The sequence below is a fragment of the Bos mutus genome, chromosome 2, assembly GCF_027580195.1.
Source record: "Bos mutus isolate GX-2022 chromosome 2, NWIPB_WYAK_1.1, whole genome shotgun sequence".
Classification (NCBI taxonomy): Eukaryota; Metazoa; Chordata; class Mammalia; order Artiodactyla; family Bovidae; genus Bos; species Bos mutus.
In genome coordinates, this window is record NC_091618.1 from 63,829,250 (window position 1) to 63,937,932 (window position 108,683).

General features: G+C 46.3%; 2 protein-coding genes across 8 annotated transcripts; one reads left to right on the forward strand and one right to left on the reverse strand.

Moving 5' to 3' along the window:
• Positions 1-14,173: 14,173 nt before the first annotated feature.
• On the reverse strand, positions 14,174-89,387 carry RALB (RAS like proto-oncogene B). 7 transcript variants are annotated; one of them, XM_070389191.1, is made up of 6 exons: positions 89,250-89,387; positions 83,723-83,818; positions 32,692-32,851; positions 24,907-25,115; positions 18,901-19,078; positions 14,174-15,762 (listed from the first exon to the last, which is right to left on the reverse strand). In XM_070389191.1, the coding sequence occupies exons 3-6, from the start codon at positions 32,803-32,805 to the stop codon at positions 15,643-15,645; spliced, it is 621 nt and encodes a 206-aa protein (XP_070245292.1). In that variant the 5' UTR covers positions 32,806-32,851; positions 83,723-83,818; positions 89,250-89,387; the 3' UTR covers positions 14,174-15,642. The 7 variants fall into 7 exon arrangements, with proteins under 7 accessions (XP_070245292.1, XP_005902112.1, XP_070245312.1 ...); XM_005902050.3 differs by lacking the exon at positions 89,250-89,387 and adding an exon at positions 88,952-89,002; XM_070389211.1 differs by lacking the exon at positions 89,250-89,387 and adding an exon at positions 88,899-88,917.
• Positions 89,388-89,588: 201 nt separating this feature from the next.
• Positions 89,589-94,423, forward strand: TMEM185B (transmembrane protein 185B). Its single transcript, XM_005902051.3, has one exon. It carries the CDS (start codon positions 89,589-89,591, stop codon positions 90,639-90,641), a length of 1,053 nt encoding a protein of 350 aa, XP_005902113.1. The 3' UTR covers positions 90,642-94,423.
• Positions 94,424-108,683: the final 14,260 nt, after the last annotated feature.

Below are 108,683 nucleotides of genomic sequence, written 5' to 3' on the forward strand. Positions count from 1 at the left end.
TGCTTACAAAATAGGTCCAGTTGTAAAATGGTGTGAAAATTAATAGAATCCATTCTGTGTCCACTTCTCCTGGTCACCGGAGGCATGTTAGGGCTAGGCTGCCAAAGAAAAATCAACTTTTTAAATTGTCTAAACTGTCTCTAATTGCTTTTTAATTGAAGAACAGTTGATTTACAACATCATGCTAGTTTCAGGTTCAGCACACTGAAATATAAAATATATACATGTATATTCTTTTTCTGATTTTCCTATAACAGGTTGTTACAAAATGGGTATAGTTCCCTGTGCTATACAGTAGTTTCTTGTTTATTTTCTATGCATTGATTATAGTGTGTATATGTTCATCCCAACCTCCTAATTTAACTTTCCCCTGCTTTCCCATTTGGTAACCATAGGTTCATTTTCTGTGTCTTTGAGCCTCTTTCTGTTTTGGAAATAAATTCATTTGTATCTTTATTTGTTTCACATATAAGTGATATAATATGGTATTTGTTTCTCTCAGTCTGGCTTACTTGGGTGATAAGGTCTAGGTCAATCCATGTTGCTGCAAATGACATTATTTCATTCTTTTCATGGCTGATTGTGTTCTGTTGTGTAAGTATTACTGCATCTTCTTTACCCATTTTTCTGTTAATGGACATTTAGGTGGCTTCCACGTCTTGACTGATGTAAATGGTGCTACAGTGAACCTTGGCGTGTATGTCTCTTTTTGAATCATGATTTACTGCAGATAATGTGTCCAGGAGTGGGATTGCTGGATCACAGCTCTGTTTTTAGTTTTATAAGGAACCTCTGTATTGTTCCTCATAGGGGCTGTATCAATTAACATTCCCACAAACAGTGCAGAAGGTTCTCTTTTCTCCACAGCTTTCCCAGCATTTGTTACTTATACATTTTTGATGATGGGTACTCTGACTGGTATGAGGTGATAGTTCATTGCGATTTTGATTTGCATTTCTCTAATAATTAGCGATGGTGAGCATCTTTTCATGTGCCTGTTGGCCATCTGAATGTCTTCTTTGGAGAACTGTTTAGATCTGCCCATTTTTTGATTGGGTTTTTTTATATTGCATTGTACATGCTGTTTGTGTATTTTGGTGATTAATCCCTTGTCAGTCACATTCTTTGCAAATATTTTCTCCCATTTGTGGGTTGTCTTTTCTTTTGATTATGGTTTCCTTTGCTGTTCAAAAGCTTTTAAGTTTAATTGGGTCTCATTTGGTTTTTTGTTTTTGTTTACATTACTCTAGGAGACAGATACAAAAATACTTTGGTGTGATTTATGTCACAAAGTGTCCTGCTTCTGTTATTCTCTAGACGTTTTATAGTATCCAGTCTTACATTTAGGACTTTAGTCCATTTTGAGTTTATTTTTGTGTGTGGTGTAACCAAATGTTCTAATTTCAGTCTTTTATAGATAGCTGCCTAGTTTTCCTTGCCCCACTTATTGAAAAGACTGTGTTTTCTTCATTGTATATTCCTGCCTCCTTTGTTGTAGATTAATTGATTATAGGTGCATTGGTTTATTTCTGGGCTTTCATTTGTTACATTGGTCTATATTTCTTATTTTTGTGCCAGTCATACTGGCACTGTAGCTGTGTAGTATAGTCTGAAGCCAGGGAGCCTGATTCCTCCAGCTCTGTTTTTCTTTCTCAAGATTGCTTTGGCTATTTGGGGTCTTTATGTCTCCATACAAATTTTAAAACCTTTTGTTCTATTTCTGTGAAAAATTCCAGTGGTAATTTCACAGGGATTGCACTGAATGTATAGATTGCCTTGGGTAGTATAGTCATTTTGACAATATTGATTTTTTTAAATCCAAGAACATAGTATATCTCTCCATCTATTTGTGTCATCTTTGATTTTTTTCATCAGTGTCTTACGGTTTTCAGGATACAGGTCTTTTGTCTTTTTAGGTAGGTTTATTCCCAGGTATTTTATTCTTTTTGATATGATGGTAACTGGGGTTTTTCTCTTTCTGATCTTTCATTGTTACTGTATAGGAATGCAAGAGATTTCTGCGTATTAATTTTGTATCCTGCAATTTTACCAAATCCATTGATCAGCTCTAGTAGTGTTCTGGTAGCATCTTTAGGATTTTCTGTGTATAGAATCATGTCATCTGCAAACAGGACAGTTTTACGTCTTTTCCAATTTTGATTCCTTTTATTTCTTTTTCTTCTCTGATTGCCATGGCTGGGACTTCCAAAACTATGTTGAATAATAGTGGCAAGAGTGGGCATATCCTTACCTTGTTCCTCATCTTAGAGAAATGCTTTCTGTTTTTCACCATTGAGAATGATGTTTGCTGTGGGTTTGTTATAGATGGCGTTTATTATGTTGCCATAAGTTCCCTCTATGCCCATTTTCTGTAGAGTTTTATCATAAATGATGTTGAATTCTGTCAAAAGCTTTTCCTGCATCTATTTAGATGACCATATGGTTTTTAATTCTTCGATTTGTTAATATGATCGATTTGCATATACTGAAAAAGCCTTGCATCCCTGGGATAACTCCTACTCGATCATGGTATATGATCCTTTTAACATACTGTTGGATTCTGCTTGCCAGTATTTTGTTGAGGATTTTTGCTTCTGTATTCATCAGTGATTATTGGTCTGTAATTTTCTTTTTTGTGTGATATCTTTGTCTAGTTTTGGTATCAGGGTAATAGTGGCCTTATAGAATGAAGTTTGGAATGTTCCTTTGTCTGCAATTTTTGGAACAGTTTGAGAAGGATAGGTGTTAAGTCTTTCCTAAATGTTTGATAGAATTTGCCCATGAAGCCATCTGGTCCTAGACTTTCGTTTCTTGGAAGTTTTTAATCACAGTTTGAATTTCATTACTTGTGATTGGTCTGCTTATATTTTCTGTTTCTTCCTGGTTCAGTCTTGGAAATTTGTACTTTTCTAAGAATTTGTCCATTTCTTCCAGGTTGTCCATTTTATTGACATATAGCTGCTTGTGGTAATCTCTTATGATCCACTGTATTTCTGTGGTGTCTGTTATAATTTCTCCTCCTTTCTAATTTTATTGATCTAAATCCTCTCCCATTTTTCTTGATGAATCTGGCTAAAGGTTTATCAATTTTATCTTCTCAAGAACCAGCTTTTAGTTTCATTGATCTTTGCAATCTTTTCTCTTTTCTTTACTTCTACTCTGATATTTATGATTTCTTTCCTTTTATAATTTTAGGTTTTGTTTGTTCTTCTTTCTCTAGTTGCTTGAGGTGTAAGGTTAGGTTGTTTATTTGAGATTTTTCTTGTTTCTGGAGGTAGGGTTGTATTCCTATAAACTTCCCGCTTAGAACTGCTTTTACTGTATCCCATAGGTTTTCTGTCTCCTGTACAATGTCACAAACCTCATTCCATAGTGCATCAGGCACTCTATCTATCAGATCTAGGCCCTTAAATCTATTTCTCACTTCCACTGTATAATCATAAGGGATTTGATTTAGGTCATACCTGAATGGTCTAGTGGTTTTCCCTACTTTCTTCAATTTAAGTCTGAATTTGGCAATAAGGAGTTCATGGTCTGAGCAACAGTCAGCTCCTGGTCTTGTTTTTGCTGACTATATAGAGCTTTTCCATCTTTGGCTGCAAAGAATATAATCAATCTGATTTCAGTGTTGACCATCTGGTGATGTCCATGTATAGAGTCTTCTCTTGTGTTGTTGGAAGAGGGTGTTTGTTATGACCAGTGCATTTTCTTGGCAAAACTCTATTAGTCTTTGCCCTGCTTCATTCCGTATTCCAAGGCCAAATTTGCCTGTTACTCCAGGTGTTTCTTGACTTCCTACTTTTGTATTCCAGTCCCTTATAATGAAAAGGACATCTTTTTTTGGGTGTTAGTTCTAAAAGGTCTTGTAGGTCTTCATAGAACCGTTCAACTTCAGCTTCTTCAGCGTTACTGGTTGGGGCATAGACTTGGATTACTGTGATATTGAATGGTTTGCCTTGGAAACGAACAGAGATCACTCTGTCGTTTTTGAGATTGCATCCAAGTACTGCATTTCGGACTCTTGTTGACCATGATGGCCACTCCATTTCTTCTGAGGGATTCCTGCCCGCAGTAGTAGATATAATGGTCATCTGAGTTAAATTTACCCATTCCAGTCCATTTCAGTTCGCTGATTCCTAGAATGTTGACATTCACTCTTGCCATCTTGTTTGACCACTTTCAATTTGCCTTGATTCATGGACCTGACATTCCAGGTTCCTATGCAATATCGCTCTTTACAGCATCGGACCTTGCTTCTATCACCAGTCACATCCACAGCTGGGTATTGTTTCTGCTTTGGCTTCATCCCTTCATTCTTTCTGGAGTTATTTCTCCACTGATCTCTAGTAGCATATTGGGCACCTACTGACCTGGGGAGTTTCTCTTTCAGTATCCTATCATTTTGCCTTTTCATACTGTTCATGGGGTTCTCAAGGCAAGAATACTGAAATGGTTTGCCATTCCCTTCTCCAGTGAACCACATTCTGTCAGATCTCTCCACCATGACCCCCCCGTCTTGGGTTGCCCCACGGGCATGGCTTAGTTTTATTGAGTTAGACAAGGCTGTGGTCCTAGTGTGATTAGATTGACTAGTTTTCTGTGAGTATAGTTTCAGTGTGTTTGCCCTCTGATGCCCTCTTGCAACACCTACCGTCTTACTTGGGTTTCTCTTACCTTGGGCGTGGGGTATCTCTTCACGGCTGCTCCAGCAAAGCGCAGCCATTGATCCTTACCTTGGACGAGGGGTATTTCCTCACCGCCGCCCTTCCTGACCTTCAATGTGGGATAGCTCCTCTAGGCCCTCCTGCGCCTGCACAGCCACAGCTCCTTGGACATGGGGTTGGTCCTCCCGGCCGCCGCCCCTGACCTTGGACGCAGGGTAACTCCTCTTGTTGACGCCCCTGGCCTCGGGCATGGGTTGCTCCTCCCGGCTGCCGCCCCTGGCCTCGGGCTTAGGGGCGTAGGGTAGCTCCTCCCGGCCGCTGCCCCTGACATTGTACAGGAGACAGGGATCAAGACCATTCCCATAGAAAAGAAATGCAAAAAAGCAAAATGGCTGTCTGGGGAGGCCTTACAAATAGCTGTGAAAAGAAGAGAAGCAAAAAGCAAAGGAGAAAAGGAAAGATATAAATATCTGATTGCAGAGTTCCAAAGAATAGCAAGAGATAAGAAAGCTTTCTTCAGCGATCAATGCAAAGAAATAGAGGAAAACAACAGAATGGGAAAGACTAAGGATCTCTTCAAGAAAATCAGAGATACGAAAGGAAAATTTCATGCAAAGATGAGCTCGATAAAGGACAGAAATGGTATGGACCTAACAGAAGCAGAAGATATTAAGAAGAGATGGCAAGAATACACAGAAGAACTGTACAAAAAAGATCTTCACGACCCAGATAATCACGATGGTGTGATCACTCACCTAGAGCCAGACATCCTGGAATGTGAAGTCAAGTGGGCCTTAGAAAGCATCACTACAAACAAAGCTAGTGGAGGTGATGGAATTCCAGTTGAGCTATTCCAAATCCTGAAAGATGATGCTGTGAAAGTGCTGCAAACAATATGCCATCAAATTTGGAAAACTCAGCAGTGGCCACAGGACTGGAAAAGGTCAGTTTTCATTCCAATCCCAAAGAAAGGCAATGCCAAACAATGCTCAAACTACCGCACAATTGCACTCATCTCACACGCTAGTAAAGTAATGCTCAAAATTCTCCAAGCCAGGCTTCAGCAATATATGAACCGTGAACTTCCTGATGTTCAAGCTGGTTTTAGAAAAGGCAGAGGAACCAGAGATCAAATTGCCAACATCTGCTGGATCATAGAAAAAGCAAGAGAGTTCCAGAAAAACATCTATTTCTGCTTTATTGACTATGCCAGAGCCTTTGACTGTGTGGATCACAATAAACTGTGGAAAATTCTTCAAGAGATGGGAATACCAGACCACCTGACCTGCCTCTTGAGAAATCTGTATGCAGGCCAGGAAGCAACAGTTAGAACTGGACATGGAGCAACAGACTGGTTCCAAATAGGAAAAGGAGTACATCAAGGCTATATATTGTCACCCTGTTTATTTAACTTATATGCAGAGTACATCATGAGAAATGCTGGAGTGGAAGAAACACAAACTGGAATCAAGATTGCCAGGAGAAATATCAACAACCTCAGATATGCAGATGACACCACCCTTATGGCAGAAAGTGAAGAGGAACTCAAAAGCCTCTTTATGAAAGTGAAAGTGGAGAGTGAAAAAGTTGGCTTAAAGCTCAACATTCAGAAAACGAAGATCATGGCATCCGGTCCCACCACTTCATGGGAAATAGATGGGGAAACAGTGGAAACAGTGTCAGACTTTATTTTTCTGGGCTCCAAAATCACTACAGATGGTGACTGCAGCCTTGAAATTAAAAGACGCTTACTCCTTAGAAGGAAAGTTATGACCAACCTAAATAGCATATTCAAAAGCACAGACATTACTTTGCCAACAAAGGTTCATCTAGTCAAGGCTATGGTTTTTCCTGTGGTCATGTATGCATGTGAGAGTTGGACTGTGAAGAAGGCTGAGTGCCGAAGAAATGATGCTTTTGAACTGTGGTGTTGGAGAAGACTCTTGAGAGTCCCTTGGACTGCAAGGAGATCCAACCAGTCCATTCTGAAGGAGATCAGCCCTGGGATTTCTTTGGAAGGACTGATGCTAAAGCTGAAACTCCAGTACTTTGGCCACCTCATGCAAAGAGTTGACTCACTGGAAAGACTCTGATGCTGGGAGGGATTGGGGACAGGAGGAGAAGGGGATGACAGAGGATGAGATGGCTGGATGGCATCACTGACTCGATGGATCTGAGTCTGGGTGAACTCCGGGAGTTGGTGATGGACAGGGAGGCCTGGCGTGCTGCGATTCATGGGGTCGCAAAGAGTCGGACACGACTGAGCGACTGATCTGATCTGATAGGTTTTCTGTTGTGTTTTTGTTGTCATTTGTTTCTTTGTATTCTTTTACTTCCTCTTTGATTTCTTCAGTGATCTCTTGGTTCGGTTCAGTTCAGTTCAGAATGGCTGATCTCCTTCAGAATGGACTGGTTGGATCTCCTTGCAGTTCAAGGGACTCTCAAGAGTCTTCTCCAACACCACAGTTCAAAAGCATCAATTCTTTTTGTCTGTGGCAGGTCTTCACTGCAGTGCGTAGACTGTTGTGATGTGCTGGCTTTCTGCAGTTGTGGAGCATGAGCTCTGGAGCATGTGGGTGCAGTAGCTGCGGTGCGCAGGCCCTAATTGCAGTGTGCAGGCTTAGTTGCTTCACAGTATGTGGGATCTTGGTTCCCTGAACACAGATCAAATCTGTGTCCCCTGCATTGGAAGATGGATTTTTAACCATTAGACCACCAGGGAAGTCTTCCCCTCTTGGTTATTAGTAGCATATTGTTCAGGCACCATATGTTTGTGACTTTCACAGGCTTTTTCGTGTAATTGATTTCTAATCTCATAGTGTTGTGGTTGGAAAAGATGCTTGATACAATTTCAGTTTTCTTAAATTTACCAAGGCTTGATTTGTAACCCAAGATATGATCTATCTTAGAGAATTTTCCATGTGTACTTGAGAAGAAAGTGTATACTGCTGCTTTTGGATGCAATATCTTCTAAATATCAATTAGATCTGTCTGGTCTAATGTGTCGTGTAAAGCTTAGATTTCCTTATTAATTCTCTGTCTGGATGATCTGTCCATTGGTGTAAGTGGGATGTTAAAGTCCCCCACTATTGTTGTGTTACTGTTGATTTCCCCTTTTATGGCTGCTACACACTGGGCACATTCAGTTCAGTTCAGTTCAGTTGCTCAGTCGTGTCTGACTCTTTGCGACCCCATGGACTGCAGCATGCCAGGCCTCCCTGTCCATCACCAACTCCCAGAGCTTGCGCAAACTCATATCCATCTAGTTGGTGATGCCATCCAACCATCTCATCCTCTGTCGTCCCCTTCTCCTCCCTCCTTCAATCTTTCCTAGCATCAGGGTCTTTTCAAATAAGTCAGTTCTTCACATCAGGTAGCCAAAGTATTGGGAGTTTCAGCTTCAGCATCAGTCCTCCCAGTGAATATTCAGGACTGATTTCCTTTAGGATGGACTGGTTGGATCCCCTTGCAGTCCAAGGGACTCTCAAGAGTCTTCTCCAACACCACGGTTCAAAAGCATCAATTCTTCGGCGCTCAGCTTTCTTTATAGTCCAACTCTCACATCCATACATGACTATTGGAAAAACCATAGCCTTGACTAGATGGACCTTTGTTGGCAAAGTAATGTCTCTGCTTTTGAATATGCTGTCTAGGTTGGTCATAGCTTTTCTTCCAAGGAGCAAGCCTCTTTTAATTTCATGGCTACAGTCACCATCTGCAGTGATTTTGGAGGCCCAAAAAATAAAGTCTCTCATTGTTTTCATTGTTTCCCCATCTATCTGCCATGAAGTGATGCGACCAGATGCCATGATCTTAGTTTTCTGAATGTTGAGCTTTAAGCCAACTTTTTCACTCTCCTCTTTCACTTTCATCAAGAGGCTCTTCAGTTCTTCACTTTCTGCCATAATGGTGGTATCATTTGCATATCTGAAGTTATTGATATTTCTCCTGGCAATCTTGATTCCAGCTTGTGCTTCATCCAGCCTGGCATTCTGCATGATGTACTCTGCATATACGTTAAATAAGCAGAGTGACAATACACAGCCTTGACATACTCCTTTCCATTTGGAACCAGTCCATTGTTCCTTGTCCGGTTCTAACTGTTGCTTCTTGACCTGCATACAGATTTCTCAGGAGGCAGGTCAGGTGGTCTGGTATTCCCATCTCTATAAGAATTTTCCATAGTTTGTTGTGATCCACACAGAGGTTTTGGCGTAGTCAGTAAAGCAAAAGTAGATGTTTTTTTGGAACTCCCATGCTTTTTCAATGATCAAACAGGTGTTGGCAGTTTGATCTCTGGTTCCTTTAGTGTTTTCTAAATATAGTATCATGTCATCTGCATACAGTGACAGTTTTACATCTTCTTTTCCAATTTGGATACCTTTTATCTCTTTTCCTTGTTTGTGGCTAGAACTTCCAGTAATACATTGAAGAGATGTGATGAGAGTGGACATCCTTGTCATATTCCAGATTTTATTGGGAAGGCTTTTGACCATTAAGTATTACACTGACTGTGGGTTTGTCATAGCTGGCTTTTATTATGTTGAGATATATATTCCCTCTATTCCCACTTTGGTTAGAGTTTTTATCATGAACGGATGTTGAATTTTGTCCAGTGCTGCTTCTGCATGTATTGAGATGATTCTGTGGTTTTTGTCTTTTGTTGATGTGGTGTATCACATTGATTGATTTGCGTATGTTGAACCATCCTTATGATCCTGAGATGAATCCTACTTGGTCATGGTATTTGGTCTTTTCAATGCATTGTTGAATTTGCTAACATTTTCTTAAGAATTTTTGCATCTATATAAACTAAAGATAATATATGGCCTGTAATTTTCTTTTTTGCTGGTATCTTTGGTTTGGTTATTGAGGGTGATGGTGGCTTCACAGAAGGTCTTTGGGAGTATTCCTTCCTCTTCAGTCTTTTGGAAGAGTTTGAGAACGATCAGTATAAATTAGTCTCTGTATGTTTAGTAGAATTCACCTATGAAGCCATCTTGTCCTGGACTTTTGTTTATCAGGAGATGGTTTTATGTTGCCTTTTTTTTTTTTTGTAATTACAGATTCTATTTCACTTCTAGTGATCAGTCTGTTCAAATTATCTATTTCTTGATACAGTTTAGGTGGGCTGTTTCTATAAACTTGTCCATTTCTTCTAGGTTGTCAAATTTGTTGGTATTTAGTTGTTCATATTATTCTGTTTTTTTGTATATTTACACTATCAGTTGGTATTACTCATTTTTCATTTCTTATTTTGTTTACTTGGGTTCTGTCTCTTTTCTTCTTGGTGAACCTGGCCAGAGGTTTGTCTATTTTGTTTACCCTATCAAAGAACCAGCTCTTGGTTGTTTTGTTGAGTTTTTTCTTTTGTTTTCAAAATCTCTATTCATTTCCTCTCTGATCTTGGTTATTTCCTTCCTTCTGCTGACTTTAAGTTCTGTTTGTTCTCCTTTTTCTAATTCTTTTAGGTGGGAGGTAAGGTTGAGGTTTTTCTTGTTTCTTAGAGAAGGCTTACTTGGCTATAAACTTCCCTTTAAGAACTGCTTTTGTTGCATCCCGTAGATTTTGCATGGTTGTTTTCATTGTCTCAAGGTATTTTAAATTTCCTCTTTGATTTTCTCATCAACACACTGGTTTTCCTAGTAGCATGTTGTTTAGTCTCCTCTAGTCATTTCTTCTCATTTCTTTTTCTGAGGTTGATTTACAGTTTCCCCATTGTGGTCAGAAAGTATACTTGAATTAATTTTTACATGGTGCCCTAGTATGTAGTCAATTCTAGAGAATTTCCCATGTGCACTTGAAAAGTATGCATTTTTCTTTTGGATGTAATGTCCTGAAAAATGTAAAAAATCTAACTGTTCTAGTGTATCATTTTGGATCTCTGTTGCTTATCGATATTCTGTCTAGAGGATCCCTCCACTGGTATGAGTGGGAGGTACAAGTCTCCTGTTGTTGTATTCCTGTCAGTTTCTTCCTTTGTCTGTTAGCATTTATGTCTTTGGGTGCTCCTATATTGGGCGTGTATACATTGACACACATAACATCCTCTTCTTGTATTGATCTTTTTATCATTATATAGTTTCCTTCTTTACGGCATTTGTGTTAGTCTGATATGAGTGTGTGACACTGCTTTCTTGTCATTTCCCTTTGCTGAGATATCCTTTTTCCATCCCCTCACTTTCAGTCTGTGTGTCTTTTGCCCTAAAGTGAACCTCTTGTAGGCAGCATATTGTAGACTCTTGTTTTATTATCCAGTCTGCCACTGTGTGTCTCTTGATTGGTGCATTTAATCCATTGACATTTAAGGTAATTATCGATAAATACATTGTTTATTGCCATTTCAACCTTGTTTTCCAGTTGATTCTCTATTTCTTTTGTTCCTTCTTTTTTCCTTTTGTGGTTTGATGTTATGTTTGTTGATTTTTTTTATGTTTGTGTTCTTCTTGGTGTTTATGAATCGATTATATGTTTTTCATTTGTGGTTATGCTGTCTTTCAAGCATGTTAACTCCTTCCTATATCTGCTTGATTTAGATTGATAGTCGTATAGACTAAAACATTTTTTTTTTTAATCTACAAATTTTCTTACTCTCCTCCTCATTTTATGATTTGATGTCTTCCCTTACATCTTCATATTTATTCTTTTACTATTCATTGTGCTTATCATTGCTTTCACTAGAATTCTGATTTTTTTCCTTTTAATCTGTATACTGGCTTATTTAAGTAATTTATTTTTCAATTGTGAGTTCCTCTTTCCTATAACCTCTTGCATCTTTTCTATTTAAAAAGACCTTCCAATATTTCCTTTGGGAATATTTTAATATTACTGTATTCTTTTTAGTTTTTGCCTTCTGAGAAGTTCTTTCTCTCTTCTTCCAAATGATAATCTTGCTGGGTAGAGTATCCTAGGTTGCACATTTTTCTGTTTCAAGACTTTGAATGTATTTTGCAATTCCCTCTTTGCCTGCAACATTTCTGTAGAGAAATCAGCTGACAGCCTTATGGGCACTTCCTGGTAATTAACCGTTTGTTTTTCTTTTGCTTCCTTTAGAATCCATTTTAATTATAATCCGTCTTGGTGTAGCCATGTTTGGGTTCATCTTGTTTGGGGCCCTCTGTGCTTTGCACGTTCAGTCCCTGGGTTGGGAAGATGCCCTGGAGAAGAGAATGGCAACTTACTCCAGTATTCTTGTCTGGAGAGTTCCATTGACAGAGGAGCCTGCAGACTACAGTCAATGGGGTCAGAAAGAGTTGGACACAACTGAGTGACTGAGCACAGACAGACAGTGCTTTCTGTACCTGGATATCTGTTTCCTTCTTTAGGTTTGGGACGTTTTCAGCCTAATTTCTTTAAAAACATTTCTATCCCTTTTTTTCTCCTTCTGGAATCTATAATACACATATATTGGCACATAGGTCTCATATTAATTTTTTAAGATTGGCTTTCTGTCTGCTGTTATGATCGGGTAATTTCCATTACTCTTTCAGAGCACTTATTCCTTTTTCTGTATTATTCAATCTGCTATTCATAGCCTTTAGCTCAGTTTTCATTTCAATAAATTTCTAGTTTTTCTTGACTCCCCCTTATAGTTTCTAGTTCTTTTTTTACAATAATATGCATTTCTATTGATTACCTTTCTTAATCCCTTCAGTATTTTCATTACCTCTTTTTTGAACTCAGTGTCCAATAGACTGAAGAGATGTTTCATTGTTTTTTCAGGCGAGTTTTCTTGACCTTTTAACTAGGAATATTTCCTCTACTTCCCCATTTCACTTACATTTCTCTTACTCCATAAGTTTAGGAGAAGCAGTTACCATGGTCTTGGAAGGGTATTTATCTGCCCTACACAAGTACCTGTGTAGCTTGTGTGGGTTTAGCATTTTTGGCACCAGGGCTGGTTTAGTGTGAATGCCTGCCACCTCTTGGAAGGTATGACGCTCGTGGTTAGCAGGGCCTTCTCTTTGCTCTGTGGTTGTCATAGCCCTGCCAGTGGCAGGATCTGCTTCTACTCTCTAGTTGTTGGAATAGAAGCCCCCAGACTGGTTTCTGCACTGTGATGGGAGGTAAGTAGGACTGGAGAGCTCCCACTGGGAGAGGAGCCACTGAGTGTTCCTCCAGGGGAGCTGCTCACCTGTGAGTGTGCCCTGTGTCCCCTTTCACGAGTTGTGCAGGCTCACAGGGTGCACTGTTGTTGGTGCTGTTCTGGGTCCCACCTCAACTTCGGGTGCTTCCGCACTGTTAATACTTATCCATGGTTAAGCTTCTATAGTATTATAATACCGTGTTTAGACCAATAGAGGTGAATTTTATATCTCAGTGTAAATTTACATATCCTTTTCACCTAATCTAAAGCATCCTTTTTCCCCCATGTATTCATGTCACTGAAATCAGGATGGATTCACACAATTGGCAGGCTTTTTCTTAGTGGTACATAGATTATGGTGATGTTTTAAAATCAGTGGTATATGATATTCGATGAACTAGGACACTTGTAGGAAACTGATATGTGTGGGTATTTTTCCTCTACATCACTTTATGGAACTATAGCCTGTTACACCTTTTTCTGCTACTCTGCCACTCATCACACTGTGGCCATCTGCTGGTCTTTAGGGCTTTTTCCTGGACCAGCTGCACCCGAGCCTGGGAGCTTAGGTGGCTCATTCGGGTCTCTTAATGAATGTTAGTGACGTTGCACAAACTTGTTGACCATCCCAACTGAAATCAGCTCTATGGCCCAGGAACATTTCCTTTTACCCAGTTTTATGGTCATCAGAGCTATGATAGTTTCACTTATTTGTCTCTTTCCTCACTAAAGCTTAAGCTCCAGGAGAATCAAGCTCTGGCCTATCTTGTTCAACACAGTATCTCAGCACCTGGGACAGAGCCTGACACCAAGTAGGTGTTCAGATATGTCTAGAAGGAAGATTTCAGGAAAATGATGTTAGGCTACAGATACAGTATCTAGTCATTTAGCAAGGACTATGTTTCAAATTTATAAATAACATTACTTATTTTTCTATGAGAATCTCATCTATAAAAATTATTGTGTTGGGAAGATCCATTTCTGATTGCTGTCCCATTAAACATAATTTCATAAATGTACTATTGGCATACACCAAGAATAATTTCCATAGGATGCAACAATTCATACCACACTTAATTAATTTGTACATGTTCCAAACCTTCCTACTCTCAACTGGAACTGATGTCAAAAGGTGACAAACTGATGAAAAGAAAAAGATGGTTTAAAAAAATTCAACAATGTGATTACCTTCAACTTTTTTAAATTTTAGGAAGAGTCATCTCTCCCAAAGGAAAGATTTAGTTAAAATTACTGTTTATATCAAAAAATTTATTTCCCACAGCACAATTCAAAAAAATAATTGAAATAAAGTTTATAGAACATCTAATAAGAACAATAATGAATAATTTGTGGTCAATTTGTTTAATACTTATATTTCACATGTATGACAAAAGGATAAAATAAAAAGGCTTCAATTCTGAAAAACTCTGAATTTCTGCTTTTTTTTAATTGAAAAAAGCCCATGATTCTTTGGGAGGAGATAACAAGGTTGTTTTCCAGTCAGATCATAATTTCTACAATTTCTGTAATAACCATAAATTCCAAAGGTTCCCACTCTCCCCGCCCCAATTCACTTTTGGCACCTATGTGAAATGTCACTTCTGAAAAATGGGGAAAAATATGCTGAGTACTAGGTTTCTATCAGTCATCTTTTCCTGATGAAAAACTTTCTGATTGCTGAATTCAGAATATTGACACAAAAAACATGAATGATATGTCATCCATAAAAACCTTTTTTTTTAACTAGATGGTTGTCTCAGAAACAAATTTATATTAGATACAGCAACCAGCTCTCAGATGTGAAGGGGCACTGGCTTTTCTTATCCTGTTCCACTTCTTCTGATTTTAAATTCAGCATTTACTGAGCAATTGTACGAGAGGTAGCCAGGTGTGTGGCACAGCTCTGGCTTCAGTTCAGAACACAGTTTTAACTCATCACGTACTTCAGAAGAACTGAGGATACACTGAAAGAAAACAAGAGAAAAGGTCTTCTCAGCCTCTGCAGCAAGGAGATGGTCAGGATGGAGTGTGCTGGTTACGGGTAGAGGAGCAGGGGCGGGACCTCACGACTGGCAATGAGGAGAGGATTTGGCCAAAGGATTTTTTAAATTCTTATTAGAAAAGTATCATTTATAAAGTATATTGATCTTGTATCTTCATTTATTATAAAGTATACTGATCTTGAATCTTCCTTTATTAAAAAGAAGCTCCTTCACAAAAATCAGGATGCTACAGAAGAGGAACCAGCACAGCCTGTGACTGGCTGATACTTAACTCTGAAGAATGCAACTTTCATACTGAGAAGGATTTCTGAGCTTGGTATTGACCTGCTTGGCCCAACTCAAAAATTTTTTTTTTTTTTTTTTTTTAGCTCTGCTTCCAGTCCACAGGGTATGGCCAAAAGACTTATCCAAAAAGTCCCTGAATTTTCCAGCGTCATTAGAACCTAATGGGTGTTTCTGAGAACTACTGTGGAGCTGACAAGAGCAGGGGAGTCTCACCCCACTCCTTGCCTCTCAAGAGCTAATAAGACATTTTTATTTCAAAGCAGGAGATACTAATGTCATCAAACTGGGGGGAAAAAAGAAGAAACAAGGACAGTCTTTTTAACTACACTTGGCTAACCCCTGCACTACATTCATGGTTAACTTTAGGGAGGAAAAGAGAGATCAATCTCTGCAACCTCCTGACAAAGGAGCCATCCCACGGCAGGGTCAAGGACTTATTTCTTCTGCCAGCCAACGAGTCACAGATATTTTTCCCCATTTACAGAAGTGTGTGTGAAGGAGGTTGGGGAGCACAGGAACAGGCTGAGAGGTCAACGGAAGTCTTGTCTCAAGGAACCCGCCCTCGGTCCTCAGTGGCGACACACTTGGTCCAGCACCTGGGCCTTCACAGTAAGCAACATCTTTCTTTAAAACTTTTCTTGTTCTTGCTGCTTTTCTTGCCATTCTTATCTTTGTTTTCTGACATCTTCTTTGTCCTGATCTCTCTCATGAGGTCAAAGAACACCTGGGGTGGGGAGGAAAAAGCCATTTCATGATGTAATGAAGCAGTTTGACCAAGCAGGATATGTGGTCACATTTTAAAGCATCAAGCCAAATGTATTCTTAGAAACCATGGGTCATCAAAAACAAAAGGTTTAAAGCAAAGGAGAACAATTAACATTAAAAGCATTTTCTGGTTCTACAAAGGAGATATCTCTGCTCACATCACACGGACAGAAGCATCACGCTGTTCTTGCATCCAGTGGCTTACTGCAGAATGATAAAAGCTGTTCTCAGGGTAAGTATGATGAGGGATAAAACATCACCGGACTGAGCCACAGCAGTTTGTGAAACTTACAGACACTGAGAGTGATAACAGTCCTCAAACCTCCCAGTACCTCCCAAGCACCAGGAGACGGAAGGAAGGCACGAGTACCCACTCCTGAAACAATGAACCCTAAAGGCAGGAACCTCATCACGAGCCCCAAGCAGCAGACTTACGTTCTCAGGGGTCGGGGAGAAGCAGAAAGAGCAACCTGTCCCCTCCTCCCACACCTGCGCCTCCACTCCCTGATGTCAGCTAAAGGGGCTTCTTCAGGAGCTGATGAGACCTATTGTGAATGCTAGTGTGTTACTTCGATACGGATTGTCATCATCTGCTCCCAGCACCCATGCCTGGGTAATGATTATACACCTCCTACAAAGAAAGGTTCATGATTTCTCATGGAGAAGATGCCAAATGTGAGACTCAGAGTAGGCTTTTACCTTTGGACACTTGCACAGAACAACAGACTCCTGTTACTTTCCTAGGGAAAGTGAGATCAAGCTTTCTGAATGAGGGCTCCACAGGCACTCACCACCAGCTCAGGGTATAGTGAAGGATCCCCCAAACTGGATCAGGCTAACCTAAGTATCCCTTCCTTCCCTTCAGTCTCTCAGGAAAGCACACCCCTTGCTCCGCCCAATAGTGGCTGAAGTGTCAGTTGCTCAGTCTTGTCTGACTCTTCGTAACCCCATGGACTGTAGCCTGCCAGGCTCCTCTGTCCATGGGATTCTCCAGACAAGAATACTAAAGTAGGTAGCCATCTCCTTCTCCAGGGCAATCTTCCCAACCCAGGGGTCAAACCCAGGTCTCCTGCACTGCAGGTGGATTCTTTACCAGGGAAGCCCAATAGTCACTGAGAACAGCTTCAAATATTGCTGGATTTTCTAACAGCAAAAGGCAGAAGGGGGAAGGGTGTATGTCCAGCATCAAATGTTGACCAAGCTGTTCACTGGCCAGTCTTATCAACAATCCCCTTCCCTGTGAACTGTTGACAAGTGAATACAATGCTGCCTGTTGGTCATCAGTTTCTGCTGGTTCCTGTTTGGCAGGTCCAGCAGGTCGGGGCAGGAAGGGCAGATGACAAGCCGCTCTGTGACAGCCCCTGCTCCCCACGTCCACAGTTCCATGCCCAGCAAGTCATCTTGATTTTTAAAAAATGAAGTATGTGACTGGATTTCCTGTGTGTTGTAATTCTATGGCTAGAAAACTATTTGATAAAAATGGAAAGATTTGGAAACATACAAGAATCAACGTAAGAGCTAACAGAGAAAAAGGAGCTGCCGAAGGAACCTGCTTCACACTCCAGACACAATTAAACCGATTTATGTTGTTGGAGAGGCTTCCAGAGTGAAGCCCTCCTGACACCAACATCCTAAATCTTCCAGCTGGCTACAATAGCGCTTGGTATCATATTTCTTGCTCTTTAGGAAAGAAGCAAAGGAGAAGTGAGAAGGAAGTGGGGGGGATTCAGATGCTGTGCAGATGGAGCAGATGTGTCCACTACTTGGCTGCAAAGCCATATATGTAGGTTTTACGGGAGCCATGTTATGATGTCAGAGCTGAGGAACAGGGTGACGGCAGAGAGAAAGTCTCAGCTTTAGATGCTCTGGGGTAACCACTCTGAAATTTTTTTTTCTTCCAAAAAACACATTATTGACAAACAGATCTTTGTAGAAACTAACGCCTGTTGCTATAATATGTCTCTAGTCAATAACGTGTTAAAGGGCTTCCCTTGTGGCTCAGTGGTAAAGAATCTACCCCCCATGCAGGAGACATGGGTTTGATCCCTGATCCCGGAAGATCCCATATGCCAAAGAGCAACTGAGCCTGTGTGCACCACAACTATTGAGCCTGTGCCCTATAGCCTGGGAACCGCAACTACTGAGCCCACACACCATAGAGCCCATGCACTGCAATGAAGAGTACCCCCACTCCTTGCATCTAGAGAAAAGCCCACACAGCAGTGAAGACCCAGCATGGCCAAAAAAATACAATAATGCATTTAAAAGGCCTTGCATCGCTGGAAGGTGGTTTTTCAACTGTTGGTATTTATCACTGTCAAGGTTATCCTTTCCTTAGCTACAGGCGTTTGAATGAGAAAGTACTCTGGGGCTGAGGAAGAGAGAGTTCCCTAAAGAGCCAATTCCTGGGAGAAACTATGATGCAGGGACTAAGTTATAAAGACAGGACTCCTGGGCTCTACAGGGGGATAGGAAGGTGAAAAGGACAAATCTATCCAATTCGTGAAAGTGAAAAGTGAAAGTCAGTCAGTGGTGTCCAACTCTTTGCAACCCCATGGACTGTAAAGTCCATGGAATTCTCCAGACCAGAATACTGGAGTGGGTAGCCTTTCCCTTCTCCAATGGATCTTCCCAACCCAGGGATTGAACCCAGGTATCCTGCATTGCAGGTGGATTATTTATCAGCTGAGCCACAAGGGAAGCCCAAGAATACTGGAATGGGTAGCCTGTCCCTTCTCCAGCAGATCTTCCCGGCCCAGAAATTGAACCGGGGTCTCCTATATTGCAGGTGGATTCTTTACCAACTGAGCTATCAGGGAAGCCCACCCAATCCGTCAATAAGAGCAAAACCAAGAGGGCACCTGACACAGCCAGCCCTGCCCCCAGAGTGTGCAAGGACAGGGCCTCCACAGCCATGGCCTCACCCGCTGGGCTTCCATTTGGCCAAAGGCACGCACCTGACAAAGGCTGGCGTGTGGGTTGGACCATCCCTTGTGCTTCTCGTCCTGATGCTAGGATCCGTTCCCCACCCCGCCACCCCGGTCTCCCCAGAGCAGCTCCCCCACGAGCAGCAGATGGCGGGCGGGGGACAACCCACCTTGTCCACGTTGGCCCGTGTCTTGGCCGAGGTCTCCACGTACTGCACACCCCACTCCTCGGCCTTGGCCCTGGCCTCCTCCACTAGCACCTGCCTCCGCTCCTCCAGGTCAGACTTGTTCCCCACGACGAGCAGTGGGATTTTATCTTCTTCAGCTTTAACGCGGAGGATCTGTTCCCTGTGGTGGTGGATCAAGAAGAAAGCAGCTAAGAAGGCTGGATGAAGAGCCCAGTTCTGCCAACCCAGGCAAGACAGCGGGCATGGCTGAGGGAGCTGCCATTTACAGCCCCTCCTGAGGAAGCACCCCCTCCACCCTGTGGTTAACTGGAGTTCCTCAAGTCTGGTTTCAGTTTGCCACACTAGAGTTACTCGGGGTGCGCATTACAAATGCAGGTTCCTGGGCCCATAAGTAAATGTCTGGGTAGGAGCCCAGGATTTTGCACTTCAACAGCATCCCCAATTTATGCTTCTGCAAAAACAAAACCAAAAAAGGGAAAACTTGGGACCCTCTGGGATAGAAATCAGATAAAAGAAATATCTTTATATACAAAATGCGTAATAATTACGTTGGGAGAAAAAAAGTCATTTCTTTGTAAGAATATAGAAAGTTCAAGTGGTAAGTTGTAAAGTCATGTCTGACTCGCTGTGATCCCATGGACTGTTGCTCTCCAGGCTCCTCTGTCCATGGGATTCTCCAAGCAAGAATACTGGAGTTGGTAGCCATTTCCTTCTCCAGGGGATCTTCCCAACCCAGTTGAAATTCCCTTAATTCCAACCCAGGGATCAAACCCGGGTCTCCTGCATTGCAGGTAGATTCTTTACTGTCTGAGCCACAGGAATATAGAAAGGAACAGTCTATTAGCAGACCATGAAATCAGTGTAGCAAGTACAACTGGTAATTCTTTTTACCTCAGTGAAATAGAATATTACAAAAAAGCAAAGAAACACCAGAGGGATGCTCAAGTAGTAACAGTAAGTATGGTTTGTAAAACTCTTGCTTCAACTCTAATCTGCATGTGTGGCCCCCCTGCCCTTCCCCCTAGTTCTGTGAGGCAGGAACCCTACTTCAACGTGCATAATTTTTCTACTACAAAGTGGTGGGAGAAAATTAAATACTCCAAGGCCTACAGAAAAGTACTTCAAAAACATCTTCTCTAAAGTAACCGTTACCTGTAGCACATCAGACTTGACCTCCACTAAAAATAATCAGCTTTCTAAAATTATTTTTTAAAAATCATATGTTTCTGTGTGTTGATTTTATATCCTGCAACTTTACTATAGTCATTGATTAGTTCTAGTAATTTTCTGGTGGAGTCTTTAGGGTTTTCTATGTAGAGGATCATGTCGTCTGCAAACAGTGAGAGTTTTACTTCTTCTTTTCCAATTTGGATTCCTTTTATTTCTTTTTCTGCTCTGATTGCTGTGGCCAAAACTTCCAAAACTATGTTGAACAGTAATGGTGAAAGTGGGCATCCTTGTCTTGTTCCTGACTTTAGGGGAAATGCTTTCAATTTTTCACCATTGAGTATAATGTTTGCTGTGGGTTTGTCATATATAGTTTTTAGTATGTTGAGGTATGTTCCTTCTATTCCTGCTTTCTGGAGAGTTTTTATCATAAATGGATGTTGAATTTTGTCAAAGGCTTTCTCTGCATCTATTGAGATAATCATATGGTTTTTATTTTTCAATTTGTTAATGTGGTGTATTACATTGATTGATTTGCGGATATTGAAGAATCCTTGCATCCCTGGGATAAAGCCCACTTGGTCATGGTGTATGATCTTTTTAATGTGTTGTTGGATTCTGATTGCTAGAGAAAATAGAGAAATTAAGGAAACAATTCTATTCACCACTGCAACGAAAAGAATAAAATACTTAGGAATATATCTACCTAAAGAAACTAAAGACCTATATATAGAAAACTATAAAACACTGGTGAAAGAAATCAAAGAGGATACTAATAGATGGAGAAATATACTATGTTCATGGATTGGAAGAATAAATATAGTGAAAATGAGTATACTACCCAAAGCAATTTACAGATTCAATGCAATCCCTATCAAGCTACCAACGGTATTCTTCACAGAGATAGAACAAATAATTTCACAATTTGTATGGAAATACAAAAAACCTCAAATTATAAAACTCCTAGAGGAGAACATAGGCAAAACACTCTCCAACATATATCACAGCAGGATCCTCTATGACCCACCTCCCAGAATATTGGAAATAAAAGCAAAAATAAACAAATGGGACCTAATTAAACTTAAAAGCTTCTGCACAACAAAGGAAACTATAAGCAAGGTGAAAAGACAGCCTTCAGAATGGGAGAAAATAATAGCAAATGAAGCAACAAACAACTAATCTCAAAAATATACAAGCAACTCCTACAGCTCAATTCCAGAAAAAGAAATGACCCAATCAAAATATGGGCCAAAGAACCAAATAGAGATTTCTCCAAAGAAGACACACAGATGGCTAACAAACACATGAAAAGATGCTCAACATCACTCATTATCAGAGAAATGCAAATCAAAACCACTATGAGGTACCATTTCACACCAGTCAGAATGGCTGCGATCCAAAAGTCTACAAGCAATAAATGCTGGAGAGGGTGTGGAGAAAAGGGAACCCTCTTACACTGTTGGTGGGAATGCAAACTAGTACAGCCACTATGGAGAACAGTGTGGAGATTCCTTAAAAAACTGGAAATAGAACTGCCTTAAGACCCAGCAATCCCACTGCTGGGCATACACACTGAGGAAACCAGAATTGAAAGAGACATGTGTACCCCAATGTTCATCGCAGCACTGTTTATAATAGCCAGGACATGGAAGCAACCTAGATGCCCATCAGCAGATGAATGGATAAGAAAGCTGTGGTACATATACACAATGGAGTATTACTCCACCATTAAAAAGAATACATTTGAATCAGTTCTAATGAGGTGGATGAAACTGGAGCCTATTATACAGAGTGAAGTAAGCCAGAAAGAAAAACACCAATACAGTATACTAACGCATATATACGGAATTTAGAAAGATGGTAACAATAACCCTGTATATGAGACAGCAAAAGAGACACTGATGTATAGAACAGTCTTTTGGACTCTGTGGGAGAGGAGAGGGTGGGATGATTTGGGAGAATGGCATTGAAACACGTATAATATCATATATGAAAACGAGTCGCCAGTCCAGGTTCGATGCAAGATACTGGATGCTTGGGGCTGGTGCACTGGGACGACCCAGAGGGATGGTACGGGGAGGGAGGAGGGAGGAGAGTTCAGGATGGGGAACATGTGTATACCTGTGGCAGATTCATGTTGATATATGGCAAAACCAATATTGTAAGGTTAAAAAATAAAATTAAAACAAAAACACGTATTTAAAAAAAGTAAATATTCCACTTCCATTATTTTGATCCAGGGGGAACATGTCTACTTCTATAAAAGACCCCTTCAAAAACATTTTGTGGAGATCTGTATTGATTTTTATATAATATAGGGTGACATTTCATAATAATAAAAATACTTAAATTTTTTCCATACAGTCAATTGAAGTACCAGATATCACATTTTTTTGTTGAAGCACCAGTTGATTTAGTGTTGTGTTACTTTTAGTTGTATGATCAAGTGATTCAGCTGTATATATATTCCTTTTCATATTCTTTTCCCTTACAGGTTATTACAAAATGTTAAATATAGTTTCCTATGCTATACAGTAGGTCCTTGTTGTTTAATTTATATACAGTAGTGTGGATTCCAAACTCCTAATATGTATATCCTTCCCTTTAAGAAAAATGAAAAAGAAAAAACAGTAAGTAGATGCTTGAAAATTGCCTCTAAGTAGTTTTGCCACATCCTGCATTTCACAGGTGTCAAAGAGCATGCTGTGTTTAGAAGTTATGTGGTCAGTATATATGATGAGCAATAAAAACTGACTGCTTTCTGGCTCATTAGGTTTACAGAAGCGTGACTAATGATCTCATTGATAAACTAGCACCAAGTTCTGATGTAACAAAACTACTTCTCTAGTTTATGGATTATGTCCAGGAAAACTTTCAAGGAAAAGATAGTATATTAATGTTTTATTTATGTTGGGGCTTTTCCATTTGGAAGATAAATGCAGAAGTGCTGTTTTTAAACTGCTAACAGGCGCGAAGTGCCTGAGTTTAACCATAAGGGCTCAGATAGCCCACACGCATCCTGTGCACCGTGGGAACCTGGGCAGCTCTAGGGCTCTTCTTTTAACTGCCCAGAGTTCAAGCCACAAGCACTAACTTGTCCTTTCCCTTCTTTCCAAACAAAGCCTTTCTCCCAGGAGGAGGTGCCTGTGGTGACCCGGGGACAGGACATGGTGGCCCTGTTACTCTCGGAGGTGACCTCTACTGTCAGCACATCCCCTTCTGGGGAGTCTTGGGGCCGACGGGAAAGCAAAGACTCAGGACGGGGCGAGAGACAAGCTGGTGTGTGTGCTGCCCTGCTCTGCCTCAAGGAGGCATCCAGCGGGACTGTGCGGAGGCAGGCCTAGCTGTGAACATGGGGGCTACTTTCGGAAACCTCTGGCTACGTCAGAGAGAGCTCCAAATTCACAGGATTTCTCCCAGGGAATCCTAGCCATTTAACTGCTCACAACACACACACCCTAGTTGCCGAGAACTGTTGATATTCACCCTCGGGAGACTAGAGACCATGAGGATGACAAAGTGAGGCTCTACCTGCCTCCTTTCCCCTTGCTCTGCAAGGGTCCCCAAGGCCTCCCTCCCAGCTCACTGATGTTCCTTCCACACCTTGAGGGCATTTTTGGCTTCCTCAGTTTCATCTTTGGCTTATGGCCTTCATTTCTGACCAGAACTTGCTAAAGAGTGAAAAAAACAAATCACTGTTTTCTTCTTCCCCTCTAGATTTGGTTCTTAGAATAAAAAGTCATCTGAGACTCCCCTGGCCATCCAGTGATTAGGACGTGGCACTCTCATTGCCAAGGGACTGTGGGTTCAGTCCCTTGCCAGGGAACTAAGATATCCTGCAAACCATGCCTGGCAACCAAAAATATGAACAGTCATCTGGACAGGTCTGCTTCCAAGGAGGGGGGATGAAAAACCAAGGTGTGTAAAAGATGGCAAGGGGATGGGGCAGAGAGAGAGATCTTACCTGCTAGAATCCCTGGAGCACTGAGCCCGCACACTGCACACTATTTCTTTATAACAATGAATTTCATGATTTCAAATAAGTGATGGCAGTGAACACTCCCCACGTGCCCATATGGTGAGAAGATACAGGCCACCACACAATGATGGTTCTACTTGGGAAATTTAGCCTAACAGCATTTCATCTCATCAGTAAGAGATTTTCAGGACAGGAAACAGAACACTAAGTACACTTGCCCTGGGTCACAAGACTGTGACAGGGCAGGGACTCAGGCCTGGCTCTGTGTGACTGAAAGCCGGCACTTCCCACTCCATGGGTTACGTGTCCCATGGGAGCAGCATTCAGACCTGGCTCTGTGTGACCCAAAGCCGGCGCTTCCCACTCCATGGGTTACGTGTCCCATGGGAGCAGCACACAGTCACTCTGACCCTGGCGTCCATCTCCTGACATCGGAGGTCTCAGAAACCTCAAAGTAGAGCAGAACTATTCACTTTTTAGCAAAATTATGAAAAGAGGTAAAGATCGTTAACTCTTACCAACCCCTGCCTCTCAGGATTTACATGAAAACTAACAGGTTCCTGACTATATGGAATGGCTTTGTCCTCTTTAGGGACAACAGATCCTTCATTAAGATCATTTATATTTGGAAATTATAAACCGAGGAAGCCCAAAGAAAATATAACAAACGATGAGCTATAATGTGCCAAGATCCATAAAGCCCCAGAAAGTTCTTTAGACAGATTTGTTCCTGATAAGAAGGCTCAACCCTGGAGGTGTATGCTTAACCCCAAACTCCTTCCAAGGCTGAGACACGACCGAGGGCACAGGGCCTGCTGGAGACTATTTCTCGTCAAACGCACCTGAATTCGGCAGTTGCTGTGAATGACTCATGCTCGGTGATGGAGAACACGAGCAGGAAGCCCTCCCCGCTCCGAAAGTAGTTGTCACGGATGGCCGCATAGTCCTCCTGTCCCGCCGTGTCCAGGATGTCTATCTGCACCTCTTCCCCATCGAGGACCACTTTCTTCCTGTAACTGTCAGCCTTGGTAGGTTCATAGTCCTCCACGAACTGAGCAAACAGACAACACGATCAGTAATTAACAAAGTTCTAAGAGAGAAGAAAAGCTGCCAAAGAAATAAATTTCAATATATGGGCACTTTGCTTATTATCAACTGAGTACTGAGTGTGGATAATTATCACACCATGTGTAAGGCACTATAAAATAAAGATAATCCCTTACGTAGTATTTCTGTTCTTTGCTCCTTTCAATTCTACCATTTAAATTTTTTGTTTAAAAACAGTAAGAGCAGATATTCCCATTTTACAGATGAGGACACCAAGCAGAGAGCAGAATGCTTGGCAATATTCTTGTCAGTATACAATTATAATTAAACACTGGTGAGGGTAAGAAATGGAAGCTCTTATTCATAATCAACAGAATTATAAAACTCATCTGAAAAGTAATTGGTCAAGAGGCACCAAGAGGCTTAAATAACTGTACAACAAGATAAACTCCAAATGGGTCAAGATTAAATGTTAACAACAAAACACTCGAGAACTAGAAGAAAACATGGGTGAAATCCCTTTATTACCTTGAAGTGGGGAAGGCCTTTTTAACTATGACTCAAAATCCAGAAGCCATGTAAGAAAAAATTGATAAATTAGACTACATAAAAAATTTTTAAACTTCTGTATGGCACAACACACTATAAACAAAGACAAACGACAAACAGGGAAAAAGTATTTAAAGCCGTATCACAAAGAGCTATATATTAACTAGAAACAGGGAGAGACAAAAGACCAAGCTGATGGGGAAAAGTGGCAACAGACAAATAATACACAAAAATAAATATGTGTGATGCTAAACACAGGAAAAGATGTTCATACCCACTAATAAAATAAAAATGGTAACTACACAGAGATACCATTTTTCACCTACCAGACTGGCAAAAAATCCCAAAGTCTGACAACACACTTTGGGGAAAAGGCCCTCTTGCACATTGCTAGTGGGAGGAGACAACAATATCGTCTGTATGGAGACAAATATGGCAACACCTAATCAAGTTGGAGAAGGTTCGTCCTCCTCCTAGGAATCTAATTTACAGACACACGTGCACAGGAACACACAAGGTTATTCACTGTGGTACCACACGTGACAACAGAAGGTTAAAAACCACCCCACTGCCCAGGCCAGGGATCTACATAATGGAATACTATGCAGCTACTAAAAACAAAGAAACACCCTGGGAGGACAAAGCAAAAGAAAAGCTGTTAAACAGGAAAACTGAAACAAACGAATGTAAATGAATATTAAATTGGCAATGTAGCCCAGCAGAGAAATGAATTAATTCAAGAAACTTTAAAACAGAATATCTGGATAGAATACAACCCACTAAAAGAGACGAAAGACAAAAAAATTTCAAAGAAATGTTAAACTTCCCTCAGTGGTTACATTATTTAGTAATTATGATACAGAGCTATTTTCTTTATATTGCATCATTCATAAAATAAGTATTTTAATGTTATAAGTCAGGATATTCAGGGGATAATTTTAATGACAGCAATGTACTATTAAAATTGACTTCATGCTGGTATAACTGGATATCCACATGTGAAAAAATGAACTTGGGACCCTTATTTCACATCACATACAAAAATTAACTCAAAATGGAGCAAAGACTTAAATACAAGAGCTGAAACTATAAACTCTTAGAAGAAAACAGAAAGTAGAAATCTTCATAACCTTGAATTTAGCAATGCCTTCTTAGATACGACACCAAAAGCACAAGCAGCAAAAGGGAAAATAGATAAACTGGACTTTATCAAAATTTTTAAATTTTGTGCTTTGAAAGACACCACCAAAGTCAAAATACAACCCAGAGAATGGCAGAAAATATCTGTAAAGACTGTATCTAATAAGGAGCTAGTATTCAGAATATATAAATAACTCTAATAACTCAATAAGAAAACAATTTTAAAGTTAAATATTGATTTTTAAATGGGCAAAGGAAGAAAACACCAAATGAAATGAAAAAAAAAATAGACAAAGGATCTGAATAGATGTTATCCAAAGAAGATATACAAATAGCCAAAAAGCACATGAAAAGATGCTCAGCCTGACTAGTCATTAGGAAAATGTAAATCAAAACCATGAGCTACTACTTCATACCCACTAATACTTGGGCCACCTCATGCGAAGAGTTGACTCACTGGAAAAGACCCTGATGCTGGGAGGGATTGGGGGCAGGAGGAGAAGCGGATGACAGAGGATGAGATGGCTGGATGGCATCACTGACTCAATGGACATGAGTCTGAGTGAACTCTGGGAGTTGGTGATGGACAGGGAGGCCTGGCATGCTGCGATTCATGGGGTTGCAAAGAGTCAGACACGACTGAGCGACTGACCTGAAGATGCTGTAATCAAAAAGATGGACAATAACAAGCATTGGTGGGAACATGGAGAAATTATAACCCTCATAAATTGTAAAATGGTGTGGCTGTATATAGAACAGTTTTGCAGTTCCCAAAAAGTTAAACAGAGTTACCATATAATCCAGCAAATTTCACACCAAGGTACACACCCAAGAGAATGTGAGGTGTCCACACAAACACCTGTAGGTTAATGTTCACAGCAGCATTACCCATAATAGCCAAAGGTAGAAATAACCAAATATCAACTGACAAATGAATATCAAAATATAGCATATCCAGACAATGGAATATTATTCAGTTGTAAAAAGTAAGGAAACAGATTCATGCTACAACCTGGATGAACCCTGACAAATTTTGGTAGGTAAAAGAAGCCAGACACAAAAGATCATATATGAGTCTATTTACATGAAACGAGTAGAACAGACAAGTCTGTGGAAACAGAAAGCAGATTCATGGTGGCCAGGGCTGTGGGAGGGGGTGGAGGTGACTGCCAGTGGGTATTAGGTTTCTTTGAGGGGAATGGGAACTTTCTGGAATTACATAAGTGGTAATGGTTGCACAGTTTTGTAAATATACTAAAAATCACTGAATTGTACACTTAAAAGGGTCAATTTTATGGTATGTGAATTATACTGCAATTTTTTAAAAAAGAAATGAAACACTGATACAACTGTAACACTGGATGAACTTTCGAAAGGTGATGCTCAGTGAAAGAAACCAGACATAAAGGTCACATACTAATTCCATGTATATAGAACGTCCTGAACAGCACCTCCATAGGAACAGAAAGTCGCTGCCAGGCTCCGGGTGGGGGCGATAATGAGGAATGGCTGCTACTGTGCAGGGGGCGCTTTTTGAGGTGAAAAATATGTTCCACAATTACATCATGGTGATGGCTGCACACCCGTGTGAATACCCTAAAAATCACTCAATGGTTCAGTTTAAAAGGGTGAGTTTCATGGTACACGAACTCTTCATAAAGCTATAATTTTTTAAAAATTTAAAAATCAAATTGAGGGACTTCCCTGGTGGTCCAGTGGTTAAGAACCCTCCTGCCAACGCAGAGGACACGGGTTTGATCCCTGGTCCAGGAAGACCCTACATGCCGCAGAGCAACTAGGCTTGTGTGCCACAACTACTGAGCCCAAGCTCTAGAGCCCACGTGCCACAACTTAGACCTGAAGCAGCTGAAGTAATTAAAAAATGAAATTGAAAGTATCAACATGAACTTACGGACCCCTTTGTAGAACACTGAAAAACAGCCTTGTGTTATCAATCAACAGCTATTAATTCAAATGATTTTAATTCTAAAAGTAAAGATACTAAAAGTTTTAGTATTAATTTCTCTTACACTCATATAACAATCTTAAAATAGAGAAAATATGAAAATTTGCCCATGCTTCATAGCAGTATCCTCCTGTTAACGTCTTTCCAAAGAGACAAATATATGACTCCCTCAAAAAAACCACCCCAACACCCAGTGTGAACTCAACACCACTGTAAAGCACCTCAGTTGCTTATTTCTGAACTTTCAAGGATAAATGCAGCAGGAGTTCCACTGAGTCCTCTGACACTGGAGTCCAAATGTCCCCGTGTGGCTGCATGGAGGGGCCTCAGTGCCAGGGAACGTGCTCATTATGAGAATATGAGCTCAGAGCCTTGACGCTGACAATTCTGTTAACAGGAGCCACCCTGCTGATTTTGCCAGGCTGCTGGGGTTCTGTCTCAGATGCCAAGACACCAAGCCTAAGGCCAGCCTCACACAGACCCTTTGTCCTGAGCCACCACTCAGCTGACTACCAGCCACTGCCAGAAGTCTCAAAGCAGTTGCCACCAAAATCTCCCCATTGCCAACCTCACTTATCAACAAAGCAAATAGCTAAAAGTCTTCATGTACATTAGGCTGAGGATTTAAAACGTGGCTCAGTTCTAAAGAACCCGGCATCCAGGGCCCTTCAGTCACCCATGTGGTAAAGGAACCTCCCCGCACTGAGCTGTCTCTGGCCAGGCCGCCTGACAGCAGCATGACTGACCATTTAGGCTGGATGATTCCCCGAGTGGGGTCTCCTGTTTGTGTTTGGCAGCAGTCCCGCCCTCTACCCAGTGGGTGCCAACAACTTCAGACACCGCCCATTATTCGGAGTAGGAGGCGGCACAGAATCCCCTCCTTCATCTCCATTAATAGCTGCTCCTCTAACCCCTTCTCCTTAAAGAATCTTAATTCCTCTCCTCACCATCTCTTCTTCCCTAGCCTCTGTTACACGAGAAAAAATAAGACTTTAGGAAGCAAAGTACATTTTTAAGCAAAAACAAAGAAAGACTTCCATAGCAGATCCTGAGATTTGCCTCTCTCATGCAAAAATGTTGTGGGTAAATTAAAGAGATTCTGCTAGATTTCCCCACTTTGGCCTCTGCTGCTGCATATAATAAATAAAAGCAAGTGTCAGAAACAAAAGTATACAAATGCTGGAGAGGGTGTGGAGAAAAGAGAACCCTCCTACACTGTTGGTGGGGGAATGTAAATTGGTGCAACCACTATGGGGAACACTATAGAGGTTTTTCTGGAAACTAAAAATAGAACTGCCACTGGTCAGGCAGTCTCACTCCTGGGCACGTATCCAGACAAGACAAGACTTCAAAAAGACACACGCACGCCTATGTTCACAGCAGCACCATTCACAACAGCCCAGCCGTGGAAGCAACCTAAATGTCATCAACTGATGAATGGGTAAAGAAGATGTGATACACATAGAGTGGACTATTACTCAGCCATAGAAAAGGATGAAATAATGCCATTTGCAGCAATATGGATGGCCTTAGAAATTATCACACTAAGTGAAGTCAGAAGGAGAAAGATGAAGACCATATGATATCACTCTTACATGGAATCTAAACTATGACACAAATGAACTCTTCTGTGAGACAGAAAGACTCACAGAACAGACCTGTGGTTTTCATGGGGGAGGCAGGCTTGGGGAGGGATAGGCTGGGAGTTGGGGATTAGCAGATGCAAACTATTACATAGGATGGGTAAAAAACAAGGTCCTACTGTATAGCAGCACAGGGAACTATATTCAATATCCTGTGATAAACCATAATGGAAAATAATATGAAAAAGAATATATGTATAACTGAATCACTCTGCTGTACCGCAGAAACCAACACAACATTATAAATAAACTATACTTCAATTTAGAGAAAAGAAATTGGTCATGCAAAAACATACAAACAAAAAGTTTCTCATGATAAGGTACAGGGGAGTATGACTCAGGAGGTGATGGAGGTTTTGGCCTGAAGCTTATTCACTGAAGGGCACTCTCTAAAGAAACAAATACAAAATCACACATATAATATTAAATACAAAAATGATTATCTCCAAGGAGAAAAGGAATCACAATTCATTATACATTTTATTAAATGTAAAAATACTCTGGTGAACCCACCCTCGGGAGTCCTTTGTGTGACATTCTCCCCTTGACTGTAGGGGACCCCGACTGGCTTCAAACCAATAGAATATGGCAGCTGTGATGAAATGACCTCATGACTACATTTCTATGTAGGAGGATCTGTCTAAACCACCAGAGATTTGCCTGCTGGCTGGGGAAGAGTTGTCTGCGGAACAGACCATACGACAGAGAACTAGGGGCAACCTCCAGGAGCCAAGGGTGTCATCCTGCATCTGCCAACAGCCAGCAAGCTGGCAGGAAGCTGGATACCCTCCCTGCAGCCTGAGACCCTAGGCAGTGCCCTCAGCTCAGCCAGGCTATACCCCTGACCCCTGGAAATGGAAGTGACGGCTGTGTGTAGTTTGAAGCTGCTGAATGTATGGTAATTTATTACACAGCAACACTACAAATACCATTGACTCCCCAAATCCAGCACAATAACAGTCTTGTTAATTAACTGCCTGGCACACCTCTAGAATACCGTCCTATGTTGTATACACTTGCTGTATATGCTTGAACTATCTTGTCATATGCCAGTGATCCTGAAATATTTCCTATAGAGCATTAAAAACTCATGTAGTCTTTCTTCTAGCTTAGTTGGTTTAAGTTTCTCTTTGATGATCGTTTACAACTTCACAACTACGTGACATTGCTAGTAATGAAGGTTTGAGGACTCTTGGCAAATTTCAGCAACCTCTATCCATCTTCCCTGTAAGAGGCTGTAAGATCTGGAAGAATCTTCCAGACCAGTTTCTGACTCCATGTTTCGAGCCCACCCCTCCTCTGCTTCCCACACACTTTCCGTGCCTGCTGCCTTGGACACACTCGTGCCAGGACATACCCCTGGCCCTGCACCTCCCATCACCATGCCAGACTGAGTCAGGTAGGCGGTAGAATAATCCTGGTGGGCAGCAGACACTGGGACAGCTGGTGATAACCCAACCACATGCCCAGCGATTCCAAACCACACAAATGTGCATCACTGGTTCCCTGCTAGGTGTATCCCTAATCTCACTTCCCTCAGCCATATCCCAAAAGGTCATGGCCATCCAACCCCACACTACCTAGGAGGCGGCTGGACAGGGGGTCAAAGTCTAGTGAAAAGAGAGGATGATCTTAATTGACTGTGGTGAGGATATCTTCTCTTACAAATTCTGGAAAGCATGTGTCATGTGAACACACTGCCAGCAAGAGGCCTCGAGGCTCAAACTCTGGCCTGGGGGCTCTGCCGCAGGACGGGCAAGTGGCCGTCAAGCAGGGACACTTGCCACAGGAATCGAGCCTGTGTCGTCACACTGGACTTGCGCCAGTGCCGTTACACTCAGAAAGTGATGGAAACTTGGAACTTTACCCTGACCAGTGGGACAACTAGAGCACACATGATGTCTGTCACTTGAGAAAAGATGAATTTCTTACAACTCCTCCTCTCTCGCTGTCAGTATGTCCTCCAGATCAACAGTCACAAAGCTAGGTACCTGGCTCACTCTTCAGATTCACCTGTGCAAAGGCGCCCCCTATGTTCCTGCCATAATTCAATCACGGGAATAATGGGAGCAGGGACCCCAAACACCCTGTGCCAGAGCTGAAATGATCACCTAACATCAGCAGTGCAGAGCTTACCCAGGTTAGAACCTGCTGGAAAGCTCTTCAGAAGCCACTGTAACATAATTTACCCCATGACTCTAAAGCGCACGGGGGAACAAGCACACGAGGGACAGGGCAACAGCAGACCCGATGGGGAGGCAGCGTGTGCTGGCGTGTCTTACCTCATCGTACATGAACTGCAGAGTCAGGGCTGACTTGCCAACCCCTCCGCTGCCAACCATGATCACCTTGTGAAGGGCCAGGGAGCTCTGGCTCTTACTCTTGTTTGCAGCCATCCTGCTGGTTTTCTGCGAGACGTGGCTGGAGGACCCAGTGGAAGAGCTGCCAAGGAAAGAAACAGAGACTCAGAGGTGGTTTGGTTTCCAGCCGAAGGAAATCAAATGAAAATGCTATGCTCCGTAAAAGCCTAACTCAGATGTTCCAACAGAGAAGTCACTTATTCAGGTTCCAGGCAGAGATAAAGCCCCAACCACTCCGGAGTCATGGACCAGGAGCAGAGTGAAGGCGAGACACAGAGGAGAAACGAGTGTGCGCATCTGATGCCCCATCACCAGAGAGGCAGGGAGGAGAGCCCCCATCAGACCCGTGGAGGGGCCAGACAGTGACCCCACACCATCTGTGCCCTGGGAACTGCTCAGGGGCCTCAGCCTTGTTCTCTGTATCTTCACGCCCCTGCCCCCACCTCCAACACACACATGCACACAGCCCGCCCCAGGGACCAGAAGGGGCTCTGAAAAGGGTGAGTAAACCTGCTTTTAACAATCAGCATCCCTTCACGATACAGGACAGTTGAAAGGAGGAAAACTCAATTTTTTACTCCACATTGATTTACACTGATGAACCAAAGTGAGTTAAACTTTTCTAAAACAACTGTCTATTACTCAAAATCAGTTTAGCCTCATCAGAAGTGAGATGAAGTATGTAGAACAGAACAACCTTGGTGGTGTGGGAAGAGAAAGTATTCTGAATAAGTACATTCAACACATACCTGAAACTTGGGATCTAGTTAAACTTAAAAGCTTCTGCACAGCAAAGGAAAATCATAAACAAAAAAACAACCTGCAGAATAGGAGAAAATATTTGCAAATGATGCAACCAACAAGGGATTCATTTCCAAAATATAGAAACAGCTCACAGAACTCAAATCAAAAAACAACCCAACTGGACTTCCCTGGTGGTCCAGTGGTTCAGAATCTGCCTGCTAAGGCAGGGGACACAGGTTCAATCCCTGGTCTGGGAAGATCCCGCATGTCGTGGGACAACTGAGCCCATGTGCCACAACTACTGAAACCCAAGAGCCTAGAGCCTGTGCTCCGCAACCAGAGATGACACGGCAGTGAGAAGCCTGCACATGACAACTAGAGAACAGACCCTGCTCGCCACAACCGGCCCGAGAGGAAGCCTGCATCCAACAACAGAGACCCAGCCCAGCCAAAAATAAATACATCTTAAAAAAAAACCCAACCAAAAAATGGGCAGAAGACCTAAAGAGACATTTCTTCAAAGAAGACATACAGCCAGCCAACAGGCAAAGGAAAAAATGCTCAATATCACTAATTATTAAAGAACTGCAAATCAAAACTACAATGAGATACCATCTCACACTGGTCAGAATGGCCATCATCAGAAAATCTACAAACAATAAAAGCTGGAGAGGATGTGGTGAAAAGGGGCAGCCACTATGGAAAACCGAATGAAGGCTCCTTTAAAAACTAAAATAGAGTTGCCATATAATCTACATAAACCAAGTGCCGATTTTTATTTTGAAAGATCTGCATGGAAAATCTCTTTCACATCCGTCAAGGCATAAGGAGAAAGGGTGGGCTTGGGCATGTCATGGGCCCCTGTCTGGTTCTGTCATTTGTGAGATGTGTACCCAGATGCTTGTTACTCACTTTCTCCAAGCCAGTTTTCTTATCTGCAAACACAAGTAAACCATCACCCACCCTACAGGATTCTTCTGAGTATTAAATGAAATAACACATGTGAAAGACCAAAGCACTGAGCCTAGCATGTAAGAGGAACTTAACAGCTAGCTTCCTTCCTATCTCATTGTAAGAGAGTTCTTTTTTCTAATTAGACATGATGGAAACCTACTTCTGACAAAGTAATTTGAAAATACTCCCAGTAGAAAAGTAAAATATGTTTAAACACACATATCATTGGGTAACATAAAACATCATGTTAAATCGGTGGTTCCTATCCTCGGTGGCAAAAGGGAATCCCTGGGGAGCTTTATAAACATCCTGGGACATTCTGATTTTGGTCTGGGCTACCCGGGAACATCTAAATACTTCCCAGGCAATGACAGTAGATGCCAAGGTTGAGAACTTCTATTACATGCACAGGTGAGCTGAGTACAAAGTAAGAAATCCCCAAGTTGGGGAGAAAAAAATCAGAGCAGTAAGAGCTGATATTTCCACAGTTCTGGATGGCCGCTGCTCTTGTCTGTATAGTCAAAGCTATGGTTTTTCCAGTAGTCATGTATGGATATGAGAGTTTGGACCATAAAGGAAGCTGAGCCCTGAAGAATTGATGCTTTTGAACTGTGGTGCTGGAGAAGATTCTTGAGAGCTGCCTGGACAGCAAGGGGATCAAATTAGTCAGCCCTAATGGAAATCAACCCTGAATACTCATTGGAAGGACTGATGCTAAAGTTCTAATACTTTGGCCACCTGATGGGAAGAGCTGATTCACTGGAAAAGACCCTGATGCTGGGAAAGACTGAAGGCAGGAGAAGGGGGCAAGAGAGGACGAGATGGTTGGATATCATCACCAACTCAATGTACCATGAATTTGCGCAAACTCTGGGAGACAGTGAAGGATGGGGGAGCCTGGAGTGCTGCAGTCCATGGGGTCGCAGAGTCAGACATAACGTAGTGACTGAACAACAACTACCACCACACAGGGCGTGGAGACCAGATGCCCACGCCAGGGGCAAGTTGGAACTGAGACTCTTCTCAGTTGGGAATTGAGATGCCAAGACCCTTGAAGCAATGGAAGAAGTTCCCTCTACCCTTCTAGGTTCTTCTGACTGGTCTGAGAATTAACCTGATGTGAGACAGATTAACAGAGACAGTCCAACAAAGTTTAGTAACGCACAGACCGAGGAGAGACCCACACAGACTGAATCACTTGTTCAAATGGCCAAGGAGGATGTTGAGGGTGGGGAGAGTCAGCTCAGGCGGTTACCAGGGAAGCCCAGTAAACAAGGTAAGGTTGTCATGCAGGCTGAAGTCCTGCCTGCTTCACTGATAAGACATTCTAGAGATTCCATCATCATTCTCTTCCTGGTACAGCGACAGAGACGCCCTTACAAACGGAGCTGTACCTGATAAGCGTCAATGTTTCCTACAGAAGTTTAGCTCCTATATGGCTTTTGGAATTTTTTCCATGTCTGTTGTTTCCTGGAAAACAACCATTAGTATGCCAAAGAGACATATCTGGGGGGAAGTAAATTCTGTTCCTCTACAGCACCAAGAGGGGAGGATGACAAGGAAGTGTGTCTGCCTAAGCCCTGGCCGAGGAAAGTGTGCCGTGACACTCAATAACCACAGCACTCCTCCAATGCCAGAAAGTAAAAGAATAAGTAACCCCAGGCTGGTCAGGGGGCTAAACACAACCCCTGAGGAGCAGGGACAGCATGCAGTGAAGACAGCTCAGGATTCCTACAACCAAAGGCCAGATAGGAGCCCACAGCTCCATCCTATGAGACAATTAAGAAACTAACCACCCAGGAGAGCTGGCATCTGTGACAGGCAGGACTTTGCAGATAGCCATTATAAAGAGAGGTATTTGATGATTTTTCACAAAGACAAAACCAAAATGTAAGGAGGACTGCATTATCAAAAGGCCAAGAGTTGAAAAGAATCATTCTGAATGTCTATGGTATTTTTTAAAAGTATTTACTACAGAAAGTAATAAAAATGTAGTGGGGGGAAAGCAAACCCATCTTAGTTCACTGGCTAGGGCCTGAAAATCAGAATGACGAAAGACAGATTCAGGAGGAAAAACCAGACAGGTGCATCTTGCACACACAAAGCAGAGCTCAGTGGTGGTGACTCCAAGGGGACACTTAGAACTTGGGCTCGCAGAGCATCCGAACCTAAAAGCAGTGAGTATTGCAGGGAGGTGACAAGACAAGCCTCAGGGGCCTTGCGCTTCTAGGAGTGGGAAACCGAGGGAAGGTAGATACATGGGGGCCGAACGCATGGTGCCAGCTCTAAGTGGTGCCATCTCTGGCTGATCAGGAATCACCCCGCCCTTCCTGGTACAGAGGGGAAGGCAGAGAATTTTTCTTTGTGTCTGTCACTTTTCAATTGCCTTCAGCTCAAATAAGCATGTCAAAGTGGCATCTCTGGGGGAGGCATACCCTCACCCCCTTCAATGCTCAGTACAAAGTTTAGAAAATATACAAAACTATCTTTAAAATAGAAAAACATCCTGTCATCCAGAGATATTCGCTATTATTATTTCCTGCTTGTATTTTAATCAATATATACTTATACTTTAATCCATATACCCGTATATAATCTTATACTTTAATTCCTATATTTAAAATCTTTCTAAGAACATATATATGTAGGTTTTCGTTTTATTTTTCATGTATAATATCTACCTGTCTTCTTAAACAGAGAAGAATGAACATAATCATACCTTTTCTGGATGATTTAAAGATCACCATCTCTATGGAAACCAGCTGTGTGACCAACCTTGGGCTGCTCCAGGTGGGATCACATGTCTACTTGCTCCCCTCAGGCTGGATCCTCAGTCCACTCCTCCTTTTCTTTTTTAAAAAAATATAATTTATTTGGCTGCTCCAGGTCTTCTTGTGGCATATGGGAATCTAGTTCCCTGGACCAGGAATCAAACCTGGGCCCCCAATGTTGGGAGCATGGAGTCTTAGCCACCAGACTGCCAGCTCAGTTCAGTTCAGTCACTCAGTCATGTCTGACTCTTTGCGACCCCATGAATCGCAGCACACCAGGCCTCCCTGTCCATCACCAACTCCCGGAGTTTACTCAAACTCATGGCCATCGAGTCGGTGTTGCCATCCAACCATCTCATCCTCTGTCATCCCCTTCTCCTCCTGCCCCCAATCCCTCCCAGCATCAGAGTCTTTTCCAATGAGTCAACTCTTTGCATGAGGTGGCCAAAGTATTGGAGTTTCAGCTTTAGCATCAGTCCTTCCAAAGAACACCCAGGAGTGATCTCCTTTAGAATGGACTGGTTGGATCTCCTTGCAGTCAAGGGACTCTCAAGAGTCTTCTCTAACACCACAGTTCAAAAGCATCAATTCTTTGGCGCTCTGCTTTCTTCACAGTCCAACTCTCACATCCATACATGACTACTGGAAAAACCATGGCCTTGACTAGACAGACCTTTATTGGCAAAGTAATGTCTCTGCTTTTGAATATGCTATCTAGGTTGGTCATAACTTTCCTTCCAAGGAGTAAGTGTCTTTTAATTTCATGGCTGCCATCACCATCTGCAGTGATTTTGGAGCCCCCAAAAATAAAGTCTGACACTGTTTCCACTGTTTCCCCATCTATTTCCCATGAAGTGATGGGACCAGATGCCATGATCTTAGTTTTCTGAATGTTGAGCTTTAAGCCAACTTTTTCACTCTCCTCTTTCACTTTCATCAAGAGGCTTTTTAGTTCCTCTTCACTTTCCAATTATGTGCTTTTTAATAAGTGTTCTAAGCAATTAACTAGATAATTAAGCACATTTGAATTGTTACTAAAATAGGGTAAGTGGGTTGAGGAGCAGGCCTCCCCAAAGGCTCAGGTGGTGAAACTGCTTTTGACCGAATTTCTAGGCCACGACCATTGCTCACTACAGGGCTGAGGCCAGTGCCTGAGGCTGCAAACTCCAGAACACCAGCCTGCCACATTATTTCTCTGAAGGAACCTTGCTTCCATGAATTATTATAGTTGTATGAAAATAGAGAAATCCTTTTCCAGATTAGAGGCAAGGGTGCTTTCAAACACATGTAGACATCTAATTCTGAGCTATTATTTTCAAAATGCAAAGTCAGTTTCTCTAGAAGAAACCATAATAAATGGACTGAGGACTGGTTTGACAAATCCACAGATATTGCCAAAGTGTCTGTGTTCAGAGCTCAAGAACTGAAATAATCATGGTGGCTCTACAGTCTGTATGACCCGTGAGCAGCTGACATGAAGAAGGAGAGGGCAGGAGGATCAGCCGTGTCCCGGCCCTGGACCTGACCTGGAAATGGCAGATGCCAACCCTCCAGACTCCTGTCCCTGGAGATGATAAATCCCTATTTGCTTAAGTCATTCTGAGTCTCTTCATTGTTACTTGTACTGAAAGCATTTCAGAAGGACTCTTTGCACTCAAGAAACTCAAAGTCTAGTGATTAGTTACGGAAGCTGAGTAAATGATTCTAGTGTGGGCTGACAGATTCTACGGCAGAAAGTACAGAGGAGGGACTTCCAAACCAGAGAAGAAGGTCAGGGGACATGACCCTCAGTCCTGCAGGAGAACTGAGCCCTGAAGGAAGTGGCCACAGAGGCTTCAGAAGTATAGAGCAGGGACTTCCAAACCAGAGCAGAAGGTCAGGGGACATCTCCTCAGTCCTGCAGGAGAACTGAGCCGTGAAGAAAGTGGCTACAAAGGAGAAGAAATACCAGGAATAAAACATGGCAGTGAGGCTCAGGAAGGTCACATTGATGATTTCATGTTTATAACAGATAAGCTTCACCAATAAATGTGTTCTTAAAAAATAACACAGCAGTCCTTTCCCCCAGCATTTTATTATGAAAAGTTCCAAATTTTCAGAAAAGTAGAAAGAGTTGCATAGGGAACCCATATTCTTATCACCTGGATTCTATAGTCAACATGTTGCTACTTTTGCTTTATCGCAGACCCAGTCACCGGGCATCCCTCTCCCCATCCATCAATCCACTGGGCTTTCTCACATGTTTCCATGGAAGCTGCAGACATCAGCACCTGCCATCCCTAACCAGCAGACATCTGTTTTTTACAAAGCAATTATACCTCTCCCAGAACTCTTAATCTCTTTTCATGAACTGTTTGAGTTCGTCACCAATACCCAAAAGCCACAACACAGACTTTCCTTCAGGGCCCATAACACCAAGTCCTAGCAAGTTCACACCTTAGAGTAGGAGGTCTTTTACTGGGGACTTGAGAAACACACCAGCAGACACCCTTTACTATGTCTCTACCCACCAACAGGAAAGCTCTAAAGTAGGCTTCATTTTTTGTCCGAAAAACTTGTAAACATGACTCTGTGCTAAGTTGTGCATCTCTGCCCTTAGAAAACTCAATCTAAGGAAAGACATATAAACAGAGCATGGAAGCAGAACTGCCCACATGCAGTGATAAAGATGGGCCAAGGTCTGATGGAAAGTGTAATGAACTCTGGGAAAAGAAGCAGGGAAATGTTCAACATTGAGTCTGAGTTCATTCAGCAGTGGGCGTGAGAGAAGGGTGCTTTCCACTTGGAACAGAGGGCACGTGCCAAGCAATGGTGGCAGGAAGCATCTTGGCGGGTCCTGATGCCACGTGACAGTGAAGCACAGGTGTGAGGCAGGAAAGTGCCAGGTGTTGGGTCTCAAAAGCCAGACTGGTCATTTACATGCGTGTCTGCTGTCGCTTCAGTCGTGTCTGACTCTTTGTGACCCTATGGACTGTAGCCCGTCAGGCTCCTCTGTCCTTGGGATTCTCCAGGCAAAAATGCTAGAGTGGAGTTGCCATGCTCCCCTCCAGGGCATCTTCCCAGCCCGGGGACCGAACCTGCAACTCTTTCGCCTCCTACATTGGCAGGCAGATTCTCTACCACTAGTGCCACCTGCGAAGCCCTGTTCATCTACAAATGAACCTAAAACACTGTCTTTAGAAACATATCCTACAGAAACAGGGAGCCACTGCAGGGTGGGTCCCCCAACCCAACCTTGCTGGAAGGCTTCGGGTCAGTAAGAATGAACATCTACCCTCCCACACAGAAAATCAAGCCAGCTTCATTTAGATGGCTTGGCAGGGAAGCAGAGAGCTGGGTGGTGCTTGTCCTGTGTAATATTCTATAGGGCTCACTAGCATTAGACTGGGCTCCCTACCACTTAGTGTTGATTCAAATACAAGAATGCATATTTATCTGAGAAGTGAAATTCCGAAAATAAATCATGATATGCAAACATAAACCATGCAAATGTGTGTTGTGAGGAGGGGGTGGTTTCTACTGCGCCCCAGTCCCCTGGGCTAACATGGTCATGAGTCTTTCCTAGGCTGGAAGAAAACAAATTGGTAGGTGGAGTCAAAATGAAAAATATAGTACCTTGTCTGTATCATAGGGTTGTCATAAAAATCAAATGAGAATTTAAAAATTCAGGAACAAATTTACTCCTCAGTCCTCATAAAATTCAAGTGTCCTGGGTAAGACGGTGCACAAACGCACACAGGGAGTGATCCAACACTTTACACACGCCAAGAACTGCACTTAGCACTTCTTCTTCAGATAGTAACCTGGATACTACTAACAGGCCATCATCATAATATTTCAGTCTCTCAGAATATTATTCATGTTTTTAATCCTTGAGATAATCAAAATGGGAGAGAATCCTAAACCTGGGACACTTTAAGCACCAAAATAATTACTGGCAGTAAGGAAAGCAGACACTAAAAAATGAGGAATTCACGAATCCATACCTATAAAAAATATTAAACAAGGGAGACAGGAGGGCTTCCCCTTAGGGAAGAATGCCAACAGCAGGCAAACAAACACAGGGGTGGGAAAGTGAAAAAAACAAAAAAATCAACATTTTGCAGCTATCAGAGTAAAGACTGATTCAGGCAAGAATGGTTAGTAGATGCTAAATCTAAAGGGGAGATTGAGATGAGGAACAGGATATTTGCACGGTCTTAAAGTGTCTCCACAGATTACTTATGAATCAGACTCTGCACTTGAGTAAGCAGCACTATTCTAAGTGTCAGGACAACTCCCAACTGTTCAAACCATTTCCTGTTACAATCCAAACTAGGAACAACCCGATCTAAATTAGGTCATGAAGGACCCTCCCCCCAAAACAGCATTCTCAGACATGAAGGAGCCCAGGAGACAGACGGATTGCAGGGACAATAAACACTGAATATGAAAAAAGAAGAGCGAAGTGATGCCATCTATGCTGCTGCTGCTAAGTCGCTTCAGTCGTATCCGACTCTGTGCGACCCCATAGACGGCAGCCCATCAGGCTCCACTGTCCCTGGGATTCTCCAGGCAAGAACACTGGAATGGGTTGCCATCTCCTTCTCCAATGCATGAAGTGAAAAGTGAAAGTGAAGTCGCTCAGTCATGTCCGACTCTTAGCGACCCCATGGACTGCAGCCTACCAGGCTCCTCCATCCATGGGATTTTCCAGGCAAGAGTACTGGAGTGGGGTGCCATTGCCTTCTCCCACCATCTATGCAGGCAACGTCATTTCCATCAGCACTGAAAATCCTATTTCTCAGCATCTAACACCTATTATTACATCTAACACAAAATATTACATCATTGTGACAAAATGACTGTGTATGTGGGTATTCGTGAGAATAGAAATTGACAGCACTGAGTCCCTACATCACTGTCTTTTTAATGATATGACACAAACTTCTGATTTGTAAACAGTCTCACACGCATTCCCTGGACAGAGAGGTAGGTAGTGTCTTCTTCATGTGCATGTCTCCAGGGCCTACAGAGAATCAGAGACCTAGAGATGCCCAGAGAATGAATAAAGAATGAACGAACGATGAGAGAAGAGCTCTAAAAAATAAAAATAAGGACACATTTTAAACAATTTTCTGTAGTAAAAGTACATTTCTCATCTACCTTCAAGGAAACATTGGCTCGAATGTTACATTGTGAACAGTGATTCTAGAAGGTAAGCAATTAAAGCAGCAGCCCTCCCCAGAGGTTTTTTTATTATAGTTTAGCAATAAATGCTGTTAGCTACAAAAATCATAATTTTTAAATGCACACATGTGCACATGTACACAAACATGCTCAGCAGCCAATCTGAAGAGACGAGTCAAAGATGAATAATTATAGATCAGAAAGATAATAACTCCAATAGATTGAAACATATCTAGCCTGTTCACAATGATATTATACCAAAAAGCACCTTATTCATCACCTTTGGAGGACTAATAAACAAATCATTATTTTAAAAACTGGTAAAGGAAAAGAATTAAAATTTATCTTGCTTCCCTCATGCCAACTGTGAAGCGAAGATTCCCTTAACAAAATAGTCTAACTAATCAAGAACAATAAAATTTGGGATATCACCACTTTGCAACTCCTCATGAGTTAAGAAATCAAGGTATCGGGGGAATTCCCTGACGGTCCAGTGGTTAGGACTCTGTGCTTTCACTGACAAGAATGCAGGTTTGATCCCTGAAAGGGGAATTAAAATCTCACAGGCTGTGTGATGCAGCCAAAAAAAGGAAAAGAAGTTGAACATCAGTGGCTGCTAACATTACAAAACAGATACAACTTGACATCTTGAGAAAGACACAAAACCATGAAAGATGTAGTCTTTCAAAAAAAAAAACACACAACAAAAACTTCTAAATCTAACTACTGAATTACTGGAAGTGCAGGCCACAGAGGAATATGCTGAATATACCAGACACACCGTCAGCAACACAGAAGCTTCAGAAGCTCTGCGCAATAAGCCACCCAGTTCCGTCAACAAAGTTCAAGAAAAAAAGATGAAGAGGGAACCTGTAAATTATGAGACCTAAGAGTCATATCAACTGATTAAAATATATGGACCTTATTCTGATCCCAAGCTGAACACACAAACACACACATAAGAAGACTAGAGAATTCTGAACATTTGGCTGGATTGGATAATACTAAGGAATTATTATTTAAAAATTTTTTTTCAAGTGACTACATTTAACTTCATTACGAATGAAGCTAAATGAAATATGGAATTTGTTTCAAAGTTATCAAGGGGAAGAGAGTGAGTAGGGACATAGAGGAAATAAGATTAGCCATAAATTGGTCAGAAACTGTTGAAGCTGATTGATAAACACAAGGCAGTTTGTTTTATTAGTCTTTGCCCTTTTGTTTAAATTTGAAAATTTCCACACTAAACAGCTTTTTAAAATAATGAGGACAAAAATATAGGTGCCTGGGTCCCACTCCCCTAGAGATTCCAAATTAGGCACACGGAAACCTAGGTTGTGTCCAGGTGATTCCAATTCACGCGTAGATTGAAAACCATCCCATTAGACTGAGTTCTTTGAGAACAGAGTCTGTATTTTGTTTACTGCAATGTCACCCATTACCTATCACAGAAAGCATATTTAAATATTAACTGAATGAACTAAGATTGGAGCCAATTTGTCACCTTAAATTTTGAAACAGCTAGAATACTCACCTGGGTGGAAGCAATCTGGAATTCCTGCTTTCTAATAACTGTTAGCCGACAACCTCACAGTTAACAGTATGCTACCACCTTTGTTTTTTCAAGGGCCATAGTTCATTGCTATCTTAAGAAAATTGATTCACTTTTCACAAACTGATTCAAAATTATTTTCCTGATTTTTCTAGTATCCTGGTGGAGATGAGAAATACCATCACTCAGCTCTTCGATGTCATCCCTAGAGATGATCTCTTTATTTTTCATTCATCCCATCAAATGAATTCTTTTCCTCTTCATATTCACCACCTAACCAGAGAATCTTATTCACCACAGACTTTTCTATTGAACTTCTGTTCTTCAAATTCAAGTACTATAATCATCTCCATATATTCACTCTGCAGTTGTAAAGCCTATAGAAATAGAGGATCCCTGAGTAAATAAGAAAGAAAGTTTTTAAAAGACTGTCTTGGGAAAGTGTAGAATTTTACCAAGGATAGGGCAAAATCATGAAGGTTTAGAACAAATGCTCACTTCCAAAGAATGAAATAAATTTAAAGAAACAAAGTGATTCTGATTTGAAAATTCATTCTTGAATTTTCACAATAGAGTAGAAGAGACTTCCCTGGTGGTCCAGTGGTTGAGAATCCGCCTTCTAATGCAGGGTACATGGGTTTAATCCCTGGTTGGGGAACTTAAGATCTCACATGCTGTGGGACAACCAAGCCCACGCACCACAACTAGACAGCCCACAGGCCATAAAAGAGAAGTCCCTGAAGACCCAGCAGAGCCAGAAAAAGCAGCGACAGACAGAAACTCTACAAACCAGGAAACATGTCTGTTAATACTTTATCAAATTCTATCAATACCTAAATTTTAATTTTTACTAAATCAGGTTTGGAACATTGTTAGTGTATTTATAGCAACACTTTGGAATCCTACCTTAAATCATCCATAAAAACAAATGGATAAGCCATGTTACATCATAAATTCCAATTTATGTTTCAATTTTTGATGGACACACTCCCAGGACTAAATTACTACTTTAGTTTCTTAATGATGGTCTGCTTATCAATCTTTATATTGAGGGGAAAAAAAGTACAAGTTGCTTCATCTTCTCTCAGTGAAACCTAGACATTCAATTCAGGGCAGTATTTCACAGATTTGCTTACACACTCAAATCTTCCATATGACGTGTGTGGTGGGAGAACGTGTCTACGGCAAGACTGCCTGTCTCCAGATGCAATGTTGTCAAACCACACATTTAATCACCCAGTAAAACAGTGGGTGTGTACTTTCACATGCTATTTTATTTCTTGCCATAAATCACTAAACTTCTCCAAAGCTCTCCCAACTCTCCTTCAAAATAAAAAAGCAGAGGACTGCTTACAATAATAACACATTAAGAATAACAGGCCCTTTGCGTAATCTCCAAAATATTCAAACAGCTCATACAACTCAACAATAACAACATGATCAAAAAATGCGCAAAAGATCTTAATAGACATTTCTGCAAAGAAGACATACAGAAGGCACATGAAAAGATGCTCAGTGTCACTAATTATTAGAAAAATGCTAATCAAAACTACAGTGAGATACCTTACACAAGTCAAAACAACCATCATCAAAAACCCTATCAACAATAAATGCTAGAGAGGGTGTACAGAAAAGGGAAGCCTCCTGTACTGTTAGTGTTAGTTGCTCAGTCATGCCCGACTCTTTGCAACCCCATGGACTGCAGCCCACCGGGCTCCTGTGTCCATGAGATTTTTCAGGCAAGGATACTGGAGTCAGTTAGCCATTTCCTTCCCCAGGGGATCGTCCCAACCCAGGGATCAAACCCGGGTCTCCTGTACTGTTGGTGGGGATGCAAATAGATGCAGCTAATATGGAGGTTCCTTAAAAATCTACAAACAGAACTACCATATGATCTAGCAATTCCAGTTCTGGACATATATCCCAACAAAACTTTAATTTGAAATAATACATGCACCCCCTATGTCCATAGCAGCACTGTTCATGATAGCCAAAACATAGAAGATAGTACATATATACAATGGAATACTACACAGCCATAAAAAGACAAAATACTACAAAACATAGAAGATAGTACATATATACAATGGAATACTACACAGCCATAAAAAGACAAAATAACACCATTTGCAGCAACATGGATGCAAGTAGAGATTATCATACTAAATGAAAAAGACAAATACCATATAATATCACTTATACATGGAATCTAAAATATGGCATAAATGAACCTAACTACAAAGCAGAAACAGACTCCCAGACATAGAGAACAGACTGTGGCCACATGGTGGGGAGAGGGACTGGAAGTTCGGGGTTAGCAGATGCAGACTATTACATAGGAAATGGAAAAACAATAAAGTCCTACTATATAGCACAGGGAACTATATCCCATCTCCTGAGATAGATAATAATGGAAAAGAATAAAAGGAATATATGCGTATCTATTATGTACACATATGTGTACATATGTATGTGTGTACTTCAAAGTACATGTGGTAAAGTGAATTTTAAAAAGATTTCACTACATAACACACAACATACACAATTAAAGTACTGTCTGCCTAGCATCCTTTTCCAGAGACGGCTCCCCTCCGCCAGCCTCAAGGCTGTTACAGGAGGAGGACAGGGCTGAGGCAGATGAGAGATCCATGTTAGTATCTGGCCCCATCCTGGGGGAGATGCTGATTCCAAGGAGGGCACCTGACCCAAGTTTGGGTGGGAGGCTGAGAGGGCTGGCTCCATGGTGGTTGCAGCTGGGAGAGGAGCCCTGGGGCAGAGCTGAGAGAGAAGCAGGAACCACTGAGGCCCTTCAAACCATGCACTGCTCCTTCCAAAAGGAGGGCAGTCTCCCAGCTGGGATTTGGGAATGTCAGTCATTTGATTTTTTATGAGGCACCAGAAATCTGGGTTTTTATATGCAATCTCCCTTTTTTCAACGTTAGTAACTCAAATCTGTTTTTAAAAGCACTGTGAGCAAACAAAGCATGTCTGCAGGCCACTCAGTTTCACAAACTGACAGCTGTCCTTTTTGCCAAGTAGGAGAAGCTGATCTACAGCAAGAAAGAGCGACAGAGCCGCACATGGCGAAAAACACTGGCCAGGCCCAGCAACATCCGGGGTGGTGGTTCCAGCCATGCCTGAGCCCTGCACATCCTCTGCTCCTTCCTGTGGCTTCATTTTCTCTCTGAGTCAATGGCATACACTTGCACCCTCCCAGTATATCCTCTTTTGGGAAAGCGGGGGAGGTGTAAGTTAGGAGTTTGGGGTTAACATATATACTCTACTATATATAAAACAGATAACGAACAAGGACCTACTGTTCCAGCACAAGGGAACTCTACTGAACAAGTTCCAGCACAGGGAACTCTACTCAATATCCTGCAATAATCTATAATGGAAAAGAATCTTCAAAAGAACACACACACGCACATACCCCTGAATCACTTTGTTGTATACCTGAAACTAACATGACAATGTAAATCAATTATACCTCAATTAGAAGGGAAAAAAACCCTCTGTGGCATGATGCTGCTTACCTGACATTTCTGTCCCTTCTTGCCCAAGGCTCCAGGTGACAGCACACAGAGCTTGGAAGTGTACAAACAACTCAAGCCCAGAAACTGAGATCCAGGCAGGGCCAGGGGAAAATACATAAGAACACTTCCTCCAACACGAACTCCAACATCAATTCTGCTAAAGGAGCTTCCAGGGAATCCCAGCACTCTGCCTCTGTATGTCAGGACTCTTGTCCACGATGAAATATGCCCCCAGATGAAAGCAACTTAAGCAAAAAAGTCCTGGATTGGCTCACACAGCTGATGTTCAGGAACAGAGCTCACTCCAGGGACCCAGACAGCAACTCTGGGATCCACACTTTCTCTGTTGCTGGTCCCCCCAACCATCGCACCCGCCCCCACCCCCAGATCCCTCGCCATCAATGCTCAGACCCGATGCCTCCTCCTGTGGTTTTCCACAGACACCTCATGTGCTCACAGAGGCCTCCCGGACCTCACATCCCCCATCCCCTGCCCTGACTGCAGCCTGCAGTTCCTTTTTTTTTTTTCTACTTCCTTGTTTTTTGCTGTTTATCCCACTACAGGTGAAACTCCATGAGGCTGGCCCCAGGGCTGCCTTTTCCCTCTCATATCCTGCCACTGTAGGGATATTTCCCTTTATCATCAAATAAAGCATGCTGCAACCTAAGTAACACGAATTTTACCCAAACTACGGTCATCATGGGAGAAGGAAATGGCAACCCACTCCAGTATTCTTGCCTGGAGAATCTCCATGGACACAGGAGCCTGGTGGGTTATAGTCCATGGCACTGCAAAGAGTCGAACATGACTGAGCAACTCACACTACATAATTATGGTCATCATGAAATCTGCTGCTGCTAATTCACGTCAGTCGTGTCCAACTCTGTGTGACCCCATAGATGGCAGCCCACCAGGCTCCTTCGTCCCTGGGATTCTCCAGGCAAGAATACTGGAGTGGGTTGCCATTTCCTTCTCCAGTGCATAAAAGCGAAAAGTGAAAGTGAAGTTGCTCAGCTGTGTCTGACTCTTCGATCTATGGACTGCAGCCTACCAGGCTCCTCCATCCATGGGACTTCCCAGGCAAGAGAACTGGAGTGGGGTGCCATTGCCTTCTCCTCATGAAATCTAGCACATGGCATATATATGACATTTGGGGATTCATCCACATCTTATTTCTGGTCAATCAGTTCAGTTCAGTTGCTCAGTTGTGTCCGACTCTTTGTGACCCCATGAATCAAAGCACGCCAGGCCTCCCTGTCCATCACCAACTCCCGGAGTTCACTCAAACTCATATATTTATTATAAGCACCATTATTTCTGGTACTTATAGTCAAAAGCCTAAAAACTGTAAGCCACTACTTCCTTATTTTAAAAACAAAGGTTGACAAATGAATAATATTAATATATTGTCTCAGGTTTGACAAGTTGCCACTAAAAATTTTTAATCTCTTAAGGTTGTTATTTCAGTCTTCTTTGAACTTATTCTGAGGCTGTTGTTATTAGTGATGAGATACCCACAAAACAGATTACCATCACCAGGTAAAGTAAGTTTATTTATTTGACAAGTCTACACATAAATAAAAAAACTGTAGCCTCAGTGGTTGGGTGTTTCAATCCAATATGCAAACTCCCTACAATTATACCAGAGATACTCTAAAAATTAGAGCACCTAGTTTTTATAGGAATCTCATCATTTCACCCACTGCTTTCAATGAGGATTTATGGTCACTTGATTGCTCTCTGATTGGCAGTGGCCTTTCTGACTGGCCATTTCTTGTGTGACTTTGCCTCTTAAAAGGGAGCCAGGGCCCCTGCAGGGGACAACTGAACCTGGGTGGTCAGGTGACAGGAATAGCAGGACAGTTGCTCTGAGCTCCAGGGGCTGCTGGTCACCCAGCCAAGGGTCTCTACAACCACAGATTCATGAGGGCCACTGCTCAGCCTCCAGTAAATCTTTCTAGAAAATGAAGATGCTCAGACTGGACCTCTCCATTTGGTAAGTGTGTACTGTCTTATTGCTTTTCATGATACAGGGATTCCAGGAGTGATGATCCTGGCAGGAAACAACTGAAGTCTGAGTCTTTCTGTAGTCTTAGCCTTTCCCACATGGACTGACTCAGAGAAGGAAACTCGAGTGTCCCCTCCCTGTGTGTGGCTGCTACAGCCATCAGCACCAGGGAACAGAACATTTTTATCTTCTCATACAGATAGACTCAGTTTCCATTTCTATGAAAATACGGAAGCTGAATTAAATGATCAAAGTTCCTTTCCAATTTTTTTTTTTTCCTGAAATTAGGCCTGCAAAACAAATTAGTGCTCCCCTGTGCCTAAGGAAATTTCTTTTAGTTGTTTCTGTTGCCTAAAGCATATCTCTAATCTGTTTTCCTGCCTAAGGCGGGGGGAGGGGGAGTGGCAAACAAACAAAACTAAATAAAAACAAACTCAATTGACTAAAACAAAACCACCGAATGCTCTAAGTTGCTCCTTGGAAGCCTCTGGTCTATACATCTGGGCACAGGTTATTCCTTCCTCTTGATGAAAGGTCCACCTGAATATCTCCTCCACCACCTCCCCAGGCCCCACACCCCAGTGTAGCTGACCCTCCCAGTCCATGTGGGCTCCCATACGCACCACCACCACCCATAGCTGCACTGAGATGAACAGTGTTTTCCTCCTGGATGTCTGTCCCTCCCACTACATTGAGAGCTGCCGTGTGCCTGACACTTAGGAGATGCTCAGACGCTCAGCCCTTGATTAAAAAAAAACAAGTTCTCCCTCTGGGTTGAGAGTCCTCAAAAGGACAAGTGGTAACTAGTAAGATCTGAAAAGTTAATTTGCTTAAAGGGTAACATTTGTGAACTACAAGCAAAACAAGGAACAAGGGGAGGTAATTTTCAAGCTCTGATTTTTTTTAAAGAATGTGTAATCACTTCTGAAATAAAGACCTCTCCTACAAGACCCTCACTCCCAGTAGAATCTGGGGATCTCACAGGCCTTGATGAAGGCCACCTATTTAGACAGACTTAAATTCCTTCTACCTGCAAGGGAGTCACGAAAGCTACTTCACTTCCTGATGGCTGAATGTCAAGTCGGGAACTAGCATACATGGCCCTGTCCTGAATGATGTATCCCAGTAAGACCCTGTTGAGAGGTGTGCTACCAGAGTTTCCACTTCTGCATCATCTACTGGCACATCACACGCACACAAGCAGAGCTGTGTGACCTGGAAGGTCTCTTAACTGGTCAGTACAGGGCTGGGAATAGCTGCCCACTGTCCTGCCTCAGGGTCCCCACTCTGAGCCCGACACTGTGTGGCTCCTTTAGTGGACTGGGGTGGGGCAAAAGAGACCTGCAAACGTGGTGTGAAATTCTGGAATTGATGGATCAGAAAACTCAATGAGCGGCAGAAATGCACAGGCAACAAGAGTACAAGCTCTGAAACAAACACCTGGGAGGAAATGTACAGTCCCTGGGACAGTCAGGTTCATAGAAATGAAAAGTAGACTAGTGGGGGCCAGACTGGGGGCCAGGGAGGATGGGGTGAGTGTTTAATGGGCACCAAGTCAAGGCTATGATTTTTCCAGTAGTCATGTATGGAGGTGAGAGTTGGACTATAAAGAAAGCTGAGCACTGAAGAATTGATGCTTTGGAACTGTGGTGTTGGAGAAGACTCTTGAGAGTCCCTTGGACTGCAAGGAGATCCAACCAGTCCATCCTAAAGGAGATCAGTCCTGGGTGTTCTTAGAAGGACTGGTGGTGAAGCTGAAAATCCAATACTTTGGCTACCTGATGCGAAGAACCGACTCATTGGAAAAGACCCTGATGCTGGGAAAGATTGAAGGCGGGAGGAGAAGGGGACGACAGAGGATGAGGTGGTTGGATGGCATCACTGATTCAATGGACATGAGTTTGGGTGGACTCCGGGAGTTGGTGATGGACAGGGAGGCCTGGCGTGCTGCGGTCTGTGGGGTTGCAAAGAGTCGGACACGACTGAGTGACTGAAGTTTCAGAAAGGGATGACAGAAATTTTAGGAGACAGAATACTGTTGATGACTGTACAACAATATGATGTACTTAATGCCACTGAACTATACACGTAAAAATTATTAAAATGGTAAATTTTATGTATATTTTACCACAATTGTCTTTTTATTGTTTGTTGTTGTTGTAGCTATATACCAACTGCAGTGTGGATCAGGAGAAAAAACTGCTCAGCTTAAAGTCTGAAGCCTGCCCCAAGGGAGTTAATGACCTTGGTTAAGTTGCCTTTTTCAGCCTCAGTCTAATGTATAAAATACACAGGAGATCGGTATCCTCAGGGTCATTATGAAAAAAACAAGAAAACACCTATCATGATACCTGGCTCTCAGTAAGCACTTTGCTTTCTGAATATCCCTCTGATATCCTAGAAAAATCTTGAGAGAGAAATTAGCCAAGGAGCCAAAGCTACCCCATGGCCGGGCATCGCCATCGTCAGTGTCCTCTCCTCTAACCGTCCTGCCCCAGCCTCTACCTACTAGCTCACTGGCTCATGTGCCTGCCGGCTGCCACCTCCATCTCTGAACTCGGGCACACTGGACTCCTGCAGCTTCCCCAGGTGCCCCACCCCGCCATGGGCCCATTCTCCTCTTTGCCGGGCCTGAGGCCCCAAGTCCCTCCTGCAAATACGGTCTCCTCCCTCCCCTGGCTCACGATCCTTCCCAGCACCTGCGCCTGGTGTGCAAATGTTGCTGGAGCGGGAAAGAAAGTCACTCAGCCAGCCTTAGGAAGCGTCACCTTCAGTGTGTTTATGATCACACACCAGGAGCCAGCGTTCACTCTACACTCCCAGAAATCTCTCTGCGAGGCTCCCCAGGCCCTCCCCATGCTAGCTCTCCACCAGTGACCTTACCGTATCTCCCCAGAGGCCACTGTTCACCTCCAAATCTACCAGCACCTGTGCCCGCTCCCTCCTCATCTCCTGCTCTCAGCAGAGGCCAGCCTTGCACAGATTTTGGACACCGTGCTGCCCCACCCCCATGCCCAAGAACGTCATTCTGCCGTCATCCTCTTTCTTCTGCATCATTAATCAGCCTTTAATCCCTACAGGGTCCTCTCCAACAGCACACAGACACATTCTGTTTAACCTGCATCCTAAACACACCCCCTTGGTCCCCATCTGTCCCTCTAGGCAGTGACACAAGTTCTCTGCAGGCCTGGTCATCTGGACCGGTGCCTCCCAGGCAAATTACCAGGGAATCTTGTTCAAAGGCACATCGGATGCAGCAGGTCTGGGGTGGAGCCCAGGCTTCTGTACTGCTCGGCCCCCGAGACGCTGCTCCAGCCCCAGACCCCACTCTGAATAGCAGAGTCCAGTGTTTCTTCCCTCACACTTTTATGTACGACATCCCTTCTAATCCATCCCAGCACAGCTTCAAGGAGACCCGTCCCATCAAGGTCACCAATAAACTCCACATTGCAAACTCCAATCAAAGCATTCCTTCCTCCTCACCAATCCTCTCCAGTTCTTTTAAAATGAGCTGTAGCAACTGGAACAAAACCGTGCCCAGAAGGGGAAGGCCCCTAGTGGACCACCCACAGACCCCTCTCCGTCTCCCTCGGGCCTCTGCACCCTGCACCTCTCACGGCACCTGCTGTTCCTCTGGCAGCAGTGGCACCAGCAGAGGCTCCTACCAGGCGTTCCTTCCCTACCTGGCTTCCTAGTGTTAGTTGCCCCCAGAGCTCAGTCTCCCCCTCACCTCTCTAGACTCTCCCCTCGGGGATCCCATTTGTCTCAGCAGCTTCATCGGCAGCCCCAAACTCTCAGAACACGGGCCGGAGTGCGCTCCTGACCTCCAGACTCACTCACTCCCCTCTGCCTTGTGCTGCCTCTCTCAGGGAGGGTGTCTCACAAGAATCTCAAACTTTCTCAAAGTACTTTCTCAAAGTACAACTCTTGCTACCCTGCCACGTTAAAACCTACTCCTCCTCCATTCCCCATATCCAATCATATCCAGGTCTCATCATTAAAGCCAAATACATGAGTCACCTTTGATTCCCCTTGCTCCTTCCCCAACTGAATTCATGATCAGTTCTACTGACTCCACCCAAAGCCACCTGCTTCCTCCACCTCCTCTGCCACAGCTCGGCCCGCCCACCAACTACTGACCAGTCACAACCTCCCAGTTGACCTCTTATCGCCATTTCAGCCCTCTGCAACATCTTCATGCAGTCCCTGCTGTGTGTCCACAGCCCTTTAATGGCTCAGTGTGAATGAAATCCAAACTCTCCACCCACCAGGCCCCCAAGACCGGGAGGCACCTTCCGGCCTGTGTGCCTTCTTCCAGTTTGCAGGGTCTGCCAAGTGCTGCCCTGCAGGATCCCTCTCACACACTCTCCGCTTCTCATCCTGATTTTAGGGGGACCAGAAGCAAGAAGACACACAGTACTGTCAGGAAATTGAAAAAAGGCCCTCAGGGCTGCCTGGAGCAGAAAGGGAGAGGCGGAGCCCGGCATGAGATGAAGCTGGAGAGGAAAGCGGGACCAGGGGCTCAGCAGTTTAGAGATGTTAGACCTTCTGCCGAGAGCACAGAAAAGCCTTCCAAGTGTCACAAGCAAATGGGTGACACGATTAGACTTGCCTGTTGAGGTCCTTGTAGCTATAGTGTAGAAAAGCAGAGGGGCCCAGAGTTGATGAGGAGGGGCAGGGTGGGGCCAGAAGGCCTGGCCTGAGGGAACGACAGTGGACACAGGAAAGGTGACCGGACTTTAGACCTACTTAGGAGGTTATGATATGTGAGTTATAAAGGATATTGGAGAAGGCAATGGCACCCCACTCCAGTACTCTTGCCTGGAAAATCCCATGGACGGAGGAGCCTGGTGGGCTGCAGTCCATGGGGTCGCTAAGAGTCGGACATGACTGAGCGACTTCACTTTCACTTTTCACTTTCATGCATTGGAGAAGGAAATGGCAACCCACTCCAGAGTTCTTGCCTGGAGAATCCCAGGGACGGGGGAGCCTGGTAGGCTACTGTCTATGGGGTCACACAGAGTCGGACACGACTGAAGTGACTTAGCATAGCATAAAGGATATATATTTGGTCATTCAGATAACCTAATTAAAGTGCTCATGTGTGAAAGTGTTAGTCACTCAGTGGTATCCATGGATATCCATGGATATCTTTTCGACCCCATGGATTGTAGCTCGCTAGGCGCAGAGTTTTTCTAGGGACGAATACTGGAGTGGGTTGCCATTCCCTCCTCCAGGGGATCTCCCTGACCCAGGATCAAAGCTGGGTCTCCTGCACTTCAGGCAGATTCTTTGCCAACGAGCCACCAGGGAAACCCATGCTCATGTGCAGCTGGTCTTTGTCCACAGTTTCTGGCTCACCGCTCTGACTCTTGGAATTTTCTGAGTGACGAGAGCAGGGGGAGCGTCTGTCGTTATGTCTGGTCCTGTCCTCAGTTCCTGAAACCAACTCAGAGGTATAAAGGTGAAATGATCACCTCATTGTTCACAACAAGTCCCTGAGGACCACAACTGGGGCACACCTACAAGCTGATTTTGGGGCTCCACCTCAGGACACCAGGGGAACTGACCTTGCAAAGATGGTTGGAACCTTCAGCCCCACCCCCTGATTTCTGGGGAGGTGGGGATTGGAGGCTGAATCTACCACCAGCAGCTGATGATGTGATGAGCCATGCTTATGGAACGGGACCTTGATAAAAACCCAAAAGGTGAGGTCAGGAGAATTTCCAGGTAGCGGAGCAAGTCACCATGGGAGCCTCCAAACTCCACGAGGACCCTGTCCTGTGAACCTCTTCACTTGGCTACTGATTCATACTTGCGAACATCCTCTGTGATAAAGTGGTAATTTAGTGATTAAACGGGTCTGCTGAGTTCTGTGGGCCACTTCAGCAAATTAACCAAACCCAAGCAGAGGGTTTTGAGACCCTGTAGTCGAAAGCCAGTGGGTCAGGCGTACAGATGATGACTGGGCTTGTGACTGGCATGTGAAATCCAGTCAGGGTGTTGTGGGTACCTCCAAGTTGTAGGCGGTTGGGCAGATACACAGCCTGGACCTGTGACTATGAAATGTGGCCAGTCCTGTGGGACTGAGTCCTTGACTTGTGGTGTCTGATGCTGCCTCTGGGTAGCGAGTGTCACGGGTGAGTTGATCTGCAGGACACCCTGCTGGGGTCAGAGAATTCCTCAGTGATGTGACCCCACACACACAACCCACATTGGAATTGGGTGTAGAACCAATTTTTTTAGGAGTTAAAAAATGGCACAGTTAATGAACAAATATATATAACTTGAGATTTTTAAAAGGCTTAATATGCGAGGGTGAGCAGAGGTACCCCTCTGGCTGAAATCCATCCATCCCTACGATGGGATCAACTCATGCACAGTGAATGACTGGCCACAGACCTTTTCCTGTTTTTACTAGCGGAAGGGGGTGGGAGGAAGGAGGGGGATGATGGGAGAGGCAGGATAAGAGGAGATGAAGATACTAGCTCATAAATTAGGGCAGCGGATGGGAAAGGGGCCAAAAACAGGGAGAAAGGAAAGGCAAATTGTGCTGACTTCTCCAGTCTGCCTCCTGGTGACTCTTAACAGCCTTGAACTAGGTTGGAATGAACAAAAGCAATTCTCAGAGGACTTCATTTTCTGAAATTACAGTTTAACATGATTTATGAAGCTTCTTGTTATAAATATGCTTGAGTCAAAGGATATTTGTCACATCAAAGCATTAGAATCATAGAATTTTTAAAGACAGGAAAAATATGCAGATCATTGACTCAGGCTTCTGGCTCGGGGTCCCTAAATCCTTGTCTCCACAGACAGACACTCCAGAAAGATTTCACTGAGAAACTAAAAGAATGAGGCCCTTCTCTCCAGGTGGATAATTAAAACGTGTTAGACCTTCCAAATGGCTCAGTAGGTAAAGAATCCACCTGTGAATGCAGGAATCGAAGGAGACACGAGTTGAATCCCTGGGTAGGGAAAAATTCCCCAGAGGAGGAAATGGCAACCTGCTCCAGTATTCTTGCCTGGAAAATTCCATGGACAGAAGAACCTAGCTGGCTACAGTCCCTGGGGTCACAATGAGCTGAACACAATTGAGCAGAGCAACCACAGTGTTTCAGAGAGAAATGAAGAATTGCTAGGCAAATACTGTCCAAAGATTTAAGGTAATTGGAAGAGTGGCTTTTTTTTTTTTTTACCCTGGAATGCCATAGTTTATTTACTGGTCTTAGTGTCAGGGCTCTATAAGCACTTTTTCTTGTGATTATGCCTCTTCCCTGCCCCCTTTAAAAAAAAAACAAAACTTTTTATTGTGGAAAGTTTCACACATATGTAAGGGTAGGAAGAAGTGTTTAATAAACAGCCTTGTACCCAATCACCCAGGTTCTCTGAGACTTTTTCAGCTACTTTGCCAGTGAGTTTTATGTTTAAAAAATACACAGATGATTAATGACTAATTTTATGCTGTTCATCAAGATCATCATTTTGGCAATCATTTTTAACCAATTTGTTTTAGGGTTAAAAAAAAAAAGAACTTCAGATGTTCCATTTGGTTTAGGAACTAGCAAGATTTTAATTTCTAATTTCCAAAGCTACTGAATATTTGGCTAATTAATCCTAGCATCTGATTATGAAGGACAAGAAGAAAGAACATAAAGTTTCAAGTATAACATTAAAAGTTCTAGAATAGTAATCCAGCTGCATTTTAATCTCCTGTGGTACAGACTTCAGGAAGCACATGAAACAAAACCTTCAAAAAGAAACCATTGAAGCTAGTGTCCAAGAATGCTAATGGTCCTTAAGCTTCCAAAGTGCAGTCCACTCCCACAATGCACCGGGCTGGTCTGTGTGCTGGCAGAAGCGATGGTATACTTCCAGATTAGGTACCAGGTTACCACATTTTCCAGCCTGATCATCCTCCCTTTCCCTCTCAGATCACCTGCTCTCAGGAGAAAGAGAGCGAGCTCCCAAGTTGTGAAGAGTCCTGTAGGGCGGCCACTTGGTAAGGACTGAGGCCTCCACCCAACAGCCATGTGAGTGCCCCACCCTGGGGCAGTGACCACAACCTCGGCAGAGACTCTGAACAAAAGCACCCAGCCAGGCTGTTCCCAGATTCCAGAAACTGTATGATTATGAATGTCTGTTGTTTCAAGCTGCTAAATTTGGGGCAATTTATTACACAGCACTAGAAAATTCATTCAAAAGATAAACTTTAGAGGTAGGCAGTCACACAAGGCCAAACTACTCTATTTCCTTCAACTCATATACCAAGCAAAATTACATAGCTTGGAGTATCAATATTTTAATTTGGATCAGATCGAACTTAATATTCTGTATGTTAATTCCCAATCAGTGGGCCTAAAACATACTATATTAAAATTGCCCACAAGGCACTGACAAAAGCAACAAAGAACAACAACGTACTAGCAATTACCTATTTTTTTAAGTTTTTTTTTTTTTTTTTTAATGTGGACCATTTTAAAGTCTTTATTGAATTTATTACAAGATTGCTTCTACTTTATGTTTTGGCTTTTTGACGATGCAGCATGTGAGACCTTAGCTCCCCAACCAGGGGAGCTGCATTGGAAGGATAAGTCTTAACCACTGGACCACCAAGGAAGTCCCTAACAATTATCAATTAATAACACCTGTTTCTGCATTTAGGTTTCAATTTTTCTAATGGCAAAAACTCAAAGATTTGTCTATAGCAGTAACAGAGAACACCCAGGAAAACAATAAGCACTTGCTTTTTTTTTTTTTAAGGGTAACATAAACATGAAATTGAGACCGGGTTTGCATTCTGTGGTTGCTATGGTAACCACAAGCACCTACCCTCTTTGACAAGCAGCATTCACATTCTCTTCCATTCTTCCTACTCTCACTCACCCAAAAGCTCCCACGTCCTCTTGCCTTCTTTGCCCCTCTACTTTTTGGACCATCCAAGAATATGTACATACTCACCCATATTTGTATTCACAGGAACCAAAAAATGAGGAGCAAAAGGAGACAGCTCATGGTCAAGTGTCCAAGACCAGATACTCAGCTGCCATTAGTCAGATCAGGGGGTCTGTGTGAGCAGACATCTAATGCTCAATGAATACCAGTTTCCTTCCTCCTCCTCACCTCCCCCCAGGCTTCCCGGTATGGTGAGAATAGCTTCATTTTCTCTGGTACTTGCTCAGTTCTCCTTCATTCAGACTCCTCAGCAACTTGCATTCACTTCAGAAAAACATCCAATGGGCTGTTTGTTGAGAGGTACAGGCAGCCCCCAACTTAGGAGGTAACCTACGATTTCTCAACTTTATGATAGTATAAAAGCAATATATGTTCAGTAGAAACCATACTTCAAATTTTGAATTTTGATCTTTTTCTGGGCTAGCAATATACAGTAAGATACTCTCTTGTGTGCAGACAACCTATATAGACATATCTCCCCAAAAGATATACAGATGGCCAACCAGCACATGAAAAGATGCTCAACATTGCTAATTATTATAGAAATGAAAATCAAAGCTACAATCATCTCACACCAGTCAGAATGGCCATCATTTAAAAGTCTACAAATAATAAAATGCCAGAGAGGGTGTGGAGAAAAGGGAACCCTCTTACACTGTTGGTGGGATTATACATACATTGGTGCAGTCACTATGGAAAACTGTATGGAGGTTCCTTAAAAAGCTAAAAATAGAACTACCATATGATCCAGCAATCCCACTCCTGGGCATATATCCAGAGAAAACTAATTCAAAAAGATACAGGCACTCCTATGTTCACAGCAGCACTATTAACTTCCATTAACTATTAATTTCCATGCCAAGGCATGGAAACAAGCTATATGTCCATGGGAAAATGAATGGATACAGCAGATGTGGCACATATATACAGGGGAATACTACTCTGCCATAAAAAGAATGAAATAACCTCATTTGCAGCAACATGGACAAACCTAGAGATTATCATACTAAGTGAAGTAAGACAGACAGAAAAAGACAAATACCACATGATATCAGTTATGGGGGGATCTTAAAGAATAATACAAATGAACTTATATTCAAAACAGACCCACAGACATAGAAAACAAACTTATGGTTACCAAAAGGGAGGGTGACGTAGGGGAGGGAGGGGAAGGGGAGACAAATTAGGAGGTTGGGATTAACATATATACGCGACTACATATAAAGCAGATAAACAACAAGCTCCTACTGTATAGCATAGGGTACTTATATATCCAATATCTTGCAGTAACTTTTAATGGGAAAAATCTGAAGATGAATATATATATGTAAGTATATGTGTGTGTTAGTCGCTCAGTTGTGTCCAACTCTTGCAATCCCATAGTCTGTAGCCTACTAGGCTCCTCTGTCCATAGAATTCTTAGGCAAGAATACTGGAGTGGGTAGCCATTCCCTTCTCCATATATGCATGTATATATGTGTATATATTTTTTATGTGTGTGTGTATATATATATGTATCACTGTGCTGTACACCTGAAACCAACACAACATTGTAAACCATCTATACTGCAATTAAAAAAAAAGACCCTCTCCTGTGATGATGGGCCACAGCCCCATTCAACATAGGATCATGAGGGTGAACAACTGATACAGAACAGTCCATACCCTCCAAACCCACAAAGCCAGTCTGCCTTCCACTCTGAATACAGAATTCAATAGGTTACATCAGATATTCAACACTACAAGACAGGCTTTGTGTTAGGTTATTTTTTTCCAAATGGAGGCTGAGGAGTGCTCTGAGCAGGTCTAAGGTGGACCAGAATAAGCGATGAGGTTCAGAAGTGTATTAAATGTATCTTTGACTTATGATATTTGTAACCTATGATGCGTTTACCAGGACATACCTCACCCTAAACCAAGGGCGATCTGTAATTGGAGCCAGTGAAAAGTGGGCCTCTTGCTATCACCCTGAGACAAGTTACAGCTCCCGGGCTACTTAGTACTGTCCTTCTAGGTTGTTACACTGTCTCCACATTTAGCTTTCAGAGAACAGCTCCAATTATGTTTCTAACATCCACAAATCCACTAAGTGGATAAGAATTAAGTAACTGAATGCAAAGAAGTATTGTGGGATGGGGTGATGTAGCACAAAGAATTGTCTCAACTGGGTGATTTAAAAATTTCCAGCATCTCAAGCTAATCTTGGGCCAAGGCAAGAACCTTGAATTAAGGCAAGAAATCAGAACTTTTACACTTCTTCCACCTTCTACCAAGACTCACTGAAACCAAATTTACAGCTCTAATTCTCTTTTCCTATCTTTAGATGTCCAGTCCTATATCTCCCACCACACACACACACACAATAAAGTGTCTAATTAACTTATCCCTCCACTCTTTTTCACACTAAATCTTGGGAAAGGTTCTACTCCTTTGGCAAAGTTGGGAAATCTTGCTCATATCTCAGATCAGAATACCCACTGTTTCCAGGGGAAAATAACATGAATAGAAAGGAAGGAAAGACCCAGATGGGGTCAGAAGACAGACTAGCTGTCCCAACTGAAACCACACAGAAGAGATGTGTGTCCGTGGCCTTTTTCCCACCCCAACAACCATCTACCCCCACTACCACAAACAGCACCTCAAACATTCCTTACTTTGTTTAATACTAACAAGTAGGTCAGCTATTATCACCTTTTCACAGCTGTGGACTCTGCAGCACAGAGAAAGGCAAAGCCCTGCTCAAGATCACACAGCAAATCAAGTTTCAGAATCTGGACCCTCCTGTTCTTCCCAATTTTCAATGCTACCTTTCATGCTCAGCCCATATCTGATATTCCAATGATACTGCTCCAGGTTGAAGGACCATTGCCTTAAATTGTTTGAATTCTTACATCCAAGAATCTTACTGTCGTGCTTATAACATGGGTCATTCACCCAGTGAAAAGATACCCTATCCCCTCCGATCATTAGTACCCACTATCCATCCTCAAAACCTAATCCTCCCCCCCCCCCCGCCCCGCCCCAAATGAGGTTAGGAGACCAGGACAAAGCAGAAAGTTCACTGTTCTACGAAGGTTGAGACCAAGTCACAGATAACTCCAATGAGAGCAATCAGCCAAGTCTCCCTCACTGGCAATTCTAAATGAATCCGCCAGACAGGAGAGCTTCCCTCCACAAGAATCACCTGAAAGCAACGAGGTTCATCGTTTCTAGATTTACCTGAAAAAGAACACGGATACGAGCCTGGGTGCAGCTGTTGCTGCCACTAGCCGTCTGAATCCACCACGGATGACCTCCTAGACCTACCGGGGGCGAGAAGAGAAGCACGGGCAGGTTCAGGTGCGCCCGAGGAGAAGCCGCCCAACGCCGGCCCCTCTCGGGAAGGAGCCACGGGTAGGGGCAAACTCAAGCTCGTCTGCAACACAGGACCAAACCAAGTCCGCAAAGAGACCACACGACTTCCGAAGAGCGGCCCCGGGTCAGTCCACGGCCAAGTTCCTAAAGCACTAACAAGTTTTTGCAACATTCACAGACTCGCCCAGACCACGGCAGCGACTAAGGGCCTGAGGAAGTGGACCATCCTTGGCAGGAGGCCCGAAGGGCAGGAAATGGAGGCAGAGGCCACTTGCAGGAAAAGGGAAGAAGTGGCAGGCTCGGGGGTTGGGGGGAGGGGGGAAAGGCGGGGCGCCGCCCCTTTTTCCTCGGCCCCAAGCGGGTCTGGGAGGATACCCACCCCAATCCTCGTCCGAGTAGGGCCGCCACCGCCAGGTCGCCCTTGGGCCACAGACCTGCGCGGAACTGGGAGTAGAGGCCACTGGCCCGGGACGCGCACCCGCTCCCCGCGCGCGCCCCACTTAGCCTGAGGGGGGCCCCCTGGAGCGCGGACACCCTTACCTGGGACCCGTCCCGCGCCGCCTGGCCGTCCGCACCCGCCCCTGCCCTTAAACCGGCTCCGCCCGCTTCTTCGCCTCCTCTGGGGGCCGGACCCCAGCCGGGCCCCGCCGATTTGTCATTGAGCAGCCTGCCGGCTTCCCCACCCCTGAGCGCGCGCCCGGCGTCGCCTAGGCAACCCCGCCCCTCCAGAGCGCGCCCTGCCTTCCGCTCCTGCCCGACCCCCCGGAGGCCGCGCCCCTCGCGAGCGTAGTAGCCAATCTGAAGCGGAACTTCCAAGACTAGGGCGGGAAGGGCGGGCTCGACACCCTGGCCCCGCCCACCTCCGCTTCTTCCTGTACAGGGCGGACGCGCTGCACGTGACCGCTGCTGAGGTGAAGGCATCCCAGCCGGTCTGGGGACGCTGGGTGTGGTGGCCAGGGTGTTCCCGCCGTGGGTTTAGGTCAGGGCGAGGCCAGAGCCCTGGAAAGCATAAGGGAGGGTCAGGTCTGATATAGAGAAACCAAAGTAAATCACGATGCGGCGGCGCGGGACGCGCGGACCAGGGCATCCCGAGGCGGGACCTCCGCCTGCCGCCGGGACTCGCCAGGCTGATAACACCCCATTAGCAGTAATGCGGCTGTCGGTGCCAGCAATAACTTGGCCCAGGTGACGTACAGGGGCTGGAATTCTCACCCCAGCCGTAGCCTTGATGCAGCAAGTTCAGTGGGCCGATAGGTTTTACACCCACAGTATGTCCCCGTTAAGGTCCTCCAAAGCCGGGGAACTTGTTCTTTGCATCCAAATAGGGTTTGGGTTGATTTTCCTAACCGCCCATTCCTAGAGCTGAGTCCTACCCTCACTCCACTTGCCTCCGTAGGATTTTTGGCCCCACTGGTCCCACAAAAACCTCACGGCATGTCCATCACACACCCTATAGCAATTACTTGTTTAAATGACCGCTTAAAGGTTCGTCTAGTCAAGGCTATGGTTTTTCCTGTGGTCATGTATGGACTGTGAAGAAGGCTGAGTGCCGAAGAATTGATGCTTTTGAACTGTGGTGTTGGAGAAGACTCTTGAGAGTCCCTTGGACTGCAAGGAGATCCAACCAGTCCATTCTGAAGGAGATCAGCCCCTGAGGTTTCTTTGGAAGGAATGATGCTAAAGCTGAAACTCCAGTACTTTGGCCACCTCGTGCGAAGAGTTGACTCATTGGAAAAGACTCTGATGCTGGGAGGGATTGAGGGCAGGAGGAGAAGGGGAAGACAGAGCATGAGATGGCCATTGGATGGCATCACTGACTCGATGGACGTGAGTCTGAGTGAACTCCGGGAGTTGGTGATGGACAGGGAGGCCTGGTGTGCTGCGATTCATGGGGTTGCAAAGAGTCGGATACGACTGAGCGACTGATCTGATCCATAATCTCTAGGGATGGAAACTATCTCTTGTTCAATTTTATATCCACAGTAGCTAGCATCGGTATAATTAATTCTTTCCTTACTGATAATTATACATCAGGGTGCTGTGTGTATTATGAGAGGCTTTGTGCTGTGATTAAATTGCTATGTATAAGCAACAAACAGATTCAGACAGTCTATCAAGAGCTGAAGCAAAAAGCACAGAAGCTTTTACTTAGTCTTTAAGGGGCTTAACAACAACAAAATGTCATGAGACTATCCTAGTGTTACCCTACTATCTTAAGTAGTCTGTTTTGTCCTTCTCATACACATTAGTCTTATATGTGTGTGTGTGTGTTGCTCAGTCGTGTCCGACTCTTTGTGACCCTCATGGACTGTAGCCCACCAGGCTCCTCTGTCCATGGAATTCTCCAGGCAAGAATACTGGAGTGGGTTCCCATTTCCTTCTCCATAAAGTCTTATTTTGCCTGCTCATTATATGACAGAAATTCTGCTGGATGCTATGAGGGATAAGGTAGGAGACTTCACAAAAAGGATAAAGATAATAATACTAAGTGAAGTAAGTCAAAGACAAATGCCATATGATATCACTTTTATATGTGGAATCTAAATTTGTGACACAATTGAACAGAAACAGACATAGAGAACAGATTTGTGGTTGCCAAGGGGATGGAGTGGGAGTTTGGGGTTAGCAGATGCAAAGAATTATATACAGAATGGATAAACAGCAAAGGTCCTGCTGTATAGCAAGGGAACTATAGTCAATATCGTGTGATAAACCATAATGGAAAAGAATACGAAAAAAAATGTATACACCTGCATAAATGAGTCAGTTTGCTGTACAGTAGAAATTAAAACAATGTTGTAAATCAACTGTCCTTCAATAAAATAAATTTTAAAATAAAAAAATTTTAAAAACAGAAGCTGTCTAGTGTTTATAACCCAGAAGGGGAATCAGATGCAAACTTTTCCTATAAAGTAATGACTAAGCGCACAGGTTTAGAATCAGGAAGCATAGATTCAGAGGAAAGCTCTATCACAGAACTAGCAGTGACGTAATTAGGAAGTTAGCCTCTGGACCCTGCAGACGTGAGGATATAAATGTGATTACTTGTACAGCTCTCAGTACAGTGCCAGGGACTTGATGAGTGCTTAACAAACATTAGCTTCAACCGTGATGGCCACCAAAGGCCAAGACGTACTACTACTAAGTCATTTCAGTCGTGTCTGACTCTGTGTGACCCCATGGACTGCAGCCCACCAGTCTCCCCCATCCCTGGGATTCTCCAGGCAAGAACACTGGAGTGGGTTGCCATTTCCTTCTCCAATGCATGAAAGTGAAAAATGAAAGTGAAGTCGCTTAGTAGTATCCAACTCCTATCGACCCCATGGACTGCAGCCTACCAGGCTCCTCCATCCATGGGATTTGCCAGGCAAGAGTACTGGAGTGGGTTGCCATTGCCTTCTCCCCCAAGATGTACATTCAAGGCTATTATAGGACCCTTTAGGAAGAGCTGTCTCACAGAGGACACAGCCGGGGAACACATCCTACCGGGGATGAGCTCTGAGAGGTAACCTGCCTTGGAAGCTCTGAGACTGTTCCTGTCAGGTCTCAGGGGATTCCCTTGTCTGCTGAGCTTCTCCTGAGGGAACCCTGACTCCCCACATGCCAGGGGCCTGAACAGCAGGGATACAAGATCCCCAACAGGACCCTAAAGGTCACTCTCAGCTACAGAAAGAACATTCTAGATGCTCTCCCACCCCCACACCCCCCGCCCAAAAGCATCAGTTGAGTGTTGTGTGAGTCTTGAGCACCGTCTGACGTATATTTGCACTTCTCCTTCCCAGGTGCTGGGGAGCCTTGACCTTCCAACTCCCTGTGCTTGAGTGACACTATGTCCCGAGTTCTCCGAAGTGATTTGGAAGTGAAAGTGACACACAGATCATTTTGGGTTGGAGAATTTCTCAGTGAGAGACCCATCTCTATAGCCTTGGGAATGTCTGGGAGTGTGGCTGCTCCATCAGCCCAGGCCCCTGCAATGAGAGCAGCCCCTGCCCCACCCCCTGACCCCCAACCCCAACCTGCAATGAACATTTAGCGTGGCTGAGAAATAAACCTTTGTGGCTTGAAGGCACTGAGAGCTGCTGGGTGTTTGTTGGCTGCAAAGCTTAGCCTCCTCTGACTGATGCCAGGCCTTGATGTGTACCAAGCTAGGGGTGTACTGGCGGACGACTGAGACGAGAGAACCAGTGAACAGACAAGCGACTGGAGAATCCCAGATAATTCTAATTTAAATTAGATAACCAAATAATAAACTAAGTTAGATAATTAAATAACTCTAATTTAGAGTGAGTGATCAAGAAAAGTTCCTCTCAGGAGGTGACATTTTAGCTAGGACCTGAAGGATGCAAAGGAATCAATCCCAGGAAAGGTTGGGAGTGAGGGGAAGGAGAAACTGTTTTGAGAATAATAAGCTACACAAACTCCTAAGGCAGAAAAAAGTGTGGTCCTTTTGATAACAGACGGGAGGGTGGAGAGAAAGCCGTGGGCCAGGAGGGAAGTGAGACCACGAGAGGGCAGAGGGAGGCAGGGGCGTCCAGGTTATACGGAGACTGAATTTATTCCAACTGTGACACGAAGCCACTGAGGAGTTTCAAGCCCAGAGGGTGACATGCTTTGATTTAGATTCTGGAAAGACCACTCTCACTGCTGTGTAGAGGATGGGCTATAAGGAGCAGATGTGGGCATGGGGGTTAGAAGGCTGTTACAGGGGTCCAAACAAAGTGAGGTCCACAGGCCCAGAGGTGGAAAGAGAAATCTGCCCTCAGGAAACTTGGGGAGACCGAAGGAGGAAGGGAGCAAAAGCACTGAAGACTAAAAAGAAGATCCTCCTGCCAACTCCCAGAAAAAGCAGAGGCAAGGCTGGAAGTTGGGACCCCCAGAGGTTGACCCCAGGGAGACGGGTGCTCAAAAGCCAGGCAGAAGGAGGGAGGCTGTGGATCGAGCAGCTGGCCTATTTCCTAGAACATAAGCCAGCAGAGCTTATGTTCTGCCATGAGCTGCCGTGTTACATAAATAGATGGTATTAGAAAGAGTCTGACAGCATCCTGGTGGGCCCTGGATACTTGGTGACCACTTCCACTAGAAAAAGAGTGGAACCGCTGAGCTGTAGATGGTGAGGAGCCATTCTCACCTACTGAAGGTTACAGGAAGAATCTACTGTAAAAGCAAAACCAAACAAGGGTTCATCTCCAGCATTCACATCATCTTTCCTCTCTCTGTTTCCTCAGCTCTCAATGCCCTGCGCTTCCTGCTACCTCATCCTCTTCTCAGGAACAGGTCTCAGGGGCTCATTTGCATGCAGGAATAAATGACCAAAGACTGCTCCGCGGGTACCCACTCCTTCCTGGGGGTTTGCATAGTCTAAAACCAAAAGCTGAAGTCTTAGTCTTAGGGGAGGACCAGAGATCTTTAGTTTACACAACAAGGATGGAGTGACTTACCCCTCCCTGGGAAAAGATTTAAGCTCCTGGGTTCTCATTCAAGGTGCCAGTAATGCATTTTTGGGATCCTTTTCCAAAGCCTGGGGAGTAGTCCCAAGCCTTCTTGCCCTTGTAGCCTTCTGCTGGCAGCTACCAACAAAAGTCCCTGGCGCTTGCTTGTTCCCAAATGTATTCAAAATCTTGACTTGCGCGTTCAATTTAGTTCCTGTCATTGAAAAAGACTTCTCAGGTGTGATCTCTACCACTTTTGCCAAGTATTTTATCTAGAACCTCTCTTTCCCCATTACCACTTTCCTATGTGGTCTCTACAGCTCCAGCCCAGTTGCAGGAACTAACCAGGTGTCCCAGGAATTGCTCTGCAGGGAATTAGCTAGGGGAGATGTTTTCATCTTCCAGGAGAAATTAATCCACATGGGAAACATGTTAGAAAAAACTGATTCCTTGCTATTTTGAATAGTTGAATCAGTTGCACTTATCTTTCTGCCATCACAGCTTACCATGAGCTAGCTCCCTAGAAATGAAGACAAGTTTGTCTTGTCATTAAGTAATGTCTTCATCATTATGACTAAACCCCACCACATGCCAGCTCACGCTCTCCGCTTCCAACTTTGTGGACACGTGCTCTGTGCTTCTGAAACTGCACAGAAAACCACTGCCAAGATCCAGTACTGACCTCCAGGTAACCAGAGAAAAACCCCTGGAGAGTGAGTGCTGCTAGGCCCACAAGGGTGAGGAGAAAATGAGATCCAAGTGCCTGCATCCTGTGCTGAGCTCGATCCGCCACGGTCTCCCAGGAAGCCAGCCCCCTCTCACAGGATGAACATGCCCTGCCTCTCTCCCAGCCCAGACATTCTCCTGATCTGCATGAGACCCATGGAGCTAGCCAGCTCTGGGCAGCTAGGCATGCAGACAAGGACACGAGGACACCAAAACCTGAGTTAGGAAGAGGGATGAGGAAATAAGTGATGTCAGCTGTGTAGGGGAGCAAACTTTGCCAACCCAAAATGTGTCTCTTTGGCTTGAAGATTATTTTGAGCTAAAAACAGTCAAGGCCAAAGACTCTGACCCTCCCCCTAACTGCTTAAAAGAACTTAGATAGGGCTTCCCTGGCGGTTCAGGGGTTAAGAATCTGCCTTGCAATGCAGGGGACAGTGGTTCGATCCCTGGCCCAGGAAGATCCCACATGCCACTGGGCAACTAAGCCCGTGCACCACAATTACCAAGCCTGTGCTCTAGAGCCCGTGAACCGCAACTACTGAGCCGCAACTACTGAGCGCCCACTACGTGGTGCAACTACTGAACCCCACGTGTCCTAGAGCCTGTGAACCACCACAGTGCACACAGCCTGTGCACCGCAACTCGAGAATAGCCTCAAGGCACCACAACTAAAGAAAGCCCACCTGCAACAATGAAGACTCAGCATGGCCAAAAAAAAAAAACAACTCAGATGGAGGAGGACCTGTTGCAGGATGACCCACCGCTATAGAAAAACACAGAACAGAGGACTTCTGCATCCCTATGTCACTGCACAGCTCAGCAGACATTTGTTTACCAAACATTTGCTCGTTTCATCTTCCTAGAAACTATACCTTCCTCCTCTCTGAAGTCCCCACCCTACCCCTTCTCCTCTAGAAAGGCTAACCCTCAACTACCTAACTTGTTCTGGGGCTCCACGTGCTTAGAGAGGCCCTGAATGTATGTAATTAAATTTCATTTCTCTTGCTAATCTCTCCCTTGTCTAGTTAACTCTTAGACCAACCAGAACCTAGAAGGGCCAAGGAAAGTCTTTCCTCCCTAGCAGCTCAATGCCTTCCAGGGGCCTGCGCTGCGGAGCCTGTCCTTTGCTCTCTCATGCCCTTTGCTGTGGCCTATGGGGCTGCTATTCCTCACTTTATAGATGAGGACCTTGGGCCTCAGGAGCCCACAGGACCAAAGGGAAGAGCCAGGCTTGGTGCTTGGCCTTGACTGGCTCTGTTCTTGCCCTAGTGCAATCACAGCAATCCTGGTGAGGGGCCCCCCTCCTCTCTACTCCCACCCCCCAACCGCTGCCCCAGCAGTGTGATCCAGGGAACCCCAGGCCTTTTCGTTACCACCTGCCTGCTCCTGGGAGAGGGGCGGAACTGCACTTCAGCCCCTGCCCCAGCAGCTGGGGAGGGGCCCCACAGTCAACCTGCTCTTGCAGCCACTGTCACTCTGCCCCTCCCACCCATAAATGCCAATCCCCCACCCCTCCCCCGCCATGACTTTTTCATGGAACAAGACTTTTTTAACATGTTTTTCTTTTTTATGGATAGCCCCATCTCTTCCCTGCAGCTGTTCCAGAAAGCAGGACAAGGCTACCAGGTCAGAGGTCTGAGGGATGTGGGGTGACTGGCAGGGGATAAGGGACCCCTGAGCCGGGAGACTCTTGCTTTTGAAAGAAAGCTGACTATTATCAGCAGAATCACCCCCAGCCCCGAGTCTCTCCTCCAGAAGCAAGACCATCAAAATATTACAATGTCTGCTGCAGGAAACCTGGGTGTGGGCCCTGGTCTCAGCATGGCCAAAAAAACAACATTTCTGGGCTGGGGCTTGGGGAACAAGTCCCTTTTCTAGCATCCATTTTTCTGGGGAGTTTTAATTCTTTACAATGGCCAAGAAGAAACTGGGTAGACAGGATCACAATTAAAGCGGCAATGAGGTGAGTATGGCCCCAGGGCTGTAAAGCTGCAGGCTCCCAGGGAGGCTGGGCCCCCAGTGGGACGGTGAGAAGAAGATGGCAAGAGTCACACTCCCAGGACCTCCTTCCAAAACCCACGCAGGAGGCAAATCCAGCCACAATGGGTGACACTCGGGCCAGAATCCGTAGGAAGTAACCTAGGGGGCTGTGCAGACCCCCTGCACACAGGAAGGGCCAAGCAGCCTGAGGCCAGATTCCTGCCCTCTGCCCCTTGGGCCACTGCCCTCACCTTAGACAGGCAGGAGATGAGGCCCAGAGCTCAGGAAGCCACAGGGGTGGATTTGAGGCCATGGGGAGCCTCTCAACTGAGACTGGGGCCTGCCCTGCCCCTCAGCTCTTCAGGCGAGCACATCACCAGGTCCGGGGCTGACTGGTTCACAACACCCTTTGGCATCTTTCATGGAGCACACTCCAAGGGGGAGGTGAAATTTCCTATTCACAGGTAGGTCAGTGAGGTTCAGAGTTCAAACCAGCTGTGCCTCACAAGTCCACACACTCTTTATCCCAGTCCCATGGCAGCAAGGCTCTGTGACCTTGGCCAAGTCACCTCCCCTCTCTGGATCTTGGTTTCCTCTGTCTGGTGACAGTCCCAAGTCTGCCGAGCACCTGCTATGGGCCAGAGCTCTGCCAGACACCAGCTGTCAGGGAACAGTGTCTCTCACGTCCTCTGCTCTCACCCCTCCCGTGGGGGTGCCCACACAAGGTGGACACCACTCCTTTGGCAGAGCCAGCTCAGCTCCCTGCTGCTGAGGCCTCCCAAGACTCCTGGCCCCGCAATGTTCTGCTCCCATCTCATCACAGCCTGAAGTCTTCTCTAGGAGCTTTGTTAGAGGAGTTGCTGCCATCTAAACGCAAGGCTAGACAATCTCTCCCCATATGACCTGGTGCTGAAACATGGGAGATCAGGTCCTTTGGTTCACTGGAGGTCTGATGGCTGTTGTCAGCCACTCACATTTAAATATTAATTCCTTTAGTCCCTCCTACAGCTGAGATGTTAAACATCAAAGTGCCTGCTACAATGAAATGCTCGTTAACTAATGAATGGATGGATAGGAAGATGGATGGACGTGTGGGTGGGTAGATGGATGGGAGGATGGGTGGATGGATAGATGGATGGGTAGATGAGTAGATGGCTGGATGGTGAATAGATGGATGGATGGGTGGATGGGTAGATGAATGGATAAGCAGATGGATGGATGAGTGGATGAATGTGTGGATGGGTAGATGGATGGATGAACAGACAGTTGAGTGGATGGACAGGTGGGCAGATGGCTGGGTGTGTGGGTGGGTGGATGGATGGGAGGATGGGTGGATGAATGGATGGATGGGTAGATGGGTGGGGATAGATGGGCAGGTAGTTGAGTAGATGGAAGGGTAGATGAGTAGATGGATGGATGGATGCAAGAATGGATGGGTGGATGGAAGGATGGATAGATGAGTGAGTGGACAGATGGATGGGTGAGTGGACGGATGGGAGGATGGATGAATGAATGGGTGGCTGAGTGGATGGATAGGTGGGTAGATGGGTGGGAGGATGGATGGATGAGTGGATGGATGGGTAGATGGATGGATGAACAGATAATTGATTGGGTGGATGGACAGATGGGCAGATGGCTGGGTGTGTGGGTGGGTGGATGGATGGGAGGATGGGTGGATGGATGGGAGGATGGGTGGATGAACGGGTGGATGGGTAGATGGGTAGATGGATGGATAGATAGATGTGTGGGTAGATGAGCAGATGGATGGATGGATGGATGGGAGGATGGTTGGGTGGATGGAGGGATGTGTAGATGAGTGGGTGGACAGATGGATGGGTGAGTGGATGGATGGGAGGATGGGTGAATGAATGGGTGGCTGGGTGGATGGATAGGTGGATAGATGGGTAGGAGGATGGATGGATGGGTGGATGGGTAGATGGATGGATGAACAAACAGTTGATTGGGTGGATGGACAGGTGGGCAGATGGCTGGGTGTGTGGATGAGGGAATGGAGGAATTGGAGGAATACGATTAGGAGGCTCCACAATGAGAGAGTGCCATTCACTGAACTGGAGACACCCTGATGAGGCAGGTGTGAGGTGGTGGACACAAGAGAAGGGCAGCCAGAGGGTTGTCTGGAGGTGTTGAGATTACAGGCAAGAGACAGAGAAGACACATGACAGAGAAGGCACATGCAGCGACCAGCATGCCAGATCGGGAACACAGACCCCCAACGTTTCAACAGTGGCAGTCCTCCACTGCAGACCCTGCGTGGCACACACAGCAGCATGGCCTGCGGCCCATCTTACTCATACCTAGTGATTAGGGCCCCTGCTGTCGGCCTTGTCAACTCACATGGGGTGGTGGCTTGACCCAAGGCCACCACATATGTCTCAGCAGAGCTGTGACAGGCTGGGCCCAGGCTTTGATGACCAATGGCAGCAGGCCCCTGATCTGGAACACCCAGAGCATCCGTTCACTTGCCCCTCCCTCAGTGGACAAAGTCCCAAGACTACTAAGGCTGCAACATCAACTAGAGATGCAATATTGGGGGCATATCGATACTACAAATCATTCATTGGTGAAATTCAAAATCAGCTACGCATCTTGTATTTTCACTTGCAAAATGCGACAATGCTACCCAAGCCCAGGGGTCTCTGGGTGGGCAGATCTCAATGGTCCACACCCACCAATGTTGTCAAAGCCCCGGCTGCAAGGTTTGCTGAGAAGGCAGGCCTGGACAGAGTGACTCGCTCCCAGGGCATGCAAGAACCCCCCCAGCAAGGATAGCAGGGTTCAGTGAGATGGTGTGCGGCAGCCCTACCCCTCAGGAAGGTGGGTGCAGGGAGGCACCTCCAGGTCTTATCCAATCCCAGCCCCTCCTCTAAGACTAACTCTCCTGGATTCAGGCCTCTCTGATCTGTGCACACATTTTCACCACCAATTGCATGGCTCCTTGTACTCTTCTGCTGTCCTTTAGGTTGGAGAAGCCCCAACTGAAATCATTAGACCCCAGAAGACTGAGTGCCTGATGCTACAGCCCAGAGTGATGCGCTGAAGCCAGCTCTCAGTCAGAACGTAAGGCTGACTTATATCCTGGCCTGCAGCAGAGGGACCTCAAGCAAGACATGTCAGGGCTCTGAGCCTCAGTTTTCCTGTCTGCAGGAGAGTCAGCTAACACAAGTAACACAAGATATGGGGTAGAGGGGAGAGTTAAATAACACAATGCAGAGAGCTCGCTGCCAATCCGGCCTGTAGGAGGCCTTGGTTCACATCCATTTCCTATATTTTGTTTTGAATTAATTTATTATTTTTTAACTGTGGTAAAATACACACTATAGGGGACTTTCCTAGTGGCCCAGTGGTTAAGTCTCTGCCTTCCCAAGAAGCAGGTATGGGTTTGCTCTCTGGCTGGGGAACTAAGATCTCACATGCCACACAGCCAAAAAAAAAAAAAAAATAAAAAAAACAAAATACACACTATAAAATTCACCATCTCAACCATTTTTAAATGCACAGTTCAGTGGCACTAAGCACATTTACATTCTTGTACAGTCATCACCACCATCCATCTCCAGAACTCTTCCCATTAAACAGTAACTCCCAGGACCCTCCTCCCCACCAGCCCCTGGCTCCCACCCCTCTTAGGGCTTAGCTCCAGGGGGAGCTATGCCTCTATGGATCTGACTCCTATAAGGGGTCTTGTGTAAATGGAATCACACAGTGTCAGTCTTTTGTAACTGGCTCCTTTCACTTCCTTTAACATCCTCAAGGTTCATCCATGTAGTAGCATGTGTCAGAATTTCCTTTCTAAGACTGAGTAGTATTCTATTACATACATATAATAACCATATACATATATATGTATATAGTTATTTTATTCATCCAACAGTGGACACTTGGGGGCGCTTCCGCCTTTTGGTTATTATGGATGCTGCTGCTGTGGACACAGCTTTCAAATATCTCTTTGAGACCCTGCTTCCAAATCTTTAGGTTTCACACCCAGAAGTGGAATTGCAATCATACGGTACTTTTTAACTTCTTGAGGGACCTCATGCTCTTTTCCACAGTGGGTGCACCATTTCACATTCCTGCAAAAGTGTGGAAGGGTTCCACTCTCTCCACAGCCTCGCCCACCCTTACTTTCTGCTTTTTCATAGTCGTTATCCTAGGGGCTTGAGGGGAACCAGTTCCCCCTATTTCTGGACCTGCTCCCAGCAGGAAGTTGTGGCTGTTAGTCCTGTCAATCTGTCCTGAGCTTCCTCCCCTGGTACTCTGGGTCCCTGGGAGGCAAACAGACTTTCTCTCTCCCTGCGAGGACCACTGACTTTGCTCCTAGTTCCCCAGAGGGATCTTCTCGCTCCCCTTGGAGCTAAGCCCTCACCGTCCCACCCAAAAGCAGTCGGAGTAGCAGCTGGAAGTCCCACCATAAGGACACCATTTCCCCAAGTCCCCAGCACTCACACTCGATGCCTGGAAGCCACTCCCTCACTAACCCAGCAGCACACAGGGCAGAAGGCACGACCATGGCTGGCATGTGGTCAAGGTAAACACTACTGGAGGGAAGGGCCTGGAATGATCCAGAACAAGATTGGGAAGGGGGCCTGTGTGTATCCTGCTGTTCTTTACATTAAGGGGGATGCTTCAGCAGGACTTTGGAGCCACGGAGACCTGGGTTCAAATCCCAGCCCTACCAATACCTGCTGTGTGACGCCACGAAAGCCCCTTCATCTCTCTGGGCTTCTCCCTGTGAGAAGGCCAACACCTAAATCCCAGGGGCACCATGCAGCCTGGCACTCGCTGCACCCACCCGCCTGCCTCTGTTTCACACAGAAACTGCCCTCTGCCCACTCTTACCACCAGCTGCCGAAATCCTCCTCCACGTTCAGACCATCAGAAGGAGCAAAGCGCTAGACTGGAAGGATAACACCCTCCTCCTCTGACTCGGGCTGGCCGGTTCCAAAGGGGAAAAAACAAGCCCTCTGCAGCCCCACCTCCACTTCATCCTTTCTTTGTGTTCAGGCTTCTAAGGAAACAAAGGGTCCCACGGTGGTTTCCTTCCAGGGTCCCCCCTCCCTCCCAAAATTCCCCAAAGGCTGCCAAACTCGGTGAGAAGAAAAGTAAACCATTTCCTGGAGGAGGCCAGCACATTTCAGACATGGAACAGACACGGCTGCCCCTGTGGTCACCCCCTCAGCCCCTCCACCTTTAGACACACGTCACCTGGGCCACACACCCATTAGCACGTGGCCTCCCGGAATGTGCTGAGATGCCCAAAGATAACGTGATGGGAGTGGAGACAGTCACCCCCACCAGGCTTGTTGCTCCTGCCCCCACCAAATCCTGGACCCCAAACATATGAGGGGCAGGGGTAGACATGATCGGGCACTCACTGAACAACCGGAGACTCCAGCATCCAATAAGCAGTCATTTCATGATGCTATGCCGACCACATGCCAGTGGCTGGGCACTGTGCCGGGAATTCAGGCCCCTGGGGCCGGGGGGAGCCTAGGGATAGGGACCCAGAGAAGGCGCCACCTGCTCTGCCCCTTCCCCTTTCCCCATGTGACTGGTGCTCAGAGCTCTGCCCACTGGAGCTGAGACAGCAGGGAAAGCAGGCAGAAAAGTGAAGTCCAGAAAGCAGCCGGCACCCAGTAGACAGACACAGAGGGTGTTGGGGTAGGACTGGAATTCAACCCAAGCAAGTGGGCAGGCACAGGGGAAGGGAAGCTGGGGTCCTTCCATCTTCCTTCCCTAGTCCGAGTACAAAACATCTCTGGAAAGGGCTCCAAATGCTCCCCTTTTCATCCCAGGATGGGTGACAGGGGCAGGAAGGCCTGGACCAGAGTCTCTCCCAAAGCCTCCAGTCTCTTCCCCTTTCCCCTCCTTCCACTCCCTCCTGCCCCTCCACAATCAAGGCCTGGCCTTGTCCCCTCAACAACTTCCAAGACCTCCTTGTCTCCCAGGCAAGTCCCAGATCCCAGCCTCCTCCTGCTCCCTGATAGCACCCAGCACCCGGAGGGGCACCCCTGTCATTCACCCCCCTCCGCCTCCCTTCCCTCCCCTGGAGCTCCCCATTATCTACTCCTCAGTCCTGGGAGAGGTGAGGTGCCCCCTCCTCCAGTGTCTTCCACCTGAGTGGCCTCACGCCTGGTGTAGAGCAGGAAAGACTGATGGCTTTATTTAGCACCTATTGTGTGCTGGTGCTTCCACGAAGGTCACAGCAAACAATCTTCATACTTGATTCCCGACATGGTACTGTCCCATCTTACAGAGCAGGAAACCAAGGTCTTGAATGAGGAGCAGGTTTCAGAGAACTTCAGGGCGAAGTGGAAATGCAGCAGAATGAAGCAGGCGGCCAGGTGTGTCCCATGGCAGGTGGAGCTTTGCAGAACCAGGCTAGAAAAAGCAAAGAGGATCCTGCCAAACACAAGGGTGGGAGAGGAGGAGGAAGGCACTGGAGGCCGGGGTGCTAAGAGAAACAAAGGCTGGGGGTGGGGAAGCCCAGGAAGGGGGCGGGCAAGGCTGAACAGGGCTGTCTCAGAGAAATTGGAATGGCTTTAGCAAGTCCAGCAGGGCAAGGACAGCACGCTGTGGACACAGGGCAATGTGGGGGCAGTGGGAGGTGGTGTTTCAGAGTTGGGGAGCTCTTGCTGACAACCCCACATGGAAAGCCCTGCCCAGGGGGCTGCGGGGCCAGCAGGAGAAACCTGAACATCCCAGCCTCCAGAGATGGCTCTGGAAGGCAAAGCCACTATCACCACCCTTCCACAGCCCATCTCTGCCTCCCCCAGGAGTCTTCCCACGCTCAGTAACCTCTGACTCAGCTTCTCTCATCTTCGGCCCTGGTCTCTGTGACTGCAGTCAGAGCTCCTATGAGGGGTGTATGTTGGGGGTGGGGGTGGGGGAGTGTACCTATCTGTACACAGGCATGAGCCAGGGTGGGCCTGGTGGACTCTTTCGCTGAGGCCCACCCACCATCTGTACCCAGCTCTGGCTTCAACAAGCTCAGCCCCCTGACTGGTTGCAGCAGAAGTCCCTGCACCCCTACCTCTCTGCCAGGGAGTACATGCCCCCACTGCATGTGGAGAGTGACCATCAGCCCAGTGACCAAGGAAGGACACCTGTCTTGAAATGGTTGCCAAACCCACCCAAAGGAAATGACCATAGACAGAGGAGGCCTGTCTAGGCCCCCCATAGACAATTTGGGGGGCGTCCCGAGTCATGCTCCCTGCACTTGTCCCAGAGCCATCAGAGGGCAGCCCCAGACACTGAGTCTGCACGGAGGCCGGGCAGCCAGCACACCGCTGCCTCTGCCGGCAAGGCTCCCCAGGGAACCTGGCTCTAACCTTAGCTGATACCTCAGCCCTCACCTTGACCACGTGATACGGCAGCCCTGGAACTGCCCGGGCTGATGCGCCTGTTGCTTGGGGCACAGGAAATGTGGGTCTGGGGGAAAGTACAGAGGAGGCACAGTTGCCTGGAGAGCTCCTCGCCTGGATTCAGCCCTGCTGCTCTGGGTGGGGGTAAGGCATCTCGGGGGTGGGGGGCCCGGCCCGCTTGGCAGCAGCCGATCCCAAGCAATAGCCACAGCATACACCCTGCACCTTCCATCTCACAAGAGCACAAAGGTCTGGCCATACCGCTGGGAAGACGACTTCCCCTCAAGCCCCACATCAGTTGGGCTTTGGATTCCACAACCCAACTGCTGAGTCAGCACTCCTGAGTGTCCTATAAGGGCTTAGATGGGGAGGCCGTGACCCCAAAGCTGAAACTGTCAGATACCTGTGCCCACCTGTGCGATGTGCCTGGACTGGCACAGGCCATATAAGTGTCTGCTATGATTTATCTTAAGAGAGGAGTCCAGCTGTGTCCAAATGAGAGATTAGTGCAAACTAAAAGCTTGAGAATCCTACTCAGCCATAGAAAAGGATAAAATAATGCCACTTGCAGCAGCACGTATGGACACAGAGATTGTCCTATCGAGTAAAGTAAGTCAGAGAAAGACAGATATCATATGATATCGCTTGTATGTGAAATGTAAAATATAACACAAATGAACTTATCTATAAGACATACACAGAATCACAGACATAGAGAACAGACTTCTGGGTGCCCAGGGAGAGGGGGTGGGGAGGGATGGACTGGGACTTCGGGGTGAGCAGATGCAAACTATTATCTACAGAATGGACAGACAACAAGGCTCCACCATAGAGCCGTGTGCCGCATAGCTCCTACAGGGAACTATATTCAGTATCCTGTGATGAGCCATAATGGAAAAGAATATGGAAAAGAAAGTACATACGTGCATAACTGAGTCACTTTGCCGTACCGTAGAAATTAACATGACATTGTAAATCGACTATACTTCAATTAAAAAAAAAAAAAGCTTGAATCCAGCCCAAGGTGTGTGGACATTGGTACCATGGGTCTCCACCCTCTCCTTTGCCACCTAGAGACAGGCCCCGGCTCTGAGGAGCAGCAGTTTCCTGTGTGAGCCCTGCCACCTCCCTCGTGGACCGACTGCTACAGCAAGCCCCCCTGTCATTCATGGTCATCAGGTTCTTATCACAGACCCAAAAAATAAGATTCCCTGGAGGGAGAAATGGCAACCCACTCCAGTATTCCTGCCTGGAAAATTCCACGGACAGAGGAGCCTGGCGGGCTACAGCCCTTGGGGCAGCAATGAGTTGAACACAGCTAAGTACACAGACACAAATAGTAACTGTCCTACCAAAGCGGCAGTGAAACCCTACTCCCTTCTCCAAAGCTGCAAAAAAGAGAGACAAGGACCAGGTTGGCGAGGAAACACTGCAGCCGGCAGCGGCCTGCCCGGGCTCTGTTGCAAGGACTCACTGCGTGAAGATAACAGGAAGCAAGACTGCTTTCCACACAGGAGGGTGGCTAACAGCTAGGGACGGCTTCCCCACACGTCAGGACTGTCCCAGGGCTTCCCAAGCCTGCCTTCAGCCAGTCCCACGGCTGCCCTCCTGAGTCCCTGCATCACCTCATCTTACAGCAAAGAGAAAAGAGGTACCATGACTGAGCTGTGTGCCCAGTAAGCAGCAAAGGTGGGATCTGGACCAGGGCTGCCCCAGAGAAAACTCAGCCTGGAGCTCACAGCGCTACCACCAACCAGACAGAGAAGCTGCCCCAGGGGCACAAGGCCAGGAAGCAGCTTGGCCAGGAGACGGGGGTAGGATAAGCTGATGGGCCACAAGACAGTGGGCCACGGAGCTGGAAGCAGCAGGGCCCCAGACCATGCCCCTCACCGGCTCTGCTGAGGGAACAGCCTGACGTCAGTGCCTGCTGTGTGTGCTGAGAAGCCAAACCCAGCCTGGGTCTGAGCCCTGCTGCCCCCACCGCATCTCCCCTGGTCCCTGTGTTCAGGTGGAAATGCAGGAGTGATCCATGCAGACCTCTCCACTGAAAGGTGAGGACGTCACCCGAGGTCAGAGCTTTGCTCACGGGAAGCAGGCAGTCTGCTGGCTGGACCTGCGCTCCCTGGGATAGAAACAGGAACGTCAACTCACAAGAAAAGGAGGAGTGTCACCCTCCCCCTTCCCTGGCAGCTGTGACCCAGATGGGTGAGCAGGACTCCCAGCAACCCGGGCCTTGCGGGAGGGACAAAGACCCTTCCCAGCATCTTCTCAAAATCCCACCCAGAAGCACCGTCTGTGTTATTATTTCAGAAAAAGGGTTCCTATCCACTCCTCTCTGTTCTCCCAAGGTCAATACACACTTTTTTTTCTTAATGGTGAGACATGGTCATGCAGGAAATGATTCTTTAAAAACAACTTCTCACCAGCTGTTTGGCAGAATCCCTCCAGGATTTTTCCTAGGAGTACATTGACTTTGGAGAAGGCGATGGCACCCCACCACAGTACTCTTGCCTGGAAAATCCCATGGACAGAGGAGCCTGGTAGGCTGCAGTCCATGGGGTCGCTAGGAGTCAGACATGACTGAGCGACTTCCCTTTCACTTTTCATTTTCATGCATTGAAGGAAACGGCAACCCACTCCAGTGTTCTTGCCTGGAGAATCCCAGGGACGGGGGAGCCTGGTGGGCTGCCGTCTATGGGGTTACACAGAGTCGGACACCACTGAAGTGACTTAGCAACAGCAACATCCGACTTAGCGCAAGCCAGAATGACGTTCTGTCTCCTCCCACAACTTTGTGCAGATAAGGCAGCGCTGTGCAGTGACCCCAGGGTGTACAAGCCAGCCGTGACCTTGGTCAGGCACTTGGTCTCTCTGAGCGTCAGTGTCCTCCTTGGAATGTGGGCAAACCTCCCCCTCCCCCACGTGAATAAAGCAAGTTCTTCTTACTGTTATCACTGCCATGGTCACTGTCATTATATGTGAAAGTGAAAACTGTTTTCTGGCCTCTTGCTTCCAGAGACCCTCTCAGCCTGAAACGCCTGCTATTTACTTCTAAATGTGTATGTGTTTTTCATTAAAAAAAAAAAAAATCCTAGGTCTTCTTCATACCTCTGCCCCCACACACCCCAGCTCCCAACCATGTCCTTGGTGATGTTTCCTTTTGCTGATACATCGTTGTGACGGGCCTGACAATCAGGAAAACCATTTCACTGAGTTTTAAAAATCACCCACTTAGAAACTGTAAAGTAAAACCTCTTTTCTCCAACCTCTGCTCTGTAAAAGCACTTGGGGTTCAAGAAATTATCTATCTTCATGGGGGAAATCTGCAAGTGCTGATTTGCAATAGGAATTCATCACGTGAGCAGTAACTCACCGCCCTGAGGGCTCCCTGGATAACCCTGGAAAGTTTATAGATATTTCTGGCAATTCAGAAAGAACCTCAATGATGGTAAATAATTTTTATGTTCTTACAAGACAAAAAGCCAAAACCAACAGGAACTCTGCAGAATTTCATCTTCTTTGCTATAAAAGAAGGAGGGATTGCTTGGTCTTGGTTTTCATCCTGTAATGCAGGGATCCCCAACCCCAGTACCAATCCATGGCCTGTTAGGACCTGAGCCTCACAGCAGGTGAATGGTGGGCAAGCGAGCCAAGCTTCTCCTGTATTTTCAGCTGCTCCCCACAGCTGTGCGAGAATTCTTCTATAACCATCTCGCCCTACCCCCAGCTATCCGCGGAAAAATTGTCTTCTGCAAAACCAGTCCCTTGCACCAAAAAGTTTGGGGGACTGCTACTGTAATGTATCCCCAGCCTCAAAAACACATTTTCCATTTACATTCAGCTGATTCATGGTGAGAAAGCAGCCCAGGTCTGACGTTTGCTGTTCTCCTCTCCTCAAAGACGACTGCCAGGGCAGGGCACTGGGCGGCGTCTAGAGACTTAGTTCTAGACTGAGTGGCCCCCCGCCTTGTTGTTCCATTACCTGAGTCAGACCAGGGGACCCGCCCCATCTCTGATGACAGCAGGTGAGTTCTGGACCAGGTGCTCCCATGGCAGCACAGGGCACTTGATGGGGACAGAAACACAGACTCTAAGGAGCAACCCCTGGTGGCTCAGTTGGTAAAGAATCTGCCTGCAATGCAGGAGACCCAGGTTCAACCCCTGGGAGGGGAAGATCCCCTGGAGAAGGAAATGGCAACCCACTCGAGTATCCTTGCCTGGAAACTCCCATGGACGGAGGAACCTGGTGGGCTACAGTCCACGGGGTCGCAGAGTCAGACACGACTCAGCACTAAACCTACCACCAAGGACTAAGACCACCTGTCAGAGGTCAGCTGGCCGGGGGTTCTGAAAGCTTGCCGCACACTGGAATCAAGGGAGCTTTAAAAACTTTGGATTCTGAACCCAACCTGCAAGGACTCTGATTTGGGGTGTTGGGGTTGAGTTGAGGGATTTGCTTGTTTAGCCAGCAGCGCTGCATTGGGAGACCCCCGCCCTGTCCTGGTCCCTTTAACTGATAAAACAGACCTGGGTCCAGGTGGAGAAATGAATTAGGTACAGTCACCTGGGCTTATTTACACTACAGAAGTTCCCCTTTAGTTGTTACCTGTGCCCCCCGCAAGCGTGACCCCCTCCCCAAGCGTGACCCTGTCTTCGCTTCCTGCGAAGACATCCTTCTCTGAGCCTCAGCACAGGTGAGAGGGGGCAAGCAGCGGGTACGCACACATGGTGGTTGTTGCCCGAATGTGCCAGCCCTGCATCTCTATCAGCCCACCTTTATCCTATGAGGGGCAAAGTCATCATCCCCATTTCACAGACGCTGGGTCGTCTGGTCAAGGACACATATCTGCATAAATGACAGAACTGAGCTTTGAATCCAGATGGTCCCTTCTGCGGTTCATGCTTAAATCCACTGGGGGCCTCCGGCATCCATCTAGTTCAGGGTTCTGTTCCAGCCTCCTCCTCCCTCATCTCTCAGCCAGCCCAATCTTCACCCGACAGCTTATTCCCAACGCTTCTCTTTCTCTCATTTTCAGCTGCCATTTAATTAGCTTCAGCCCAGGGACCTCTGGTCCACTCTCTGGCTCTTCCAGGGTTGCTGTGTGTGTCATGTCTGTGCCATGTGACTGTACGGCTAAGTGAGCAGTCCTTGGGGTCAAGGCCATAGGGCCCAGCACACAACCGTCCTGGGAGGTGCCCATGGCAGAGTGACGGTGGATGGCCTGAAGCCCAAGTGCAGAGCCAGGCTCAGTCCCAGCTGCCCCCAGAGGGGTATGCGCAGACACACAAACCCATGATGTCCCTGAGGCAGCCATGGGGCCAGCAGTCAAATGAGGCCAGAGAGATGGGAGGAGGGAGGCTGGTCAACCAGGCCTCAAAGGGCATGGGAAGGCGCTTGGCTTCAGTCCTGAGAAATGAGAAGCTGCCAAAGCTTTGTGGCAGGGAGACTCCACCCTGTGACCCACTGTCTCCATGTACCGGGCAGGCCAGACTGATGGGCCCCTAAAGGCAAGAATCTCATACAGTTCCTGGGGTCACTGAGTGATAGGCAGAGGCATTTCTTGTACTTGTTGGTTTGTTTATTATCATTTGCTACTTTGCACCAGTTAGAAGAAGAATGAGAGGTACTCCAGAGTGAAATCATGAGTTAAAGCTGACAAATGTCTTGCTTCTGCCCCAGTAAACACATCACTCATGACACATGCTTCCACAATTTATGACAAAGCCAGGAGAGAAGAGGAGTGAGGATTAACTCTATGCCGTAGAAGACTTTTGGGGGAGTAAATTAACTGTACATGAGACGGGGAGAAGAAGATTTAGATTTCACATGTGAACTGTTGAAAATATTCTGGTAGTGCCGATTTAAGTACAAACAATGGATTTTGAGTGGCCTACCATTTTTTGAACAATATCCCATCGTTCAGGAAGCTTCTTGCCCACAACTACAAAAAAAGGTTTGAATTAATGAAGTTTAGCTATATTTGGATGCCTCAAAATAAACTGGAATTTGGAAAAGACCCTGATGCTGGAAAGATTTAGGGCAGGAGGAGAAGGCAGTGACAGAGGAGGAGATGGTTGGATGGCATCATCAACTCAATAAACATGAGTTTGAGCAAACTCTGGGAGATGGTGAAAGAGAGGGAAGCCTGGCATGCTGCAGTCCATGGGGTAACAAAGAGTCAGACATGACTTAGTAACTCAACAATAACAACAACAAATTAAATAATCCCAGGGCTCGGTTTATGGGTTCCTAATATTTGGAGGTTACTGTGATTGACCCCCAAATTAAACCAATGATCCCACACACACGTCAAAACCAGTCCTGGTTTTTAGTTGACTTTCAATCTTCTGCAGCCCGACACCTGAGTCTACATTTGACTGGGGCCTTTTTACCTTATTAACGTTATCCTTCACCTTTGTGGAGTTTTACAGATGGAAAGCACTCGACCAGCTGCTCTCGGTAGTGGCAGGTTCGTACTGATTCTGTTTCTGCAAAGACAACCAGAAGAAAGAAGACTCAACCTCTAAAAACATTAGACTTTATATGTCAAGAGCCTTAGGAATATTCATTCCTTCAATCCAGCAATTAGATTTTGGGGAATTACCCGTAAGAAACTGAGTGCAGAAGAAGCTACATGGAGTAAGAAAGACAACAGCGCCTCTTATCTTAGAAAAGAACAGGAAGAACCCCAAGATGCAGCAAGGGAACAGGTGAGGAAAGCTAGGGACAACCCCGTGGGGCCACTAAAAAGACGCTCACGATGAATTTATGGGAACCCGAGATGGTTCTCTTTATGTTATTTCATCACCTTGGAGACATCATTGATTATAAGACATACAACTGTTTCATGTATCATGAAAGAAAAAGAATCTCAGGCTGGGGCAGCTAGTAAGAGGCATCTAAGTAAAATTGGGACACCCTCCCCCTCCCCCCACCCCCGCAAGGGCTATTCCCTGCCAGATGTAGGGAGGGAACAAAATTAGCCCTGAGAACATGAACAAGCCAGGACTCAGGCAGGCTGGAGTCTGAGTTTGCACTAACGCCATGGCCTAAAAACACCACGGCCTAAAAACACCGCGGGTTGCAACTGAATGTACGTGAAATTTAATGCAAAGTGCTCTCAAGTTGACAGTGCCCCCAGGCGACCATCAGAAGCCAACAGAACCCCCTTTTGGAAGAGCTGGATTTCAAAACAGGCCGACAGTGCTTGTAAGACACCATCAATTGGGCAGTCAATTCATGACTCAGAGATGTGAAAATAAGTGAGTTGCAGGATTAACGTTAAGCAAAAATGCAGATTAAAATGGTACTTGGATAATGAAATGTCTTGCAGAGGTGACCATGTGCAATGAACTAAAGTGTTAATAGTGATTTTGTGTAGGTAGTAAGAGGAGAGCTTTCCCCCTCTCTCTCTAAACAACTCATTTTCTAGATTTTCCTAAAGCAAGCATGTATTTAGTGACCATAGAGGAAACAGGAGAAATAAAACAGGGTGATGTACATAGGGAGCGAGTGATCAGGGAAGGCTTCTTGGAGGTGATTCCTGAACTGGGAAGGGGGGCAGCAAAGGAGTAGTCAGAGCTGTGCAGCTTCATCCCACATCAGGTTGGGGCCCAGGTTATGGGGCAGATGCTGGATATGTATTTGTTAAATGAATACACAAGTTGAGGAAAATCTGCTAAAACATGAGCCTAAGTCTCCAGGGGCCTCAATCAGAGTCTGGCTCTTCAGTGGGCCCATTCTCACTGGACTGAACTGCTGCACAGGGCCAGGCTACCAGCTGGGCCAACAGCATGACCCAGGAAAGTCTGTGGCTGAGAACTATAGTTGTGTCTAGTTTCCCCATCTGTGAAATGAGGGTCCTGCCTCTGCCATCCCATGAACTTCAGATGATACAGAGCTTTGAAATGTTGAGCCCAGTGCACCTGAAGGGCTGGGGTGCTCCAGGGTGTACTCCTGGGAGGCCAGACTCCTCCCTGTAGATGCAGCATCTGAGCTTTAGACAAGCTGCTCTGCTCCATCGCTCAGCACACGGGAAAGCTGCCACATCAGCGGCGTCCTGCTTGCCTTCCTGTGCTTTCCTGGACACGTCTACTGCATATAGGCCTGAGCTAGCAACTGCGGACACAAAGATGAAAGTGGGGCCCTGCCCTCAGGGCGCCAGGAACAGCCAGGCAAGCAAGGATAGGGCCCCAATGCCTGGTGGTGTGAGCTCCAAGACTGACCACCTGGCAGGGAGGACAGGCTTCTTGAAGGAGGCATGCCTCCTCTAAGGCCAAAACAGAGACCAAGGTCACCAACAGGACAGGATAAGTGAGTGTGTTCTGAGTTTTTATACATTGTTTCACTTTACACTTACAATTCTATGAGTTCATCTCCATCTCACTGAGGGGACTGGAGGTGGGAATACTTGCCAAGGCCACGGAGCTTGGGGACAACAGCACCAGGGTTCACAAGTCGCCTGGGAGATGGAGGGGACCACAGAGCACCGGGGCGCCAAGGGTGACACAAAGGGCCACGTGGGCTGTGGCTTCCTTGTGAAGAAGCTGAGGTGAGCAAACCCAAATGGGTCTGAAAGGGAAAATGTCCCTGGGCCTTCTGTACAGATCATTCTCTGGCCCAAGTCACTACTAGGAGGACATTCAGACAGGGACCCTGTCTCCTGGGGCCAGACTCCTGCCCTGGTCCAGCTGCTCAGGGGAACTGACCGTCCAGCAGGGTCCAATGCGATCACGAGTCCTTAAAAACAGAAAAGGCAGCATAGATGCAGTAGGAGAATGAGCCACAGCAATTCAAAGTGGAAGAATGATGCAACCCAATGCTGGTGGCCGTGAAGGGGGCAACTGACCAGGAACGGGTGGCCAAGAGCCATCCCTGGCTGACAGCTGGCACGGAAAGGGGAGCCTCAGTCCCACAGCTCCAGGGAACTGAATGCAAAGAAGCTAAATGAACCCAGAAGCTGATTCTCATCAGGGCCTTTCAGAAGGGAATGAAGCCCTTGATTCTGGCCTGTGAGACTTGAACAAAGAACCCGCTGAGCACCCCGTGCCCAGGCTCCTGACCACTGTTGTGAGTTGCTACGGTTATGCCAAGTTGGAAAGAAGGGACAGGGGGAGTGGGAAGGGACAGTACAGAGCCCATGATGCTGACCCCACATGCTCAGAGTGAGGGGGCAGGGAAGCACCATCCCGAGCAGGTGCAAATGGACTCATTCACTCAACCGACTTCCCTCAAGCACTAGCTGCAACATAAATGCTGCCCAGGGGTCCAAGCTCCAATCCCATGGAGAAAAAGATGGCCAAACAGACTCAACCCAGTGAAAGAAGTCCCCCAGGAACAAAGCCCCTGAAGTGAAGGGAGGTCAGAGAAGGGTCATCAATCCACCAGGAGTCGAGAATGTTTTCCTGGGACTGAAGCCTTGTCTGGGGTCTTGGTAGTTCAGGAGGGAGGGAGGCTGGGGTGGGGGGCCGGCCCTGAACAGAAAATGCAGAGATCAGCACAGCAAGTTCTGAGGGAGGGCGGGAGACTGGCAAGGAACCACAGGTGGGCCAGGGCAAGCTTGGGGGGCCTCCCAGGCCAGCTGAGGATGCTGAGCAGGGGTGAGATCATGTGACATACACACACTGCAGGCTGCTGCCCAGAATCAGCATGACAGGCCTGCACTGGGGGACCAGGGCACTTAGCTCTGGGGTGTATGCCAGCCTCAAGGTGGCTGGGTGGTCAGCACCTGGCACAGAACAAACAACCTCTGTTAGCTTGAAAGGTCAATGTAAAGACAGGGGTAGGTCCTTGAGACCCTAGCCACATCAGGGAAAGTAGCAAAGGAGAGGAGTCTTGTACAGAACTGAGGGTCCGGGCCCAGGGGCACAGGAAAGCCAGCTGCAGGGGCAGCAGACAGTAGTCTCTCCCTGTGGCTCCACCTCAAACCCATAAGCAGGCTCTGAGTCCCTCAGGACGATGCAAGGACTCATTGGATGGTGACCGGCCATCGTATGATTCCCCTTTCCTAGAGGGAGAGAACCAGGTCCCTGTCCTGAGGAACTGCAGAGATGGGACAACATACTCCAAACTTCAACCTCTGCCACAAAGACAGTAAAGTATGGGACAACATATTCCAAACTCTAACCTCTGCCACAAAGATTGTAAAGACAGATGACCCTGAGGTCATCTGGCTACAGGATTTCTGCCCATTCCAACAGGGCCGAGAAGACCTGGCCTGGCCACCGCCTCCCTGGGGGGCTGCCAGTCAGTCCCACCCCTAAAGGATTTACTTGCCCCAGTGTGGTAAATATTAGTGGCTCGCATTTCTCTAAACGCAAAGTTTTTTCCATGTATGGATTCATCTCAACCTCAAAATGGTCCTAAGTGCTATTATTAGCCCATTTTGTAGTTGGACTGGCAGAGGGGTTTTGAATTTTAAATTTTGTTTTAGCTGACAAATCCCTCCTTGAAAGGAAACAGTAAAAGAAAAACCAGGATGCAAAACAGATGGATTGGAGCCTGGGAGGAAGGGGTGGAGGGTGAACGTGGTGTCCCATATAGTCAACAGTCTCCCCACAGTGCCTCCCAAGGGGTCCTAACAAACAAGCGGCCCTGAAGACTGGAGTCTGAGATCAAGGCTCACTCAGCTGGAGTCCCTTTCCTGAGGACCACCCAACTGGCCTGGCTGAGGGGAGGGCAGTGAAGCTGTTGGAGAGCTTTGAGACATGGGACTGTCCACCCTTCACCAGGCTTCACCAACTTCGAGGTGGACTGGGGAAGGCTGGCTCCTGAGTTTGGACCATGGCCCCCACTTTTATCTCCAGAACCCCTTCCTTGGGAGACCCCACACCCGCAGAGCCTCGTTGACGGGCTCAGAGCCCAGCACTTGAGTGTGGCAGATTCTATGGGAGATGGAGGGCAGGAAGGGAGAGCAGCCCGGGCTCTGAAGAGAAAGCCTGGAGAAGGCAGGGAGGGGCCTCCAGCGTCAGCGCAGCTGGCAAGAGGGGCTCCTGGATACCACCACGGGCGGCCCCCAACTTACAGCCCAGGACCCCTGAGGCCAAGAGAGCACATGTCCTGCCCAGGCTTCTGAGCGGCTGGGTGGCAGGACTTGAACTGGAAGCCAGATTTCTTGCCTCTGGCTCCAGCCCCTGGCCCCAACAGTATGTGTGCGAATCAGACTAAGGCAGGACCAGACAAGTCAAACGAGAACTAGGGACTCAATCAGAATCTCCATTCTGCTCTAAGTTGCCGGATGACCAGCGGCAGGAAGCACCTGGTTGTCGCAACTTCGCCAACGGACCCTGGGGGATCTAATGCCCTTCCAGCGCCCACCCTCCACCTCGGGGTTGAGACACCCCGGCACTCTGCCTCGGCCACTTCACAGACGGCCGGAGAACGGCCGGTGGGGTCCAGCCCCGGAAGCCGCCCGTTCCAGGCACAACCCGGGCGCTGACCGCACACACGAGCGCCTCTCCGCACAGCACAAGCCCACCGCCTCCCGCGCGCGCACACACCCGCCCTATGCATTCAGTCAGCAGCACCCAAGCCCTCGCTCACAAACTCCCACACTCCCCCGGCCCCCACCCAGCTCGCTCCCACGCCGTCCGCCATCAGCGCAGCGGGCGCCCAAGCCTCACCGCCGGCGCCTGAGCCCCGTGGTCGTCTGAGCCCCCGGGTAGTCTGAGGGTGAAGGTGGGGCACCCGCGGCAGGCCGCGCCTACCACTCTTCGGTCCCGCCCCCAGGGCTGAGCCCCACCCCCTACCGCTCCTCGGCCCCGCCCCCGGCCCGGCCGGAGGATGTGAGCTCACTCCCGCCTTCCTACTCCCGACGCCGCCAGGAAGCGGCCGCCTGAGGTCGCCGCCAGCTCGCTAGCAACGGACCGGCCAGGGAGCCACCAGCGCGCCAGGAACCCGGCCAGAATCCTCTGTCCCTACCCTTCCCGCGCCACACGCAGTAGCTGCTTTCCAAATGGGTACAGAGTGAAGGAGGGCGGCAGGGCTGGCGCCGCTCCCGCTCGCAGACGCCCCGCGCCGCCCGGCCTCTCGGGTAGCGGGGAGAGCGCCAGCGCGGACGCCCCGCCCACCGCCCTTCCGGCCAGGCCACGTGACCGCGCGCGCACGTGTTTCGGCCTCTAGGTGCCGCGGGCCGGAAGCCGGTCCCGGCCGGCGCCCGGCCGCTGTCCACCAAGAGTCGGCTTGGGCTAGCCGGCGAGGCGGCGGGTCCGGGAACGGCGCAGAGGCGGCACCCGCCGGAAGGCAGGCAGCGGCCTGGCCATGAACCCCAGGGGCCTATTCCAGGACTTCAACCCGAGTAAGTTCCTCATCTACGCTTGCCTGCTGCTCTTCTCAGTGCTGCTGCCCCTCCGACTGGACGGCGTCATCCAGTGGAGCTACTGGGCCGTGTTCGCCCCCATCTGGTTGTGGAAGCTTCTGGTCCTCGCGGGCGCCTCTGTTGGCGCGGGCGTTTGGGCGCGAAACCCGCGCTACCGCACAGAGGGAGAGGCCTGTGTGGAGTTCAAGGCCATGCTGATCGCCGTGGGCATCCACCTGCTGCTGCTCATGTTCGAGGTCCTGGTCTGCGATCGGGTGGAGCGCGGGACCCACTTCTGGCTGCTGGTCTTCATGCCGCTCTTCTTTGTGTCCCCCGTGTCCGTGGCCGCCTGCGTTTGGGGCTTCCGACACGACCGGTCCCTGGAGCTGGAGATCCTGTGCTCCGTCAACATCCTGCAGTTCATCTTCATCGCCCTGAGGCTGGACCGGATCATCCACTGGCCGTGGCTGGTGGTGTTTGTGCCACTGTGGATCCTCATGTCATTCCTTTGCCTGGTAGTCCTCTATTACATCGTCTGGTCCCTCCTGTTCCTGCGCTCCCTGGATGTGGTTGCTGAGCAGCGAAGAACCCACGTGACCATGGCCATCTGCTGGATAACGATCGTGGTGCCGCTGCTCATTTTCGAGGTTCTGCTGGTGCACAGGCTGGATGGACACAACATGTTCTCCTACATCTCCATATTCGTCCCCCTTTGGCTCTCATTAATCACATTAATGGCCACAACGTTTAGGCGAAAAGGGGGCAACCATTGGTGGTTTGGTATTCGCAGAGATTTCTGTCAGTTTCTGCTTGAAATTTTCCCATTTTTAAGAGAATATGGAAACATTTCCTATGATCTACATCATGAAGATAGTGAAGATGCTGAAGAAACATCGGCTCCAGAAGCTCCTAAAATCGCTCCAATGTTTGGAAAGAAGGCCAGGGTGGTGATAACACAGAGCCCTGGGAAATATGTCCCCCCACCCCCCAAGTTAAATATTGACATGCCTGATTAAACCTCTCTTCTGGGGAGTGCTCACAAGTGGAAGAGAAGTCATATATACACAAAATCCACATTACTTTGGCCTCTTTGCCCATCCATGCCAAATCTGAACTGAAAACAGGCTTCAAAACACCATTTCATGCTTTGAAATTGCTGCCTATCAGTGACTCATCAGTATTCACCAGAGATGCAGGAGGTTCTTCTAGTGTGTAGGTGTGTGTGTGTGCACACGTGCAGTGTGCCTCCATGTGTGAGGAACTTGTTTTCTAGGCTCATGCTTGCAGAGCTAGCTGAGAGCAGTAAATTGAGTTGTTCTGGTAGGTCCTCAAATGGAATAACTACCTGGGGGTTTTTAAAGTGGTACTATACCTATCGAAAGTATTTAGAAAAGTATTTTTATACACTGCTAACGTAAAATTGTATTTCAGATTGTGCCTGCTGTGACATAATAGCAAATGTAAAGAATTCTGTTTCCCACCACTTGCATATAAACCTCATAGTTGTTATTTTCAGTGTTTCCGCTGTTAAAATGGTTTTTCTTTCGGCTTTACTGATACTGGTCTTTAATAGCCTAATTGGTGAATTTTTCTAATGCAGTGAGTCCACCCATATTTATATGACTATTTTAGCAATGTAATATATATTATGTTGAATTCTAGTTCTGTGCAGTGTATTATGTTAAAGTTTTTTTTTTTTTTTTTAAGTTTGTGAAGATATATATGTCTTCTGCAGATGTTGTTAAAAATTGCTTAAAACATGAATATGTACCTGGTGTGGGATCTTATCAGTTCTAGGCATGAATACAGGGATTGAAGATCCTGAGGATCTTACTAGTCAGGTGTTAGATGATTCTAACAGTTGGGAGGTTTCTCTTGGAAGGGACCACTGTCCTTTGGGAACAGGTGACATGCCCCAATGTGGTATCAGACCCTAAAGTGACACCGTTATTTAGCACCTTGAATTCTTCCACACAGGCAAGAACATCTCTTCAGGAACAATCAAAAGAAGCAGATGGTTTATCTATTTCTAAGAATCATAGATTCTTAGTTGGCTGTGATACAGTGGTGTTTGTACTTGTCATTGGAAAGCCAGAGAAATTGACCGTAACCTGAAATGGCCAACAGATTCAAATATTATTTTAAGGCCCAACCTTCTTGATCGGGCAGTGACAGGGAAATAATAGCTCAGGTTATTTTTTAAATAAGTAGTTTTTCTAGTTACTGGTGGTACCAGGGAATCAGAAGGGCAAAAAGCATATCCTAGGAGAGTAATGTTCGTCTGACTAAGAACAAATAAATACTTTCAAAAGGAGGTTACCCTTTAAAAAAAAAAAAAAAGGTTAAAAGTAAAAGGAGTACTGATATTATTACCAGGCTCCATATGAACTTAAGTAAACAGTCTACCTGGTGAGAGGACAAGCTTGCAGCAAAAGCCAGCCCTTTGGAACCTGGGTCCCTGGTAGCCTAAGGGCGCCATAGCTCAGTTTAGTCACCTAGGGCTGAACTGAGGTCAGAGCCATACACAGTTGGCTCCTGCCAGCTATCAGGATGTGGGAGATGGCCTGAGCAACAGTGGGTGTAATGTTTCCTAAGCGAGGATTCATTCGCTTTCTCAACAAATATGTATTGAGGACCTACTCTGAGCCAGACATGTATGTGCAGATCCATTGGAGAGCAGTTCAAAGGTGGCCCCAGCCTACTCACCACCGTAGCTTGCCTATGGGAAAAGCTAGGCCAGCACACACGGGAGGATGCCGCTGGCTCAGGGTGAACTGCACTTGGAACCTCAAGCCCATATTTCTTTCTGGAGCCCTGCCCTGAAGGCCCTTCCACTCCCAAATAATACCTCAAACGGCTTAGCTTACACTTTGGGAAGACCTGGGAGGAAAGGAGAAGGTTACCTGAGGAATCAAAGGGCAGGTTCAGTGGCAGCATTGGGATAACCCATCCCTCCTGGTTACAGTTTGAGGCCAGGGACGTGTTGACACCTGAAACAATCCCTCCTAACCTGGGGGGGTCACCCCCCACACCCTACCCATCTCCTCACTATCCCAGGGTGGCCTGGAGTTGGAAAGCCAGTGCCTAGATGTGATGACACGCTTGCTCACCCATTGGGTCTTCCCCTGTCAAACCACTTTCCCGCCTCAAGACCATATTAAGTAAAAACAGTGGTAATGACAGTTGTAGAAAAGTTATTTCATCTGTAAAAGTGAATACAGTCTCAGCTCTGCCTGGGGATTTACCTAATTGCCAGTGCGACTCTGACTATCCGCAGTATGTAGCATGTGTTAAATTCTGTAACTAGTTTGTTCTGTAAGATGCTTAGTCAGTTTTTACTGTGAAACATCCTCAAAAATCTCAGTACCCTACCAATTACATGTTTTCTCCCTGGGGCCTTACACTCCAGGCTGTGAGTATGGTCCAGGTCTGTCCCATGAAGCATCCCACATCCCTGATTCTATTCCAGGTCCCGCAGCAGGATTAGCAGTCCCTGGGAGATGTCCTTTCTCATGGCAGAAGCACAAGAGGCCAAGCCAATCCCACAAGCAGACCCGTAATCCCTACTCACACATGGTGTATGACATACTGTTCTGTTGTTCCAAACACAAGGCTAAAGCCCAACCTCAGGGTGGCCAGTTCAAGCCGAAGGAACGATGACAGTCTGCACCAATGTTGTGAGATAGTTTTGAAGGCTGGAATCACATAATTTGTGGTAGAGTTATTTCCCCCCTAATGTTTTACAAACATTCTGTCATGTTTTAAAGTTCACTGTGTACTATTGTAATAATAGAAGGCAATCTTGGGAGGGAGGAGGGGATTTGAGGTGAGATGAGAAAGACCCTGCATGAAGACTCCTCTAGTGTGGAGGGTTCTAGGGGCTCCACACACAATGGGTTTATAACAGTGCTGGACTCAAGAGAGTTTCCCTGGGGACCCTGCAGGGTGTTCTGGAAAGGTCCAGCCTGAGCACAGGGGGACCAGCCAGGTAGGAGGTGCTGGGAAACAAGGAAGAAGTGGAGTCTAGGTGGGCCTCGGCAGCAGGTGAGGGTCAGAGTGGACCCTCCTGTCCAGGCCTCTGACTGGTGGAGGAAGCCATAGGAGCATCCAGGAAGCTCACACGCTGGCAGGAAGTCTGGGACCAAACTCAGCAGGCATGTGTGGATCAAGGGAAGTTGTGCTGCCAGAAACCCCAGCAAGTCTGTACCTCAGGGACCATCTGGTGAGGATGCTGCAGCTGGTGACCCCACCATCTGTCACAAGATGCTGCCACCAGAATGACAAATGCCACCCGTGTGGCCCCTGCTGCTATGAGTACCTCCTCAACCGTCTGCCAAAAGCTCAAGACTCAAGACTCCAGTACCGGAGGGCAGGTGTGATGGGCAATCCTCACGTGTGCATTTGCCCTTCAGGCTCTAGAACTGAGAGGGGAGGTGACCTGGTTCCTATGGAGCTGGGAGGAGGAGGCTGGCCATACTCAGCCAAAACATGCTCAGTAGAGGATCTGGCCAGAAGAGAAGGGTGTTCAGACACTGGGTGACCAAAGCTAATAACCAAATCAGTCATGTGTCCTTCTTATGAGCTTATGCTTCAAAAAAATGGCTCCCATCTAGCAGGACACAGGTGGCCTCGAGACCAAGCAGGGATCACCCCTCCCCAAAGGAGAAGGGAGACGACGCAAAGCTGCTGCGTTAATTCCTTCATCCACCTCTTAATCCACGGTGTTTAGAGACGTCTCTTCCTTTCCTGTCATGTTCTCTGTATATTCTAGAATGTGTGGATTAAAGTGACTACCAGAGCAGGCCTCCAAATGCAGTCTGAGGATCCCAGGGGCCTGCAAGCATCTCCCCTCCTCACAACACTTCTTGGGGATGCAGATTCTCTTCATGCTTCAGCCGAGACGACACACCACAGCAGGTGAGAGGCGGACACAGACCTGAGACGCAGCGCCTTCCACTAAGCCAGATACTAAAGGTTCGCAAAACTGCAAAAACAATGCCACTCCACTACTCACCAGATGTCTTGTTATTTTTCATTTTAAAAAAGTTAACATGTAACGGGCTTTTTCTTTTTAAAAAAATAATATTTTCTAAAGTCATCGTTTTTCCTATCATGGTAAATGTTACTACTATTCACATAAAAGCACCTTGGGGTCCTCAACAATGTGTAAGGGTGTTAAAGGGGTCCCATGACCAAAAACTTTTGAGAACTGCTGCCCTGTATTCCTATGGGCAGAAGAGAGAGGAAGGAAAATGAAAACTGGATGAGATACATTAAAATCCATTCCATGGCGGGGAAGGGACAGTAAAAGGCACTGGTCTGCCCCCCAGCTTACAGGATGCTCCCTCCTCTGCTACCCTCCACGGCCTCATTGGCCTCTGCCAGCACCTCAGGTGGCTGGGTTATGTAACCCAGCGGGGTGACTCATACCTTCGTTCTGGGGGGCCTGAGCCCTTTGCTGGTCTTGCTGGGTTTTCATTTATTAATAATTTCACCTAAAACTATGAGGGTCCTGAGGGAATACCTGGAAACAGGCCATAATTCTCTTCCCTTTTTGTGGCAGCCACACTTATCCCCAGAGTTCCCCACCTCCACCCCACTGCAAGGGTGGCTGTGTTGGCTGCAGGAGGGTGACCTTGACCACCAGGAGGAAGCAGTGATGGACAGTCATCCCCTGGAGCTCATGGGCCACCTCTGTGTTCTCAGGATGTCCTGTTGTTCACTGAAGGGCCTGAGAGGGGAAGTGGGTTTCAACACCTCCCTCTACCTCGGGGGCTGCGGGCTCCCCAGGTCCCCTACTCCACCCACTGGTGCCCTTCCCTTGTGTGCGTCACCTGCCACCACCCTGTATGCAGAGTGTAGGTCCACTTGGTCCATCCCATCGTCCCCTGCCAACACTTGCTGCTCCCAGTAGCCTGGCCACAGGTGCTGTCCCTCCTGGGCAAGGGCCTCCCACCCCCACAAGTGCCTCCTGCCCTCCTTCCTCTGCTCCACAGCACAACCCTCTCACATCTTCACCTGAGCAACTCTCTGGAGTGGAAATATGACTAGTCAGATGTGGCTGAAGTCCCACCCCTTGTGGCCCACCCACCCCACTTCCCACTACCCAGCTTGTTTAATGACAGGACTCTGTCTGGGTTTATGTTGGGGGGCATGGGGGGCTGCTGTCCTGGTGGTTAAATATTCTGAGCATCACTTATGGCCCCTTGTCTACTCAAGGCCTGACTTGTCCCTCTCCTTGGTCCCTGCCTGGCTCTTGTCCCCTTGGACAGGAAACCTGGGCCTGGTCTTCCCGCTGACCCTGAGGACCAGGCCAGTCTCAGCCCCAGGCCAGGGTTGTATGCTATAATCACAGGACTGTGAAGCATCAAAAACACCCCTAAAAGCTGGGAGACCAGGGCCACAGCCACCTAGACCCAAGCCCTAGCCAAGGGAGGTTAAGAGGGCCAGAACACCCAGGCAGGGCAGTCTCTGAATGGCCACCTTCCTTCCCAGAGGCTTTGGGCGGAAGTCACAGGTTGCGGGGGGGCCCTACCTGGGACGTCCCCAAGACCCTGCCACCCATAGACCTGCTTAAGGACCCCTGGCAGATGAAAACAGGCCCAGCAGGCCTCCCAGCACTCCACTAGTACCTGGACCAGCCCTGGGGGTCTGTGGGAGGGGAAGACCCAGAAGGGAAAAAGGCACAGGCCCCTCCATCACAAGGACAGCAGCCCCTGCACACAAGGTCAAGCAACAGCCATGTGCCCAATATACAGTCTAAGCTCAGGCTACCATGAAAGAAGACTATAAACTGGGTGACTTACACAACACTAAAACAGTGTCAGACTTTATTTTTTGGGGCTCCAAAATCATTGCAGATGGTGACTGCAGCCATGAAATTAAAAGATGCTTACTCCTTGGAAGGAAAGTTATGACCAACCTAGGCAGCATATTCAAAAGCAGAGACATTACTTTGCCAACAAAGGTCCATCTAGTCAAGGCTATGGTTTTTCCGGTAGTCATGTATGGATGTGAGGGTTGGACTGTGAAGAAAGCTGAGTGCCGAAGAATTGACGATTTGAACTGTGGTGTTGGAGGAAGACTCTTGAGAGTCCCTTGGACTGCAAGGAGATCCAACCAGTCCATTCTAAAGGAGATCAGTCCTGGGTGTTCTTTGGAAGGAATGATGCTAAAGCTGAAACTCCAGTACTTTCGCCACCTCATGCGAAGAGTTGACTCATTGGAAAAGACTGATGGTGGGGCAGGAGGGATTGGGGGCAGGAGGAGAAGGGGACGACAGAGGATGAGATGGCTGGATGGCATCACCGACTTGATGGACATGAGTTTGGGTGAACTCCGGGAGTTGGTGATGGACAGGGAGGCCTGGCGTGCTGCAATTCATGGGGTCGCAAAGAGTCGGACACGACTGAGCAACTGAACTGAATCTATTTTCTCACAGTTCTGGAGGCTGGACATCTAAGATCAGGTCCTGCTCTGTCAGATGCTGATGAAGGCTCCCCTTGGCTGGCAGATGGCCCTCTTCCCACAGTGACCTCACTGTGACCTCATGTGGACAAGGCAGAGGAAACAAGATCTCTGGTGTTTCTTCTTACAAGGGCACTAATACCATCATGTGGCCCCACCCTCATGACCTCAACTAAACTGAATCATCTCCCAGAGGCCCCATTTCTGAATGTAATCACACTGGGAGGTAGGGCTTCAATTTATGAATTTGGGCCAGTGGGGCATGAGGCTGGGGGGGACAGTTCAGTCCCAGACACCCACTAAACATGACAGGCCCAAAGGCAGTGGTCTGAGCACCTTACTGAGTACCTTCTGTCTACCAAGTGCAGTGATATGAGATCACAGAAAACATACACTCTGGTCTCTGTCCCTAGTCCCTGATACAGGGCTCCTGACTCTTGTAAGTTCCTAAGCAGTAAAGACCATTACCAAGTAAAGCAGTACTAAGAGCATCGTTGTTTGCTCTAGCATCTTTTGCTACTCTGGTTAGCTCCTGGGTGGAGCTGGTCACCAGAAAGACAAAACGATTACATGCTTGGAATTTTCAGGCCCATCCCCATCCACTGGAGAGAGAAGAGGGGCTGGGGATGGAGTCAATGAGGATCATACCCACATGAGGGAGCCTCCATCAAACCCCAATGGTATGTGGTTGGAGAGCTCCCAGATAGAGGAACCAGGTGGGTGATGCTCCCAAATTCCTCAGGAACAGAAGTGCCTTCACCAGGGACCCTCACAGACCTGGACCCTGCTCCCAAGTAAGGTCACAATTGCAGGTACCAGGGGTTAGGACTTGACCAGATCTTTCAGGAGGGCATGACTCCACCAACAGGAAGGTCATAGTGAGCAGTCCCGCCTCCAGGAACTCATGAGTCTAAGTTGTAAGAGGCAAGATTTCTGTCAGTTTGGGGAGACTTTCCTCAACTACAAGATCCACCTTCTCCCTCACCTGTCGGGGAGCTTCCCTCTCTCTCTGGCCTGGGGGTGGGAGCCAGGTTAGGGGCAGAGCTGCTCTCCCTGTAAATCCAAGCAGTATCTGCTCACATCCCCGGAGGAGGGGGAGGAATTCCCAGGTGGCTCCAAACAACAAGGGTCCCCTTCACAGAGAGGCCATGCTTTACCTGAGGGCCCTGCAGGTGAGACTTGTGGAACATGGCTATGACGGGAACTTCAGGCCCGAGACCTGCCCTCCAGAGGATCTATTTTGGGTCAGCAGATCCTGCTTCAAATCCCACCCAGGTAAGTTCAGCCTGGTTACCAGGCTGGAGCAGTGGAAAGGCAGGGCTCACGGTGGGACCAGGGAAAGTGGGCAGGTGACAGGTTGGCTTGTCTGCAGAAGCTCAGGGAGGTCCCAGAGGGAGCAGTACAGCCCCCATACCACTGCTCCTCTCAGACGGCCAGGAGGGTAGACCAAAGCACCTCATCTTTTGCTAAAGCTGGCAGCTTCTAGAATCTGGCCATGCCCTTGAGGCCCAGAAACCTAGAGGCCTCACAGCAGGACACTCTCTTGTTTTGGGTCTAGCTGTTGGTCCGCAAAAATTCCCCTGGTAAAGAACCTGCCTGCCAAGCAGGAGACATAGGTTCAATCCCTGGGGTGGTAAGAGCCCCTGGAGAAGTGGCAGCCCACTCCGGTATACTTGCTTGGAAGATCCTGATGCTGGGAAAGATTGAGGGCAAAAGGAGAAGGGGGAGGCGGAGGATACTATGGTTAGATAACATCACTGACTCAATGGACTTGAATTTGAGCAAACTCCAGGAGATAGTGGAGGACAGAGGAGCCTGATGTGCCACAGTCCACAGGGTCACAAAGAGTCACACACAACTTAGCAACTGAACAACAAACTGGTCTGCAGCTAATGGTAAAAGTCAGCACCAGTCAGCACCACCTCCTCCAGGAAGCTCTCCTTGATGCCCCCTGCCCACTTGGGATGGATGAATATCTCTGGCTTCCCCATTTCATAGCGCTCATCTTGCTGTATTAACAGGATCTGTTTCTACACCTGATCCCTTCAAGGGTGGGGGCGGGGCCTCCTTGAGGGCTGGCCAGTTGTCCCAGATCGCTGATGGGCCTGGCACACTGCCAGTTGAAGGATAAGCGGATGAGTGAACCAGGGCACTGGCGCCAGCTCCTGAGCCGTCACCTCCTGGACTGTCCAGAGGGGATGAGAAGTGAGAAGCAGAATCAGATAAGAGAGGTGGGGAGGAGGTGATCAAGGGTAGTGAGAAACACCCAGCACCCCTTGCAGAGAAGTTGCTCAGCAGCTGGAACGGGCAGAGCAAAGGTCCCAAAACCTCAGGAAGAGATGGATCAAGGCCAGCTGGAGCCATGACACATCCATGCGAGGCACAGCCTGGGAGCCTCACCGTGTGTTTAACCATGGAGTCACAGGGCAGCACTGACCTCATGCAGACGTGCTTCTAGATCTTTGGGCCTCATCATCTCAACTCCCAAGAGACCAATCAGGGTCTGAAAGTCTTTTCGAGGCTCCAGTGGTGGAGCTAAGCCCAGGGCCCTCTTGGCATGACCTGGACCTTCCATCTCCCTAGACAGAGCAGCCTCTGCTGGAGGGACACAGGGCCCCTCAGCCAAAGGGAGATGTTGGAGGGGCAGGGTAGGGGGAGTGTGTGGGGGGCTGTGGTCTGACTGCAGTGTCAGCCTGCCGGAGGCCAGTGAACTGGACCAGACACAGCAGCCACTCCCCCAGGGGGACCATTCACTTGTTGGCCATGGCCAAGCCCTGGTGCCCCCCACCCCCTAGGAGCAACCCCAGTGGCACTGTCACAGGTTCAGAGAGCACCCGCAGCACCAGCAGTGAAGCCAGGACCACAGAGCTTCAGTGCAGGGGTGGGGCATGGATCCAGACCAGCCCCGGTGTCCTCCCGACCACTGCACCTCTCTGGCTCAGGCACCATCCTGCTGTTTTGATGTGCCAGACAGCCTCAGGTCAAAAGCCCGCACAGTGTGGGAAAGTTGGGGACCTCAAGGCAGATGAAGGGACCACACCACTGGGCAGACAAGCCCAGGCGGGAAGTCCTGCAGAAGCAGCGAGCCACTCTGGCTGCTGCTGGGACTCAGGGCTGGATGGGTCTCCTGTCACTCAGGCACCGGCTGCCCTGCCCTCCTCTCCAGCTGGGGAACAGGTTAGCCCCTCCTGGGAGGTTTTCCTACAGACCTGAGAAACAAGACCAACCACAGGGCCTCTCGAACTGTGTCTGGGTCTCCGTAATGAACTGATGAGCTGGCGGGAAGTGCAAAACGGCACGAAGCCCCATCTCACCCCTCAGTTCTGAGCCTGCAGGTCCCCCCCAGCCTCCTTGGGACAGCTCCCTTCTGAAAGACCCCCCACATTTATCATCATGACTTGTGCAATTCCTGGCTCCCCTGAAGGTGCCCTGGGAGGGCAGAAACAGAGCTGCTTTTGGAAAGATTGGCTACTTGGTGAAAATGCCTCTTTTTCTCTTTGCCTAGGAAGGACTCGAAGTTTCTGCTGGCGTGGTTTCTGCCTCCTCTTTCTAACTGTGACTTTTCCGACTGCAGCAGGGGTTTCTCAGTTTGGACATCTCTACTATGATCTTGATGTGATAAGTTATTCTATCTTTTTCAGGTAATTTAGTGTGCCTTCCATTTCCTGTTTCTTTTCTCATTTTAAAAAAATGAGTTATTCGGTTTTTTTTTTTAATTATTATTTTTGGCCACACGGGGTCTTCATCGCTATGCGTGGGCTTTCTCTAGTTGTGGCGAGTGGGGGCTACTCTCTAGTCATGGCGCATGGGCTCAGTTGTCCCATGCTGTGTGGCATCTTCCCAGACCAGGGATCAAACCAGTGTACCGTGCATTGGCAGGCAGATTCTTTACCCGTGGACCACCAGGACCACCAGGGAAGTCTTCCTGTTTCTTTTTCACAACAGTTTTCAAACAAACGTTGAACTTGAACAAGGGCTCCTCTTCTAGGAGGTCTCTGTCCTAACATCCCACCCCAAGCTGCCCCCTCCTCTCCGTTCTTCCCTCAAGATGGGACTGTCCTTCAAAGCATCTTCCGGTGTTGTCTACAACTGTTCTTTCTTTGATGGATTTCTGAAGGATGCTTTGGTCACAGTTACTTGAAATAGGATGTGATTCCATCCATTTTCTCAACCTTTCTGGTGAGCCTCAGCCTGACGAATCTGAGTACATAGATTCCTCATCTTCCAGGTCTTTTTGAGAAGTCTCTGTTGAGCTCAGAAAAGACTGGGATTTTCAAGCTTTTTGTTATACGTCTCCAGTGTTTGTCTTGCCTTCAAACAAGAACAATACGAAGTGTCTTATCTAAAGTGACTAAGTCCTGGGGTAAGACTGACTTCTCGGCCCATTGATTCAGCAGCTTGATGACTTCATCAAGGCTGTGTGTCTGCTGCTGCCTCTGTGGTAGCTTCATCCTCAGCTTCATCCCCAGAGGCCGCCACTGTTTCAGACACTGGGTCGGAGAAACAGCATCTCCTCACCAGCTCTCAGCTGGGAATAAGGGAACCCTTCTGAGGAGCCCTCCAGCAGACTTCGCCCATCTCATTGGCCTGAACTGGGTGAATGGTGAACTACACTGATGGATTTTCATTCCTGGATAAATCCTACTTAGTCATTATGTCATATTCTTTTAAATGTATTATTGGATTCAATTTGCGCAAGTTTTGTTAGGAATTTTTGTACCAATGCTTATAAAAGATGTTGATTTGTAGTTTCCTTTTTGTTAAGTCTTTGTCTAGTTTTAATAACAGGGAAATGCTGGTCTTAAAGAATAATTCGGGGGTATTCCCTTTCCCATTTGTTGCAAAGCTGTATACAATGAGAGTTACACCTTCCTTAAATGTTAGTTAACACTGTCCAGTGAGACCATCTGGGTCTGATTTTCTTTGTGGGAAGATATTTAACTACAGCTGCAATTGCTTTTGTTTGTTCATTTACATGTTGTCTACAGCTCTTTTGTCCTATACTGACCGTAGTTGCAAGAGGCAATATGGGTGGCAAAGCTTAAAATATATATATCTGGCTCTTTTCAGAAAAAAGGCTGCTGATTCCTGTGCTTAAGACAATGAAGCCTGAGCTTAAGAGCTGACTGACAAAGCTACATGTGAATTTTAGATATTTTACTCCCTAACTGAAATCTCAGAGAATGTGACACAGCACTAATGGGTCTTAGTTTTCTTATCTGTTAATGAGAAATACCAGCAGTCAACTTATATAAGGCTTATTTCACCTCAAGCCTAAGATTATTACCATACATTACTGTAGATTTATTTTCTCAGTTTTTTTTTTCCCCCTGAAATTTCTTTTATAACTATATGACTACTCACGTCTTGAATGAATTTGGTAGTTTGTCTTTGAGAGAATTTGTCCATTTCTTCTAAATTGTCAACTTTACTGGGATAAAGTTGTTCATGCTGCAAAGTCACTTCAGTCGTGTCCAACTCCGTGCCACCCCAGAGACGGCAGCCCACCAGGCTCCCCTGTCTCTGGGATTCTCCAGGCAAGAATACTGGAGTGGGTTGCCATTTCCTTCTCCAGTGCATGAAAGTGAAAAGGGAAAGTGAAGTCGCTCAGTTGTATCTGACTCCTAGCGACCCCACGGACTGCAGCCTACCAGGCTCCTCCGTCCATGGGATTTTCCAGGCAAGAGTATTGGAGTGGGGTGCCATTGCCTTCTCTGAAAGTTGTTGGTAAAAAAAAATAAATAAATAAAAGCTAAAACGCAAAAAAAAAAAAAAAAAGAATCCACCTGCAGTATGGGAGAGCTGGGTTCGATCCCTGGGTTGGGAAGATTCCCCTGGAGGATGGCATGGAAACCCACTCCAGTATTTTTGCCTGGAGAATCCCCATGGACAGAGAAGCCTGGTGGGCTATAGTCCATGGGGTTGCAAAGAGTCAGACACAAATGAGCGACTAAGCATAAATAAGAAACAGGGGACACAGAAAGGGTTTGTACTGGGAGCTCCACAGGGTCCTGCTCTGTTTCAACCTCTCTACTTGTAATTTTTTATTTCTCCCTTTTCCCCTTAGTTTTACTCATTAGGGATTAATTTTATTGGTCTTCTCAAGGAACCACTTTTTGGTTACTTTTATTTCCTCTTGTTATATTTTTTGGTTCTCATTTTCATTGATTACTGCTTTTTATTATGCTCTTTCTTCTGCTTAGTTTGGACTCAATTACTTTCTCTTACTCTTTTTTAAGGTGTAATCTGGGGTCACTGATTTGAGAACTTTTCTGGTATAAGCATTAAGTGGTATAAATTTTCTTTTACTAATTTAGCTGTAGCCAGCAGGCTTTGAGGTTTTTATTTTCATTCAGTTAAAAACACTTAATTTCCCTTTTGATTTCTTTTCACCACTAAGTTACTAGGAAGTGCGCTGTTTAGTTCCTAAATATCTGAGGATATTCTAGATACCTTTCTGCCATTGGTTTCTAGTTTGATCCCATTACATGTGTGTGCTCAGCTGCTTACATTGTGTGTGTGTGCTTTGCAACCCTATGGACTGTAGCCTGCCAGGCTCCTCTGTCCATGGTTTTTCCAGGCAAGGGTACTGAAGTGGGTTGCCATTCCTTCTCCAGGGGATCTTCCTGACCCAGGGATCAAACCGACATCTCCTACACTGGCAGGTGGATTCTTTACCATTGAGCCACCCTGGAACCCTCTTAATCCCATTATAGTCAGACAATATTCTTTGTATGATTTGAATCTTTTAAAATTCATTTAGATTTGAGGTTGGGAGCAGGGGCTAGGGTTTTATGCGTTTATTCTTACTGATGAATTTAAAACTTAAGAGCAAGAATAAAAGTATGAAAAGGGAAAAGGAGTGTCACCCAAAGGCCAGTTATCTGAATCACCCAGGGCTTTCTGAAGGGTAACCCCATGGGTGGGGTGGCCTGGTTCTTTATCTGTGTCGCTGGCAATGTGTCTTTGAAATGGATGCCATGGCAGTGAAAAAGTTCATGTCAGACACTTAAAATTTTACAAAGTGAATTGTAAGGCACTTACATTAGAGAAGTATTAAAATCTCTGGATATAATTGAGGATTTATATATTTCTCTTTGCACGTCTATTAGTTTTGCTTCACGTATTCTGAGGCTCTGTTGTTTAGTGCATAGTCATTTAAGATTCTTAAGTTTCCTTGGTGAAGTTTTACTCTTTTATCATTATGTATTATCTGCCTTTATTCCTGGTGGTGTTCCTTGTTTTAGTGCTTCTTGTTTTACGAAACTCACATAGTATAAAATAAGCCATTTTAAAGTGCACAGTTCATCAGAATCTAGTACATGTGCAAGGCAGTGCCGCTGTCTCCTCTATCCAGTGCCAGCATTTTCAGAGTCCAAAGTGAAACTGAGTCGGACCCTGTGGGGTTCCCGGGTATGGAAGCCTTTCTGTGTCCCTGTTTGTTGCTTTTAGGGAACAGGTTCCAGCCTCCATTGAAGAACTCCCTGAGTTCCAAAGGGCAGGTCCAAACAGTTGCTAATCAGGGAAGGGAGGAAATACAGAGATAAGGGAGGAGTGGCCAAGAGACAACAGGGCAGACCTCGGACAGGATCCTGCTTTCATCTCAAGAGCTACATGTAATATCTCAGCTCTTCTGCAGAACTAAAACCCCCAACAGATGGAAGATGCTACCTAATGAAGCTACCTAATGAAGCATTCTTCATTCCAAAGAGAAGTCACAGTTCGATAACCTCAAGAATCACAGAAGCTCATCAGGAGACCACATGAGGCCAGATTAAAGGACTGCAGGCCCCGGCACACCCTGATCCTTATCAGCAATCCTGCCCTTGAACTACTGCTATAAAACTCCTCACCAAATCCCCTCAGGTTGGAACACACAGTTTTGAGGGCACGAGGCTGCCGTGACTCCCTTTGCCTAGTAAAACAATAAAGGTATATTTTTTTGTACTTCACTCCAAACTCTGTCTTCGAGATTCAGTTTGGCAGAGGCCAAGCTTTTGGTATCAAAAGGAGACACCACACCTATTAAGCACATTCCCCTCAACATCCCACTCCTGGAAACCACTGATCTGCTTTTCTATCTGTATGGATTTGCCTGAACTGTACCTTTCATATTGGTGGAATCGTATAGCATGTGACTACTTGTGCCTGGTTTCTTTCACACAGCATGATGTTTTCAAGGTTTATCCATGTTGCAGCAAACAATTTCTTTCTATGAGTAAATGCTTTTCTGCTGTAGAGACAGACATTTTGTATATCCATTCATTCACCGATGGACAACTGAGCGGCTTCCACCATTTGGCAGTTACCTTGCCGCTACAATAAAACCAAGTGGTGCCTCCCTAGCCCAGATTGTTTTTTTCCTCTGGCCCCCCAGGATCCTCAGCTGCTTTACAGACTGTCCTCCGCCACCATGATCACGTCTGCTCTCTTCACAAGGCACCAGGCTTCCAAGGGGTCAGACCCCACCTGCCCTCCCCACACCTGTACTCACGCACAGGCAGGCATGCACACACCTCACAAGCCAGGGAAAGACTCATTCCCTCCAGGGGAGTGGGTGGTGCTTGTCACACCAAGCCCACATCCCCTAAGAAATAACTGATGAATGAGGATGCTTGTTAAGCCACGGAAATCTCTTTTGTTTGCCATTTAAGCAACATGAGAACAGGATGAAAACTATACACAGTTCTTCTAGCAGCTATCTTGACTCCTTTGGACTTAAATTCCGTGGTCTTTCAGAGCCATGTCAGTTCCCAAATCCTCACTTCAGGCTCCCCCGAATCCCCACCAAGTAGCAGTGGAATTCTCATACTCTTTGGTGTCATTAACCTTGATCTTCCCAAGGTGCCTGGTTTTACCACCATCAGTGCAAATATCAACACAGTAGAGGGAAAATGTATTTCAACATTATTATACAAGTAGCTTTGACTTCCCAAACCCCAGGTTTCCTGAACTCAACTTTGAAAACCTCTAGACTGAATTATTTTCTCAGTATCTTCCTATCTTGTGAGCCCCCATGGGCTGGGGCCCCCAAATTGCAGTGAGTGAGGGCTGGCTCAGAGGCTGGCATCTCCATGATGTGAGTTTCAGGGATTAGCACATGAATGAAGGAGCTCGGATTTGGAAGTTGAAGTTAAGAACTCAGGACCCTAAGGCAAGACAAAGACACTACAAGAAAATTACAGATAAATATCTTTTATGGATATTGATATAAAAATCCCACTAAAAACACCAGCAAACTGAATTCAGCAGCATACTGGAAGGACTACACATCATGACCAAGTGGGATTTAGGCGTACATTCAACATATGAAAATCAGTGAATGTAAGACACCACATTAACAAAATGAAAGAAAATAAAAACGTGGTCATCTCAATCGATGCAGAAAAAGCATCTGACAAAAAATATACCCTTTCATGATAAAAACATTCAGCAAAGTAGGAATGGAAAGAAACTGCTTCAACGTGATAAAGGCCATATACATAAAGCCCACAGCTGACATGATGCTCAATGAAAAACTGAAGGCTTTTTGTCTTGTCACCTAAGACTGCTGTAACAAATGATCATAACTTGGGCAGCATAAACAGCAAGCATTTCTTTCCTGCAGTTCTGGAGGCTGGGAGCAGTGTTCCAGCCTAGCCGAATGCTAGGCAAGGGCCTCCAGGGCCTCCTTCCTCAGCGCACATGTGCAGAGATAGGTGTCTGTGTTTCTACCTCTCTCTATAACCGCATCTGTCGCATCATGGGGGCTCCACTTGCATGACTTCATCTAAACCTAATCAGATCATAAAAAAACAAAGATGCCCTTTCTGGGGGGCTACTTCCACTGAATACTGGAAGTTCTAGCCAAAGAAATTAGCCAAGAAAAAAAAATGACATCCAAAATCAAAGGGCAGAAGTAAAATTATCTCTGGATATTCGCAGCAAAAGAATGAAGTTGGATCGTTACTGTATACAATGTGTAACATAAATGAATCAAGACATAAAAGAGCTAAAAACTATGAAACTCTTAGGAGAAAATACAGGGGCAAATCTTCATGACACTGGATTTGACAATGATTTCTTGGATATGACATTCAAAACGCACAGGCAACACAAGAAAAAAATAAGATAAATCAGACCACCAAAATTAAAAAATCTGTACATAGTAGGACATTCTCAACACAGCAAAAATGCATTTCACAGAATGACAGAAAATATTTGTAGTCATGTATCTGGTAAGAGATTAAAATCCAGGATATATAAGGAACTCCTAAAATTCAACAAAAACAATTCAATTTAATAATGGACAAAGAATCTGAATAGAGATTTCTCCAAAGAATACACACAAATGCTCAACAAATATATGAAAAGATACTCAGCCTCACTAATAAACAGGGAAATAAAAATTAGAATTATAATCAGATATCACTTTTGTGTCTGACTCTTTGCAACCCCATGGACTGTAGCCCACCAGGCTCCTGTGTCCATGGGATTCTCCAGATAAGAACACTGGAGTGGGTTGCCATCTCCTTCTCCATTATACCCATTACGGCAGCTATTATAAAAAACTAACAAACTAAAACAGAGAACAGTATCAGTAAGGATGTGGAGAAACTGGAACACTTGTGCATTGCTGATGGGAACGTAAAATGACGCAGCTGCTGTGGAAATGAGTTTAGTGGTTCCTCAAAAAGAATGACATTATGGTTCTGCAATTCTACTTCTCGGTTTATTGTCCAGAGATTTGAAAGCATGGACTTGAACAGACACTCATACATGAGTGTTCACAGCAGTGTTATTCACCATAGCAAAAGGTGTAGGAGAGCAGGATTTTCCACCCCAACATACATCTTTTGGGCATATTAATTATTTGGTTATTTTATAAGACACAGCAGACATTTGGGAAACTCTGAAAACCAAGTAGGATTCACCTTCTGGTAAGGAATATGGACATTTCTAAGGGAAATCTCCATTTGTAAGGCATCTTCCTCCCTGTACCAGGAACAGGGGGATGACTAAATCTCTAGAAACTTCTACCATCAGGGAGGCAGGACTTCAACTGAAAACGGATGCAGGAGGGCGGCTGGTGGGGATGCTGCACAGGCCAGGCATCCTCAGTGGCAGGTGAGGGCACGAATGCTCTGGTGTACCTTTGGAAGCGGTGTAAGGATGGCTCCTTCAGGATGGATGGGACGAGTTCTGGGTCCCCTGTGGTTCTGAAAGTATGAGTCCATGCAGCCCTCCTGTTCACAGCCAGTGAGCCTTTGCTGGCCACACCGAGCGTGAGCTGTTGTGAAACTCTTCCTGTTGCAAGAACATCTGTGGGCACATCCAGTCCTTGCAGAGAGCTCAATCTGTCCAAACCCACACCCCACCTGTGTCTCCTGGGGCATATGGTGTCAACGGCTCCATCATCCCTGGTGGGAGATGGGCTGGGGGCCTCCTGTAGCTTCTTTCCAATGCTGGTCCACCTGGGCCTCTGGCCTGAGTGCCCGTGGATGCTGCTGACCCACAGGCTGGGTTGCCTCTCAGAAGGGTGACCACAGAGCAGTTTCTCTCTGCGTCACCACCAGACAGGCCTCTCCCTGCCTGGGGCCCTCGGTCATCTT

Excerpts from the sequence above, each read along its gene's own strand:
- TMEM185B (XM_005902051.3), top strand. The coding sequence starts at position 89,589 with ATGAACCCCAGGGGCCTATTCCAGGACTTCAACCCGAGTAAGTTCCTC.
- RALB (XM_070389191.1), bottom strand. The coding sequence starts at position 32,805 with ATGGCTGCAAACAAGAGTAAGAGCCAGAGCTCCCTGGCCCTTCACAAG. Across the intron at positions 25,116-32,691 it reads TGCAGTTCATGTACGATGAG|TTCGTGGAGGACTATGAACC; the intron begins GTAAGACACGCC and ends CTGTTTGCTCAG. Across the intron at positions 19,079-24,906 it reads ACAGCAACTGCCGAATTCAG|GGAACAGATCCTCCGCGTTA; the intron begins GTGCGTTTGACG and ends CCACCACCACAG.